The following is a 144,179-nucleotide window of genomic DNA, read 5'->3' on the forward strand; positions in this document are numbered from 1 at the left end:
ATCACACAATTTTTATCTTCAAATAACACTTTATAGCCTTTTCCTAATAATTGAGAAACACTCAACAAATTTTGGTTAATATCAGGAACGTATAAAACATCAGATATTAATTTAAAACCTGAATGACTCTTAATAGCAAGTGTTCCTTTGCCTTTTACTACAAGGTGTGCTCCATTCCCCATTTAAACTTTAGAGATATCAGTTTTGTTGAGTTCTTTGAAGAGTTCTCGATCATAGGTCATATGATTAGTACAACCAACCACTATCAATAATCCAACCTTTTGAGGGTTTTTTGGTCATAAAGCATGACATTGAAAGTAATTCTTCTTCTTCCTCTTTTTGTTGATCTTCAACAATGTTGGCTTCTTCTTGTTGCTCATGAGATTTGCATACATGTTTTAGGTGTCCTAATTTTTCACAATTGTCACATTTTACATCAGGTCTCCACCAACATCTTTGTTGTGGATGATTAGTCTTTTTGCAATAAGGACATGGTGGAAAAATTTGAGTGTTATTATATTGACTGTTCTCTTGAAACAATTCTTTCTTCTTGTTTTTTCCACTATTTTTGTTCTTCCATTTGGCTAAATATACACCCTCCATAGATCCTTCTTCTCTTATAAGCTTCCTTTGTTCTATCTGCCAAAGTAATTTTATTCAGATCCTTTGTGTTCTCCAAGGCTGCTATTGAAGCTTCATATCTTTCATGTATAGTTACTAGAATTTTTTCAACAATTCTAGAATCAAGAAATTGCGTTCCTAGTAATCGTACCTTATTAGCAATGCCAAGCAGTTTGTCAGAGTATTGTTTGATTGTCTCTGTCTCCTTCATTCTTTGTATTTCAAATTCTCTCATTAAATTTAATACTTGCATGCTTCGAATCCTTTCATCTCCAGCATATTCTTCCTTTAGATAATACCAAATTGCTTTTGCCGATTTGAGAGTCATGATCCTAGTGAAAACATTTTGTGAAACACAGGCAAAGAGACAACTTTTTGCCTTTGCCTTCTTGATTTTCTTTTCCTTGTGAATTTTCATTTGGGCTACGGTAGGATTGTATGGCAAAGCGGAAACATCATAATCTTCTTCTACGGCTTCCTAGAGATTTAAAGCTTCTAGGTGTGCCTCCATTCTCACTGCCCAAAGATCATAACTTTCTCCATCAAAAATAGGTGGGGAAATTTGTGAAAAGTTTGTTTCTGCTTCCATCTCCAAGATCGTAACCTTAGCTCTAGATACCAATGATGGGGTTATTTTATGATATTTGTTTGAGAGGATATTTTATAAGACTTATTTTTTTTTTATCAGATGAGCATAATATAATTTTATTCATGGGTCTCTATTTATAGAGAAAATTTGTTATACAAAATCAAATATTGATATTATCCTATTCTAAAATAAGGAAATAAATCTTAAAATAATCAGAACAGATTAAATCTAAATATTTGAAATATAAATAAAATATTCTTATAAAAAACTAACTTAATCTCCTAAAGATATTTAGGCATATTCCCAACAATATTTTATTTTAATATTTAATTTAAACCATGAATATCTTTTTGTCCCTACAAAAATAAACCCTTTGATGTGAAACAGTACACAAACTTAACGATATTGTTCGGTTCAATCGTATCTCTGCAAATTTCAGTATTGCATGATTTCACGACAAGATGAAAAATGACATTCTAAAATGCAATTTAGACATATAAATCACTGAAAAAGGATTAGTAAAACCGGAGATATGAAAACAAGAAAGTTTGGAAAAATTCTAGAAATTAGCAATGCGAAAAAATAGCAAGGGAACAAAAAATGATGAGGAAAAAGATGATATAATTGACATTTGATAACCCTTTAAGATCGCTACAAGAATTTTAGTGAATTCTTGATAAGATCAAATGGTTCAAAACCAGCCATAAGCACTTTATTATAACTATTATTATTTTTTAAATGTCTAAGTCAACTATTAACATTCAATGATTAGTACATTTTGAATTATTTTGGCCTCTAAGTCCTTTTCCTTAGGTGTAGCTTCAAAGATTGTTGTCACCACTTGTTGTAGGGACTCCTCTACTTTCTTAGTCCTAGCTCTAGTCATAGGCCTTCCAAGTAATTGTGTTGACCCTTGATTAGCTTCAATGTCCCCAACACCCTTTAATTTGAGTCCTTATAAATTATTTTTAATTTGTTTCCAATATTTGTAATTTATTGTTGACATGACATCCTTGCAGCCATGACATGATGTCATGATGTTAACAAGTGATGGCATGACATTATGACATCATCAAGTCTCTTAGTCAAAGCATTTTTTTTGTAACTCTAACTAGAGACAAAGAAAAAAAAATGTACTTCTTGAAATATGTAGAGACTAAAGGCAACTTTTTTTTTTTGCAAGGAGTACAAGAAAAAAAAGTTAAGTTATATAGATGAAAAAAATATAAGCTTATCAAATTTTATATGATTTGGATATTCATTTACAAGTTATATAATAATGAAAATTTACTTGTATTTTAAATTTTATATTGTCCATTAAAATGAAGTATCAAATAAATATTGTTGTGAATGAATTTTCAAAATTTTAATCTACTTTATAAAAGCTTTTGAATTCAATGTTGAATTTATTAATGTCATAATATATAGAAAAATGCTATTAAGAAATTTAAGAGCAAAAGTTTGACTCTTGGTGTCAATTATTTATGTCTCATATGTATCAATTATATATGTGTATATGTATGCCTTAAATATATTTTTAATCCTTATTAAATTAGTAAGTTTTGATTTTGGTGTTTGTGACATCCTTTTACCCCCAAATCATTTATTATATAAATTATTAGTTAGAAAATACATTTCTTTAGAAAAGATTCAATAAAACAAGTTTTCTTATTTGTGTTGTAAAAAGGTTCACATTTATTTAATAAAAACTTTATAGGAGAATCAGAAAAACAAAATATAAGTTATAAACAAAAGCACAAAACGACATTTTACAAAACATCAAAATAAAAGGACATCATAAATAATTCTGAGTTTAAGCCATATATAAAGAAAATGCTACAATGTCCTTTAACCCCAATATCACACTATCAAAGTAAGGCTAACAAATCAAATCGAAGCATCAAGCTTCTTCTCCTTCTCATGATCACCCTTTTATACCTTATCAACTCTTGCATGACATTCATCCCGAACAAAAAGTGAAAATAAAAAAAGAAACACAAGAAAAGTGATAATATATCTCACCAATGCACAACACATATAAAGTATATAGGCAACATACTAACACATTATATAACCACAATTTATATCAATACAAGTCATCTAGTCCTCAAGATTCATCATATTTCATTCAATGCATTAAACTCAAAATCATACACATCGTTATTTAATGACTCACGAAACTTATACTCCTAACTCTATATGCATGTAGTACTAATCTTGAACGTCACCAAAAGGCGCTCCAATGCAAGGCAACCTAGAAGCACATGGTCTAAATCACCAAACTCTGAGTGACCATTTTAATCCACTTTCAACTAGGAGAAATCTATCAGGATCTAGTCAAAGCATTATAGTTGGTCATGGTCAATTTCCATACTTGTTATAGGCTCCCTACCATAATGCCCCCAAGCTTAATGTTCTTATTAAATTATTTTAGAAAATTCAGTTTTATTTCTTTGTAATTTTACCGGCAGGTTATTTGGATTAAGTTTATGAATGTGAACTCTTTACCCTTACGTGGCTGGAAATTTTATTTTTAATGATGAAATTTTTTTATATTTTTTTATAATTACTGTATATGTATGTTGGGGTAGAGGGTGTCACACTTAAGGTAGAAAATCATAGAGATTCCATTGTATAGATTCACACCACCTCCCGAAGAAATTATGAATGAATGCATGGACTCCCATACAACATTTCATCATATCATCATCATCACCTTTTATACTCTTACTATCTCTTTCATCATTCTTACATTTCATTGTTACCTCTCATATTTTTACTCAGTTATGCTTATCCTCTATGTCTTTTCACCTTTCTCAAAATATGATTATCATGTTCCTTTCTTCTTTTTGATCGTCATGACACTCTTCTACTCTGAAACGTAATCAGTAAATATTTTTATAATAATAAAAATTTGTTAAATTAAAAACCTCTTAAAAATTATCTCTTTTAGTAAAAGGGTTCACAAAACATTGAATAAAACTCTTAGATAGAAGGATAGACAAAATGAAACATAAGTTCAAATCAAGGCACAAATTGTTGGCCTTAGATTCTACCTTTAGAGCTTTTCCTTTTCTTTTTTCTTACTGGTTTCACCACTCGTTAAAGCAATAGTTTCATTTATTTTAGGGTGATCTCTATTGTTCAAGTGAACCTCAAGAACTTGTAGAGCTCCAAGAAGTTCATCAAGAGTGAGAACTTTAAGATCACGCGCTTCTGAGATAGATTTTGTTTTGGGCTCCCAGATCTTAGGTAGGTTATCCAATATCTTCAAATTATTTTAAGCTTTTGAAAACTCAGTTTCCAAGGATTTTAAACCATTGAGAATTATTTGGAAACGTCCAAACATCTTGTCTATGGTCTCATTCGCCTTCATGGAGAACAACTCGTAGTGTCTCTGAAGAGTAGTTGCTCTCCTGAACCTCACACCTTTAGTACCTTCATGAATTATCCTAATGACATCCCACATTTCCTTGGCGATGAAGTAACTATAGAACTTTCCATACTCAATTCGAGACAACAAGCATGCAATGAGGTAGCGTGCCTTCATGTTGTTTTGTAGAATGTTATAGTCTTCTTGAGTGTATTGTATCTTAGGCTTTGTAACAACAATGTCACCTTGTGTTATTACCTTACATAGGGGTTACTAAGTGGACTTTATGAACATTTTCATTCACAGGTAGTCTTCTCCATTAAAGGTTGGAGACCTCGTAAGAGAAGCTCCTTTTGGTAGATATTGGCCTTCACTACTTCCTATTTGGATTTTTTTTCCTTTAGCATGGTTGGACGCTTAATTCCGTCAAAGGTCGAGCTCTGATACCAAAATATGGAGAAAAGATAGTCATTAGAAGGGGAGTTGAATAGTAAATATCAAAAACTCACACTTTTTTCAAAAGAACAGATGGAACACTGAGTATTTTTATACTGGTTCGTCTAAAATACAGAGACTATGTCTAGTTCTCAATCCAACCAGATTGAGTTCCACTAACTTTGTCAAAGTTACAAGTATTCTTTCCCCAACCACTTCTGGCTCTACAACAAGTGTTCTTTGACTGGCCTCCTCAAGCTGCTACCCAAGTATTCTTTTACAATTAAGTCTCTCCAAGCTTTACAACAAGTGTTCTTTAACTAGCCTCTTTAATCCACTACCCAAGTATTCTTCTACAATCAAACTCTCTAAGATATACCCGATAATAATAGTTATCAAGGTATTACAAGGTTGTTACTGTTGGTCCCAGATTACTAGAATCTAGAAGGGGGGGTTAAATAGATTCTATCCTAAGATGACTGAACTTTCGACAATTCTTGATAAAAGCCTATCAAGATATCTAAAACTCAACCTTTACTCAATCTAATTTAACAAATAACAATAGATTACAAGGTTTATTACCAGAGTATCAAAATATGAAATTTAATGCAGCAAAACAATTACTTGTAATCAAGGTTGATTTTATATTACCTTCTTCTTAATCAATTTCAATCACAAGAATAATGATTAGAGTTTTTACAATAATTGAAATTTCGTATTTCATAAATATTTGAAATCTTTAACCAGGATATTAACAAGATTCTTAAAGATAAGGGTAAGAAGATAAAGAACATAGAAATTTATACTAGTTCAGCCATCCACTTGGCCTACATCTAGTTTTCCCTGATTTAGCACCCCACTAAATCAAAGATCATTCACTATAATATTGTTTACAAACACCTTGCACACACAATATTACCAGAATTTAAACAAACATCAATCTTGATACCAAAAGATTGAAAACACACAAAATTTATGTACCCCACATAAATTACTTGAGAAACTCTACTCAAGATTTCAAAATCTCTTGTTGAGACACCCTATCTTAAGAGATACACAATCCAAAACGAAAATACAAGTTTAAAGATTAGAAAGATATCACCTAATTTCGTGTAGATATTGATCTTTCACAATTGAATATAATTATTGAATTTCTTCCTTCAAGAACTCATGTTCAATCTTAGCACTTCTTGATATTTCAGAAAAATTCTTTGACCATCCTTGATTCTTGTTTATGAAAGTAATCTTTTTCTCAAATGTTTTTTCTTTCAAAAGATTTTCAAAAAGTTCTCAAATTTTTTTAATTTCAAAATTATATTTACTTAAAGTTCAAGACGTGATTTAGTTATAAAGAATAATAACAGAGGTAATCTATTATCTAATATGGTAATTTGTTACCAACTCTTTAAAAATGAACCAAAAACACAAAATCACCAAGGTAATCGATTACAGGATATGATAATCGATTATCCCGAGCTTTCTTAAGATCCAGGATTGCCTTTCATTCTGTGGTAATCGACTATCTCATATGGTAATCGATTAACATGATGAAAACTTTGATTCTTCAGCCTTGTTTCAAGCAAAAGAGTTTGTTTGAATCTATTACCAACTTTGGTAATCTATTACCTCAGTAAACACTTTGAAAATTATTTTTCAATAACAGGCGTGGTAATCTATTAATCTAGAGGACATTTGAATATCTTTTTCTTGTAACAGAGTTGGTAATCTATTACCCTGAATGGTAATTGATTAACAAAGTTACCTTGAAAACTCTTGTTTGAATTAAGTCATATTTCTATGTAAAACACTTGGTAGTAAATTACCTTTTTCAAGATAATCTATAACTTTATGGTTACTCATGGAAATACTAAAAAATAAAATTCTTGGTTTCTTAAAAAAACTTGATTAGTTCTTGAATTAAGCATTCATCATCATCATCAATCATAAACAAACGCACAGACGAGCCTATATCTATTACAATCAATACAATATCTTTTTGCATAGCTTTAAGCAATATCTATATAATGCATCATCAAAACTAAAACACTTTTGAGGAGTCTTCAAGATGTTCCATCATCTTCATCATCTTAACAATCTCCATCATCTCAACAATTACAATCATCTCTCTAAGACGTGAATACAACAATGTTTTGATATATAAAAAAAATTCTACAACATAAAAGATATATAGAAGAAATATGTCTATGAATGTTCTTGTATTTCAATCAAAAGCTTCTCTTTGTCTTGATCTTTAGAATTTCTTATGAAGTAGCTTTGGAGAAGATGACCATTGCAACACTTTAAGTCCAGCTCATAAGGTTGTTTCGTCTTTCTTTATTGTTTTCCTTGTGGTGGCAAGTAATCGTTAAGCACATTTAATACGAGCATTAAATGCATTTCACCAAATAATACCTCTTATCTGATTAAGGAGACTATTTATCAATTTTCCATATCAAACAGAGCTTGTAGAAATAATGTCAGTGCAGAAAAACTATTGTAGTGACTTTATCTACTTTTTTCTATGATTTCAGGGATTCGATTCTAATTGAAAGCATGGGTTTTCTTTTTAACAGATTTGCGAGTTTTCATATAGTCTTTTGATTTGATCTATTAAAGAATGCAACATTCAAAACAAACTTTATCACTAGTCTTAATAAATGATAAATATTTAATGTATATGAGATAGACTAGATATTTCATCTAATTAATAATCATCTTATAGACGATTTGCATCTTACAAATGATTTACGTCTTACACCTCGTCTAATAAACTTTTCAAAAATACGTTTCAAAGATATTTTTGCAGACATTTCTTTTATATAAAAATATTTTATTTGTTAGTATTAAAATTCTAAATATAAATGATCATCTTTTAATTTAACAATCTTCATAGTAGGTCGTTGGCCACCAAAACATCACCATCTCCACCCTACTTTACCGCCTACATTTGACCACCAAAATGTGAAGCAAAATGGTACCATCGAGCGACTCTTCATCCTCGAATCCATGTAGGAGGATTTTAAGCGCCACAGAAATCTTGCTGCCATCTCCATCGTCCTACCGGAGGGAGCTCCAAAGGTCCACTCGTTGGGACTGTCCATTGTGGCTTGAAGAGAGTGTAACCAAAGGAGCACGTATGAAAATTTTTTTTATTTTTTTAATCCTACCTATTACTTATAATTGATGTTACAATCTTTTATTAACAAAAGTGAGACAGGTGATTTCAATATATGCAAAAGAGACACCACGTGTTGTTTTGTTTAAAAAATAGTGAGCAATTAAGAATGAGAGAATCTGAGCAATTGACTGCGTTGAAAGTGTACAATTACGGAATGAGCAAATGAAATATAAATTCGTCAGAGAAAATTACATGTAATTTACACAATGTACAGCTACCATAATAAACCAAAGTTAAAAAAATAATTGTGTACGTGAGATGATGTTTTCTTTATTAGTGTAGTAATTCACTTATAATCCAAGTGGCCTTTTATGACTTCACATTTTAGGACATTGCTTATAATTCTCATCAGTTGAGTAATTTTAATCAAGAACATGATGCACAGCGAAAGGTGTGCTATCAACTTTTCCCGGATATCCTAACACCATCTCAACCATCATTTCAGCCGTACCCAAAGCCTGGAAAATACTCCATTATTAGAAGAATATCTAAAAGTTTATGAATTCAGAGTGGATGCTAACTATCTTTTAGTGTTAATAGGCAATGTCAAAATGCTATATTTTTATAATAAAAAAATTAAGTGCATTTGAGAACTCACCATTGAAAGCCCATTCCCTTCATGTCCAGATGCAAGGTACACATTTGACAAGTCAGGCACAGGGCCAATCACTGGCTTCCCATCAGGAACTAACAGTAAAAATTATACATGCAAGTCAAATAAAATATGTTGAGTAAAACGATTTTGAAAATGTAAATAAAAGATAATGTTTGGGTGAACTTTTTCAGAAATATTTATAGAATAAGAAGAAAAAAATGAAATATTTTTTTTCTTCATAAAATTAGTTTATTATAAATTAATTTGTAGAAACTTTCTTGTATTAATTTCTTCAAAATCTTATTTATAATTCATGTATAAGCTAATTTTAATTTATGAAAAAAAATTTAATTTTTTTTCTTCTTATTTTTTTCATTTAGAAATACTCAGAAGAAGCTCATCTAAACATCCATAAAGTATAAATAGTTCAACAGCATTAGATATTTAAGAGAAATGGTGACTCACTGTAAGGTCGTAGTCCTATTCTGACTTTTCTACTTGCACTTAAATCTGACAAGGAAAGTGTTTTCAATTTGGGAAAGAAATCTCCAGCTCGCTTCCATATGTAACTAACAACAGACTCGTCCAAATCGGTGTTGAAACCAACAAATTCACGGCTACTACCTACATAGTGGATAAGATTTTCGCTTTTTACCACAAGCAAAAGAATGTTAAAGATATAAATTATAGAAGCATTTGCATCAACCACAAAATATTGATCTATTTCCCAATAAGTATACTCTATATGGTTCTTATTGTAAGACACTCTTAATTGAATCATATCTACAAATATAAGTAGTTATATTAGTTAATTTTATTGAATATATAAACAAAATTTATGATGTACCAATTTCATCTTTTTTACTTATCATTAAATTTTCATAAGAGATTTGAAAAATGAAATTGTAAAATTTAAGAAGTGAAAGCATTTATTTCTTAAATTCTCTTTTTATATTATTTAACAACAAAAAATACATATTTTTACAATCTTTAATTGAAGTATAAGATGAAAAATAAATATTAATATTTTATAGAAATTATAAAGTACCTTATAGAAAATATCATTATTTCTCTTTAATTGAAGCATAAGATGAAAAATAAATACTAATATTTTATAGAAATTGTAAAGTAGCTTATAGAAAGTATCATTATTTCTTTTTACATCGTGTATTATAATAAAGATCGAGGGTCTACAAACTTATTTATGAAGGAAATGAAACAAATAAGACTTCAGTCAAGATGCACATGTGAATAATTTAATAACACCAATACACTATTCCCGAAAAGAAAACAAAAAAAAATGCAAAAATAACAATAAGTATCATGTTATATATGCAAATGAAACCATGAGCATATTATCATTGAATAATTGCCGCCACACACACTTGTTTGAATGGAAATCTTTTCAAAGACAAAAGATTGGTCGATATAAATAATAGTCAAAAAGGTTAAATATATTTTTATTTCTTTAAATGTGAGATAACTTTTATTTTGGTCTTTAAAATTTAAAACTAATATTTTTAGTTCCTTTAATTTAAAAAAAAAGTTTATTCTAATCCAACCATCTAAATGTAATTTGTGAATCTCTCACATAAAATTCAATTATTATTGTGGAAATCTGTCACATAAAATCTATTTTCTTAAGTCTTTACTGATGAAAACATTATATTAAACATAATTAATTAAACATAATTAGTGTTACATAATTGACTTAATATGCCATTTCAGTATTGTTGTATGTGATCCAGAAAAATTACAAGTTTTTTTCCAAAAAAAAAAAAGATAATTACAAAGACTAAAATCATTAATTTAAAATTTTGAGGGCTAAAACAAACATTAGTCCCAAATTTAAGAGAGTAAAAACATATTTAAATCTAGTTCAAACTTAGAATCAAAATATGCAATCATCTGACATATAAATTAGTTATGCAAGCTTCCTCGTTGCAGATATTATTTACATGGGCCATGGAAACGAAGCTTACCAAGAAGAAGATTCCCTGCTACGTCTATATTTGCTACCATTGAAACAGATAAGTGCTTTTCATGATCAGATGATTCTAAACCAGAAATTGTTGGATGGTTGAGATAATTTGCCTCCATCAAGCCATGATTCAATTGAAGAAAATTGAAATTCTCGAGCACAAGTAGGTGACCCTTCACACCAAATAGAAGAACACACAAAGGAACATAGCAATCAATCAATCAACTAAATAATCTGATCGACTTAAATCATTCTATGTATGCATTTTAAAGGAAATTGCTCGAGATGTGACTTTGTCACGTTTGCATGAGCATGTTGTCAATGGTTTTTTTTTTGTCAGCATGTCGTCAATAGTAATATATGAACCAACTTTGTGGTTTAAACATGATGATCCCATAACAATATGCCAAGCAAGGAAAGAAAACTCACCACACATACACACAAAAATAAGACTCATTCCAAACATGACCAGTTCATAATATAATCATACAAAATTGTTAGAATTACGAGATTTTATCTTACTTGAAATTTAAACAAGTTTTTAATAAGTTTTGTCATTTTTGCATGTTTTAGGTTTTTCTAATTTGTTAATGTAATCTCAAATGAATATGCTTAAAAAAAAGTGAGATTTTATAGAAATTTCAAATTGATTGTAAGTCTAAAAATATCTATTCTCTTTTATGAATTATAATGGAAATTTTCCTTTTCCAATTTAACTCCCCCAATTTCTGTCCCAAGTCCATTATTTCATTGTTTTACAAAATATTTTTAATAGTGATATCAAGAGTTTGCTTCCTATCGGTCGTGAAGCAAAATTTTTATTGAGTGATTGAATGGTAAACATAGTGAGACTAAATGCAAACACTAAACTAAACGGTTTATTCTTCAAGCAACTGTAGTACAATTATATCTTCTGACAATTTCTCATCCATAATTCCAATGTCTGAAGGTGAAAACTATGACATTAATTCCAACAAGACAAAGTACAACAATAGCTAATTACTATAACACATTATTACCCAAAGATGCCAAAGGATGGTCAATGTTTTCATGGCCTACAAGGAAAAACCAACCTAAAGGTATTAACTACGTTATGTTTATTGTGGTAGAATACAAGTATTATAGACAAGTTATATGTTAGGAACCCAGATTAGAAAATAAAGAAAGATGGTGTTTCTTGATTGGTAAACTCTAAAAGATAAGAGAGATAACTCTCCTCCAAGGGAATAAATGTCTCGATTTCGATTTCTCTTTTCACAAATAGCAAAGCTCAATTATCAAATGATACAGGATAGAATGAATCATTCCCCTTGGATCCAACCTATTTATTGAACTCATTCACCCCCTAACTAACTAAGTAATATCCTAACTACCTTAACGAATTTCTAAGTCCGAACAATACTACAATGTTGCAAAGCACAAACCCAAGTGATTTCAAAATATCTCATTTCTTGTTACATTAGAACTTATTTTAAGAGATTATTAGAGCAAGACTCAAATTTTCCTATCTTATCCCCCTTCAAAATAACCACCCACAAACTAAAGAGTATAATATAGCTAAGCAAATTCCACAAACTGTCATAACTTAAATTCACTTTACAAAGTAAAATGTACCTGAGTGCATGGTAAATGACAATATTTGGACAAACACTGAATGAATATGAATTCCTTGATATACAAGATTCGGTCAGTTCAAGCTGTATATAAACACACCTTTCTTGGTTTTACTGGAACATGCAATTCCATTCCCCAATTTCTGAACAAGTCCTGTATCAAACCACCAGTCCAACAACCAGCTGCAACTATAACCGCTTTTTTGCTGTATATTGTGTTCTTGGAAGTCTGAACAGCTTTGACCTCCCCATTGCTATAAGACCTGATAAAAAATTAAACAAACCATTTAGTCAACAAAATTTGTTTCCCTAATTGCTTTCATTGCCACAGTGCAACAAAAAGGGGGAAAAAGTATTAAACCTGATGAAGGATTTCACTGGCTCATTGTAAAATTCTGTATATCTTCCTTTTGATGCAAAATTCCTGTTAGTCTACACAACAATAAACTTGCTGACTGTAAGTTTGAAGCGACAAGTATAGGACATATTTGGATTATTGGATATACTTCTCCAAGTACTTTCAGAAGGAAAATTAAAGTAAGTTTTTCCGTAAGTTAAAAAAATCCTATGCATAAGTGAGAAAAGAGTTTTTAGAAAAGCTAACATGAGAGAGTTTTTACAAATTAACTTCTACATAAGTTAAGTTTAGCTTAGGAAGAAACTTGTTTCATTTTTCCTTCCGATTTTTATCTTTTAAAAGTATTTTTGGAAAACAAATTATCCAAACAGGTCCATAGCAGCACCGTAGCAAGTCTATGATTGAGAGAAAAATGTAAACATTTACAAGATGCAAGTATAATATATGCAAAGAAAAATGAACCAATACAGAACCTTTTCAATATATGCAACAGTACGACGAGCATCCAATTGGCAATCATCTGGTAGAAATGCAGCTGCAGTGTCTTTCTCCACCAACAGATCAGGTTCCTCTTTAATCAAATCACTGCTACACAGGTACTCCGCTTTCAATCCAGCTTCACAAAGTTGTTTCACCATCTCTTTTAGCATGTCTGACTCTTCTTGAGTTCTACCGATTAATAGGCTCCCTGTTGATCAAAAGAAATGTCACTTCATAGTTATGATTACTGGGAAAAAAGGCCTAAAACTTTCATTACTGTGAATATCAATGCCTCCTGCATATTGTTGTACATGACACTAATTGTAGACTGAAAATTTCACGCAATAACTTCTTCAGAATAATCCATAACAACCAATTAGCATCTCAAATTCACAATGATATGATAGCATATATGATAATTTCAATCTGCTACTAGTTATATTAGCAATAGTATGAATTCTATTTCATTTTTACCACACGAAAATACACAGGAGGATCTACATTTCAAATTTAGAAATCAGCATGATCTACATAAACTTATTTCTCTTTTTAGGCTAAATTACTCTTATGATCTCTCTTGTAATTTAATTAGTTCAATTAGGTCACTTATTATTAAAAGGATCAATTTAGTCCCTTAATTTTTAAAAACTATGCAAAGTTGCTCTTTCCATCCAATTTCGACTATCAGTATAACTTCTTGTACATATGGCACAATTAAAAAGTGACATTGTCACTACATGTATAAGAAAACAATGTTGCTCTAAATTAGACGAAAAGGATAACATTGCATCACTTTTAAAGATTAAATGATGAAACTGAACATTTTAATAATAAAGGGATACAATATACAAATACATCAATTAAATAAAAAAAGAGAGGAAAAGAAAAGTAGTTTAGCTCTCTTTTTACAAACATATTAGTGCTTGCTTCTCTTTCTATCTGTTGTTCTCTGATGTCAAAAAGTGCTTTCAGAAAAAAATGTTAAGATTTGTTGCCTCATGGCATCAATAGATTGAAGCAAAAGATGAAGCTAGGTGCAAGTCCTCCCTAGTCCCTATGACCAGATGATCTGCTGGACTGAAAAGAGAATGGCCTTGGACAATGTTCCAAGCATACATTTCACAGATGCATGCATGCTATCAAACTAAAGGAAGATATCCAAAACACTTCCTACATAACTAAATATAGTTTTGTGATTAAGAAATTGCATATAAAATAATAAAAAAAATCATAATTAAAACTCAACCAGACACTTCTTTTTTGCTTCCCCACTCCTATAATGCAGCATCTGCAGTCTGCACACTACACTGATGGCTCACTAAGAGACGCAAATTTTATATGCAGCTTGAAATTCAGTGAGACACATTGGCGTGACTCCCTTCCAAATTGCAGTGGAAACAAAGAGAAATTTGCAGAAAAATTACAGGTATTGCAGTAGGAACATAGATAAATCATACCACACACTTTCCAACCCAACTCCACCATAGGATCCAAGCCTTGCTCTTCTAGGCTCTGTGCCAGCATCTTCCAAAGTTGATGGCTCCTCCTCGTAAGATCCCATGTAGCACTTCCAGGGGTTTTGTGTATCATCCATAGATTTCCTTGTCCTACAACCAGCTTAGACAATTGGAAATGCTGTCTTTTTTGCTGAGTATACAATTGGAAAAGCTCATAACCGCTGATCACTAGTTTTTTTTTTTTTTTTTTTTTTTAAGAATACATAAATAAAAATGGAAATAATATCGATTTCATCCGTTTCTTCACATCATTTTGAAGAGAGCAATTTCATGTGAAAAACTAATTTATCTTTTTCTCTTATAAAGATTTATCTAAATAAAACTTATACATGTTTATTTCATATTTTTTTTAGACTTAAATTAAATACTTCACAAATACATATATAGGTGAGGTATAAAAAAAATGGATATTAGCTACTTACGGATTTAGATTAAATATCGATGCTACATTATTATGGCAAGGATGTATATTTTTTGTTAATTAAATATATTTTTAGTCTTTTAAATTTAAAATAAATTTATTTTTTTATCTCTCAAATTTAAAATGATTTTTTTTTAAATTTCTATAATTTTTAAAAAAAATTATTTTAATTCTTCATATCACTCACTAATAAAATATTTAAAAATGATAAATTGAGATAATTATGCATTTATGTTTAATGTGATGTATTTCACATATTTTCTTACAAAATTTTATAAGAATTAAAATAAACATTTTTGAAGTTTGGTAATTAAAAAGATCAATTTTAAATAAAAGTTTAAAAATGAATGTCATTAAATTTAAATAACTAAAAATATATTTAAATCTTTTAATTCTTTTTATGTCGATACCTATTTAAGATAGTAAATGCACACATGAACATACCGGCATTTTAGCAACGCTTCCATAATTATGTGTTTTCCCCAAAATGGTTCAGTTTTATTTTATTATTATTATTAAGCTCTAAAAAACCATTGTATCTAATTCTATAATTTATTAATATTTTAGTGACTGAATTTCACAGACTAAATATTCATTATATATAACTAAAGTTATATTAAATTATATATACGAATAAACACTAAATATAGAAATTATATTTATAATTTATATAAATAAATATTTTAAAAATATAAATTATATTTTAGATTTAATATAAATAAATTATATTGTAAAAAAATATTTTTCATTATCGATAATTTAATTCAAAAATATTAAATTTAATTTATTAATAAATATGATAAATTAAAAAATAAATAAGATAAAAAATTAAAAAAAACCCCGATAAACAATTTATAAAAAAAAGATAGCTCCTAAAATAATAACTTGGTTCGTAACCAAAAAAAAAAAAAAAAAAACTAGTGCCTTTGCAATTTCAAGGAAGACGTAAATTCAAATAATCCTTCTGTTGCAGCTAAAAACATTGTGTATAAAGAGCTAAACAACATGACGATCGTTACTTTAAGCTATAGGGATGCACGAGTTAGAGTTATCACTATTTCCATAACAAAGGGGAACGAGACCTAATCAAAATTCAGCATACAACTACAGTCTCTGATTCTGCAATATTCCAAAACTCATTCCCGAAACTAAAACAGTCCACTTATCATTTGAAAATTACAAATTTCAATTTTGACTAAAAGATAGAGTTAAATACCGTGTGAAATAATACTGATTTTGATGTCGTTGGAAATCCCTTATCTCATTATTCAAGATGGTTTTAGAGTTTAGTCAACCATATCCAATTTCGTAAGTCTTACATCTACTCTTCATTTATATATACAAATTTAATTATATAATCAGTCGATATGGAACCTCAATGTATGAAAAGAAATGGATATATACGTTATAATACACTTATACCTGCACCAGTGGAACCAGAACAAGGTACATCCTTATCGACTATGGCGACGGAGAGGTCAGAAAACAAGAGGAAATGGCGAGCAATGGTTAACCCAATGATGCCAGCACCCACTATCACAATGTCATACGTAGGATCATCAACGTGGTTAAGGTTCGAGTGTGGAGCCATCGCGGTTAGTGTGGTTGCGTTGCGAATGGAACTCTTGTTTTTGGTTCAGCTAGCTGCTACCTGCTTCCGCCTGTTTTTTTTTTATTAACTCCACAAACAACAACTTGGATGCAATCAATGCTCTTTTTGGTTTTCGCGCCATTTCTCGACTATAGCTTTCGCTTATTTTTCATGAGTAAGTAGGGATGGCAAATATATCCGTACTCACGAGTAATACCCGAACTCGTCCCGATTTTGACGGGAAATACTCGGTTTGACCGAGTATGGGTAAAACTCGATATATTAAATCGGGTACGGATACGGGTATGGGTATGGATATGTACTTACCCGTCCCGTACCCGTCCCCGTTCTCATTTTTAATTTAATACCTACTTTCAATTTAATTTTATTAAAGAATTTTAATATTTTTTTATGTGTGATTATTTATTATAATATGAGATAAAGAAATAACCTAATTATAATTATAATATAATTAAAAAAATAATTTAAAAATATTATATTTTTTAAAAAAATTAAAAAATAAAAAATTTGATTGGTACGGGTACGGGTACGGGTATACCCGATACCCGACGGGGACGGGGATGGGGATGAAAATCACATACCCGACAGGTACGGGTACGAGGACGGGGATGAGTTTGGCTCGCGGGGACGGGGACGGGTATCATGAAACCCGTACCCGCCCCGCCCCGTTGCCATCCCTATGAGTAAGTGTTAAGGTTTAGGGTTTAGGATTTTTTATATTTGTATATTGTTAGTATAAAGTTTTTTTACATTGACAATCAATTATATCTTTTAATAGTATCATGTCAATTGTTTATTTAATTAAATAAAAATAAAATAAAATAATTTAAAAGATTTGATTGGTTGTTTATGTAAAAAAATTTACAGATGATTAATTCTTTTTTTATTCCAGAAATATGGCTCAGCATGCCATGGCACATGTATGGCATCAGGTTCTGGGTTGCATCGGATTTTCCCGTTTGTTTTTGGAGCCTGCTTTGGTTAATTTAATAATTAATAGATAAGCGTGAGAGATTCGTGTTTGATGGTGTGGATCTCTCCGCCACAAAATGGATTTTCTAACTTTTTGTCATTTGTATTGTATGCACTTTGTCTCTCTTTTTAACACTTGTAACAAACACTTCCTAAAAAATATTTACGTATACATATACTTGATCTTTCGATTCTAGCATGGAGCAATATTATACATCAGAAGAAATTGCATAGCGCTAGTAGTGCGGTTCAATTTTTGAAACAACAAAGATAATAAATTTGTAGAAGAAACTTGTGAAAGAAAATTTCTAGTGGGGACGTGCACCACAGAATCTTGCTCAATTGCTCATTGCCGGCATTTTTTTTTTATTATTATTAACATGATCACATGATGTCTAAAAGTCCACAAAGATTAATTATACTAATAGAATAAGAGGGTGCAAAAAATCTAAAGCAATCCGATTTATATTAAAAAAAAATATAATCTATTTTGAGAAAAAATTTAACCAATCCAATTTACAAAATCAGTTCAATTATTGATTTATTTTTATAAAGTGAATTAATTTTATTTTTATTATAAAATAATTCATATATAAGTACAGTGAATACCTGCATCACATCAAACCAATCTAGTTTTAAGAAATCAAATTCATATTTTAGAAAGATCAATCTATTAACCAATCTACTTTTATAAAATAAATTAGTTTGATTTAGTTTGAATTTTTCATAAATCTGTTTTATGAACACATCTATCACGAAGTGTAATTTTCCTCATTAAACATTATTTTAACACATCATCAGCATTTTCTAATTAGTTCATTAAGTGGACTTTTCTTTTCTATCACTAGCTTCCATCCCTTCCACATTATTTTATAGGATAGGTGTTACAATTCAGGATACTATGTTAATCTAATTAAAAGCATCTTCAATAAAAAGAGTTTATGATATATCTTACTAATAAACAATTGTGCTTATCAATTAAAAAAATCATATTTTTTTTTAATTTTAATTCTCTCAACTAAGAAGAGTACACAAATCACTTCTACAAAAAAAAAAAAAAAAAAAAAAAAAAAAAAAAAAAACCAAACAGTTATGCATTATCAACCCTTCATCACCAACAAATCAAAACCTAATCACCCATTATCATTATATATTTATCATGATTATGTAATTTTTTTATTTTTAATATTTAATATTTTATATACACATTATATTAATTGTATAAATTTTATTATTAATTTTTATATGGTAAAATATTATTTATTGTGCTTAATTAAATTAATATTTATGATTACATTAATTTTATATACCTAGTTTAGGCGAGGGTTGGAGGCAACTAGCAAGTTAATTCCTCCAAACGATAACTATGAGGATATACACACGCAATTTTTAGTACCGAAATGGTAATATAAAAAAAAAGTGTTATATTTTTTATATTTTGATTAATTCAATGTGGATATATCTTTTAGATAATAAAAACAATGATTTCATTATTATTTATTCTTTATAAAGCTAAGAAAAAAAAATTGTTCTTTAATATATATTTTACTTCTTTTTTCTCTCATAAAGATATTGAATAGAATGAACTTTTTTTTTTCAATTGAAATTTAGAAATGAACATTTAAATATCCTTAAAAACTAGTAAATAAATCCAAAACATCTAAAATGTAATTAATCCTGTTGTGGAACAAGCTATTATTGCAAAAATTGGTGAATATGACCAACTATCATTAAGTATCTCATCTTTAGACCAAAAAAAAGAAAAGCAAAAGGTGGAATACCATAGAGAAAGTATACACATTAAAAAAAAAGTTTTTGTAATTGGTAGATGTTTTGTTAAATTGACCATAGAAACTTATTTTGACTTTTATCTGGAGAATAGCCAACAAAAGCTTCCATTGAATGAATAATGGATCTAGATCCTCAGAACAATGCTTTTGAATAAGAATGAGTAATCAAATGAAATAAAATGGCTCGATAAGATCCCATACCTAGAGCTAACATCATATAACCCAATTTAGACACTGTGGAATTGACCAAGTTTTTCTTAATATCTTTTTGTGCAATAGCTAAAGTCACTCCCAATACTACTATCATACCGATAAAAGTTATTTCATTCATTATTATGGGTAGAACTATGAAAAGAGGAATAAGCCAAGAAACAAGAAATATTCACACCACTACCATAGTAGCAATGTGTATAAGGGAAGAAATAGGAGTAGGCCCTTCCAATAGCATCTCGTAGCCATACATGAAGAGGAAATTGAATGGATTTAGCGACTGAGCCACAAAATAGCAAGAGGGCAAACAAAGTAAGAGAAAAAATATTAAATTTATTTTTATAAATCAAGTTATTTATTATTTGAAATAAATCCCAAAATTCCAAACTACCCATTATTCAATAAAACCTAAAATTCCCAATAATAACCCAAAATCCCCTACATGATTAGTTACAAGTGCTTTTTGATAAGCATTTGCCGCAATAGGACATGTGAACCAAAAAGCCTATTAATAAATAAGAACACCTTCTGTTGTGGGTTATAAACCCACTCTTAGTACTGAAATAAGTTCTTTACAAGAAAGAATTACTTTTATCAAAGAAAGGGTCCATAACTTCTATTCAAGTAGTTTATGTACCCACAAAAGATTTAACTAATTATGCCCTTGCTACAACATTTTCATATTTAGATGTTACTAATGTACTATCAAGAAGATTAGCGGCCAAAGGTATCTATCCATCAATAGATCCTTTAGATTCAACGACAACTATGCTCCAACCTCAGATTGTTGTGAAGAACATTGTGAGACTACACAAAGAGTTAGTTAAACAAACTTTACAACATTACAAAGAACTTCAGGACGTTATCATTATTCTTGGCTTGGAGAAATTATCTGAAAAAGATCGCTTAATTGTAGCAAGAGCATGAAAAATTGAGCATTTCTTATCACAACCTTTTTTCATAGTAGAAGTTTTTATAGGTTTATCAGGAAAATATGTTGGTCTAGCATAAACAAATAGAGGGTTTAAATTGATTCTTTCTAGAGAATTAGACGGTCTTCCTGAACAAGCCTTTTATTTAGTAGGTAATATCGATGAAGCTACTACAAAGGCTAAGAACTTAGAAATGGAGAGCAAATTGAAGAAATCAAATGGTTTTTTTCGTAGCAAACCAAGGGGTTGGTTTACTTTTGGACATGTGTCATTTGCTCTACTATTCTTTTTTGGGCATATTTCGCATGGTGCTAGAACTTCTTTCAAAGATGTTTTTCCTAGTATCAACCCAAATTTAGACGCTCAAGTAGAATTTAGAGCATTCCAAAAACTTGAATATCCAACTACAAGCAGGTAGGCAGTCTAATAGAACTATTTTTGTTCCTTTTCTACTTTTTTTGTTATAATTTTGAGTTTCACATCTATATAACTAGAAAAATCTTGATTTAAATCATTGTATTTGTTCTTTTTTTTTAGGGGGGAGGGGGAATGAGCCCCAACAAATAGGTAGAAAGTTATAATTGAAAATCACAATCAAATATATGGAAGCATTGATCTATACATTCTTCTTAGTCTCAACTTTAGGAATTATATTTTTCACTAACCTTTTTAGAGATCCCCTTAAAGTTCCAATGAAAAACGAAATAATTCTTTATTATCCTAATTGAAGTAATGAGCCCTTTATATATAGAGGGATCATTTCTTCAACTAGTCCCAATGTTCTTCGAATGGATCTCTTAATTGTTGAGAGGGTTGCCCAAAAGCAGTAAGGCTTACCTAGTAAAACTTACAAGTAAAGTAGATAGAGATGGCAATTAGGGTTGTTGTTTCCATTATTATAGTTCTAAAGTTTCAAGATCACAATAGATCATTATCTTTACAGCGAAATAATATACAAAGTCAACAGATCTCAATGAATAATAAATAGTATTTATGTCTACTCAAATCGTTGAGGATAATTCTAGATCTGGTCCAAGACAAACTATTGTAAGGGATTTATTGAAACCATTAAATTCAAAGTGTGGTAAAGTAGCTCTAGGGTGGGGAACTACTCCTTTGATGGGTGTTGTAATGGCTATATTTGCAATATTTCTATCTATTATTTTGGGGATTTATAATTCATCCATTTTAGTGGAAAAAATTTCTATGAATTAGATTCACAAGAATCAAGTAATTTGTTTTTCAATAGAAAGGAAAGTCAAACATTTAAGTTTCTTATTGTTTGTTAGCTTATTCCATTTTTATTTGGTAGTTTGATCGTCAAATTTATTTGTTTATGTATTTCTGGAATGAGTGTGTGACTTGTTTTAATTGATCTTATTGATAATACAGAACAGAAAAAGGATTTGTCATCTTGATAAAAATGGTTTAATCCCCTCAAATATTTTTTCTAGTCTTTAGAGCACGATCTTTAGAAAATAGATTATAAAAATATTAGAACTATGATTCATACTAGGGATGAGAATAGGTCAGGCTAGCCTAGACTTTGAATATATAGGTTTGGTCTATTCTGCAAAATTAAAGCCTAAACTTGATATGCTGTCTATCATAAGCTTTTTTATAAGTTTGGCCTGACCTTTTTAATTTTTGGTCTGGCCTGGCCTTTTTAATGTCTAGTCTGGCCTAGCCTTTTTAAAGTTAGGTTTAACCTATTAGCCTATTTAAAAACTATTTAAATTATTAATGTTAATTAGGTCAATAAACTTAATTTTTAAAAGTAAACAAACTTACTTTTAAAATATAATTTATTCAATATTATTAAAATTTAAATTTTAAAAGAAATATAGGAGAAAAATTGAATTATCTTTTGTTCAAGGGACAATTCATGCATTGCCATGTATATTGATGTACATTCATACATAAGTCGTAAACTTATAAACTTATAATAAAAAAATGTATAAAAACTTTAAATATCGATAATTTATTTTTATTTTATAAATTTATTTGTTTATTTATATTTTAATAATATATATTAATTGTTTTATATTATATAAATAAATATGTTGACCTATCAAGCCTAACAAACTTTTTTATAAGCCTAAGTCTGACTTGTTTAATAAAAAAGTTTAAGTTTAAACTTGACCTTTTTATTAAATAGGTCAAGCTAGGCCAAGCTTTAAAAAGGTTAGACCATAGGCCTCTATGTAAGGTATGATATATTTTCATCCCTATACTAAATATTTAAACCTCGCAACCGGACTTAAAAAACATTTCAAAGAGTTTCAAAAATAAATGGAATAAATTTTCATCCTTCCAAGTTTTTGGAGCTTTAACTTTATTTTTTTTAATCAAAGAACAAATGTTTGTTTGAATTTTTTTTTTAATATATTTATTCATTGAATAAGTGATGATCCAGTTAGGGATGGCAAAGTGGGCCATGGCCCGCGGGCCGGCCCGTTGGCCCGCCAAAAATTGGCGGCCGGGCCAACTATTTCAACCCGCCAACCCGTCAAGCCCGCCCCGCCAAGCCCGCCAACCTGCCAGGCCAAATAACGGGCCGGCCCGCCACAACCTGTCGGCCAGCATATAATTTTTTTTTTAATTTAATTATTTTTATGTTTATTTTATTTTGATGTAGAAGATGGGGATGAAGATGATTAAGAAAAAAGTAGAGACAACTTCTTTCAAGAGAGCTTCTAATATTCTTAAAATAAAAATTTAAAGTTAATTAATTGTATTTAAACTTGTTTTGTGGACTATCAAAAAATTTAGTTTATAAATAATTTGTAAGTTTATAATTTGGTTTTGATTTTGGTGTAAATGGACTAATTTCTATTTGATTTTGTTTTAAGTTTGTAATTTGTTTTTGTTGAACATATATTATGTACAATATGTATGCATTTTTAATTTCATATGGTTATATTTATTTATTTGTAGCAATTTTTTTTTATTTGACCATAAAATATTTTTTTTCCATTTTTTTCCATTTTTATTTTTTGTAAGCGGGCCAGCCCGCTAGCCCGCTAGCCCGCCAGCCCGATCTTAGGCGGGGCGGGCCAGCATCTCCAGCCCGTTTTACATTGGCGGGCCGGCCCGGCCCGTCCCGTTTTTGGCGGGCCAATGGCGGGCTGGGCCAAAACGGGCCGGGCTGGACCGTTTTGCCATCCCTAGATCTAGTGGTTCTTACTCAGGGAATTTTTGGACTTCGATTTCAAGTTTCTTTTTTTTGAATCATTGTGGTTATAGTATGAATATGATGTTTTTTAAATTGATTCATATGGTTCTAACAAGAGAATTCCTATCAATAATCAAAATTCAATAATATAATAATAAAGAACACAATAGAAAAATCACATTACACAAAAATAAAAAATAAAATATATAGAATATTCAAGAGGCCTGAAAAGATCGAGATAAAGATGAGTGAGCTAACTTGAGATTTTGGCATTATAACCCAAAGAGTAGCTTTTGTATTTCTATTTTTTTCTTATCATAAAAAAAAATTAAATTATAATCATAGTATTAGACTAAATACAGAAGTTTCAAACTTTCTATTATACATATTTGTTTTCATTACAACCAATATTGGGGTATTTTTGTTTGAGCCGCACAAGATGAAATTCTCATATATGGTTCTTTGGGGAGGGGGGTTCCATTGGTTTACCTATATCAATAAAGTTTATGATTGATTTGAATAACATCTTGAAATTTAAGCGATTGTTGATGATATAACTAGTAAATACATACCTCCTCATGTGAATATATTTTATTGTTTAGGAGGAATTACACTTATTTTTTAGTCCAAGTAGCAATGAGATTTGCTATGACCTTTTATTGTCGTTTGACCGTTACTAAAGCTTTTGTTTCTGTTTAATATATAATGACCGAGGCTAACTTTGGTTGGTTAATAAGATTAGTTCATTGGTGGTCGACAAACATAATGGGCTTAACGATGATCCTACACATATTTCATGTGTATCTCACAGGTGGTTTTAAAAAACCTCGCAAATTAATTTGGGTTATGAGTGTAATTTTGGTTATATTAACCACATCTTTTAGTGTAACTGGTTATCTATTACCTTAGGGCCAAATTGGTTATTGGGCAGTAAAAATTGTAATAGGCATTCCCGAAGCCACTCCTGCGTCTTTGGTAGAGTTATTACACGAAAGTTCTAGTGTGAGATAGTCTACCTTAACTCATTTTTACAATTTTCATATTTTTGTATTACCTCTTCCTACTGTTGTATTTATGTTAATACACTTTTCAATGATACATAAGTAAGGCATTTTAGGTCCTTTAAGATGAAGATGGATCATAGATATTTGTAATCAAAATCATTTTTGATTTTAGGGAGGAATAAATTTCATTGCTATAAATAGGGATTATTTAAAGGAATAAGACATGTATTTGGATATTTCCATTCAACTTAACAAAATTGAATTTTTTTTTTTTTTTACATATACGAATAATTGAAGGAAACTCTTTGAAGAAAAATGAATTATGAGAGTGTTTGACTTAAACTATTGATTCGACCACGCACATATATGACTTTAACTCATCTGCCACATTTAAATTTACAATTAAATGTGTCTTTTTTCTAACCACCAACAAAGGTTTCAATAGAGGAGAGGGTAGGCTGGTTTTATTTGAAGAGAATCTTTTCTATAATCAAACTTGATTTTTATTTTGGATGAGTAGGCTCCATAAGATCTAGTAAAATAAGTGATGTGGTATAATTTGAATTATATCTTATGTATTTCACTAAACCTACATGTATGAAATTGCATTCATTTCTTATGCATTTATTTGATTTTTTTATATATTATGTTAGTAAAATAAAAAGTGTTTTTTTTATTGTTTTGTCATTCCCACATAAATTATTTTTTTATTTGATTGATGGGGACAACAAACAATAAATGATAATAAATTAAAATATATCTATATCTACATATAGATAAATATAGATATATTATTTAAGAAAATAAAAAGAGAAGAAGAAAAAAATAAATAGTGTTTTTATTCAAAATGCCCCGTGATTTTCAACCAATTATGTGCTTCAATATAATTACCAACGGTAAGGGCTATAACTTGTTTCCAATATTCAGCGGCTTGATTAAGCCAAGATTCTGCAACTTCTAAGTCTCCTTGTTGAATGGCCTATTCTCCTCGGTCAGAATAGGTGAGTCAATTCTTTTCCTTAGAACCGTACTTGAGAATTTCCTGACTCATACAACTCGGTAGTCAATTCTTTTTTTTTTTTAAATTTAACTAAAAGAAAAAAAATAGTTATTAACATGAGTTTCAAACTTGAATTTTGACTAATAAAGAATTTCAAAGAATCTCATATTTTTTTAGTTTTATCTTTTCTTCTACCTTCAGGCAAAAGGAAGAAAACATTTGAATTAACACCCTCATTATAATTTACTGAAAAGTAACTATCTGGATTATATAGAACCTTGAAAAAAGTATTTTCTTTCTCATAAAAAAAAGGCTTTCTATCCTTGGGATTTGATACTACACCTCTATTAAAAAATCAAAGGATCCATTTTGTTACATAAGTGACTTCCTTACTTTTCTATCAAGAGATAAGTAAGAAATTTTTATTGTATCGACTCAAAACTATGTTAATTGATCTTTTTCAATGCATCATTTATCAATTATATCTTTTATCCATAGAAAAAGTAGGTATCTAGGCATTTATTTCTTCATATTTTGTTTGACTTCTATGAAGTTTCTTTCTTTGTTACAACCAATAAAAATCGTTGTTTTTGGTGACATATGTATATGTAGAAGGCCTTTTTTCTAGTATTTATTATATATATATATATATATATATATATATATATATAGTATTTGTGTATTTTTGCTTGTTCATTTGTTTTTCTTTCTACATCGGAGAAAGTCGCACATAATGACAGATCATGGCCATATTATTAAAAGCTTAGGGTAAGAATGGGTATTGTTCGAGCGCCCAAAAATAATATTCCAAAGCTTTTGTATGTTCTCCTTTACTTGTGTGAATAAGGCCTATGTTATAAAGTATATAACTTTGATCATAGGGATCAATTTCCAATCGCATACCCTCATAATAATTCTATAAAACTTCCACATAATTTCCTTTAGATTGAGCTAACATTCATTACGATCGTCATTCTCTTCAAAGAATCTCTACTCCAAAATTGCATGTGAAATTTTCATCTCATATGGCTCCTCCCTTATATATGTAATGATAAAAATACATAGAATCCAAAAATATTTTAGTATTCTCATTATCAACTTAAGACTAGTATTTTTATAACAAATCTCTAGCCAACCTTCCTATAAAAAATTCTTCCTTAACATTAGGTATCTTGGTACCGGACAAAAAGATAGTAACTTCAACAATTCTTTGTCCTCAACATTGCTTAGTTTCTTGAAATTATTCACTTCAAAAATCTTTGATGGTTATACAAGTATCCAAAATACGAACGAGATGGATGCTTATTGTCCCAACCAATTCTTGTTTGTCTCAATACCAATAAGACATGGAAGGATATATATACAAAACAAAGTTTTCGTGTTGTCAATTCCCAAGCATAGAACTTCTTTCCCCATGCTCCCTATTAATACTAGTAGGTTAGGGTTATCCCAACCCCATAAGTATAACCTTTTGCTTTATACTAGAAACCTAAAATTCAAGCATATGAGGTTGCATTAATAGAGGATACACAGCAGAAGGAATTAATTATGTTTTTTTTTTACAAATTTCAGCTTCAACATGCATGTTTCTTTTTTTTTTTTCTTTTTTTTTACCGATTTCAGTTATATATATATATATATATATATATATATATATATATATATATATATATATATGAGGAGGGTTATAATAACATCAGTGTAACTTTTACTAAGTATTACACCGCTCAATAACTTTATACTAAATGTGAATTTTGTAAATCCAACCATTAGATTGAAAGTTCATATCACTTTATATGTATATATCAAATTTTGTTAAAATTGAATAAGAACTTGAAGATAATCAAAATGTTCATATTTTAGTATATTTTGAAATATATATATTACGTCAATTTTGTTTTATAAGAATGAAGTATCAAATCATTTTGGATTAATATAAAATTTTGTATATATGATCTAAGAGTAAAGAACTTTTAATTTAATGGTTAGATTTACAAAATTCACATTTAATATAAGGTTATTAAGCGGTGTAATACTTAGTAAGAATTACACCGGTATTATTATAACCATCCTCTCTCTCTATATATATATATATATATATACACACACACACACAAATCACACCTCCATCTCTGTAATAAGTGAATGCCTTTATTTCTCCCGAATTTGTCGGAATTATTCATAATAAAATATTGGCTATAATTGAAAAGGTATTGTCAATAAAATTTTCATTTATCCAAGATCTAGGCATAGGTAGACATTCATTCTATAATTTAATTATCTATCGTAAAAGAAATAAATCAATTCCACAAATACACAATCTCTATTTGATAGGACCTTCCTATACCTATGAATTTCATTGGACCAAAAAAAATGATACATTAGAAGAATCATATAAGTTTTCAATATCAATAGGTTGATTGTTCTGCTCCTGTATCTTCCAAAAAGGAAAAAAGATCTCTGAGACCTCTTTCCTAGATCCGAAAGAGATTACTTGGATTTTCCCAATAACTACAAAGTATATCATGCATGAATCTAACAAGGGTTTGCAATAGTGGAGGGACTGGATAGCGAAAAAGAGGGATTATAATTATAATATATAAAATGAAACTATCGTTGGAATTAAGATCTCATTCAAAGAGAGAGAGATCAAATATCTCGAGTTCCTTTTGTTAAGTCAGACGAAGAAACTCCCAACAAAGTTTTCAGTGAGACAAATATAATACATGTGGTTATCTCTAACAAGTGTGTTAGCATTTCAGAAAAACATAAGAACAGGTAAAATGAAGAACAAGCATATGCATCAGACGATACAAGACGAACAAACGAAAGGCTAACTCAAGTATCCAACAAGTCAAATCAAGAACAAGACAAAAGCGCGTCAAGCACAACCTAAAGCGAAACATAAAGACTCAGACGAAGATTGGTCAAAGATAATTTGAAAGTCTGACCATATACAAGTTGACCAAATGAAAGGAAAAGTCAATGCGTTAATAACAAATGCTCAGACAAAGGTCAAGATTTGAGCTACATATAAACTACTAGACGCAAACGAAAATTGTCATGCAATCACCTAAGGAATCAACTTTCAAAGGAAAATTTGAATATCATTCACACTCACAAGAGAACACACGAAGTCATTGAAATTGTGAGAAGAAAAGAAGAAAGGAGAAAATCAAGCGCAGAACTAAAAGCATGCATGTGTCAGAAAAAGTACATTACTTTTTCAGACAAGAAAAAAAATTCCACAGCTATAAGACCAAAAAAGGACAAAAAGGTTCCTAGGTCTCTGCTAAACTTAGACACTGCTGCTATCAAGACAAAGAGTACTTCACGCAAGGTCTATCACAAGAAGCAACATTTAATGCAAGAATCTAAACATTAAATGAGAAGATCAAACTAGTCGTGAATGAATATATCTGCTTCAACGGACACTTGCAATGGGCAGATTTCACAAGACTGTATATAGGTCTCAACATCAAACCTTAAAAGGTTGGTTGTTTGACCCAAAATGGTTCAAGTGAGAAAAAGAGTGATATCCAGCCCATGATGCAACGAAGCCAAAGACAGAGCATATAGAGTCAAATGTACCTTAGTATATTTCTCTCTGGAGACTAAGGAGTTCCAAACATGTGTATAATAGGAACAAAACCTTAGTGAGTGTGCCAACTTATGTATCCTCTCCATGAGAGTAAACTAAACACTCAGTCATTGTAAAGACTAAGATAGTGAAACCTTAGAGAGTGTAGATCATCTATGTATCCTCTCTGTGAGAGCAACCCAAACACTCAAACTTGATTATATGTCTATCAAATGTAAAGCTTGAAAAGGCTAGGAAAAGAATACTTGTAGAAGCCCGGGAGGGCTTGTCAAAGAATACTCACTACGAGCCTGAAGAGGCTAATTAAAGAATACTAGCGTTGGTGAGTGAAGCTGGCGAGCCAGGAGTGGTCGAGAATACTTGGACTAGGAGTGGTTCTGACCTGGACGGTCCATAATACTCACTACTAGCTAGAAGTGGCTGATAAGAATATACTAGCGCTGGTGAGTGAAGTTGGCGGGTCAGGAGTGGTCGAGAATACTTGGGGAACTAGAAGTGGTTTGAGAATACTAGAGGTGGTGAGTGAAGCTAACCAACCAGGAGTGGTTGAGAATACTCGTGACCAGGAGTGGCCGTGACCGGGATGGTTTAGAATACTCAAGGCCTGGAAAGGTCGAGAATACTTGGACCAGGAGTGGTTCTGACCTGGGTGGTCCATAATACTCAATGCTAGCCTAAAGAGGCTGGTAAGAAGATACTAGCATCGATGAGTGAAGTCAACAGGCCAGAAGTGGTCGACAATACTTTTGTACTTAATTGCATATTTAGTGGAACCTTTCAGTTGAAGGATAATGGACGCAGCTCAATCTAAGTGAACCAGTATAAAAATGATGGCATTGTTTTATTTATATTTTAGATGCAAACTTTTCTTAATTGACAAATCATATTAAAAACTTCGTCTACTGTCTATTCTTCATTAAAACCATTTTTCAGACGAAGACGCAATTTTTGTTTAACAAATATATTATACTGGAAAGTTTTATCTACTGCTTATCCTTAAATGAAACTATCTTAAAAAGGAAAATGCAAGAACTTTAATTATTATTGTTATAAACCATTTTCCTCAGCAGACGATAAATCCTTCAGACGCAATGACCTTCTGTTAAGCGAATTCTGCATAATCGTCTAGTATTTAAAAGTGCATTGGACGAAGAACATTACTCCTGCCAAAAAGATTTTTAAAATTTCTTCGTACTCACACACAAATATTCAAACTCCCCTTCTATGTGTATTTCATGCCTAACTTCACCTTTTTGTATATTATATAGATATAGGTTATTTTATTTGTAAGAACTATGATTTTTTTCTTTGATAAGAATGTATAACTATTTTTTTTCCAGGTTGTCCCTATAAAGATAAAGAAATACATTCAGCAGTGACTTTATATCCAAATTAAGATCAAACCTTTATTATTGGTTAAAAAACATAGGTATCAAATCATTTGAACTAGTAACTTTTGATATAAATGTTATGTAATCAACTTTTTCTATTATTATAAAATAACTTTTTTTAAAATATAAATAAAATACACTTTAATACATAAAACTAATAAAAATAATTTTTTATTTTATATACATATATATATATATATATATATATATATAACATTTTAAATTAATAATTTGTGCATTGTATGAGGAACGATACTAGTTACATAAACAATGGTGGTAGTAGTCTAAGTGTCTTCCCCTCCCAATCCCCTCCCCATGTTTTAGTGTAAAAGCAGTAGTATTGAATTACGATAGAGTCGACCTAATAGCATTCTTACTAGAGAAAAAAATGAATTAGGTTAGAGAAAGAAAAATCATCTCTAATAGTCTTGTATCGATAGAGTCGACCTAATAGCATTCTTACTAGAGAAAAAAAATGAATTAACGAGAAAAATTAGAGAGGGAAAAATCATCTCTAATAGTTTTGTATCGATAGAGTCGACCTAATAGCATTCTTACTAGAGAGAAAAAAAAAATTGAATTGACGAGGAAAATTAGAGGGGAAAAAAACATCTCTAATAACGTAGAGACAGATTTAACACTTTTCCATCTCTAAATTAATTTTCTTTTGTATGTAATATGCCATATGGGATGAAAAATAGTCCATGGACCCTTTTTGAAAAGTAGATTATATGTATATATATTAGACCTTTTCTTTTTTATTACAACAAGAGCTTATAAGCTAAACATTTAAGCATGAATTTGAATACCTTGTTCACATAAAATTTGAGCTAATCACTTACAATTCTCAAGAGTTGTGCATATTTTAATCAAGAACTTGATGCACAGCAAAAGGCGCAGTGTTAACTTTTCCGGGATATCCCAACACCATCTCAACGACCATTTCAGCAGTCCCCAAAGCCTGGAAATTTCTCCAAAATTAGAAGAATTCTCAATATTAGATGTGGAATTTGAATGGAATAATTCATTTATTTGAAGAATTTTAAATTCTTGGAGGTGAAATACCTTGTTTGAATGGAGAATTTATAAGGAATTTGAAATTCAATTACTTGTGAAATTCTTTGAAATAGTAGAATTTCAAATTCTCCAAAAAAAAAAAGTAAGAATTTGAAATTCCTTTTTTTTTTTCTTCTTATTTCATTTATATATTTTAATCTTATCTCTTATCTCTTTATGTTTTTAATTATTGAATATTCAAAAATATTTTTAAAATTATTAAATATTATCTAATATTAATTTTTAAAATTATTAAATATTTAAAAATTAGCTAATATTTATTTTTATAAAATTTAAATTAAAAATCTCAACATATAAATATATTTTTAAAATCAATTTTACCATGGTGGAATCAAATTATCATATCCAAACCAACAATTTAAAATTTGAGAAATTTGAGTTGACTTATCCAAACAAAATATTTTAAGAATGATAAAAAATGAAATTAAAATAATTCAAATACCAAGAATTTAAAATTCCTTAAATTTGTAAAATTCCTCGCCCAAACACACCATAAATGTTTATTCAGATTTCAGAGTGCATGCTAACTACCATCCAAGTATAGGCAGTGTTATAAAGTTATTTTCTTTATAATGAAAAAATAGAAGTATCTGAGAAGTGAGAACTCACCATTGAAAGCCCACTCCCTTCATGTCCAGCTGCAAGGTACACATTTGACAAGCCAGGCACAGGCCCAATCACTGGCTTCCCATCAGGCACTGAGTAAACATTATGCAAGTCAAATATTATATGCTGTGTACAAAGGTTTTGAAAATATAAATAGTTCAGCTGCATAAGATAGCACAGAGATATAGTGACTCACTGTAAGGTCGTAATCCTATTCTGACTTTTCTACTTGCACTTATATCTGAAAGGGAAAGCATTTTCAATTTGGGAAAGAATTCTCCAACTCTCTTCCATATGTAACTGACAACAGACTCGTCCAAATTGGTGTTGAAACCAACAAATTCACGGCTACTCCCTTGTAGTGGATAAGATTATGGGTTTTCACCACAAAGAGCAAAATAATGTTAAAATTCTAAAATAACATAGATACATTTGTATCAATAGCATAATTTGATCTATTTCATGAAAACTAAAGATCTATTTATTAAGGATATGAAAATAGAGTTGTGTTCAGCCAAAAGATACGAATACTAATACATTGTCCCCCCCGCCCCCCCTTAAAATAAGCAAATATAACAACAAATATCATCTTGCATATGGAAATGAAACCTTGAGCTGTTAGATTAATTATTGTGGACTAGCATTAATCAATTACTAGGAATTACTCTTTAATTAGCAATATATTAATTATGGTCAATAGTTATTAACTTATAATTATGGTATTGAACTAATTGACGCACAAAGTATTGGGTTTTGTTTTTAGTTACTCGTGATGGTTGGGTTGGGTAATTCTGTTTTAGTAGTCTATTGAGAGGTCTCTATCCTCATTTGTTGTTAATAAATTGCATTTCTATTAAATAATTTATACTTGCGTTGTCAAAATCAAACCAAACCAGTCGGCGAACCGAAAACTGATATGGAAGAATCACAAAATTGGTGTAAACTAACCAATAAAAAACTAGATGAATTGTCTCAAAACCAATCAAGAACCAATCCAGAAAACTAGGTTGAACCAGTCTTTTTTTTTATAAATATTTTTTATTTTAAAATTTTTTAAAATATTTTTATGATGAATTAATAAATATATTTAATAAAAATTATAAATTAGAATAAATTATGTTATTTCTTATGTTTAATAATTTTCTTATAAAGATATAAATTAGTCATTTATATTAATTTATAATTTTTATATCATGATATTTTATATTTTATATTATATTAATCTAAGATTTTCTACTCTAAGTATTAAATTGTTAATATATATTGTTATATTTTATGAAAACTTAAACTTAAATATTCTATTTAGACTTTTACATGCACCTTAAAAATAAAATATATAAAATGATGTCTTATTTTAATTTTAGTTTTATAAAATTATGGTATTATGTTTATGTAATATTATCTTATGTGTTATTTAAATATTATTATTATTATTTTATTAATACCAGTTCAACCACAATTAAACCATTGAACCTTGAACCAGTGACTTAACCGATTTGATAATCGATCCGGATTTAACTAAACAATGATGGATCTTAGAATGAAACCAGATACACGATCTTGATTCATCTCTGTTATGTGATGATGATTTATATGCTGTAATTCATATCTATTTATGAAATGGACATTCTACACTTGCTTTAAATCCATCACGAGCATCCAATAAACACGAAAACAAGTCATTCACTAACTGGCACCACATACACTTGTATGATAGGAAATCCTTTCAAAGATAAAAGAATAATCAATATAAATAATATTCACTAGTCAGAACTTAAAAGAAACATAAGCACTCATCCAACATATAGATTAGCAATATGAGCTTTCCCAATGCAGATATTATTACATGGGTTATGGAAAAGAAGCTTACCAAGAAGAAGATTCCCTGCCGCATCTATACTTGCTACCATTGAAACAGACAAGTTCTTTTCAAGATCGGATGCTTCTAAACCAGAAACTGTTGGATGATTGAGATAATCTGCCTCCATCAAGCCATGATTCAATAGAAGGAAATTGAAATTTTCAAGCACAAGTAGATGACCCTTCACACCAAACAGAAGAAGATATAAAAGGAACACAGGAATTAATCAAATAACAAAATAACCTGATCAGCTTAAATCTTTTGATGCATTTTAAAGGAATTTACTCGAGATGACTTTGTCATGTTTGCACGAGTGTGGGTCAACAATAAATAACTACTTTGTTATTCCTCCCTAAAAGGATGATCCCATATCAAGAAGCCAAGCAAGGAAGGAAATTTCATCGCATGCAAAAGAAGAGTCAATAGAAACATATTGCAACCGAACATGACCAATTCATACTAAACAAACTCAGCTAAAAAGAATACACTACTCGTACACAAATCATGCCCAACAGCATCTCAGTCCAATACCAAGCAAATTATCCAATGGTAGAAGAGATATAAGACAAGTCAAACAGAGTTGTCCCAAGAAGAAAGATGCAACAATTCATTTCAAAGAATGTTGGACCATCCCTTGGTCTGAACACAACAGATAAAATACATACTGAGCTACTATGCATCCATGAAAAATAAATTGTCCTCGCATATGTATGCAGAGCACTTAATGTTCCTATGGAAAATTTTAACTGTTCTGTCATCATCATCATGTCATGTGCAACAGTGTGGTTTGTCAACATTGTTGCACCATGATGCCAAAGGATGTTGATGATTTGATGGCCCACGTGGAAAAGTAGAAAATCAACTTTAAGGTATTAATTAGAGTTATGTTTATTGTGTCAGCATGCAAATATTACATAGAAGTTATATCAATTTTATATCCTAAGTTTGGCTGGTTTGATATCCATATTAGAAAGAGTATCGCACTTGCTTTTACACTTGTGCATAAAGTATCAAAAAAGATGGTAATTTTTGCACAAGAAGCACCGATGTGAACATGGGCCTCGCCTTTATGAAGCAACACATCAATTTAGAGTGACCAACTTCATCTTCATTCTCTAATATATTCATGCGTTATGCAAATCACCTTGGTCATACAGTTAATTGTCCAGACATGCACATATTAAGGACCTTCAAACAACATTTTTCAAATGGCTCTCCCTTTCTCCTTCTCACCTTCTCCCACTAGACTAGATCCGCCAACTCATTTCTTGCCCAGATATAGCGTTGCACATCTAAAGGATCCCAGAAATAGGAAGCCATAAAAAATGGTATTGTAATCAACAAAACATGCTCAAATATACATGCTGTTGCTAACTGATTGCAAATGTCAAACTTAAGGGACTAAACCAAATTTATTTTAAAACTTGAAAAGACAAAAATTGAGAAAAAAAAAAACTGGGACTAAATTGAAAGCTGAAGTAAAGATTAGGTCCTAGGCTTGAAAGGAAAGGAAAGGAAATATTAGAAAATAATGAAAAAAAACAATGTCATATTCCTTTACAGTTTCAAGCAAGAAACAGAATGGATTGTTATTTAATAGAGGAAATTGAGTCCTATGTGCAAAATATAAATACTCGAGTGTCGCAAAGCACACACCTAGTGATTTCTAAAAATCTTCAATATTCTTAGAACTTCTTTTAAGAGACAAATCAGACTATGTGGCAGATAAAGAAAGTTTTTCTTAGTGCCCTCCACTGTGACCACCCACAAACCAAAGAGTATATAGCTTAAAAAAATTAATAAACTGTCACAACTTCATTTCCATTTCTGTAGTAAAATGTACCAAAGTGCATGGTAAATGACTTTATTAGGAAATAAAGTGAAAGAACTCCTAGATATGCAAGATTATATCAGTTCAAGGCTTCAAGATGTATATAAACACACCTTTCTGGGCCTTACTGGAACATGTAACTCCATTCCCCAATTTCTAAACAAGTCCTGTATCAAAGAACCAGTCCAGCAACCAGCTGCAACTATAACTGCTTTCTTGCTGTATAATATGTTCTTGGAAGTCTGAACAGCTTTGACCACCCCATTGCTATCTGACCTGAGCACAAAATGAAATGAAGCATTTAGTCAACAAATTAGTTTCCCTACCAAGACTTTTCGGTGCCACAGTTCATGCAACAGAAACGAAAGAAAGAAAAACAAACCTGATGAAACATTTCACTGGGTCATCATAAAATTCTTTGTATCTTCCTTTTGATGCAAAATTCCTGTTAGTCTGCACAACAACAATAATTTAGCAATATAAGTCATAAATTCCATCATTGTGGCAAGCCTTTACTTGAAAGAAAAATGTAAACATTGATAATATTCACAAGTAGCAAGTAAAAGATATGCAAAGAAAAACGAAGCAAGAATACAGAACCTTCTCAATATATGCAACAGTACGATAAGCATCCAATTGGCAGTCATCTGGTAGATAAGCAGCTGCAGTGTCTTTGTCCACCAACAGATCAGGTTCCTCTTTAAACAAATCACTGCTACACAGGTACTCTGGTTTCAACCCAGCCTCACAAAGTTGTTTCACCCTCCCTTTTAGCATGTCTGACTCAGCATCAGTTCTACCAATTAATAGGCTTCCTGTAGATCAAAAGATATCCCACATGACTCACGTCAAAGTTCTGATCAGTGGGGAAAAGAGGCCTAGACCTTTAATGAATATAAATATCAACGCCTCCTGCATATTACTGCACACAACACTTTCAGAAGACTGAAAAGTTCAGTTGTACCTTAACTGCTACAGGATAATCCATAGCAACCAAATAGCATCTCAAAGTCACAATGATATGATATCAATCATAGAATATAAGTTGAAAGAAAGGATGCTAATGATTTGTTTCTCACTAATTATATTTTTCTCTTACTCTATTATAGAGATACATTTGTCCCTAAAACATGTAATTGTGAAAATAAACAAAAAATAAAGGAAACAAGGTAAAATTATAAAATAATATCAAATCTCCGAAGATACCCCTATTTACAACACTTCCCCTCAAGTTGGTAAATGAAAAATATCAATCATTCCCAACTTTCCTATTAGCTCTTGAAATCTACAAGTAGGAAATCCATTAGTAAGTACATCTGCCACTCGAAATCCTGTAAGGACGTGAGCTGTAATAATAAGACCACTGTCTAACTTCTCTTTGATGAAGTGTCTGTCTATCTCAATATGCTTGGTCTTGTCATGTTGGACTAGATTGTGAGCAATGTTGATGGCTAATTTATTATCACAAAACAACTTCCTAGGTAGCTTTATTTTAATTCTTAGGTCATCAAGAATAATCTTCATCCATAGCACTCCCATATGTCATGTGTCAAGGCTCTGAATTCAGCTTCTACACTAGATCGAGCAACTACATTCTGTTTCTTATCCTCCAAGTCACCAAATTGCCCCCCAAACACATGCAGTATCCAGAAGTAGATCTTCTATGTGTGACTGATCCTGCATAATCTGCATCAGTATAAATCTCCAAAGACATGGTGTCTCTTTTTCTGAATAGTAATCCCTTCCTTGGACTTGACTTCAAGTACTGAAGGATCCTATCAACTCCCTACATAGGCCTGTCCTGGGGGTCATGCATAAACTGACTAATTACACTCACAACATAAGCAATATCTGGTCTAGTGTGTTATAGGTAAATTAGCTTTCCTACCAATTTCTCATATTGAGACTTTTCCAGTGGAGGACTTTCTTCACTTCCAATTTTGTGATTCTGTTCAATTGGAACTTCTAAGGTTCTACATCCCAACTTTCTTGTTTCATAAAAAAGATCAAGGACATATTTTATTTGAGAGATAAATATGCCCTTCTTGAAATAAGCAACTTCAATTCCCAAGAAATACTTCAACTGCCTCAAGTCTTTCATCTCAAATTGTGATGCCAACTTCTTCTTCAGGGTCAAATTTTCTTCTTCATCATCACCTGCAATGATCATGTCGTCTACATAGACTAAAAGTATTGTGCGATTTCCATTAGGGGAGTGTTTTATGAACATAGTATGATCACATTGACTCTATTAGTATCCCAAGGAAATCATTGTCTAGGTAAATCTCCCAAGCCATGCTCGTGTTGACTGCTTGAGTCCATACAAGAACTTTTTTAAATCTACGTACTTTGTTTTCTTCATCTCAAGCTCCAAATCTTAGGGGAATACCATGTAAACCTCTTCTAAATCTCCATGCAGGAAGGTGTTTTTTACATCAAACTGTTATAAGTCCCGACCAAAATGAGCTACCAGGAAAAGTATAACATGTATTGTATTCATCTTTGCCACCAATGCAAACGTCTCCCCATAGTCTATCCCATAAGTTTGGGTGTACCTCTTTGCTACCAATCTTGCTTTATATCTATCTATTGTCCCATCAGCTTTGTGATTCATTGGAAATATCCATCCACACCCTACAACTTTCTTGTCTTTGGCTCTATCTATAATTCCCCCATGTTGAGTTCTTTTCCAATGCCTTCATTTCTTCTTTCATGACTAGAATCCAGTGCTATTCTCTCATAGCTTCCTAGATTGGATTGAAGTTGGGATATCTATTGAATCAATAGCAACAATAAAACTTTGATGCTGAGCAAACAAATGGTCAATACAAATATATTGTGAAATAGGATATGTTAGAATAGCTTGTTTAGAAAGCTTCTTCTTCTTTAAATATTTATTGTATTTTTCTGATTGGACTTTTCTCCTGATGTGATTACTTAGGCTTCTAGACTCTGTAGCCTTTTCTTCTTGTAACCGTAATCACTCTTTATATAAGGAAATATACAGATCAATATGACTAATCCTTTTTGGCCAATCTATTTCAATATTCAAGTTGGTATCAGGGCGGGGTCGATCCCACTCTGCTGTCTGCCGCCGTTCGCCGGTGACTTTTACTCCGGCGAACCTAGGGTTTGGTGTGCCTCATCCAACACGACCTAACCCTGTCAACTCTAGCGTCATCGGAGGGCTCACGCGCTCGCACGCGCTGCTTCTCTCTCCAGTTCTATCAAGCGCGTATTGTTCACGCGCCGCCGTCTGCTCGTCGGAACTTCCTCATTCAACCACCGCCTTGTTCGTCGGAGCCTTCTGAGCCCATTTCTAGACTCATTTTTCTGATTTGACCATTAGTTAAGGCGTGGATCTGCGTTTCTATTCTGCTGGTTTTCTCTCTCTAATCCCAGTTGCACTGTCCTTCTTCTTATGGCATCTCCAGGTCCTATTTTACCCATTTCTGGCACTGCGACCATAACCACGGAGAAGCTCAATGGAAAAAATTATTTATCATGGGCTGCCTCTGTGGAACTATGGTTCCTTGGTCAAGGGTACCACGATCACTTAGAAATGGAAGATACTGAGGGTTCAGATGAAAGTCGAGCTAAATGGAAGAAGCTTGATTTTCAACTATGTGCTATGTTGTGGCAGTCGGTTGAGCCCAATATTTTGGGGACACTTAGAGCCTTCAAAACTTGTTGTTCTTTCTGGAAAAAGGCTCAAAATATTTATGCAAACAATATTCAGCGGTTATATGATGCTACTCAGAAAATAGAATCCTTGAAACAAATTAATCATGAAATGACGTCTCACATTGCTGAAGCCCAAGCTGCTCTAGAAGAAATAAAAATGTTCCTGACAAATGATTGATTAGAGGGAATAAATAAAAAACTTGATAGGCTATATATGGTGTTGATCCTGAGAACATTGCACCCAGACTTCAATCATGTTAGTGACCAGATTCTGATCGGCCACGAGATTCCTTCAATGGACAGCCTAATAGCTAGACTTCTTCGTGTCCCTACAGAAGTGAAGAATGAAAATTCTGGTGGAATTGTTGAAGCTTCTGCAATGGTTTCTAGTCAGGGTAGAGGTGGTCGTGGAAATCGAGGAGGTAGAAATGGTTGTCCTCAAAGCTCATATTGCAAGAGGATGGGTCATATCCAAGAGAATTGTTATTATCTTCATGGTTTTCCAGAGAAGATAGCAAATCTGTCCAAGTCTGAGAAATTAGGAAAATCTGATATGAAGGTTCCTGAAGATGACTAAGGAATATCTTAAATGGAAATCAATGAATCAAGCTCAATCTTCCTCTACCACTACTGTTTCTACAGCTTGTATTTCTCATTCAATTGCAAATCAAAGTCCATGGATCATTAATTCAGGAGCCTCTAATCACATAACTGGTAATAATTCTATGTTTTCTTCCATGTCCCGACTTAAATCGCCCTCACCTTATTACCTTAGCAGATGGATCCAGAATTGCTCCCAAAGGAATCGGTCAAGTCTCTCTGTCTCCCTCATTAAATTTAAACTCTATTTTGTTTATCCCTAATTGTCCTTTCAACTTAATCTCTTTAAGCTAGTTGACCAAATCCTTAAATTGTTCAGTAACCTTTAATGTTGAATCTTTTGTTATTCAGGAACGTGGTACGGGTCGGAAGATTGGCGCAGGACATGAATCTGGAGGTCTCTACTATTTTGAAATGCAACCACCTGTGTCTTGTGTTGCTGTTTTGTCACCCAAGCTTTTGCATGATCGTTTGGGTCACCCAAGTCTATCCAAGTTGAAACTTTTGGTCCCTAGTCTTCAAAAATTAGAAGAGTTAGGTTGTGAATCATGTCAATTAGGAAAACATGTTAGGTCGTCATTTCCCAAGCAAACTGATAAAAGATGTAACTCGATTTTCACCACCATTCATTCTGATATTTGGGGTCCAAGTCATGTAACATCTTTTGGTTTCAGATATTTTGTAATCTTTATTGATGAATTTTCCCGATGTACTTGGGAATATTTAATGAAAGATCGTTCTGAACTTTTGTCTATTTTTATGTCCTTCAATGAGATCAAAAACCAATTAAAAATTTTTGAAGTGACAATGCAAAAGAGTATTTCTCTTCTGAATTATCCTCTTTCCTATCCTCACAAGGTGTCTTGCATCAGTCTACATGTCCACATACACTCCAACAAAATGGAATAGCAGAAAGGAAAAATAGACACCTTGTAGAGACTGCATGCACCCTAATGCTCAATGCAAATGTTCCTGTACATCATTGGGGTGATGCAATTCTCACTTCTTGTTTTTTAATAAACATGATGCCCTCTTCTTCTCTTGAAAATAAAATCCCTTACTCCATTATTTATACAAAGGAACCCTTGTTTTATGTCTCACCTCGAGTCTTTGGGTGTACATGTTTTGTCCATAATGTCTCTCCTGGCTTGGATAAATTATCTGCTCGAGCAATCAAATGTGTTTTCTTAGGCTATTCTCGTCTTCAGAAAGGGTACAAATGTTATTCCCCAGAGACCAGAAAATTATACATGTCTGCAGATGTCACCTTCTTTGAACAAACTCCTTTTTTCTCATGCACCACTCATGATTCTCTTTCAATACAACAAGTGCTACCAGATTGTTCTCATGATTCCTTTCCACCTCAACTTTCAATTCAAAACCAAGAGGTTCCTCAGTTTGTTATTCCCACCACTACTCCTATTCCAGCTACCCCCCATCCTCTTGTTACATATCACCGTTGACCACGACAAATTGGTCCGACATTACTTGAAGGGTCACCAGATTCTTGTCCTTCACCATCAGATGCCCCTACTACGGATCCTAGTGAGGATAGCTCTGAATGGTCCATTGCTCTTCGAAAAGGTATTCAGTCTACTCGAAATCCTCATCCTATTTTTAATTTTCTAAGTTAGCATCGATTATCTCCCTTGTATTTCTCCTTTGTCTCTTCTATATCTCCTCTTACTATTCCTAAAAATGTTCATAAGGCTCTTGGTCATCCTGGATGGAGACAAGCCATGATTGCTGAAATGCAAGCCTGGAGCATAATGGTACATGGGAGCTAGTTCCCCTCCCTCCTAGGAAAAGACCAGTTGGATGCAGATGGGTCTATGCTATTAAAGTTGGCCCTGATGGTACAGTTGATTGGCTTAAGGCCAGATTGGTGGCCAAGGGGTATACTCAAATTTATGGCCTCGACTATAGTGACACCTTCTCTCCTGTGACCAAGCTTCCTATTGTTCGTCTCTTTCTTGCTATGGCAGCCATTCGTCATTGGCCTCTCCACCAATTAGACATTAAAAATTCCTTCTTCATGGTGAGTTGGAGGAGGAGATTTACATGGAGCAACCTCCTGGATTTATTGCTCAGGGGGAGTCTGGTTTAGTTTGTAAATTACGAAGATATCTTTATGGCCTCAAACAATCTCCTCGAACTTGGTTTGGAAAATTTAATCATGTTGTACAAGACTTTGGGCTTAAAAGAAGCGAAGCAGACCACTCAGTTTTCTATTGTCATACTTCTCCCGGGAGGTGTTTATTTGATTGTTTATGTGGATGACATAGTGATTACAGGAAACGATGTGCCTACAATTTCTCAATTGAAGAAACATTTGTTTAGCTATTTTCAGACCAAAGATCTAGGACATCTAAAATATTTTCTTGGTATTGAAGTTGCCCAATCAAAGGAAGGCACTGTGATCTCTCAAAGGAAGTATGCTTTGGACATTTTGGAGGAAACAGGCATGACTGATTGCAGACCCATTGATAGTCCTATGGATCCTAACCAAAAGTTAATGACTAGTCAAGGTGAACCTTTCACAGATCCAGAAAGGTATAGGAGATTGGTTGGGAAACTCATTTATCTTACAATCACAAGACCTGATCTCTCTTTTGCAGTAGGGATTGTTAGTCAGTTCATGCAGGCTCCTCATATTAATCATTGGAATGTTGTTCTGCGTATTCTTAGATATATCAAAAAGGCTCCAAGACAAGGATTACTATATGAGGACAAAGGAGATAATCGAATTTCTGGATACTATGATGCTAATTGGGAAGGATGTCCTATAGATAGGCGTTCTACTACTAGATATTGTGTATTCCTTGGTGGAAATCTCATTTCTTGGAAAAGTAAGAAACAAAATGTTGTTGCTCGATCTAGTGCTAAAGCTGAATATCGAGCTATGGCCTTGATTACTTGTGAATTTATATGGATTAAGCAACTCATTCAAGAGTTAAGATTTTGTAAGGATCATCCAATGAAATTGTATTGTGATAATCAAGCCGCTCTTCACATTGCTTTCAATCCAGTATTTCACGAGAGAACCAAGCACATAGAGGTTGATTGTCATTTTGTGAGAGAGAAGTTGTTGACCAAGGAAATCATTACTGAATTTGTCAATTCCAGTGAACAACTTGCAGATGTTATGACTAAGTCATTAAGGGGGCCTCGAATTCAATTTTTATGTTCCAAGCTCAGTGTATAATTTGTATGTACCAGCTTGAAGGGGAGTGTTAGAATAGCTTGTTTAGAAAGCTTCTTCTTTAAATATTTATTGTATTTTTCTGATTGGACTTTTCTCCTGAAGTGATTACTTAGGCTTCTAGACTCTTAGGCTTCTAGACTCTGTAGCCTTTTCTTCTTGTAACCCTAATCACTCGTTATATAAGGAAATATACAAATCAGTATGACTGTTCCTTTTTGGTCAATCTTTCAATATTCAAGTGGATATTTAACACAACATCTTTTTCCTTTCCTCAAAGCAATAGGAATATCTGTTGTAATTAGAGAAAAATCTCCCTAATTAGAGGAAAATATTTGTAGAATCTTTTATTTATTTTCAGCATATTTTTTCCTTTATTTCCTTAATTTTAGAAGATTAAATTGTTACAAATAGGTGTAATGAGAATTCAATATGTACGAATGATAATAATAAAAATCATTCTCCTTTACAAGTTGGTATCAAAGCTCCGTTTCCGCTGCAACAATAGCCACCGCCGCCACTGTCCGGCCACCGCGATTGCCACCGTAGTCGTTGGGGTTGTTGATAGGGAAAAAAGGTGCGCCCAACTCCGGCGAACACAACGCCGGAAATCGATTTGACAAAGACGCCTCCACACGCCGCCACGTGCCACCACTGTCGCCGTCGCATGTAGCCCACGCGCCTAGCTCCGGCGAGACCCACTCGTCGCTGCCATCACAGAACGAGTCGTCGGAGCCTCTTGAGTCCGTTCCATGGGTCGGTGATGTCCCATTTGGCTCAGATTTGAGTAGATATGAGTTTTTGAGTTTTTTGCTCCTTTACCGGTGTAGCCCACTTATCGTTGTTGCCAGAGTCGTCGAATCAATCCATTACTTCACCACCATCAGATCTTGATATGAAAGCTTTTAAGGAGGAACTAGATCGTTTGAAAGCCATGATTGAATCAATAAGTAAGCCCTTTAAACCATGTACTCTGTCCATGGAAGGTAAGAGTTCTCTCCATACTGTTGGTCCTATGACTCAAGGTATTTGGATTCTTGATTCAGGAGCAACTGATCATATGACACCTTTTGGTATGATCTTCAAATCATATATTAAAAGGAATAAAGAAAAACTTATTGCAGTTGCGAATGGTCAAAGTGTATCCATATGCGGCTCTGAAAATATAGTTTTGGAATCATCTATTGTATTAAAGGACGTTTTACATGTTCCACAACTAGCCAATAATCTTATCTCTGTGCAAAAGCTCACAAAAGATTTAAATTGTTCAGTAACATTTTTCTCAACTCATTGTGTTTTTCAGGACCTTACTACGGGGAAGACGATTTTAACTGCTAAGGAGCAGAGTGGGTTGTATCTGTTGGAGTCTGATGACCAAAACAAAACAAAGATTATAAGTCAACAAGCTACATCTAAGACATGGGCAAATTCCCAAATATGGTTACATCATAAAAGACTAGGGCATCCTTCATTCAATCTTATCAAATCCTTGTTTCCTCATTTTTTTACTAGGGAGTCTGTTGAGTCTTTTAATTGTGATATTTGTCAATTATCAAAACATCATCGTGCTTCTTATCCTATTAGTAATAGAAAGAGTATTTCTCCATTTAATTTAATTCACTCTGATGTTTGGAGACCTGTCGTAGAATCTATTTCTGGAGCCAAATGGTTCGTTACCTTTATTGACAATTGTACCCGTGTCACATGGACATACCTTATAAAAAATAAGTCAAACGTTTTTCAAATTTTTGTTAATTTTTTTTGTCTGGTCCAAAATCAATTTGGAAAAAATATCAAAAGAATCAGGTCTGATAATGGTACTGAATATGTGAATCATGAATTTCTTAATTTTTTGTCTTATAATGGTATTGTTCATGAACTAACATGTGTAAAAACCCCTCAACAAAACGGGGTTGCAGAAAGAAAGAATTGTCATCTTCTTGAAGTAACCAGAGCTCTTCTGTTTCAAATGTTTGTTCCAAAAAAATATTGGGGAGAAGTTGTGTTAACTGCCACGTATCTTAAATGGCATTAGTCCTATAGAATCTCTATTTTCTTTTGTTCCCTCTTCTCCCCTAGTATCGAGTCTACCTAGTCGAGTCTTTGGATGTACTATTTTTGTTCACTCTCATCATCCTAATCGTAGTAAATTAGATCCCAAAGCTCTTAAATGTGTCTTTATTGGGTATCCTTCTAATAAAAAAGGGTACAAATGTTATCATCCTCAGAGTTGTTGTGTCTTTATCACCATGGATGTCACCTTTCATGAAACACAATCCTTTTATACCAGTCCACCACTTCAGGGGGAGAAAGCACTTGAAGTGGAGGACTTACCCATTGCATTAAGAAAGGAAAGAAGGTCATGTGCTAAATATCATATTTCTCGATATGTTTGTACTAACAATCTCTCTGATAAGCACCGAAGCTTTATTGTTGCCATTGATGCCACAAAAATTCCTAACTCAATCCAGGAGGCCATGAAAATTAAACATTGGACTCAAGCTATGAAAGAAGAGATGAATACATTAGAAAGAAATTCAACCTGGGAGATTGTTGATAAGCCAAGAGACAAGAAGGCAGTAGGGTGTAGATGGATATTCACAATGAAACATAAGGCAGATGGAACAATATAAAGATATAAAGCTAGATTGGTGGAAAAGGGCTACACCCAAACTTATGGAATTGACTACGAGGAGACATTTGCCCCAGTGGCAAAGATGAATACAGTTTGAGTTATTCTTGCTTTGGCTGCTCACTTTGGTTAGGACTTACACCAATTGGATGTGAAGAATCTCTTTCTTCATGGAGATCTGGAAGAGGAAGTGTACATGGAGATTCCCCCAGGTTTTGAAGTGCGAAATGAAAGAAACAAGGTATGCCTCCTAAAGAAAGCATTGTATGGTTTGAAGCAATCCCCTAGAGCATGCTTTGGAAGATTTACAAAAGCAATGGTTTCCTTAGGATACAAACAAAGCCAAGGAGATCATACTTTATTCATAAAGCACTCTACTACAGGTAAAATCACTCTACTGCTTGTCTATGTGGATGATATGATTATTGCAAGAGATGATTAAACAGAAAAATTGGCATTAAAAGAAAAATTGGCAGCCCAATTTGAAATGAAAGACCTAGTAAGACTTAAGTACTTTCTTGGAATAGAAGTTGCTTACTCCAAGAACGGAATTTTCATCTCCCAAAGAAAATATGTACTTGATCTCCTCAAAGAAACAGGAAAGTTGGGATGTAGAACCTCAACAGTTCCTATAGAACAGAATCATAGAATTGGAAGTGAAGAAAGTACTCCTGTAGAGAAGGCCCAATATCAGAGATTGGTAGGAGGAAAATTGATTTATCTATCACATACAAGACCAGACATACCTTATGCAGTTAGTGTAGTGAGTCAATTTATGCATGACCTAAGAGAGACACATGCAAGCAGTTGACAAAATTCTCCAATACTTGAAGTCAAGTCCAGGAAAGGGGCTATTGTTCAAAAAGGAAGACACGTTGACTACGAAAATATATACTGATGCTGACTATGCAGGTCCTATCACTGACAGAAAATCTACTTCCAGGTATTGTACGTTTCTTGGAGATAATCTGGTAACGTGGAGGAGCAAAAAGCAAGATAGAGTATCTCGTTCTAGTGCAGAAGCTGAATTTCGAGCCCTTGCTCAAGGAATGTGTGAAGGACTCTGGATGAAAATCATTTTGGATGACCTTAAAGTCAAGGTGGACATCCCTGTGCAACTGTACTATGACAATAAGTCTACCATGAGCATTGCCCATAATCCAGTACAACATGATAGGACCAAACACATTGAGATTGACAGACACTTCATCAAAGATAATCTAGACAGAGGCTTTGTGATCACGACTCATGTTCTTACAGAACTTCAGATAGCAGATATTTTTACAAAAGGGCTCCCTTAGGGTAGATTTCAAGATCTTGTAGGCAAGTTGGGAATGATTGATATCCATTTACCAACTTGAGGGGGAGTGTTGTAATTGGAGAAAAATCTTCCTAATTAGAGGAAAATATTTGTAGAATCTTCTATTTATTTTCAGCATATTTTTTCCTTTATTAGTCAAGGACAAACAAAAAGACTCATTTTCATTTTAAGTTACATCCATGCAAACAATGAATTTATGACTCTGGGGATCATAACATTTGCACTCGTTTTTATTTGACGGGTAACCAAAAAAGACACATTTGATTGCCCTTGGATCTAATTTACCTCAATGAGAAAAATGTGAGTGGATAAAAGCAACACAACCAAAAACATGACAAGATAAACTTGACATCAAAGGGGACGAAAGAACCAATGAATGTAACAATTCAATAGGGCTTACACCATTAAAGACTCGAGTGGGTAATTTGTTTATAAGGTAGGTGGAAGTTAAGAAAATTTCTCCATACAAAGTGTTGGGAACAGATAGTTGGAAGAGCAAAGCTCTAGCAACTTCTAGGAGATGACAATTTTTTCTTTCTATAATTTCATTTGGTTGGAAGAATTAATACAGGTAAGTTCATGTGCAATACAATTATCAATGATAAATATAAACAAATGACGATTCACATATTCAGTACCATTATTAGATCTTATTCTTCTTATGGACTTACCAAACTGATTTTTAACAAGATGGAAGAAATTGACAAATATTTGACCCATAGTAGTCAATCCCGGATAGCGGCGCGGAGCGGCCGACCCCAAAACTGGGATAGCGGGATGACGCGGAGCGGGATAACCGCTATTTAAATATTAATTTATATATATTAAATAATTAATAATATATATATAAAAGCTAAAAAAAACAAAAAAATAACTCTAAATTCATGCATTAAACATTTTTAATAATTAAAAGTTCATAGTACTCAAACAATACATAATATAAAATGTCTCCAAAACAAAGTGTTAAAGCTCTAAGTAAGTAAAAAATTAAACATTATAGTTTAATCTTCTTCCTCATCAAGATTAAAGTCTTCCTCTCCCTCAAATTCATCACTCCCACTAGCATTAGAATTATATTCTTCTTCTTCCTCTACATCATCATCCTCGTCTTCTAGTACTTCCATCACTATTTTTCCTTTATCTTTCTTGGATGTAGATGCAATTGTTGATGTCTTGTTCACTTGTGTTTGTCTCCTAGTGTATTTCAAAGGTTCACCGGCACCACTTGCTTGGGCAACATCTCTCCAAGTCAAAACATCATCATCAAACACCAAGTCATCTTCAAATTCATCCTCATCATTTTCTTCTCCCAACATCCATTCATTGTTATCATCAACTTCATTCAAAGCAATTGGATCAATTGGATCTTGACACTCAAAGCGTTCTTGAAGAGCTTGATTATATTTAATAAAAACCAAGTCTTGAAGCTTTTGGTGCTCAAGCTTACTTCTCTTCTTTGAGTGAATCTATAATAATTTAACAACATGATGTTAGTTAATTTTCCATTTTCAATAGTAAACTCAAATTTAAATCCACTAATTCATTAACTTACATGCTCAAAGGTACTCCAATTACGCTCACAACCAGATGAGCTACACGTCAAGCTTAGTACCTTAATGGCAACAATTTGCAAATGTGGTGTATGTCCTCCATACATCTTCCACCACTCAGCTATAAATGCAAATATTATTATATAAATAAATTATCAAATAACTATAAAATTTGTAAGTGAAGTTGAAGCTTAAGAAAAGTCTCACTTACCAGGAGCCATTTTAACCCTTGCTCTAACTGCTGCAGGAATGCCAAATCTTCCTCCTGCCCTTTTATATATTGCCAATTGATTGTGAACATTGTCTACAATGTCATTATTTTCACAAAGCCTATCAATACATTTGAAAAGGCCATCCACCACTTCATCATCAGCATCCATTCTTGTTGAATTTTTGTAATAAAACTCAGGATTTAGATAATATCCTGCTGCATGCAACGGATGATGGAGTTGACAATCCCATCTTCTATCAACAATTGCAAATATATCCTTATATTTTTCTTCATTATGATTAAAAGAATTTTGAATTGCCTCCTTAGCCCTCTCCATTGCTTCATAAATGTAACCCATTGCCGGTTTTTTTTCATTATCTACCAACCTCAACACACGTACAATAGGCCCCATAGCCTTTAAAGCATAAACAACATCACTCCAAAATGTAGGCATAAGAACAATCTCCGTTGCTTTCTTCCCCTTAGGTTCTTTGGCTCCTTTTGATTGCAACCATTCGTCGGAAGTAAACATCCTTCTAAGATTTGCCTTTAACTTATGCAATCGTTGCAAAGTAAGGAAGGTGGTAGCAAATCTTGTAACTCCATGCCTCACCAATTCAACCTTATTTGTATACTTCCTCATGGTGTTTAGGGTCAAGGTATGATTATAAATGTAACCCACGAGCTTGATGCCTCTTTGTATTACCCTTTTGACTTTAGGGATCTTTCCAATATCTTCTAGCATCAAATCAAGACAATGAGCAGCACATGGAGTCCAAAATAAATGTGGTCTCACAGTTTGTAAAATTTTGCCTAAAAACACAATAACAAAATAATTAAAATTAGAATTTATATCTTATAATCGTATGAGTATAAAATTAGAATATAATTGATTCTTACCCGCCATAACATAATTGCTTCCATTATCTGTTACTACTTGAACAACATTTTTCTCTCCAATTTCCTCAACAAAACTATTTAAAAGTTCAAACACCTTCTCACCGGTCTTGGTATATTCAGAAGCATCCACACTCTTCACAAACATTGTTCCCATTGAACTATTAACCAAAAAGTTAATCAAAGTTCTACTTTTCCTATCTGTCCAACCATCAGACATAATTGAGCACCCATATTTTACTCTCTCTTCTTCATGGCCCTTCAATAAGCCCTTGGTGTATTCCAACTCTTTTTTAAGGAGTGGCACTCTTAATTCATGGTAGCTTGGTGGCTTTAAATGGGGACCATAGGTGCCAATAGCTTCAACCATCAATTTGAAGCTCTTTGATCTAGCAACATTAAATGCAATTCCATTCCGATAAAAAAAGCGAGCAATGTATTGAATTACCCTTGCTCTTGCTTCCTTGTTACAAGCATCATTTAAACTTGTTTGCCACAACCCCTTATTCAATTTGATACTTTCTTCTGCCTTTCTAGTAAAGTGCAAATCAAGGGGACCTTTGACATTTATACCCCTCTTCTTGGAAACAGAAGTGGCTTCACTTGATGTAGATGAAGGTCTCTTAATTCTAGCAATGGCTTGGATGTCATCCTCCTCTTCATTTTCATCTACGCACTCCATATATACTTCTGAGGCAATTTTTTTACTCTCATAGGCAGCCTTCATTTCCAATTTTAGATCCTCAGGAATTTTTCTACAAGCACCTACATCGCCTTTTATTCCAAGTTGATGTCTTTTTGCTCTAGTAATTCCACCAGTAGATGTTTTCAGACAAAAATCACACGTGACACTCTTCCTATTATTTTTGTCTTTTAAGCTGTTCCACTTCCAAAAGACATCAATATTGTCACCAATGGGCTTAAACATTTCTGTTCTAGGAGTGGGACCAGAATTGGGATTAGTTTCAGTTCCAGCAGAGATTGGTTGGCTCATGATTAAACCGATTATCAAAGACAAAGACAGCCTAATAAAAATATAATAGAATCAGAAATTAAAAAAAATATGCTGCTGAAATAGAAATAGAATTTTCTGAAATTAAAAATAAAATTTTCTGAATTAAATTTAATCAGAAATTAAAAATAAAATTTGCTGAATTAAATTTAATCAGAAATTAAAAATAAAATTTGTTGAATTAAATTTAATCAGAAATCATAAATAAATTTTTCTGAATTAAATTTAATTAGAAATCAAAAATTAAATTTACTGAATTAAATTTAATCAGAATTTAAAAATAAAATTTGTTGAATTAAATTTAATCAGAATTTAAAAATACGATTTGTTTAATTAAATTTAACCAGAAATAAAAAAATAATCAATTGAAATAATTTAATAAATAATTAAAAAAAATATGTTGTATGCATAAAAGACAGAATCAGGGAGAATAGGAGAATATGAGAATAGAAGACAAAAGCAGGTCGGAGGAACGAGAATAGAAGACAAACGCGCGTCGGAGCTTGCGGCCACGTCGGACCTGCGTCGGACCTGGAGGCGCGTCGGAGTCGGAGGTGCGTCGGAGCTGGAGGCGCGTCGGCGATGGAGGTGCTTCGGAGCCGGAGTTCGTCGGAGCTGCACGCGTTCGCCAGAGAAGAAGAAACAATGAGAGGGAGAGACGAGAGGAGGGGTAAGTCTGAAATCGCGAGAGAGAAAGGGATGATTAGGGCAAAACAAGCCCATTGAAAAGACGGACTTACCCTTAATGAAGGGTAAGTCTGAAATCGCGCCGCGATTCCGCGTTTAGGGCCGCTCCGCTCCGCCTCCGACGCGGCCGCTCCAGCCGCTACAGAAAACCGCCACGCGACAGCAGCCACATTGCGGGGTGAGGCCGCTCCGCTACGGAGCGCCGCAATAGCGGCCGCTCCGGCCGCTATTGACTACTATGATTTGACCAACCTCATACTTATTTGTCATAAGATATGTCCATGTTATCCGTGTACAGTCATCAATAAACGTCACAAACCATTTAGCATCAAAGATAGATTCCGCAACAGGTCCCCACATATCAGAGTGTATTAAATCAAAAGGGAAAGAACTCCTATTACCACTAATTGGAAAAGAAGAACCATGGTGTTTAGACAACTGAAAAACATCATAATTAAACGAATCAACAGAAACTTTTGTAAACGAATACGAAAACAAAGATTAAATAAGACCAAATGGAGGATGTCCAAGTCTTTTTTGTTGAAGCCATATTTGAGAGGTGGCCCAAGTATCAATCTTCACATGGTAGCTTGAGGTTGACTCCATGTTTGTCACCATTCTTTTTTTGCTCTAGGAAATACAACTCACTCTACTCTTTAGCAAATAAAATCATTTTTCCCATGGCCAAGTCCTAAAAGGAATCGTGAGAATGAAAAAATGGTTGACTCCATGTTTGTCACCATTCTTTTTTTGCTCTAGGAAATACAACTCACTCTACTCTTTAGCAAATAAAATCATTTTTCCCATGGCCAAGTCCTAAAAGGAATCGTGAGAATGAAAAAATGTTATTGAACAATTCAAGTCTATAGTGAGCTTTTATATAGAAATAAGACTATTAGTCAATTCCGAGACATGTAAAACATTATGTAAGAAAATAGAGGGCTCAAGTCGAATGTTGCCACAACCAATAATGGGCACATTTTCGCCATTAGCAACCATAATGAGTTCTTTGGCATTTGTTTCGGAATATGATGCAAAGCGTGAAGGAAAAGGGGTCATGTGATTTGTTGCTCCTGAATCAAGAATCTAAACTCCCTAAGAAACAAAACCAGAAGTATAGAAAGTACTCTCAACCTCCATGGACAGTGTACATGAGTCAAAGGCCTTACTCATAGATTCAATATTATTCTTAGATGATCAATCTCTTCCTTACATGTTGTAATATCCCATTCCAATTGAAAGGAAGGAGAATTTTCATCACGCATGGATGAACATAAAAAGAAATAAACAACAAGAAATAGACAAAGAACACAAATCTATGTTAAACAGAAAAGATCTAGACGACACCACCCCTTGGAATGGGTTGGGGTTTCACTGGTGAACCTGTCTGGGTGGTCGTTGGCGAGTGGATCTCGTTGGAGATGGGCTCATGTCCTACACACATCAAAAAACGAGGTGAACTATGGCAGGATGTGGCAACACATGAGGAGGTTTCTGATTATGAGACTTGGTGTTGTGATCGCCGGCGGCAATGGATGCTCCTTTTTGGCTCATTGTTGACTCCAACAGCGATGGAGAGGATGGCCACAACTCTGATTTTTCTAATTTTTGGGCAGCGGAAACAAAGCTCCCACAACACTTCCGACAAAACTATATATATTTTTGTGGTTTTTGTTTGTAGGGTGGGTTCTATATAATGTAGCTAAGAAATTGAATATAGAATGTAGAGGAGTGTTAGCATCGCACTCCTTCTGATGAACTTTTATTATTGACCAAAATTTATTGAAAACTATAAAATCATGAGATCCATTAAATAAGAAATGGGACTCTTGAATTTGTGATTTCCAATGAAATTTGGATCAATAATAGTATATTATTAAATAAGAAATGGAACTCCTGAATTTTTGTGATTTCCGAAATTTGGATCAATGATAGTTTATTAGAAAAGTGTGTTCCTAGCATTTTTCTAATGGAAATTCATAATTACAACTTAACCATAAACTTCATTTTGCTCACCCAACTCCTATAATGCAACATCTGCACCAATGCTTCACAATTAAAAGATTGAAATTTTGCATACAGCTTCAAATTCATTGAGCCACATCGGCATGACTCCCTTCCAAATTTCAGCACAAACAGATATTTGTAGAAAGATACAGGTATTATACCAGATTGTTTCCAACCCAACTCCACTTCAGGATCCAAGCCATGCTCTTCTAGGCTCTGCGCCAGCGTCTTCCAAAGTTGATGGCTCCTCCACGCAAGATCCCATGTAGCACTGCCAGGGGTTTTGTTTATCATCCACAGATGTCCCTGCCCTATAAACAACCAGCTCAAATTCAAAACAAAGGGGAAGAAGTTCAATCAATCAAAACTCAGCACCAAAAAAAGAAAATAAAAAACAATGAGACGAATAGCTATGCATGTTTGGATTCACGTTGAACTATCTAGAATCACATCAAAATACCAGCCAACCTGATTTTTGATAAATATTCACATGTTTTATCCCATGTTAGAAATTGATTCTCAGTCTAAAATTGATCCTAGTTAAAGCAATTTAAGTAGATTTTGCGTTAGATAAACTTTTTATACTAAACTTCGCTACATAGCCTTATTTAGAATAAAAATATCCGAACATAAATCCATTCAAAATCAATTTTGCTAGCATTCACCAAACACAAACATGGTGCAGAAGTTAGTAAACCCGTCATATTTGATCAAACAATCTGCGTACCCATGGTGGATGCAAGCGCCTATTGTAAGAACACCAATCAAAGAAAGAAACAACATTATGGTCATTGTTTTCTCCAAAGGAAACATTCACAGAGTAGCGTGGTACATTGGAGAATCTAAGGGAAGAGTGAAGAGAAATAGATGGTAAAATGAGGTCAGTTATTACCTGCGCCAGTGGCACCAGAACAAGGGACAGCCTTATCGACGATGGCGACAGAGAGGTCGGAAGAAAGGAGGAAGTGGCGAGCGATGGTTAAGCCAATGACGCCTGCTCCCACTATGACGATGTCGTACGATTCAGACGAAGAACAAGAAACAGAGAACCGACCCTTGTGTTTCCTGGAATAAGCACGTGGGTTAATGGAACAGAGAGTGGTGTTGGGCATGTGCAGAAGGCTTGGGTTTGTTTTGGGGAGGAATATAGAGTGTGAAGCCATCATGGTGTTAGTGAGTTGCTATCTGCTGCTGCTGCTACTGCTGCTCTCTTCAATGGAACTCGCTGATTTTGTTGCAATCGACACTCTTTTGGCTTTAGGCATGCTCGAATACAAATTTTCCGTTATTTTTTTTATTGAAAAAACATGGCTCAGTTTGCCGTGGCATCTGGCTCTGGGTTCAACCAGATATTTTGTTTTTACTATTCTTCAGCGAAAAGAAAAAGATTTTCAACTTAAACTCATTGTTTTTTCTTTTAAAAGTATACTTTTAACTCATTGTAAATAATTAAAATAATATTGAAAATTATATTGATTTGGATCATGTGCTAGAATAAACAAAAAATTACAGATGAACAAAAATAAAATAAAACTTTTTTTTATGTGAATAGTAAATGTAAATAGTAAAATTTTTGAAATAAATAGTAAACTTGGACAGAAAAGTGCGAATAAACCGAACAATAGAGTGCAAATGAATTGAATATTGAACATCAATTTATACATACAACACCAACATCTCTCCAACGTCTCTCAATGGTAACATCAACGTCTCTTTTTTTTTCGTTCAACTCTCACTTTTCTCACGTCTCTTTCTCTTTCTCTAGTCTCTCACATCTCTCGCATCTCTTTCTCCTTCTCTTCACTCTCTCTTTCTCTCAAAGTTTCACCATGAGTCTCGTCGGACGAGACCTGCGTGCGCCATGGGGGTCTGGTCGAAGGAGTCGCACGCGTCGGGGACGTCTGGTCGTGCAAAGCCCTGCGCGTCGGGGGGTTTGGTCAAACGGATCCGCACGCAAGTCGAGGGGGACTGGTCAGGCAAAGCCGCACGCGTGCCAGGGGGTTCTGGTCATACAAATCTGTGCGCGAGCCGGGGGCGTCTGGTTGTGCGAAGCCACGTGCTGGGGGTCTGGTCGAACAAATCCGCGCGTGCGCTGCAAGGTCTAGTAGGGCAGAGCTGCGCGCAGGCCGGGGTGCTCTGTTCGAGCAGAACTGCGCCGGGGGGTCTGGTTGGACAGATCCACGCCAGGGGGACTGGTCGTGCGGAGCCACGCACGGGCCAGGGGGGTCTGGTCAGGCAGATTCGTGCTAGAGGTGATGGAAACTTGCTTGGAAACCCGGATTGATGTGAGTTCCCTTCAAGCTCCTCCCTAGACCTTGAACTCCTTGATTCTTCCTATGCTTGGTTAAGGCTTCCTATGGAGGAGGAAGCCTTAAGGCCACCACGGTTGGTGGAGGAACACTCCCAAGAGGCGCCACTCCTTGGAGAAGAGATAAGCCCCTTCAATTCTCACCACACTCTTCTATGAAGGGATAAGAGAATTGGATGCACTTAAAGAGGTTTAGGGACTTTTGGAAGAGAGAAATCTGAACTCTATTCAGAAAATACAATCTCAATTATCTCAAAAGTGTCTTACAAGGTTAGGTTTACAAGTATATAGGAGTAGGAAACTTAGAGAGCAAGCTAGTCTTGACCATGGTTCACTAGGAACCATGGTTGAGTCTAGCTACAACCGTCCAAGTTAAGAGGCTTGGAGTGCAAGCTTCTCACTTGGCTTGCTTGGTAAGCTAACCAAGGAGAAGCTTGTGCTTCAAGCTTCCAAGCTTGAGAGCCTCCAAGAATTTCGGCCAAGTGAAGTGTGAACACCAAGTGTGAACACACTTCCAAGGTGGGCGGCCTATTAGGTTGATTTTACTCCATCCGTTTAGAAAATGGGCAATTTGGTTTAGTTAGGTTCATCCAATGTAAATGGAACCTAGCTAAATCAAATTTATGAAAAATTAGGAGTAAAATGAGCCCAATATGAAAATTTTAGCATAGGACCACCTTTGGCTAAATTGCTAGGAGCACACTGATGTGGTGGAAAACCGCAAGTGTACGGTTGTCGTCAAGTAATAAATATCGAATCACAGGGACTACGTGTTTGACCTAGAATTACTAGTATTTTAATTTGAATTTTAAAACAGATTGAATTTTTGTTTTGAGATGATAAGATCAGATTTGATGGTAAAAGAGATAGTAATGCAATTAATGAATAAGATAAAACTTTAAGATAAGATAAGGAGATTTCCGGGAATCTAGGGTTCGCACAAAGAGTTCCAACAATATTGAATTATTATTTTTATTAATTAATTCTATTCCATCTTGAAGGTAGTCTTAACCTAATTTAATCCTTGCACCTTCTCAGGCTACGAGGACGTGTTTAATTAAAATTAATCTCTACTCTCGTGGTAATTACGTTCAATTAAACCCATTAAGATCTTTGTTAATCTATTGCTCCTCGAAAGCTTAAATCAACTCTCGTGATTTAACACTCAAGTCTGTTCCTTTAGGTTCCGATAATTAGGTTCTCCTCTCAGTTCATCCCTAATTATCTATGATTATGAAAATTAAGATTAATTGTTTATCATAATTATAATCAAGTTCTCCTCTCAGTTCATCCTTAATTAATGTTATTATGAAAACAATAATATTAAAGTTCATATATAAAATATAAAAGAACAGATCAAGAATTGGAATAAAATTAAGAAACTGAATAATGCATTAATAAAGAGGTTCTCAGAGGCTAAGCCCTGATCCCAGAAAAAGGGAAACTACTCACAGGAGTTCATAGTAGTTCTCCAAGAAAAGAAAGAATAAAAGAAAAGCAAACCTTAGAGTCGATGGCACAGGCACCCAACCTTCTCCAAGTGTCAAAAACTAAAAAACTGTCTCCGAAACCCCCAAAAATCCCGTTCTAGGCTAACCTCATCTAATTTATAACCTAAAAGGGTAAAAAGGTAAAACTACCAAGATAAAAATTACAAAGATAAAATAAAAATAAAACATAAAACTTAAAAAGCTGGGACGCGAAGTGAATCACGGCCGTGACTGAGAATCACGACCGTGATCTTCTCTGGAGCACATCTATGAAGGGTCAGTGGCGTTCACGGGTGTGATTGGGAGTCACGGCCGTGATTTTCTCTGGTGAATCACGGGCGTGATTTAGAATCACGGCCGTGATTTTCCCTGTAGCTCAGCATTTCCTCTTTAATTCTTAAATCTTGATCCTGCTCAGAGAAAACACAACACATACCAAGAAAAGCATAAAATAGGAAAATGATATAAAAATTTATTAAAAACATGAAAGATATGCATGATTATGCTATGAATTCTTGTGAATTAAAGTGCTAAAATACGAGTAAAATACACAACATCAAATAACCCCAAACTTGAACTTTTGTTTGTCCTCAAACAATAATTAGCACTTTGAAAAAAAAAATCATCAAGAATTAACTGAGCATTTAAAATCTTCACTCTTAGTCTCACAAGGTCCAATTAGAATCTTAATCTTTCATTACTAGCGCCAACTCTTAGTTTCTAAGAGTTTCATGATGTCAAATCTTGTAAAGCTCATTAGTCAAACGAAGATAATTTAACAGAAATAATTTTTCAATGCTTGTGACACAAATAGGGGTAATATTTTTTTTTTTGTTTTTGTCTCACCTAAAACATTTCCCCAGTAGCCAATCAGTGTAGAGAGGATGATAATTTCAAGAACACGTAGCCTCAAAGGGGGTCTAGCTATTTTACTAAACAATTCCCCAGTAGCTAATTAGTTCCCTTAGTTTTCTAAGGTTAAGAATATTCTCCCTCTAACCTATGACCTCAAAGGGGTGCTAGGTGATTTTTTTTTTTTTTTTATTACCCCCCAAAAGCTTTTAAGCACGAATTAAAAAGAATTTATCTCCAAGAGACTATTTTTATAATTCTCGATCATTTCAAGCCTCAATACTAAGAACCAAGTGCTAGCCACAAAACCAGCTAATTTTTCAACCTTTTGTTCTGAGACTTCAAGATTCAATTCATCACATTCAGTGTTTTCAAAGACGAACAATTTCATTAAAAATATTTACTTTTCAAACACAAATTCAAGCTGGGATTAACTGAATATGTATATATGCATGATTTTTTTTTTATTTTTTTATTTTTTTACTTTGCATGAATGAATGAAATGCGTACATCCTCCTAACCCCAAACTTAAAGATTTGCTTGTCCCGAAGCAAAGAGCTAATGAATGCATGATAGATTATTTTGACAAAATTATAAAATGCATGAATATGCAACCAACCCACAACAGAAAGGAATGCTTGTCCCTAAGCATCAGAGTAAAATAAGGAATAAGAAAGATCTCACTGTGGTGGAAAATCATCTGGATACCGTTGAATGTGCCATTGATACATTTGATCAACCATGTAATTATAATGCTGCTGGCGTTCATCCATTTGTTTCAGCCGGTTATCCATTGATTGAATAGCTGCCAGGATAGCAGCATTGTCCACCTCAGGTCCAGGATGTAGAGGGGGTTGTTCAGGAGCTGCTTCCTCATCTGCAGGAGCCGCTTCCTCAGCTGCTGGAGGTAGGTCCTCTAATGGCTCCAGTGGAAACTGCCGTGTAGCCCGGTTCTTCACGGTGTATGTTGGATTTGGTAATTGGTGGTGCACTCCCGACTGGGTTACTACAAAGTAGTATTTATCATCTTCATCTTTCGCAATGCAGTTCATAGAAGAGCAGGTAGCAAAATTAATAGTACGGCTTCCAGGGAGTGGTTCTAACTGGTCCAGCCAAGCGTGATAGCCAAGGTGTTTGGCTATAGTGGTAATGAGGCCGCCATTCACAATCGCACCGTGGCTGGTATTGGAAATACTCTGGAACTGTCGTGCCAAATGACTGCCAGAATCAATAGGCTCCTCTCTGTTTTCCATCATAGCCCATAAAAGTAAAAGGTCGCTCAAACGAACCTTTCCTTCAGAATCACCTCGGGCCAAAACAGTAGAGGCAATAAAGCGGTGCATAATACGGATGGCGGGATGGCGGAAAGCAGAGGAATTACATTTTCCAACGACCCAATTACTTGTACCTGTCAAACTATACCAAAAAGAACTAGGGTTGAAAGAACTTGCGGTTCTCGTGCTCCCTCCAGTGGGAAATCCAAAAATATTATTGAACTGAGCCAGGGTTAATTCGTGTTCTTGGTTAAACATACGGAAAGAAATCAAACCTTCAGAACAATTTGGCCCAGATAATATTTCCGTGTGGAGAGAGCTCAAGAACTCAAGAACTAGTCGAGGATAAACAACATCATTATGCATGGTAGCAAAGGTTGTCCACCCAATGTTAGTTAACATGAAATTGATATCAGCACGTAAACCCAACTTACGAATAAATGGGAAGTCGAGATACCTGGTAGGATGGATAGTGCGGAAGCGTAATACCTCGTTCCGCTCACGCTGTTCATCGTTCCGATAGAACCTCGGAGGAAGGTGCGGAATTTCACTTGCTTCTTCCTCGTAACTGTGGGTATCGGAAGCGGTGGAGGACGAACCAACGATACGGGTGCGCTTGGGAGCCATGGATGAACGGAAGTAGTGAATGTGGGAGGAAGAGGGAAGAAGAGGAAGAAGAAGTGAGAAGCTAGGGTTTGGGAGAGAAGAAAAGAGAGAATGGGCAGAGTTCGTAAGTTTGAGAGAAGTGAGAATGTAAAAGGAGGGGGAAAAATATATAAGGGAAAGTGGAATTTCAAAAATCACGGGTTGTATCTGTTGAGCGTCAGCAGGGAATCACGGGCGTGATTGGAAATCACGGCCGTGATTCTCTTTGTGAGTTTTCAAAAATTCAAACAGAGGAGATCACGCCCGTGATTTATAATCACGGTCGTGATTCTCTCTGGGGTTTTCCAAAAATTTTCCAGAGAAGATCACGCCCGTGATTTAGAATCACGGTCGTGATTCTCTCTGGAACTCTGAAATTTTATTTTATTATTTTATTTTTTTTTTTTTTTTTTTTTTTTTTTTCATGATGCTTGAGTAGGTTCCTGAAGAACCATAGAGTATAATTTTTCTAAGTGTTCCCCATGGAAATATAACTTCAATCTCTGTGCATTGACCTTGAATATGTCGCCTTTATCGTTTCTGATTTCTACAGCTCCATAGGGATATACTTTTTGAACTGTAAAAGGCCCTGACCATCTTGACTTCAATTTTCCAAGAAACAATCTGAGTCTGGAATTAAATAATAGCACCGAGTCCCCTTGCTTGAATTCTCTTCTATGTATATGCTTGTCATGCCACCTCTTTGTTCTTTCTTTGTAAATCTTAGCATTTTCATATGAGTCTAATCTGATTTCATCAAGCTCATTGAGTTCCAATTTCCTTTTTTCTCCAGCATCCTTTAGGTCATAGTTGAAGTATTTTATTGCCCACAAAGCCTTGTGTTCTAGCTCTACAGGAAGATGGCAAGATTTGCCATAAATCAGCCTAAATGGAGACATGCCAATAGGTGTTTTGTAAGCAGTCCTGTAGGCCCAAAGAGCTTCATCTAATCTTAAAGACCAGTCCTTTCTTGTTGTAGATACAGTCTTCTCAAGAATCTTTTTGATTTCTCTGTTGGATATTTCTACCTGTCCACTTGTTTGAGGGTGATAAGGTGTACCAACCTTGTGAGTGACTCCATACTTTTTTAAGAGAGATTCAAACTTTCTTTCAATAAAATGTGAGCCTCCATCACTGATCACAGCTCTTGGGACCCCAAATCTTGGAAATATAATTCTTTTGAAGAGTTTAATGACAGTATTTGAATCACTCGTTTGAGCGGGAATCGCTTCTACCCACTTGGACACATAATCAACTGCAACTAATATGAACTTGTAACCTTTAGAACTTGGGAATGGTCCCATGTAATCTACTCCCCATACATCAAAAATTTCTACTTCTAAAATCCCATTTAATGGCATTTCATGTTTCCTGGATATATTCCCTGATCTTTGGCATTGGTCACAAGAATTTACCATCTTCCAAGTATCCTTAAATAAGTTTGGCCAGTAAAAACCAGATTGTAGAATTTTAGCTGCAGTTTTTGACGTACTAGCATGCCCTCCATATGCGGAAGAATGACATGAGTGAATGATGTGAGGAGCTGCTTCTTCTGAGATACACCTTCTGTAGATACCATCTCTACACCTCTTATATAGGTAAGGTTCATCCCAAATAAAGCTGTTAAGGTCACTAAAGAATTTCTTCTTTTGTTGATAATTAAAGTCTTCAGGAAGGACTCCACATGCTAAGTAATTCACATAATCTGCATACCAGGGACTGTTTTTCACAACAACTGCTAAAAGCTTTTCGTCTGGGAAGCTGTCATTAATAGGGAGTTCCTCCTTTGTTGCTTGGTCTTGTGGAAGTCGAGAGAGATGATCAGCTACTACATTTTCTACTCCCTTTCTGTCCACAATCTCTAAATCAAATTCTTGTAAAAGGAGAATCCATCTGAGGAGCCTAGGTTTAGCATCCTTTTTATTAAAAAGATACTTTAGGGCAGAGTGATCTGTGTAAACAATAACCTTAGACCCCACAAGATAAGATCTGAACTTTTCAAAAGCATAGACGACTGCTAACAATTCTTTTTCTGTTGTTGCATAATTGGCTTGGGCTTCATCAAGAGTCTTGCTGGCATAGTATATAGCATGAACCTTCTTGTCCTTTCTTTGTCCCAATACAGCTCCTATAGCATAGTCACTTGCATCACACATGATTTCAAAAGGAAGGCTCCAGTCAGGAGTTTGCAGAATAGGAGCTGTAGTGAGAGCTTCTTTCAACCTGTAGAATACATTCTTACAAGAAACATCAAAGTTAAAAGGTACCTCTTTCACAAGTAGATTAGATAATGGTTTAGAGATTTTTGAAAAATCTTTAATAAACCTTCGGTAGAAACCGGCATGCCCTAAGAAACTTCTAACACCTTTAACATCAATTGGAAGAGGCAATTTATCAATTACTTCTATTTTTGCTCTATCTACCTCAATTCCTCTCCCAGATATTAGGTGTCCTAAGACAATTCCTTCTTGTACCATAAAATGACATTTTTCCCAATTTAAGACTAAATTCACTTCAGAGCAACGCTGCAATACTTTAGTTAGATTTAATAGACAGTCATCAAAGGAAATACCATAAACTGAAAAGTCATCCATGAAAACTTCCATCTCTTTTTCTAATAAATCACTAAAGATTGCAGTCATACATCTTTGAAAGGTAGCAGGTGCATTACATAGGCCAAAAGGCATTCTCCTATAAGCAAAGGTACCATAGGGACATGTAAAAGTAGTTTTCTCTTGGTCTAATGGATGAATAGGGATTTGATGAAAACCGGAGTATCCGTCCAAATAACAAAAGTATGAATGCATTGCTAACCTTTCAAGCATTTGATCAATAAAAGGTAAGGGAAAGTGATCCTTTCTAGTGGCATTATTTAATTTTCTATAATCAACACACATACGCCACCCAGTCACAGTTCTTGTGGGAATTAATTCATTATTATCATTTTTAACTACTGTCATCCCACCTTTCTTAGGAACCACATGAACTGGACTTACCCAAGGACTATCAGATATAGCATAAATTACCTTAGCATCCAATAATTTCAAAATTTCTTTCTTTACCTCTTCTTTCATCTTGGGATTTAGTCTTCTTTGAGCTTCAACAGAAGGTTTGGATCCTTCCTCCAAGAAGATGCGATGCATACAAAATGAAGAACTAATTCCCTTTATATCAGCCATAGTATATCCAATAACTTTTCTAAATTTTCTCAACTCATTGAGAAGTTTTTCAGTTTCTTTTTCATTTAAAGCTGAATTTACTATGACTGGATAAGTGGAATTAGCCCCCAAAAACTCATACCTTAAAGATGAAGGAAGTGGTTTAAGTTCTAACTTTGGAGAGTTTTCTTCTTGCCAATCTGTTGAAGACTCAAGAAGACTTTCTACTAGAGGATCTTTTTCTTTACACGGGGGACTTGAATCGATCAAGCAAGCATAATTAGGTTGAATCCCCTCAAGATCTATGTGCTTTCCTCCAACTAGAAAATTCTCCAAGGGATCCCTCAAAATAGATCTCATGACTTCTTCCTCCATGTCTTTAGGCAATATATCAACCCTGCAGCAAATATTTTCAAGAGAAGGTTGTCTAACAGATTTAGCAATATTAAATTCCATTGTTTCATCATTAATGGATAAGGACAATTTTCCATGTTTGACATCTACTATCACGCCTGCTGTAGCCAAAAATGGTCTACCTAGTATGATTGGTATTTGTTTGTCCTCTTCCATTTCTAAAACAACAAAATCTCCCGGAATTAAAAATTTACCTATCTTAACTGGAACATCTTCTAAAATTCCTATGGGATATTTTATAGATCTATCTGCTAACTGGATTGACATTGCTGTAGGCTTTAATTCTCCCATATCTAATTTCTTGCAAATTGATAAAAGCATTAAACTGATACTTGCCCCAAGGTCACATAAGGCTTTTTCAAACCTTAGATTTCCAATGAGACAAGGTATAGAGAAACTACCAGGATCCTTAAGTTTTTTCGGCAATATATGATGGATCAATGTAACAGTCTCTCTATCATCCAATTTCCTTCGGTTAGCTAAAAGATCCTTAAGAAATTTAGCATATGTAGGCATCTGTTGTAGAGCTTCTACAAATGGAATGTTTACATACACTTGTTTGATCATATTTAAAAAATTTTCAAATTGTCTATCAAGTTTAGTCCTTGCTAACCTTTGAGGAAAAGGAATTGGAGGGTGATAAACAGTTTGAGGCTTTGATGAAGATACTTTTTCTTTTTCTAATCTCTTTTTTTCAGGTTTTTCAACCATAGGAGAAGCGTCTTCATCAATCTCAATATTATCATTTTGATTAGACACAGGTCTGTCTAATTTCTTCCCACTCCTTAAAGTAACAGCATTAACATTTTCAGCTGGGTTTGCAACTGTTTTACCTGGGAACTTACCTGGAGAATTGTTTGAACTAGGCATCAACTGTGCAATTTGATTTTCCAGCATCTTGTTGTGGAGAGTAATATTCTCAACCTTGACAGCAAGGTTTTGAATAGAATTTGCCATTGAATCATTGGTCTGTTTTTGATTAGTGACAAAATTCTCCATAAGGTTTTCTAATCTTGAAACACTTTGTTGAATTGAGGGTGTCTGTACTGGATTTCCTTCCCCATTAATGAAGTGATTGGACGGACGGAAATTAGGTTGCTGATTGCTAGTTCCTTGAACTGGGTTATTCTTCCAAGAAAAGTTAGGATGATTCTTCCAACCAGGGTTGTATGTGTTGGAATATGGATTACTCTTCTCTCTTCGAGGAGTGTCATAGAAATTATGAGAAGCTGCCACTTGTTCAGTAGTATCTTCTTTTTCTCCAGTAAAAATTGAGGTACAATCTACTGCAGTGTGCCCTTGTTCCCTACAAAGGTCACATACTTGATTTGTAGCCACTGAATTAACCTTAGCTTTTTCCATCTTGTCTAATCTTTGATTAAGAGTATCAAATTTTGCTAAGAGTAACTCAATATTGTTCACTTCATATCGCCCCGGAGTTCCTTTCCTTGCTGTGACTTCTCTTTCACTGTATTGACTGTGATTTGAGGCTACATTTTCCAAAATAATCATGCAGTCATTAATAGGTTTCCCCATGAAAGATCCTCCAGCTGCTGAGTCTAATATCATGGTGCTTTGTTGGTCCAATCCTTCAAAGAAAAATTGGATGGTAAGCCAACGGTTGAAGCCATGTTGTGGGCATGCTTGAAGATATCCTTTGAACCGCTCCCATGCTTCATAAATAGTCTCTCCAGTGCCTTGTCGGAAATTAGTGATTTTCTTCCTCAATTCTTTAGTTTTAGAAGGAGGAAAGAATTTCTCTAGAAAAGCTCTTTCACATAATTCCCAAGTTGCTATCTTTTCTCTAGGCACTGTTCTTAGCCACACCTTTGCCTTATCTCTCAAGGTGAGTGAGAATAAACGGAGTCGCATTCCATCAGAAACTTCATCATCAAATTGCTGGGTCTCACAGATTTCCAAGAACCCCTCTAAGTGGTCATTAGGATCTTCTGATGGTAGTCCTCCAAAGGTGTTCTGTTTGAGCATATTCACCAGAGAAGCTGGTACAGTAGCTCCAGTTTGCATCTCCCCTCCAGGTATCCCACGAGCTACGGGTGCAGAGTAATCCCGAAGCGGTAAATTATCTCGTTGTGCAGCCATGTCAAATTCTCTAGAAAGGTTTCTTTTCCTTCTCAGGAGAGTTCTTTCAATCTCAGGATCAAGTGGTGTTGGTTTCCCAAGACGTAGAGATCTCTTTTGCATTAACCCTAAGGCACTGCAAAAAAAAAAAAAGAAAGTGACCCGTGAAATCTGAATTGGAGAAGTAAACACTAAAAAAAAAAAAATTATTTATTTATTTAATTTTTTTTTTTTTTTAAAAAAATTCGAATTAAAATAATTGTAATTTAAATCAAGAGACGTAGTCCCCGGCAACGGCGCCAAAAACTTGATGTGGTGGAAAATCGCAAGTGTACGGTTGTCGTCAAGTAATAAATATCGAATCACAGGGACTACGTGTTTGACCTAGAATTACTAGTATTTTAATTTGAATTTTAAAACAGATTGAATTTTTGTTTTGAGATGATAAGATCAGATTTGATGGTAAAAGAGATAGTAATGCAATTAATGAATAAGATAAAACTTTAAGATAAGATAAGGAGATTTCCGGGAATCTAGGGTTCGCACAAAGAGTTCCAACAATATTGAATTATTATTTTTATTAATTAATTCTATTCCATCTTGAAGGTAGTCTTAACCTAATTTAATCCTTGCACCTTCTCAGGCTACGAGGACGTGTTTAATTAAAATTAATCTTTACTCTCGTGGTAATTACGTTCAATTAAACCCATTAAGATCTTTGTTAATCTATTGCTCCTCGAAAGCTTAAATCAACTCTCGTGATTTAACACTCAAGTCTGTTCCTTTAGGTTCCGATAATTAGGTTCTCCTCTCAGTTCATCCCTAATTATCTATGATTATGAAAATTAAGATTAATTGTTTATCATAATTATAATCAAGTTCTCCTCTCAGTTCATCCTTAATTAATGTTATTATGAAAACAATAATATTAAAGTTCATATATAAAATATAAAAGAACAGATCAAGAATTGGAATAAAATTTAGAAACTGAATAATGCATTAATAAAGAGGTTCTCAGAGGCTAAGCCCTGATCCCAGAAAAAGGGAAACTACTCACAGGAGTTCATAGTAGTTCTCCAAGAAAAGAAAGAATAAAAGAAAAGCAAACCTTAGAGTCGATGGCACAGGCACCCAACCTTCTCCAAGTGTCAAAAACTAAAAAACTGTCTCCGAAACCCCCAAAAATCCCGTTCTAGGCTAACCTCATCTAATTTATAACCTAAAAGGGTAAAAAGGTAAAACTACCAAGATAAAAATTACAAAGATAAAATAAAAATAAAACATAAAACTTAAAAAGCTGGGACGCGAAGTGAATCACGGCCGTGACTGAGAATCACGACCGTGATCTTCTCTGGAGCACATCTATGAAGGGTCAGTGGCGTTCACGGGTGTGATTGGGAGTCACGGCCGTGATTTTCTCTGGTGAATCACGGGCGTGATTTAGAATCACGGCCGTGATTTTCCCTGTAGCTCAGCATTTCCTCTTTAATTCTTAAATCTTGATCCTGCTCAGAGAAAACACAACACATACCAAGAAAAGCATAAAATAGGAAAATGATATAAAAATTTATTAAAAACATGAAAGATATGCATGATTATGCTATGAATTCTTGTGAATTAAAGTGCTAAAATACGAGTAAAATACACAACATCACACACTCTAGCTTACTAAGGACACTCTCTATTTTGCTATTGCCACTCCTACTAGAAAAACTAAAAAGGAATGTATTTCTAGGTTAGGTTAAATGGAGTCAAAGTGTCCAAGTAACCTACCCTAGAAACCATATACAAAAGCTACTAGAAAGGAAAATAAAGTGCCTTACAAATACAAAGGCAAAAATGCACCTATACAAGTATCTACTATATACAAAGTACAAAAAGACAACTATACAAGTATATACAATGGAAACTTAAGGGACTAATAAGAGGAACCATAATCAATGCTCATGATGAGCAAAGGTCTAAGAAGCACCTCCTTTTTAGAAGCCTCCTCTAGCTTCCTAACCATGGACCTAGTCAAAGGTCCAATGGCCTTCAAGTGTACATCCTCCTTGGATGGTCCTCCATCATACCCTCCTTCTTGAGAAGGATCTGTCCTCAGATCTACTATCTCATCATCAGTGTCAGCATCACCTGAAAAAGGCATAAGATCACAAACATTAAATGTATTACTAACACCATAATCAGAAGGTAAATCTATCTTATAAGCATTATCATTTATCTTTTGGAGGACTTTGAATGGACCATCTCCTGTTGGACTTAGTTTGGACTTCCTTTGAGTGGGAAATCTTTCTTTTTGCAAATGAAGCCAAACTAAGTCTCCTTCTTCAAAAATAAGTTTCTTTCTCCCTTTGTTGTTGTATTCAATATACTTTTGAGTTTGTTTTTCAATTTGGTCTTTAACCTTCTCATGAAGTTTTCTAATAAAATCGGCCTTAGACACTCCTTCTTTATGTAAATAAGAAGAAGTACTAGGCAATGGAAGTATATCCAAAGGAGTGAAAGGGTTAAAGCCATAAACAACCTCAAAAGGAGAAAGATTGGTAGTCTTGTGAACTACCCTATTATATGCAAACTCAATGTGAGGAAGATGTTCATCCCAAGACTTTTTGTTGTTCTTTAAGATAACCCTTAATAGTGTAGATAGGGATCTATTTACTACTTCAGTTTTCCCATCAGTTTGTGGGTGATAAGTAGTAGAAAATAGAAGTTGAGTTCCTAGTCTTTCCCAAAGTGTTTTCCAAAAGTGACTAAGGAACTTAACATCCCTATCTGAAACTATCGTTTTAGGGATTCCATGTAATCTGACAACTTCTTTAAAGACAAGTCTTGAGATATGGCTAGCATCATCTACTTTGTGGCATGGAATAAAGTGAGCCATTTTTGAAAATCAGTCCACTACCACAAAAATAGAATCATGACCCCTTTGGGTTCTTGGAAGACCAAGTATAAAATCCATGCTAAGGTCAACCCAAGGAGTGCTAGCTATAGGTAGAGGTGTGTAGAGTCCATGAGGCATAACTTTGGATTTAGCTTGCAAACAAGCTATGCATTTTGAACAATACCTTTGGACATCTACTCTCATGTGTGGCCAATAAAACTTTTCTTTTATAAAACTTAGAGTTTTATCAACTCCAAAATGGCCCATGAGACCTCCTTCATGACTTTCTTTAATTAAGAGCTTTCGAATGGATCCCTTGGGTATGCATACTTTTCCCATTTTAAACAAATACCCATCATTGATGTAGAATCCATCAAAGGCCCTTTTTAGACATTGTTCATAAGTGGATCGAAAATCTAGATTATTTTCATACAATTCCCTAATGTTATCAAATCCAAGAATTTGGGAACTCAAAGTAGTAAGTAATGTGTATCTCCTAGAAAGTGCATCGGCCACCACATTACTTTTTCCCTTCTTGTATTTAATTACATATGGAAATTGCTCTAAATATTCTACCCACTTAGCATGTCTTTTATTTAACTTACCTTGCCCTCTCAAATACTTTAGTGACTCATGATCGGTATGAATGATAAAGTCCTTAGTCACTAAGTAATGTTCCCAAGTTTTGAGGGCTCTAATGAGAGCATAAAGCTCTTTATCATAGGTGGGATAATTCAAGGTGGGACCACTAAGTTTTTCACTAAAATAAGCAATGGGGTGGCCACCTTGAAGTAAAACCGCACCTATACCTATTCCACTTGCATCACATTCTAGCTCAAAAGTTTGGAAAAAATTTGGAAGAGCTAAAATGGGTGCATGTGTGAGTTGGTCCTTTAAGTTATTAAAAGCCTTCTCTTGTTTCTCCCCCCATATAAAAGGCACATCCTTCTTGACCAACTCATTAAGAGGAGATGCTATGGTGGAGAAATCTTTAACAAACCCCCTATAGAAGCTTGCTAACCCATGGAAACTCCTAATGTCTCCCACACTCTTAGGGGTAGGCCACTCTTGGATGGCCTTAACCTTTTCGGGGTCAACCTTAACCCCCTCTTTGCCAACTACAAAACCTAAGAAATTCACATTCTCTTGGAAAAATGTGCATTTTTCTAAGTTAGCATAGAGATGGTTGTCCCTAAGAATGAGTAAGACATTTCTAAGGTGTCTTAAATGTTCTTTAAGGCTTTTACTATAGATAAGGATGTCATCAAAATAAACAACTACAAACCTACCTATACAATCCCTTAAGACATGGTTCATTAACCTCATAAATGTGCTAGGAGCGTTGGTCAAACCAAAGGGCATGACTAACCATTCATATAATCCAAACTTGGTTTTAAAAGCGGTTTTCCATTCATCTCCTTCCTTAATCCTTATTTGGTGATAACCACTTTTAAGATCAATTTTAGGAAATATGAGTGCTCCATGCAACTCATCTAGCATATCATCTAGTCTAGGGATTGGATGCCTATACTTAATAGTTATATTATTTATGGCTCTACAATCTGTGCACATTCTCCAAGATCCATCCTTCTTTGGAACTAGAAGAACAGGCACAGGACAAGGGCTTAGGCTCTTTTGAACCCATCCCTTCTTCATCAAACTTTCAACTTGGGTCTCTATTTCCTTTGTTTCTTGGGGATTGGTCCTATAGGCAAGCCTATTGGGTAGGCTTGCCCCGGGCACCAAATCAATTTGATGTTCTATTCCCCTTAAAGGAGGAAGTCCACTTGGAACTTCTTTGGGAAATAGGTCATCAAATTCTCTTAAAAGATTTTGGATCCCCTTTGGTAGAGACTCAAGTTCAAAATTTGTGGCAGCAAGTGTCTCTTTAACATAGAGAAGGAAAAGAGGTTGTTCAACTAGAAGACATTGTTTTATTGAATGGTTTATTGAAAATTGGCTTCTAGGAACAACTTCCTTGGAAGGGACACTTCCTTCCAACTCTATAACCTTCTCTCCCTCCCTTTCAAGACTTAGGAGGTTTTTTTTTCTTTTTTTTTCTTCCTCAATTTTTTTTTTCATGGCCACTTGATCCTCTAACACTTGGGAAGGTGTAAGAGGAATCAAAGTGTGTTTCTTGCCTAGATGGACTAGGCGGATTTTATTGCTAACACCATCATGAATGGCTTGTCTATCATGTTGCCATGGCCTCCCAAGTAGAATGTGGCTTGCGTCCATTGGAATGATATCACATAAAACTTCATCCTTGTATTTTCCAATGGAGAAAGGCACATTTACTTGATCCTTAACTTCTATAGGTCCATCCTCATTAAGCCATTGAAGTTTGTAAGATTTAGGATAGGCTATAGTAGTTAAGTGGAGTTTATCAACCAACCTTTGACTTACAAAATTGTTACAAGATCCACTATCAACAATGAGAGAACATGTATTCTTGAAAATTTTACATCTAGAATGAAAAAGATTCTCTCTTTGTGATTGATCATGTTCTTTTAGTTGGTTGGTTAATAATCGTTGGGCAACTAATAGATCACCCTCACATGGTGCTTCCTCACTAGAACTATGAATTTCGTCTTCTTCACTTGAGGAGGATGAAGAAGATGAAGTGCTCTCTTCACTTAGGATTTCATTGCCCCTAATGATCATGGTCTTTTTTGTAGGGCATTGGGAAGCTATGTGTCCCCTTCCTAAGCCCTTAAAACACTTAATGGAACTAGTCCTAGTATCATGGGAAGGTTTTTCTTTTGATTTTTCTTTTTGTGGCCTTTCTTTTGAATAGGAGGGAGTACCCTCCTTCTAGAAGTCCTTCTTAGGGTAGGGGGTAGTTTCTTTCCTAAAACTAGGCTTTCTTCTAAGTTGTTGCTCTACCCTCACACAAAGTTGAACTAGTTCATTTAAGTCTCTATAGGGTAATAGTTCAACCTTATCCCTAATCTCTAGGTTTAGGCCACTTTGAAACCTAGCTATGGTGGTTCTTTCTTCCTCTCTTATGCCAGCCCTCATCATAAGCAACTCCATTTGTTGCCTATATTCCTCAACACTAAGGGTTCTTTGTTGGAGTCTTTGGAGTTTGTCCATCAACTCCCTCTCAAAATATGGAGGAATGTGCCTTCTCCTCAAGGCACTTCTAAGCTCATTCCAATATTGAATTGGAGGCTCATGATGAGTTCTTCTTTCCCTTTCAAAGGAAGTCCACCAATACATGGCATACCCTTGAAAGCTTAGGGTAGCCATGGGAACCTTTCTCTCTTCACTCACATTGTGGCAAGTGAAGAGTTGTTCAACCTTCATCTCCCAATCTAAGTAATCATCAACATTATCTTTTCCATGGAAGGGAGGAAGGTCAAACCTAGGTTCTCTAAGAGTAGTTGCATCATGCCTAGGCCTATGATGCCTAAGGGGTCTTTGATAGTAGTCATCATCATGGTGACTACTATGAAACCCTTCACTTGTAGATGAGTGAGTGTGTGTTTGATGGCTTTTGGGTCGAGATGACCCTTCATCATGTGAGTTTCTATGAGACCTAGAAGGCCCCTCATCATTATGTCTTTTGGGCCTAGAAGGTCCATGACCCTCATTGCCATGGGGTTTGCTAGTCTCACCCACCACAAGCTTGTTTCACAACTCTCTTATGGTTTCATTGTTTTTTTCATTTTCTATCTCTTTTTTCCTAATATAATCCCTAAGTTCTCTAAGCTCATCTTTAGTGCTCTTATGACTTCTAGGAGAATGATGACCATGCACACTACTCTCATGAGAATGATCACTCATTTTGCAAGAGAAAGGTTTTCAAAAATCTTTAAAAATTTTGCAAAGGAGTGATAAAGATTTTCACAAAAGATTTTTTTTTTTTGTGCAATACTAAGTACTTGGAGGTCTAAGTATACAAGTTGCACTATCAAGGGAGGTGAGCTACAAGGAGCCACTTAATAACCAAGTCTTTTCAAGTGGAAATTACTAAACCCCCTTATACCTTTCTTACAAAACAAATTTTCACACAAGTAAGCAAAGTAGTTGTGTGTGTGTGCACGAAACCCCTAGTAGGCAATGGAAGCCTTCTAAACGAACTTAGAAGCTAAACAAATAAAAGGAAAGCAAGTAAAGCATATACTAGTCGTAAGGTCCTAATGTGGAAGTCCAAGTGGCACTTGAAGCTTTTTGGGACACTTCCACAAGCTATAAACGAAGTATGAAAGCTAGTAAATCTAGACATGTCCTAATGGAAGCCCAAATGGCACTTAAAGCCTTTGGGGACCCTTCCACATGTACTAACCGAGTCTAATAGTCTTTATTTAGAACTATTTAGGAAGTGGTGGAACTTAAACAATGTCCCAAACAACCACTCCTAAATGTAGGTTTGTATACACAAGTAAATTTTAAACAAAGCTAACCCAAGTAGGGTTAAAGAGTTACAAGACAAAGGAAACAATCTAAGACAATTCTTCTTGAAGAATTTTCCACCAAAGGTAGTGAGGACAGGTCCGGAACAGCCTTGAAGTCAAGATGAATTGCTCTAAGTTGGTCTCCACCAAGTATTCACCAAGTTTTCCAAATCCGTCACTAATGGCCTCAAATCCGTCACTAGTTTGTTTCTAAATCCGTCTCTAATTTGTAACCTAAAAATCAAACAATTCTTGGCTGCAAAAATAACAAACAAATTAGCCTATCCAAAGGTGTTTCACTCAGGTTGGGTGTACCTCAATATCCTTCAAGTATAGACTCCTTTGAGATTATCCAATATGTCTCAATTAAGCCTTCCTTCCAAGTGTGATGGCTCGAAAAAGGATTATGTCTCACCAAGGCTTAACAACCATACAAGAAAGAGTAGAGGCCGATGAATGAAAACTGAAAAGCACAATTTAGAAAGGCTACACTCTAATAGGAATTTGATATGACAAAACAAAAGAGAGCCAAGAAGACACAAAGCAACAATTAAGGCAAATTTTAAAAAGCTAGCACACAAAAGATTATACCTAGGAATGGTACTAGAATGGATTACAAAAACCAAAATAAAATTTGTGCTAATGTTTTGAAGGTTTTGAAGTCTTTTTCCAACCATTGGACAGCAAGCAAACCTCACACAAATTCACACAAAAATTCAAGGCCAAGTGCTACAAAATTTGTTTTGTTTTCACTTTGATTTTTCTAGGTTTTCTCTTTTGTTTTCTTTTCTTTTTCTTTTCTTTTTGTCTCTTTTCTTTCTTTCTTTTCTTTCAATACAGAGTGTAAGCACTTCAAACAGAGGCCAAACAATTAATAAAGAGGTTTTCCAAGTGGTGGAGAAAATAAGAACAAGAAGAGTAGAAGTGTAAGTGTACTAGTCAAAAATTTCAACACAAATTGTTACTAGTTTTAGTACTAGTTTGTTCACTTCTTTTGTACACTTTAATTTTCGTTTTCAATACACTTCTACCTCTGTTTTCTTTTGTCAAAACAAGCACAAGACACACAAGGAATTGCTGGTCACAAATTGCTAAGAAACTAATAGCAATTGAAGTTCACAAAAAATTGACTCTAGAACATGTTAGGTCTAATAACATGCATTGGAATCTTTATGAGCACACTAAGATTTATTTAATGTTCAACCAGAAATGACATCATACAAGAACAGAGGTTAACACATTAAGATTCAAAAAGAAAAAGGTACAACAAGGATTTAATGACAAGTAAAAGAACTACACATGACTCTAAGACAAAACTAGTAGATTAAGAAATGTAAAAAGCTTGTATTCTTGTTTCTTTTTGGAGTTTCTTTTTTAGTCCAAATTTATAAGAGTCCAAAGGAAGATAAAAGCAATCCTAAAACAATTAAAAAGACATACAAAGAATACCTAAAGGCACATACAAAGATTGATCACAAGAAATTATAAAATGAATCAAGAAAAGCAAGACAAAGTGAGTGTGTTCTATATATTTATGGTTGTGACACAAGAACCACTCAAGACACACAAACTCAAGACACAAAAAGGAAATACATGGAGGAACAGTATAGACACATATTAAGATGATTTGAACCAAACAAAACAAGACAAAGAAGCATAGGAACGAATTTACCAAGGAGACCTAGCTCTTGATACCAAATGATGGAAACTTGCTTGGAAACCCAGATTGATGTGAGTTCCCTTCAAGTTCCTCCCTAGACCTTGAACTCCTTGATTCTTCCTATGCTTGGTTAAGGCTTCCTATGGAGGAGGAAGCCTTAAGGCCACCACGGTTGGTGGAGGAACACTCCCAATAGGCGCCACTCCTTAAAGAAGAGATAAGCCCCTTCAATTCTCACCACACTCTTCTATGAAGGGATAAGAGAATTAGATGCACTCAAAGAGGTTTAGGGACTTTTGGAAGAGAGAAATCTGAACTCTATTCAGAAAATACAATCTCAATTATCTCAAAAGTGTCTTACAAGGTTAGGTTTACAAGTATATAGGAGTAGGAAGCTTAGAGAGCAAGCTAGTCTTGACCATGGTTCACTAGGAACCATGGTTGAGTCTAGCTACAACCGTCCAAGTTAAGAGGCTTGGAGTGCAAGCTTCTCACTTGGCTTGCTTGGTAAGCTAACCAAGGAGAAGCTTGTGCTTCAAGCTTCCAAGCTTGAGAGCCTCCAAGAATTTCGGCCAAGTGAAGTGTGAACACCAAGTGTGAACACACTTCCAAGGTGGGCGGCCTATTAGGTTGATTTTACTCCATCCGTTTAGAAAATGGGCAATTTGGTTTAGTTAGGTTCATCCAATGTAAATGGAACCTAGCTAAATCAAATCTATGAAAAATTAGGAGTAAAATGAGCCCAATATGAAAATTTTAGCGTAGGACCACCTTTGGCTAAATTGCTAGGAGCACACTCTAGCTTACTAAGGACACTCTCTATTTTGCTATTGCCACTCCTACTAGAAAAACTAAAAAGGAATGTATTTCTAGGTTAGGTTAAATGGAGTCAAAGTGTCCAAGTAACCTACCCTAGAAACCATATACAAAAGCTACTAGAAAGGAAAATAAAGTGCCTTACAAATACAAAGGCAAAAATGCACCTATACAAGTATCTACTATATACAAAGTACAAAAAGACAACTATACAAGTATATACAATGGAAACTTAAGGGACTAATAAGAGGAACCATAATCAATGCTCATGATGAGCAAAGGTCTAAGAAGCACCTCCTCTTTAGAAGCCTCCTCTAGCTTCCTAACCATGGACCTAGTCAAAGGTCCAATGGCCTTCAAGTGTACATCCTCCTTGGATGGTCCTCCATCAAGAGGGTTCTGGTCATGCGGAGCCGCACGCGCGCCGGGGAGTCTGGTCATGAATAGTCGCGCGAGATGGGGGGATTTGGTTGTGCAGAGCCGCGCGAGCGCTTGGAGGTCTGCTCGTGTAGAGTCGCGCACGTGTCAGGGGAGTCTGGTTGGACAGATCCACGTGCGGGCCACGAGGGTCATGTCGTGTGGAGCCGCGCTCGCGTCGGGGTGGTCTGGTCGGACGGATCTGTGCGCGAGCTAGGGGGTCTGGTCGTGCAGAGTTGCATACGCGCTAGGGGGTTTGGTCGGACGGATTCGCGCACACTACAAGGTCAGGTCAGGCGGAGCCGCGCGCGGGCCAGGGTGGTCTGGTCAGGAAAATTTGTGTCAGGGGTGTCTGGTTGGATGAATCTGCATCGGGGGGACTGGTCTCGCAAAGCCACGCATGGGCTGGGGGGTTTGGTCGGACGGAGTCGCGCGGGCTGAAGTTTGGTTGGACGGATTCGCGCCGGGGGGTTCTGATTGTGCGAAGTCGCGCGTGCGTCAGGGGGTCTTGTCGTGCGGAGTCGCGTGCAGGACGAGGGGGTCTGGTCGGACGGAGTTGCGTGCACGTTAGCGGTGGTCTTGATGGCAGAGTCGTGCGCGACTTAATGGGTCTGCTTAAAGGTGCGCACGACTAAGTGGCGAAGCGCGACTGGTGATGCACAATTGACGTCGACAACCCTCCGCCCAAACGTCCGACGACGACTACAAGCATGCCCAACAGAGGGAGAACCAGGTGAAGGAAGTTTTATCTATTTTTTTATTTCCAAAACCTTTGTCCATGTTCCACCTAGGATCAACATCGACCAATCAAACCTCTCTTTTCCAAATTTCTCAATGCTAAGCATTGTTCCTTTTACAAGCAACAGAGCAAAAAATTTAAGAAACTGTCTTGCCACATAGGATCACTCCAATGAGAGGTTTTTGTAAGCACTGTTGCTTATTCTTAAGCAACACAATAAGCACCTCCCATTGGAGGTACTAAGAGCATCTCCAGCAGGGTTGCTTAAGCAACCCCCCTTGCCACATCAGCCCATTTTCTCCTTTTTTCTTAAGCACCAGAGCTTGTACAAGAAATTTTGATAAAATTTAAGCAACTCAAATGGGCTGATGCCTGATGTGGCAAGGGAATTGCTTATAAACAATCCCATTAGAGATGCACTAAGTGGACTTTTTTTTTTACATAGCATCCACGTGACTGCTATGTGTTAAGTATTTTTTTGTTAAAGTTTTTTCTAAAATCTGATTTTAATCCTTATAAAATTTAAAGCTTGATTTTAATCTCTATAAAATTAATAGTTTTATATTGGTTCCTAATTCATAGTTTTTTTCTCGTTTTTCATCAATATGTATGTCCCTGTCATACACTTTCAGGAATTCAATCGATGGTTTAGCCCTTTTTTATATTCCCTTTTGGACATAATATTCTTCTCTACCTTCTCTCCTCGTGACGCCACATTACACATATGTTACATAATGCACCGATCACATTTTATATCACGTGAGATTGTAATTGAAAGGTTGATACGTGATGGAGCATCTTACTGTGTGACAAGTTCAGCATCACATAAACAAATCCTGTTACTTGCAATAAATGAATGATAGAACTAAAAATTTCAATAATAGGTTCATGACAACGTTAAAGATCATCCAAGTTAATCACATTGTCATTATACCAATGAATCTCAGAAGATTTTTTCTCACAATTATTCTCACAGCTAGAACTTTCCAAGGCTCTTTCTAATGACACTGCAAGATCCATCTCCCACAAACCTAGCCTGCATATCGTGTTGTAGGTATCATAACCAGTTACCCGCAGGCCATCTGACACCAACTCCTTTAAGTCCCCCCTTATTTCTTCACTATTCATCACGTCCATAAATTCTTTTGATACCCCAGATTGCCAGAAAACAACAATGGCACAACTTTTATCCACCAATTTAACATCAAACTCTCCTGAAAAGATATCATGGGATGAACGAAGTACACTCTTCAGCATGCCAGCTGTCATACCAAATTTGAATCCCCATAAGAAAACCAATTGTTCACAACCGACTCTTTTTGTATTATTGGTCCACACGCCAACATCCCCATTAGATGAATCTTGAATAGGGGCTGAGCATGGATGGAATACATTGGTGAAGTCTTCAAGCTCGGGGGCCAAATGCTTATTACCAGATTCAGTAACATTTGGGGAAATTTTCAATATAGAGCAGAGTTTCATAAATAAATAGCAAAGCCTTAATGCATTAAGTCCATGAATCTTGCCTTCTTTTACTGTAGCTGTATAAACCAACAAATAAAAAATAAATAAATAAGCCTAGCAAACAGTCATGAAAATAAGCCTTTTTTTGTGTGTAAAGTAATTCTTAGAGGAACAAAAACAACTCAGCATGCCTCTAAATATTGACAAACTAAGCATACAAGTTTTAAAGAACTGGTCATGAGGCTTGTACAAAATTAACACGGAACCATCTAATAAGCATGATTTTGAATTTTGCATAAAAATAAAATGTTGTGGTGACACCAAGTAGTGACTGACCTTGGTCAGGAATTTCCAAATCAACAGGTGCAAAGAAATGATTATTCAAGTAGGACATAGCACTCGGAATGTTGGTCACTTTTCTCATGGTTCCATGTTTCTTCATCAAATAATTTATGTCAAGTACCTTGGGGAAAACTGAGCGCAAGGAGCTCACAAATTCATCTACCTCAGGCGGAAGTGGTGCAATAAATTTTGAATGAATTAGTGTACAATCTGCACAAACCAGAAAAAAGTTAATAAAACAAAGAAAGTAGATCAGATCAGTACTAGAACTAAGTTGAGAAATTTCCATTTAAGAGATACACCATTAAGGCAATTGTGGGAGATAACAGGTTTCTGTGAAGCAGAAATCAAATCGATCACCTCTCGAAATCCACGAATTTTCTTGCTCTCCTCCTCTTCAAAATTTTGAAGCTCTCTCTGCAGTGTAAAACCATATTTATTTTCAAATAAAAAGTTATGAGGAACAAGCAAAAAACAGTAGAAGTTTCTCATTACCTCCAACAAATCCTTGTCTTCTTTTGAATTTGCCAAAACAATTCGTACTGCATTAGTGGTTCCACTCTTTGTAGGGATTGGCAAAGGAAGAAGATCATCTGAGTAATCTACCAACATCTACAAATAGACAATCAAAAACAAAAGGAAAATGATTCATTTAATTCATATACAATCATGAGGTGATCAAGGTTATAGAACAATTAAAATTTCATTAGTTCATTATACCTCCAAAATAAGCTGCACTTGACGTTCACTGCAAACATCTATAGTCATGCAAGGTCTTGATCTAAACAGTTCACTTCCCAGGACAATATTCTTAAGGGAATTGATAAGTTCTTCTGCACAAAATGAGAGTTACAGAACAGAAAGATCCCAAAAAAACCAAACTGAACAGAATCTGTTAGAGATTTTCTTACCATGTTTGCTTGTGTTTGTGTCTGAGCTTTTACATGAGTTTCTCCAATGTTTAATGCGTGTTCTAATCCTCTCAACAAAAACTGTATCGGCAACAGTAGAGGGTGTAGAAGATTTCATTACAGGATGAGAAGGGAGAGCAGTTCCAAGACGAATTCTAGCTACCGACTCTTGTGCTCTAGATAGATATGATATGCCTGTCATACAAATCAAAATCAATCATAGGTCATTAAAAGAATTGCAACCTCGAGCACAGGGCACCACTAATGCCAAAGAAGGTCCAGGGAGGGTAAATGTACTCAATCTTAGGCCATAGCCCCACAAAATGATTTGGGGCAACAACATCTAAGCTAAAAGGTAGCAATTTTATTGTTGCTGCCAAGGCTCACCCTCAGTCATATGTCATTAGAATATCACAGTAAGGGATCTGAATTTCCTGCAATGAGGGATTTGATTCAACACATTCACGCAGTCAGGCAATTGAAATTGTTGGATGAAGATCAAATGATTCATATTTTATCTTGGTAAATCAAACTTTAATTACACATCTCAGATTTGAACCATTTGATCTTCATCCAACAATGTTGATTTATGACTACGTGAAAATATGTGAATGCATGGAATCCAGATCCCAAAATAAGTAACAGAACCATAGATCCGCAATTTACATGTCATACCATAAGCTTTCTTTCTGCCTGTATTTACAAATTAACAGATTTCCTAAACTTATTAGACACTCTGGTATGCAGTTGAAGGGACCATCTCTTTAAGTGACTCAATCACCAAAACTTAGGCCAAAAAAATAAAAATCTTTTTTATCCCATTTCAAGAGTATTTCCAACTTCCAAGTATTACTCATTCGAATGTAGTTTCAGTTGCCTCACATAAGCAACTTAAGAAGCATATAGGCACAGAAACAGTCCCCATACAAACACAACAGCAGATTCAAATTCCCAGCGATAATAATCACTTTAAAACCATTCATGCAAACGCAATTAGATGCAATTCCAAGTGCTTTTGACGTTGTTCTCCCATCAAAATCCATATTTCACCTAGATAATTCGCGTAACAATAGTTTGCACAATAGTTCAATATAAAAAATAAAAAATAAAAAAATAAAAAAAATCAAAGAAAAGCTTCAATTCTAATCCTAGACCAACATAAAAAAACCTATCTAACTGCACTTAAATATTGCCCTTGAATTTACTCTGAACGAAAGAATAAAGTCTCACCATCATAGACGCAAGCATTGAAATCAAACCCCTGGCGCGCCATGGAGGCGAGAAGCGAAGTCTGGCACGAAAAGCTGTAAGCAGGCATCCCCATCTTCAACTCATCTCTCGGAAACAACACGAAATTATAACTGCACAGTGCACACCAACATATCATTTTTTTAATATATTATTCAAAAAGAGTAACCTACCATATTCCAAAAAAAAAAAAAAAAAAAAAAAAAAAAAGCACTGACGGGTGAGCGATGAGGTGGTTGGAATGGGTGACGGAGAAGGGGCAGACGGCGAAGTGGAGGAGCTGGAAGCGGTGGGCGGAGCGGCGGGCCTTGGAGTAGGCGGTTTGGGCGGTGTCGAAGGGGAGAGGGCGGAGCCACGACGGCGCCGAGGGAGAGCCCGTTTTTCCCAATGATATGGCGACGAAGTCGGAGGCGGAGATGTGCGTCTTTATCTCTTCCAGGGATTCGTGGAAGTTGGAGGTTGTCACCTGCTTAACCCTCCATTTGGAGGACGAGGTGGTGCAGAGGGAACGACGACTCCGTAACTGCAACACTGAGGCCATTACGACGCCGTTTCTGCTTTGGGTTTTTCGTTTAAGCCGCTACGCATAATGACTGCGGGAGCCTTGAGGTACTAGGCGGGTCGAATCTTAAGTGGATTTTTTTTTTCAAATCTTAAATGCATTTTTTTTTCCTCAATAATAGTTATGCGGTATTTTAGTTATTTAAATTTTAATAGAATAGCTTTAATCTTCAAATATTGTAATTATTTAATTTTTGACCTTTAAATTTTAATTGAATAAATTTAGTTATTAAAAATTATAATTTTCATTCATATTTTAAATAATATATATTTATTATTATTAAATAAATAAAATTTATATATATAATTAGTATTATAATATTATTATTATATTTATATATTAAGTTCATAAATATAAATTAGTAAATATTAATATATTTTAATAACATGATACTCATTAACACCACATCAACAACAAATTATTATATTTTTAATATAAGAAACTAAAATTATACAATTATGATATTTATTATATTAAAATTATTTAATTAAAAATTGAGTATCAAAATTGTACTCTTATAATACTTGAGGGATTAAAATTATTCGATTAAAACTGTAGAATCCAAAATCATATAATTATAATATTTAATCGATAAAATATGTAATTAATTTTTTTAATATTAAACAAGTTGATTATTCGTATATTCATGGGTTGCATTAGTCATATATTCTAAAATTAATTTTGTATATAATTAAATGCAACTAAATTATGATCTTTTATTTTATCTAATTAATTTAATTTGATATTTCTATTATCAAAATATTATATTTGATCCCTTAAATGATGTAATATGATTATTTTTTTATAATTCAGAGTAGCAATATTAATTTGTTTTACACGTGATACAATATAAAAAAAATTATGTGTATTGTCATGCGTACAAAGATTTAGCATCAATATTTTAGCATGTAATGCATAGATTAACTAAAGTTTAAAATAAATTTGTACATAAATATTATATTTGAATATAAAAATTATATTTAAATTTTGAATAAGTCGATATTTTTAAATATATAAATTATATTTGAGATTTATAATAAATAATTTATATTGTGACCAAAGATTACTTTATATTTATTGATAGTTTAAAAAAATATTAAATTTTAATTTATTAATTATTATAATAAATAAAAATTAAATTAGATATGACATTAAAAAATTCTTAAAAGACTCATGTCAAAAAAAATTTAGGTTAAAAACCTATTTTGCTCCCTTATAATAATTGTTTGTTTCAATTTAGTCTCACTTTTATTTTTGATCTCAATTTGGTCCCTAATAAATTAATTGGTTGCAATGTCGGACTTCTGTCCAAATTATTTAAACGGAGTTAATTGTTGGGCATGTAGATGCCACGTAGATGCATAGGTAGATGCCACGTGGATGCCAAATTTCTTGAATAGAACTAGAACGGCCCGTTCTGAAACGAGAACGGGCCGTTCTGGGTGCACTCTTGGTGTGTTAATTTTGCATCTGAAACGGGTCATTCCAGATGCAAAATTAACACACCAAGAGTGCATCCAGAACAGCCCATTCCAGAACGCCAACTTCATGCCTGCGCTGACCAAAATGCTGCAATGTGATTCAAAAATTGAAAATAAAAATTCATAACATATCATAAATTCAAAAATAGAAATATGATTTAGAGACTTAAAACAAAAATTCAAAACACAACATATACTAAAAAAGTTCAAGGAAATTACTGAGAAGGAAAATTATCTAGATAACGCTGAAGGTGCCAATAATACATCTTATCAATCATATAACACTGAATGGCAATAAGATATCAACATTATCTACCTATACATGAAAAGCTTTTTAATTTAACAATTAAATTTTTAAAAAATTGATATAAAACATTAATTATTAAGTAGAATAAATCTATCATGACTTACTCTTGAAGTAAGTAAATTTTTTCTTCATTAAAAATGAAGATAATTTTACCACAAAATAAAAAATAATTAAACAATAAAATAAAATATAAATAAAATATATTAATGTATTTATTATATTAGATATAAAAAGATAATTAAAATATAATTAATAATATATATTTTATAAAATTATTAATATTTTATATATAAAAAAAATGAAAAAAAATTTAGTGGGAGCAAGTGTCCCCACTATAATTAACTTAGATTCGTCCCTGCATGTGGTTGTATGGTGAAATGTTAGTCTTGTGTATCCTCTTCCTTTACTTCAGGTTGTACCTCCTCAAGAACAGGTTGTTGTTGTTGGGGTACATCGTTAATGACTTCAAGGAAAAATATCATGTCATTTCATCTTTTACTGTATAGTGTGAATTTGGTAGTAAGTGGTTCACTCTAATTTGACTAACAATGAAATAAAATCTGCTACCATTGTCCTTAGTGATACATTGCATTGTCCTTAATGATATACTGTATAGCCCAACTGTTTAGCAATTGAAGTTATCAATTTCCATTGACAATATTACCAAATCCAGTGTTTGAAATACTTTGTACCTTGGATCTTTTTCCTTCCACGATTCACAATCTGAACTATAATCATTGATCGTTTGTGTTTGGCATTCTGGAACCAGAACGACCCGTTCTGGTTTCACTCTTAGTGTGTTAATTTTGCACCTGGAACGGGTCGTTCCGGATGCAAAATTAACACACCAAGAGTGCACCCAGAATGGCCCGTTCTGGTTTCAGAATGGGCCGTTCTGGTTTCAGAATGGGTCGTTCTGGTTTTAGAACGGGCCGTTCTGGTTCCAGGTGTATTCCAGAAATTTGGCATCCACGTGGCATTCACCTATGCATCTACGTGGCATCCACGTGGCTAACAGTTAACTCCGTTTAAATAATTTGGAAGGAAGTCTGACATTGCAACCAATTAATTTATTAGGGACCAAATTGAAACTAGAAATTTGGCATCCACGTGGCATTCACCTATGCATCTACGTGGCATCCACGTGGCTAACAGTTAACTCCGTTTAAATAATTTGGAAGGAAGTCTGACATTGCAACCAATTAATTTATTAGGGACCAAATTGAAACCAAAAATAAAAGTGGCACTAAATTGAAACAAACAATTATTATAAGGGACTAAAATAGGTTTTTAGCCAAAAATTTAAAAAGACTTTGTCAAGATAGTCATGCATATTTTATATATAGGGATTGATTAGTTTTGATTAAACAAAAACAACCATATTTATCATTTTTAAAAATTATAGAACTAAATTAAATCTTCAGTCAAAAAAAAATAAATTAAATCTTTTAATAATAAAGATACTAAATTAAAATAATTGAATAAAATGTGAAAGAAGAAAAAAGTAATTTAATCATTATTTACTTAAAAATAGGCGATACAACATATGAGACAAAACAAACATTTTGACCAAAACTAAACAATAAGATAAATTTAATCTTATTTAAAAAAAAAACATAATAATAAATGAAATTAAATTTCAAAAAGAAACTTATATATTTTATTAATTTTTTTAATCTTACGATTTTATAAATTTATTGCAAAAATAGAATGCAATGTGATGTAACTAATTTTTTTATAATTATTTTATTAATATAAAGTATCCACTAGTTTGCAATTTTGATATAAACCCCTTATGGATCACAAATTTAGAATCTAAAACATGAATTTCTTTACACAATTTGTAAGAAAATATAAAAATTAAAAAGAAAAATTAGATTATGTGAGAAATGGTGAAAAAAATGCCACAATCTTTAAAGACTGATAAATCAAGAAAGATTTGTCACTTTAAATCAGAAAATTCAAATATAAGAATCAAGGTAGTCCTTAAAATCCTGAAGGTTTTTTTTTTTTTTTTTTTTGCAAAGTATCAAACTTCATTCCAAAATGAGTGAAAAATGATTATAAAGTCAGCATTTAGCCTAAAAAAATGTTAATAAATGGACCTAAAATCCGCTACGACCCACTTTAAAAAGTCCCACTAAATACGCTAAAATAAATCTCCTTCAAACAAGCCCAATAAAAGGCTCCACCAAATATACTAATTAAAAAGTATTAAGTCCAATACAAATGACAAGACTAACCAAAGTCAAAATACAAAATATGTCTAATCTATTAATTCTCTTCAAGCTCATTCAAGTGTAACCTTTGGTAGGTCTCCATCATTCCCTCCTTGCAAGAAATTCACCATTAAAGTTGATACTTTATTATCTACATAAAAAGAAAACGCAAGTATTAGTTTCAAGTAAACAAAATCCTACTTTTAAAGAGACTTGAATTCCTTAAAAATGGAAAGTCTCTTATTATTTATGTACTCATATATCCATCCTCCTAGATTGATGGGATCATGCACAAGGATCAAATACAAAAAGAACCAAAAAGAGTGCGCTAGATAGGGATGGTAATAGGTAGGGTATGGGTAGGGTCTTATAGTACCCTTCCTCATAGCCCTGTTTAAAAACAATACTTGTATCCAACCTCATACCTACGCAAATAGCAATTTTAATCATCATCCATGTATTTGATGGTTACCTATGTACCAATATCCACACCTGGGACTCGCATTTTACTTATTTATAAAGTAAATAAATAATAAAAAAATAATATTTCACACAAGTAAATATAATATTAATTTGTCAGGTCTTTAACATTGCAAGAATTTAACATAACAATTCTTATAAATAAGGATTACAAAATATTCAATTCTTATATATAAGCTTTATAAGAAATTCAATATAATAAAAGTTGTAATTAACTTTGAACATCATGATAATGTATTTACAATATTCTCCAAGACCTATGAAAAAAATTATACAAAAATTAGTTAAATTAAAGTTATAGATTAAATTATATATTATTAATTTCAAAATAAACAAATATGTAGATCATAGACATTTGATCTTATCAACGAAATCAACTTCTCCACATTTTTACAAATATTTGTCTTCTAAGTCTATATAATGTTTTGGTCCAATAATAGCAAAAGAAACTACATGATAAGAAAATAAATGATTAGACAATTTAAATTAATAATTAAAGTAAACAATAAAAATAAAATAAATTTTATTAAATAAACAAAGTATACCAGATAAGGGTATGAGTACCCGGTCAAATATAAGAAAAGGACTGAGGAGTCCTCAATATGACTATACCGAGGAGTCCTCAACTCATTACAATAACCTACTTAACCTGCTTATTACAGATAAGCATTAATGGATTCTCTTATGGGCCTACATATGGGTCTAAGCCCATTAAGGTTAGTATAAATAAGTGTGATTAGTGACAAACAAAGGTACGTTTTCATAATTACCAGTTGATTAGCATTGATATCTCTGAGACTGAAGACTGACTTAAGTATTGGAGTTCCTTTTGCAGGTACCCCTCTCTTTCCATAAGATACATCATGGAAGACGAAGACCCAGCAGGAGTAACAAAATTACCGGAGTACCCTCGTGCAGGTACATTTTGGCGCCCACCATGGGGCCCGTTTTGAAGGCTCGCATTGTTTATTTCTTTCGCAGGAAGAAGATTTTGTAGAAGATGGTCATTATCAGGAACAACAACCACTCAGTTCAACCCAAACAAGACTCGGGGTTGGTTGCTGTGGAAGATCAAACTGATCTCTCAGATGCTATGAATATGCTTCGTGAAGAAATAACAGTTGTCAAGAAAGCCCGAGAAAGAGACGCTCAAGAGCTTGAAGCACTCAGGAGAGAAAATGCCAAGTTGAGAAGCTTGAACAGAACTTGGAAACCTACTGAGCAACCCAACAATGAGGCCTCCTGATATCATGTACCGACAACTCCAAAAACACACGTTTCTCCCATGCAGTTATCAACCATTCCTGGGCAACCTCCCTCTTGGATAGTGGCAACACCCGGCTCATACAAGCACCCTTTCACTCAAAACATTATAGAGACAACCATATCTAATAACTGGAGAAATCTTCCTCTAGAGAAGTACGATGGATCCTCAGATCCCGATGACCACTTGAATGCATATCTCACACAGGTTACCTTGCTAACAACAGAAGATGTTGCTTTGTGTTGCCTCTTCCTCACTTCAATAAAAGGACGAGCATTAAGTTGGTTCATTAAGCTTTCCCCCAGCTCCATAAATTCATTTGAAGAACTAACATCTTTATTTACAGTACAATTTGCTACAAGAAGACCTTACCAATTGACATCATTGGTGTTGGCCAACATCAGACAGGAATCCTTAAAGTCATTTATGGATCGTTTTAACAAAATCGCAATGGAGATAAAAAAACCTGAACCCAGCTGTCGCAATGGATAGGTTGAACACAACGTTGAAACCCGGACCTTTCGTAAATAGTTTATGCAAAACACCTCCGTTGGATATGAATAACTTAAGGAGAAGGGCTGAAAAAACATGCAAATAGAGGAATTAACAGAATCAAGAAATCAAGCTAGAGCCGAGGCTATGCCAATTGGGAAGCAAGGAAGAATCTAAGGGAAGGAAAGCTCTCGTCCAATTGAGATGGACCATACAGAATTAATCAAAACATGCGAAATGGAACATACAAGTTAGAAGAATTAAATGGAAAGTCAATGCCAAGAACATGGAATACAACACATTTGAAAATGTTTAACGAGCTGATGGAAATCTAATCCCCAAGGATCCCTTTGGAAGAGGTAAGACCAAGAAGGGTGAAGGTTGAGCTAAGGAGTCTCCATTGTACATACTTGTATAGTTGTTTTCTTGTACCTTGTATATAGTACATACTTGTATAGGTGTATTTTTGCCTTTGTATTTGTAAGGCACTTTATTTCCTTTTTAGTAACTTTTGTATATTGTTTCTAGGGTAGGTTACTTGGACACTTTGACTCCATTTAACCTAACCTAGAAATACATTCCTTTTTAGTTTTTCTAGTAGGAGTGGCATTAGCAAAATAGAGAGTGTCCTTAGTAAGCTAGAGTGTGCTCCTAGCAATTTAGCCAAAGGTAGTCCTAGGCTAAAATTTTAATATTGGGCTCATTTTACTCCTAATTTTTCATAGATTTGATTTAGCTAGGTTCCATTCACATTGGATGAACCTAACTAAACCAAATTAACCATTTTAAGAATGGATGGAGTGAAATAAACCCAATGGGCCGCCCACCTTGGAAGTGTGTTCACACTTTGTGATTCACACTTCATTTGGCCGAATTTCTTGGAGGCTCTCAAGCTTGGAAACTTGAAGAAAAAGCTTCTCCTTGGTTAGCTTCCCAAGCAAGCCAAGTGAGAAGCTTGCCCTCCAAGCCTCTTAACTTGGACGGTTGTAGCTAGACTCAACCATGGTTCCTAGTGAACCATGGTTAAGACTAACTTGCTCTCTAAACTTCCTACTCCTATATACTTGTAAACCTTACCTTGTAAGACACTTTTGAGATAATTGAGATTGTATTTTCTGAATAGAGTTCAGATTTCTCTCTTCCAAAAGTCCCTAAACCTCTTTGAGTGCATCCAATTCTCTTATCCCTTCATAGAAGAGTGTGGTGAGAATTGAAGGGGCTTATCTCTTCTCCAAGGAGTGGCGCCTCTTGGGAGTGTTCCTCCACCAACCGTGGTGGCCTTAAGGCTTCCTCCTCCATAGGAAGCCTTAACCAATCATAGGAAGAATCAAGGAGTTCAAGGTTTAGGGAGGAGCTTGAAGGGAACTCACATCAATCCGGGTTTCTCCAACAAGTTTTTCCATCACGAGCGCCTAGACTCAAGACCTCGGCCGAGGACACACTCAGTCGAGTGTGAAAAACAACTCAAGACCTCGACCGAGGACACACTCGGTCGAGCGTGAAAAAGTAACTCAAGACCTCGGCCGAGGACACACTCGGTCAAGCGTGAAAAAGTAACTCAAGACCTCGGTTGAGGACGCACTCGGTCGAGTGTGAAAAACAACTCAAGACCTCGACCGAGGACACACTCGGTCGAGCGCGAAAAATGAATCAAGACCTCGACCAAGGACACACTCGGTCGAGCTTGAAAAATGAATCAAGACATTGGCCGAGGACACACTCGGTCGAGCGTGAAAAACAACTCAAGACCTCGGTTGAGGACACACTTGTTCGAGCGTGAAAAAGTAACTCAAGACCTCGACCGAGGACACACTCGGTCGAGCGTGAAAAACAACTCAAGACCTCGGCCGAGGACACACTCGGTCGAGCACGAAAAATGAATCAAGACCTCGGCCGAGGACACACTCGGTCGATCTTGAAACATAAATCAAGACCTCGGCCGAGGAAACACTCGGTCGAGCGTGAAAAACAACTAAAGACCTCAGCTGAGGACACACTCGGTCGAGCATGAAAAATGAATCAAGACCTCGGCCGAGGACACACTGGTCGAGCTTGAAAAATGAATCAAGACCTCGATTGAGGACACACTCGGTCGAGCGTGAAAAACAACTCAAGACCTCGGCCGAGGACACACTCGATCGAGCGCGAAAAATAAATCAAGACCTTGGTCGAGGACACACTCGGTCGAGCTTGAAAAATGAATCAAGACCTCGGCCGAGGACACACTCGATCGAGCGTGAAAAATAACTCAAGACCTCGGTTGAGGACACACTCGGTCGAGCTTGAAAAATGAATCAAGACCTCGGCGGAGGACACACTCGATCGAGCGTGAAAAACAACTCAAGACCTCGGCTGAGGACACGCTCGATCGAGCACAAAAAATGAATCAAGACCTCAGCTGAAGACACACTCGGTCAAACTTGAAAAATCAATCAGGACCTCGACCGAGGACACCCTCGGTCGAGCGTGAAAAGACAACTCAAGACCTCGGCTGAGGACACACTCGGTCAAGCGTGAAAAATGAATCAAGACCTCGGCTGAGAACCTACTCGATCAAGCAGGAAAAACAACTCAACACCTCAGCCGAGAACCTACTCCGACAAGCTTGAAGAAAAACCCAAGACCTCGGCTGAGGACACACTCGGTTGAAAGCATAAAAACCTCGGCCGAGGACACAAGTGCTTGTTTGTGTTAAAGATTTTAAAGTTATGGTTGAAATTGGGATTACCAAAACATTCTTAGCAATTTTTTTTTAAAAGTAGATACTTGTTGCCATTTGTTTTCCACCATCCAATAATGTCAAAAGTAGTACTTCTAGACAAAAAATTTTCTTCCAAGTAAAGCTCTATTTCAAACTTTGTTTTGTGTCTCAATTGTATTATTCACAAATGAGTCATAATTGCTAAGAAAATGTTAATATTTAGATTATCCAAGTTTGACTCATTAACATTTGCTCATAAATTTGAACTTTCCACTATTTCTTTAGCTTTAGTTTGATACTCTTCAAACAATGAGTAGCACAATTTCTTGATATTATTAATTTTAATTAAAGTTGAGCTATTATAAAGCTTAAGAAAAAAGGACTCCAACAACTTCAACTTGTATTTTGGATCTAAAATAATAACTATTATTATATTAATTAATATATATTTTTATATATAAATATATAAATAAATTATTATTAAGTAATTATATTATTATATTAATATTAACATATATGTGTATATATATATATAACAACGGGGCAAGACAGGTTGGATACCATAGTACACGTACCCGCACCCACACCCACACCTACAAAATTTTGCAGGTCTATACCTATCTCGTACCTATCCCTATATAAACGAGTATTTACCCGTCCCATGAGGGTATTTTTGTGAGTGCCCATAGAGTCTAGGTCCATTTTGCCATCCCTAGAGCTAAACATAAAGGAGGAAGGTCCAAACTCATATTGAACTTCGGTTTACATAATAATAGTTCATGTCTTCTTCTTTATAAATATTTCTTTTATTTTTACCTTGTATTTGGGTAAATTAGACTAAGAATCTATTTTCTTGTAATTTTATTTTAGAGAATAGCTAGTATTATTGGAAGGTGCAACTAGTAATTGAAAAATGTATTGATTGGACTTGTTTGGGCCAAAGGAGGGAGGAGACTCTTTTTCATGAAATGGGATGTCCACTTTGAGCTTCCCACACCCTTCCATTGGCTTTACACGATCCCACCTAGTCATATGTTTCATACCTAGTCACAACTTCTACATGTTTGCCCTTACACCCCATTTATTACTTACACACCCCCTATCACAGCTTCCACACCATGTCACTTGTATAACTCTAATTAGTTGGTGTAGATCTTATCATTTAGGTGCCCTTTTTGAGTTTCAAACATTTGAAATTCAAATTTGGACAATCATGGTTAAGCTTGAGTACATATTAACTAACTAAGCTTATATATAGGTGTTTTCCTCATTGTTTTCGTCACTTTAATTTGTTGATATATGAATGGGAATTGAGTTTTTCTCTCAACTTTAAGAGTCAAGAGTTCCTTTTCTTAGAATGTAACTCCATAAGCAACATTTATTTAGGAACCTTTCCTTGTAATTTGTCAGCTTTTAGGCTTATCTCTTTCTTTGGGAGGGACACCCAACCATTCCATGTCTCAATTATCATATTCTTCTTCAACCTAGCACCTCATGGATGAAGAATATTGGGAGAGGAAAAGTTTTGAATAGAAGATATTCACTTTTTGAAACTTGTTCCATCACAGATAAAATACAAGCAAAAGGAAACCACCAAACAAAACTAAAAGGAAATGTTTTCCTCTTGTGAATCTTTGACACTTTAGCACAAATTACATTGCCTAGTCAATCCAAAGAGAATTATAACCAAGTAAAGAAATTATAAAACCTTTTTTCCACGTGACACTAAAAGACAAAAATACTCTTGTTGTACCTTTGTGAGGATACATAAAAAGAGGTTGTACAAGTTGCTTTGTCCCCTAATGTTGCCCCCTCAATGTCTTTTTTGGAAGTCTTTATAAAGAGATCTTTTCATGGATTGCAAGATAAAGAATTGACAACATGATTTTACTACGAGAATCAAAGCAAGCAAATTCTCTAAGATTTTAAGCCTTCATAATCTTTAACTCAAGTTTTTGAGTAGACATTCTTTGGTAGCTAATCTCTTTACTCCCTATAACTTTAGTGTTAAGAGAGTGTTTGAAACTTTCATATCCTAATTTTAGTGAGTTAAGCACTTGTAAAACCTTTAACCTTGCAAGTTATCACACCTGATGAGGCTTGAATAGAAAGAGTACTTGTGAAGTTCAGAACATGGTGCAATTGGCAGTTTGTAAGCATGGAAAGAAGATAATATTTAGTTGCACTCTTTATTGGGTAATGAATTTCTTTTAGTGTGAGAAAGGACTAGACACAATTCTTAAGGTGTAACAGTGAACCAATATAATTTTATGGCGTGCTTCTTTCTTTCCCTGCTTTTTATTTATCCACAAGTGTTTTTTTTTTCTTTGTCACCTAACGGGTTTAACTAACATGGTTGAAAAATATTTTAAAGGATAAATTTTTTTAAACACATAATTCAATCTTATTTTGTTACTTCGTTTATTTCACTCTTGTTACCATGTAGAAAAATAGACAATGAAATTTTTATTCAACTTTTTTTTTTCTGAATAAAAAAATAATGGTTAATATATGGAGGAAGATGTAGTTGAATTCTCTAAAATAAAAAGGAAAGAAAATATCTACCTACCAAATCAAGCTAACACATGGAAATCATTATCATGGAGATTTAATAACATAACTCCCAAAATCTACTAGAATCATTAGGATTTGAGAGTTATGTTTCTGATAATTCTGGTAGATTTTTACAATTCATGATAGTGAAAGAAAAAAAACATGAAGACAATGAATAATCATGAGATAAATGTAGTGTAATATAGGATAACAAGAGGTGTAACATGGGCCGATGAATGCAAATGAACTACGATAAGGGTGTGCATAGGAAAAGGAAAAAAAAACAAGAAGAAAAATGAGAGTGTGTAGAATGAGGGACTAAAGGAGGAGTGAAGAGAAAGGAACAGAAAAAAAAAAGTGTAGGGAATGAAGAGGTATCATAGGAAATTCTCATAAAAAATTAAAAGTAGACGTGAACTTAACATTTAAGGGAGTTATAATATCACTTCCCTATTTTAGATTATGAGCCTACGAATAATGAATAATGTAATAAGTATAAAATGTGTTCATTTTTTTCTAAACTTTTAGTATGATGTTCTTATGGTGAATATTGAATTTTGTTATGTTGATTTTCACTTTTGTGATGTTTTTATTTTTATTTTTTTACTTTACTAATTTCTATTGATGTTGGGAAGACTCTCAAGTGCCTTTATTATTTTTAATTTTTATTGTTCATAGACATAATTCACATGGTATCTCAAAGTTGACTACCAACAATTAATCTGCTCTCACGAGATAGGAATTGATCTTAAGAGGAAATGAATTTTTGGAATACTAAGTTGGCCCCTAGTATCCCAAAACATGTCATACAATCACTAGGAGAAAATGGGTCTCAGGAGGAAATCGTCTATAGACATGACCTACACGGTGTCTCAAGTTGACAACCAATAATTAATCCGTACTTGTGGGATAAAAATCAATTTTCGATAGGGAATGAATCTTGGGAGTACAAGTCAACCCCTAGTGCCCTAAGATAGGCCTTACAATCACTAGGTCAGGAGGCTTGCTTAGTTACTTATTATTTAATGTAGTGTAGATTTTCTACAACATGTCTTATATATTTTATTCTCTCACATTAGGGGAATATTTCCACATTAAAATTATGAATTTTTTACATATATAATATTTTTTTAAAAAATTACCAAAATAAAATCCCTCTCACTTTATTTACACAACTAAACCTCTTCATTGTTTAAGCTCGTAATTCGGTCACCGGGGAGCCGAATTCTGAGCTTCGTCATGGACCATCATAGGTAAAAACCTTGCTGAAATTTGGTCCCCTAGGAGCTAAATTTCGAGCAGGAGCTTTTTATTTTTATTTTGATTTAAAAAATTGAATTTATTTATTTTAAATACTAATTTAATTAAAATAATAATAAAATTAAAAATAATATTATAACAATGAAAATAAATTTGAATATAATATAATAAATATTATTATTACAATGAAATTAAATTTAGATATAAAATAATAATTAATATTATGTTTATATAATTATTTAAATTTGTGTTAATAATTTTTAATATTAATATGATAATTATTATTTAAATAAAATAAGTTAATTATTATTTAAATAAAATATTTTAATTATTATTTAAATAAAATAACTTAAATATTACATTGATGAAGACAAAATGCATTAAAAATGAAAATTCATAACAATATTACATTAAGACAAAGTGAATTACATAAGATTTAATCTCCATAATGGTGCCCAGTTCCACGACGAGGCGACGTTTGTTATGTCCTAGGTTTTGTCGTGGTGGCTATTGCTTTGGAGAATTTGGATCATCATCAAAGACTGGATGTTGGAATGCAGTTGAGGAACTACCAGGTTTATTAGCAAAATTTGATTGATAAAGAGATTGCATGTATGATTGTGTTGAAGATGGAGTTGTAAAATCTACTCCAAATAAGTTTGTAAAGAAATCCTCTAAAGTTATTGCAAATGAATGTCTTTAGTCAATTATGTTTGCTTGTGGTGTCATGTTATATGGAGGATTTGAAACATGTTGGTGAGTCTCTTCATACGACGACATAGAAGTCGCACCGATTTCAAATGTGGTGGTAGTCTTTCATTGTTCATGGATCCTTGGATCATGTAGTAGTCGTGGCACAAATAGGAAATAGATGGAATTGGCCAAGTACCATTCCATGTATTCTCGTGTGTAAAATAATGGGTCTTACATTGGATGACCCATTATTGCGTGCTCACATCTATTGTTCCATATGTCGATCCATTGACCATGTTTTGTAACCCAATTTTTATCCTGTTTTCCCCTCATGTCAAGTTTGTGTAGGTCATTCAAATTATTAGGTGGAGAAGAGACATCTTAGGAGAGACCAAACTGTAATTTCACTCTATCTTATTAGTGTCATTCAACAATTGCAAAACAAATGGTGGGGTTACATGAAGTTCACAATTGGGCATCTCTATATGCTTGCATGGGTATTGATGTTTACAAGCCTTGATATGGAACCCATAAAAACTACAAATAAATTAAACTTTATTACTTAAGATAATATGTAAAACAAAAGAAAATAATAAACAATTAAAACATTGTTATGAAGATTTACCTTATCAGCCTAAATATGATCAAACATTGATTTGTACCCTATAACATCATTGTGAGGTACATTTTGAAAGTTGAGTACTCTACCCTCGCTCCATTTGTACACCAAAGGGTATGTTGGTGGTACTCTGGAAATTGGTGCAATATATGACATGCCATGCCATGCCCAAGACTCTAACAGTGATGCATAACCACCCATTATTTTTCTTGTAACATTTGTGACTCTACACATTTCCCTGTATAACATAGCTAAATAAGTAGACCCTCAACTATATTGCCTTGTTCTTCTAAGATTAGTTAATAAAAATAAATACATAAGATGCACCATGTTGCCTGTTTTGTCAGGCATCAAAACACCTTAAATTAAACCTAATATATATGCCTACAATGGGCGTGAAGTTCTTCTTTAGATGGTTCATTTGGTAATTCCAACATATTGTCTCTTAGCCACTTTAGCTTGATTATATTAGTGACTCTCTTTTGACTAGAACGATGCTAAGATATGTTGAACAAATTTCTTCCTAGTCAAACATTGTTGGGCCAATAACTAGTAATCCATCAATTCTTAGCCCGAGTTGAAGTGCAACATCCTCTAGGGTTATGGTGCACTCCCTTGTTGAAAAATGAAATATGTGAGTCTCAGGTCTCCACCTTTCGACCAAAGTTGTTACCAATGCGTGATCCACCTTAAGATGCCTTAGGTTTGCAACCCCATAAAAATTAACTTCCTCTAGTATAGGAACAATTAGAGGGTGGGGTTCTGACATTAAATGACAGTAAGAGGAAATAATATTTTCAGTCTCCTACAATGATTAACAAATTAGGTACATTATATGTAGATATTGATTAAAATTTTAAGTAAATAACGATATTGTGTAAAAGCTATAGTTCCACCAATGAAGGCAAACCTGTGTTCATTTTACTTCTACAACAACATTTTTAGTTGGTGATAAGTGAGAAACAAAACAAAAAAGGATGCAACTGAGAATGCAAGTTTGAAACAAAGCAAAAAAGGATGCAAGTGAGAATGCAAGTTTGAAAGATAGTGAGCATGGTTATTTATAGTAGGTGAAGGTGTGAATGAAAAGAGATGACTGATCCCACACTTGGAGAAACACTTGCACGTGAGAAGGAATCCAATGCTTGCTTGGGAGAAGAGAAGGCATGACTGAGAGGTCACATTCAGACACAGAGCATGGGCCCCACATAGAATGAATGCCTACTTACATAATGTATATGTCAAAAGGCATGACTAAGAGGTCACACTCACTCCCAAAGCATTGGCCTACATATAATCAATGCTTGCTCGCATAACGTGCACGTCAGAAGGCATGACTAAGAGGTCACATTCACTCATAGAGCATAGGCCCCACATAGAATCAATGCTTGCTCGCATAACGTGCATGTCAGAAGGTGTGACTAAGAGGTCACCTTCACTCTTAGAATATGGGCCCCATAATTACAGAGAAAGGAATCCAAGACTCAGATTTCAAATTTGGTTTAATTTTAAAAAAAACTTAAACCATTATAAATAGACATAACATTTTCCTTTTCTTCACTCAAAAACACTTGCAATCTCACTCTATACTTGTTCCTTTTCTTTACTCTCAAAATCTCTTTTGACCTTTCTTATTTTCAAAACATGTCTTCAATATATGTCATTATTCACCCTGATAGTGTCATTAAAAATTGTCCTAATGAAGGTGCCACCTTCACCTCACCATCAACCAAATTGGTTGAGTTAAGGAGAGGAGTAACTTTACAAAGGATGAAAAAATAATCCATACAAAACTTCAGCGACACGAAAATGAAAGGGTGACAACCATACATTTTCGTTGCCCAATTAGACTTGGGGCGGGGGTGAGCAATTACATATGTGTTGAGTTGAACGATGATGAATATGTTGAGGCAATCTTCACCATTCACGATACAAATGAACTTCAATCAGGTATATAACTATATGTTACCTTCGATACTTGTAGATTATCATCTAACAAAGCGTAGCCACGATAACTTTCACCTTCACCTTCACCTTACCTTACCCACAAAACCATAAACCCACATAATCCAACACATGATATGAATTTTGATTATGACATGTTGTCCTACACCCAACTTTTAACTGGTCCATTCATGAACCTTACTCAACTAGAATTCTAGCCAATCCAAGAACCCCACATTGAAGAACATGCAGTTGTAGGTCTCCCAACTGAAGTTTTTGATCCTTTTAGTAAGGATGAAGACGAAATCCTTGCATAAGAGTAGGATGATGAATAAGACGCCGAGCCACTTGCAAACATTCCACCATCCGAACCATACTTAGCATACAACCCACCTCAACATTTTCTAGACTTCCCAACTCACATAAATGAACATGCTTTGGAGTTTAGTCATGTTCTAGATCGGGAAATGACAGTCTATCCGCTTGGAACAATATTTGTTGGCCAATGCTTCCTCACAAAAGAACAAGTGCAAGATGCCATCAACAAATATCATATTGGCAATCACTACACGTACAAGATGAAGTTGTCAAGCCAAGTTAGGCTTATCGTTGAATGTGTTCATGCCCAGTGTGACTGGAATTGTTGAGCAATATTGCGTACCAAAGAGAAATATTGGGAAATAATGAAGCTAGAAGAGCCCCACACATGTGTTTCGTCACTAATTTTATCGGATTATAATAAGTTGGAATCACGAATGATTTCCCAAACCATTCATGAAATTATTGAGGATGATCCTTCCACACCTATCTCAATTATCATAGCCCACATAAAGTCAACAATGGGTTATACTATTAGCTATAGAAAGGGATGGCTGGCGAAACAACTGGCGATTGAAAACATTTTTGGAAATTGGGAGGAGTCGTACCACAAGTTACCTAGTCTATTGCAAGCAACGTAATTGTATGTTCCCGACTTCATTTGAATGTTGAGTAAACAACTGGCATACCAAGGTGATGTGTTGGACGAGGGCAATGTTTTCTTCAAGAGGTTATTTTGGTCGTTCAAGTCATGCATTGATGGTTTTGATCACTACAAGCCAATTGTTCAAGTGGATGGAATATTTTTGTATGAAAAGTACAAAGGGATGTTATTGGTGATAGTTGCACAAGACGACCAAAACAACATAATTCTCATTGCCTTTACTCTAATTGAAGGTGAAACCACCGATGCATGGTTCTTTTTTTTTAAGATTGAGGTACGTAACACCACAAGAGGGGTTGTGCCTCATGTGACACCCTCTACCCCATACATAAATATGCCATAAATGATTAAACAATCTTTGAGTGAATAAAAACTTTCATGGTTAAACAATGTCTTAAATAACATAGGGGTAAAAGATTCACATTCATAAGCATAATTTGTATTTCAAATGCAAAATTTACAAAGGAAATAAAACTAAGATTTTCTAAAACGAGATAATAAAATGAAGTCCTAAACTAGTTCTATTTATGCCCTAATGTCACATATCCTATCAGAGCACGCCCAACACTGAAACCTAAGCTTCATCACCAACATCCTCTTGTTGATAATCACCTACAACACGATTGCAAACATACACAGGAGAGTGAGAAACATCTCACTCAGGTTCAAGTGCAAAAATAATTGTTAGATAACACACACAAAGCAATCACAATCAAGGCTCACACATAGACCATATATCAAGGCACACACAATCACTTATCATGTAATGATGCCATGGACTCGACTCATAAATACATGCATGTAGCGCTAGTCACATATCTCATCACATATCACGTGGTATGCTACCGAAGCAACACACATGTAGTAGTCTAGGAGTACATGCAGGCTCAACTGTGCACTCTTAACTAGAAGGATGTACTGTTAGGGACTCATCGGGATAGCGAAGCCGCGCAAGATACGTCCCATGCACACAAACAGACAAAGTTGGGCCTTCCAAACTGCGTTATCCCCTAGGACTCCTCCAAGATGTTTCACACTTGGAGGGTCTTCCCTAATGGTGTACTTCATATCGTATCTCGTCACATAAATGCATATGATGCATGTCAAACATTCACAATGTCAAGGACTCTTCACTTTACTTGTCATGAAATTTCATGTCTTATCTCATATCTCTCATAGTCATAGTCATATGGTCACACACATTAGTTTTCACATTCATAGTATTTACAATAGCATATAATTCACATCAGGTCAGTAGTTGTACATCAAATAGTCAATTAACAATTTATAAGCATATAAAACATGTAAAACATGAATCGGGGTCGCGCTTGGCACATACCAACTCGCTCCTAGTGAATTAAATGTTGCACATACCAGACTAATCCTTAATTAATAGTTTTGAAAATAGGTTCATGGAGTCGCCACCAATGTTTTACTCAAAACATTGGAAAAAAGAAAAGGTTTTTAAAGGTCCAATAATGGCCTTGATAACCAAAATTGGGTTCGGGGGTCGGTTACGTGTAGAGAAGGTATTAAGCACCCCTACAAAGCCCTAAATCGGTACCCTATGATGAAGATAACATAATAAGAATTAATATTTTAAATATTTAATCCCCTTTATTAATGATTATTTACATGAAAATTAAATTACACGATGAACCCTAAGATATCTACATGATTGCGTTTATTATAGCAATATGTGAAATAAAAGAAGAGAAAGATAGAACAAGAGATTGATGAGTAATACCTCGTAGCATGCTTTATTATATCTTCAACTATGGAGATTTTAGGTATTTTGCGACAACCTTTCACACTATAATATGCCTCACAAAACTCAAGAAATACAATATGAGAGAGAGAGAGAAATTTTGAGCTTTAAGGAGTCTTGGACAAAATTTTTGAGGCCCCGAGAACTGTACCCAAGCTGTCTATTTATAGGCATCAAAATAGAGGCCAGAACGGCCCATTCCGAATTTGGAACGGCCCATTCTAAATCTGAACGTTGTGTGTTAATCACGCACCTGGGAACAACCCATTCTGGAACCCGGAATGACCCGTTCTGAAGTTGAGATTAACACTATATTCCCTTGCTTAGAACGGCCCGTTCCAAACTAGGTTTTTAGGCCTTTTCTAACAGTTTGGAACGGCCTGTTCTGGCTTGGGAACGACCCGTTCTAGCCAAGTTTTTTTAGGCCTTTTGATTGGTTTGGAACGGGCCGTTCTGGTCTGGAACGACCCGTTCCAACCAAGGGTCTTTAAGCCTTTTGGGTGGCTCGGAACGACCCGTTCCAATTTAGGAATGACCGTTCCAAATTTGGGAACGGCCCGTTCTAGTTTTGGAACAGCCCGTTCTAGGCCACTAAAACTAGTTGTTTTGGGCTTTCGACCCTCTGATGTCCTGTCTTGTTATTCTCCTGCTTTGGGAGTTCCTTTCCTTGATAATAGACGTCCATTTCTTTGTTTATATGCCTCCCGAATAAAATTGGGTGTGTACAGTGAGTATTGTAATGCCTCTCCAGGTGCTGATCTTGTGGTAGAAATATGTTTCTAAACTTTATTTTTTTAGCTTTGGCTTTTTCATGATTGAAGCTTGCATTTTTTTGTTATTTTTTTTAAATGCTTCGGCTTTTTCAACATTTACGAAGCTTGCCTTTTTCTCGTGTTTTTTGCTCTTTATTGTCATCATTGGTGGAAAGATCTATTCCCATGATGTTATTCACTGAATCCTTATTGATAAGTATTATTTTGGAAGCCACTCTTGGCTTTGGTATGGAAACCATTCCTAATCTTGGCATTCCCTTGAATCATCCTTCATTTGGTTAAGAAGTGAGGCGTGATGGCCTCTTTCTGCTTACAGACTTGTTTATTTGGTTGATTCCATTCTATTCCATTGTTGATATGTCTTTGCTTAGTGGGCACATAGAATCACTTAGGGTTGCCATTGGACACCATTCGGCTCATGCTTGGCAATTTAGCTTTTACGAGTGCCTTATGCTGATGACTCCTTTAACCCAGTAGAATGCATGGATGTATGAATGCAATGAAAATGCAAGACAAGAATGATTTTATTATTTATTCCCTTTATTTTTTTAGTAATGCCCTTTCATATGCTCGTACCTCATATGCATGCGATGCAATTTATGCTCATGTGTTTGTTCCTAAAAATACAATTCTTTTTTTTTTTTGTTTTTTTATGTCAGGAAATTAACATGTACGCATTAAGGTTAATGATGACGATTCCTTTTTATCCATGCCATTTTTGATTATTGTCGGGATGTGTTCTTTTGAACCCAAGCTTTTAGTGGCTCATTGATTATCTAGTTGATGTGTAGTCAAGCGTCTGCCAACTCTGTTCGGGGACATCTCGATCTTTCCTCTATGAGTATTCACTATGCATTCTCCGTGTATATTTTCGGTACCATTTTAATGCCATAAGGGTCAAGAGAAAAGAAAGAAGGGATGTTTGTATTTTTCCAGAAGGGTTGTTAGAATGGATGTTTTTCCAAAAGGGTTTTTTAGAAGAATTGTTGGCCAAGGTGGGCTTTGGTGTTTAGGGTTATTAAACAAAACGTATTTACTACAAGGAAGTTATCGTTGTGTTTTAATCTTTTTTGGAAAGTGGAGTGACGACTTGGGCTTGTGCTTTGATTGAATGATCCCTCCTGAGCCGCCTATCGATTTTCAACTCAGGTCGCTGCTTTAATATCCTAACTTTTTCCTAGGTCACTTTGGATGCGTTTCCTAGCAGACATTTTTCTTTTGATCCTTACTTGCTGGAATGTGGGTGTTTCGACTTCGGAGTGAAACCTTTATGAATTCTTACTTTCTAAAGGGAATACTCAAGTCGCCTTTCGATTTTCAACTTGAGCATGCATTGCTTTTTTACATATATATGTATATCCCTAACTTTTGCATAGGATGTATCTTATCGGGATTTTGATTCCTTTACCCTAATTTTTGCCTAAGACGCCCTTTACGGGTTTTCGTCTTAGCAGGTTTTTGTCATGCAATGCCCTTATTCTTCAATTGAGTTTTGTCTTGTAATTCCCTAGAAGCAAGGATTCATCCATTCTTGATCATTCCTCTTATCCCAACAGTTGTCATTTTCGCATGGGGAACTCTCAGTGTTTGAATCATCAATTTGGGGGTGTTATGCCCCCCAGTCTTCTTGCATAATTACTGGTTTCTTAAGTGCTTCCAATTTGATGCACAGGTTAGGTTTCCCTTTTTGTTCTTATTTATTATTTACCAGGAAGACATGTTATCTATATGAGGTGCGAAATAGGATGTAAAGATGATTGGGAAATTCAACAAATATCATTCTCATTGATTTGTTTGTTTAGAGAACATTATTTGTACAAGATCTTTCGGTGCACTTTGATGATGTTGTTGCAGGCTACAGAAGCTCATGCTTGAATGATGTCCTTATAGACATGCTTGCTCGTTCGTTGATTTGCAATTAGTCTTTGTTTCTTCTGAGATTCTCTTCTTGCTATTCCCATCAGAAGTAACCGTCAATAAGATCTTCGAGTTCCCCACTATTTTGGTGATTGCCAAAATTTTCATCTTTATTGACGAGGTTGATGAGTCAGAGAAGAAAGATGCGGTTTGGAGTGATTTGATAATGAATTGGAGGTGTAAGGGTGCTTATTATCAATTTTTTCAAACTCTCTAAGTTCATGATTTTTCGTTCATCAGCGGAGTTTTCTTTAGCTTCCCAAACTATGTTCCTTTGAAGCAAATTCTTTTTCTCTTTTTTTTTGTTTTTTTTTTTGCTTCAATTTCCTTTTTTACTTGCCTCCTTTTCGAAATTTCAAATAATCTCCTATTTGAGTTGAGGAATGACATCTTTCTAGATTGGAAGAAGTCTGAGAAAATGTAGACTTTTCCTTCTGTTGAAAGGATGACAAGAGTCCAAAGTCTAGTAGGCCTCCTTAGTATAAGGGTACACGATTCTTGTACTTTAGAATGTTCTCCTTTCTCAAAAATCTTTGCATACTATGTGCCTTCCATTTTCTAATGAATGTATATGCTAAACTAAAAGATGCATGATATTTGTTTTTTGCCTAAATTTTATCATTTTTTTTACTAAGGTTATGATCCATGATTTTTGCTATATATTTATTTGTTTTTGTTGTTTTGTTTTTTAAATAAACTATCCTATATGATGCTTTGAGGTTTGGGTATATAGAAGGGAGTTAAATTTTTTTATCATATTTTTTTTATTAATATCTATTTCTTTGTAATTCTTATCCATTTGAAATAAATAAACACAAACAAATGCAACAAACATATGCTTAAATAAATGTACACCCACGAACAGTCACGTTTAAATCCTTGGTCTGTGGTCCCTGCAAGAAAAGTGCATTGTATAGGATAGTTCTAATCTCACTAGTCTTAAGGCCCCCAAGGTGCCCCCATTATAGGGACCCAGTATCTCTGTCACCGTCACCTGGCAAACTCTAAGGTCTGTCGCAGTATTTTGGGCTAGAGTAACCGATTACACCTCGAGTGTGATTTTCGATAAGGCTCGCAGGCTCCAAGGCCAAACTTGGGCTGGTTGTACGTCAATCACTCCTTATGTTTAATACCCTCATGCCCTCAGGTGTAGGGGAACTGTTGTGTGCAAAGGCTTGTGTACAATTTTTATTCAAATAGATGTAGAATTAAAACAAGCGAACATATATTAAAGCCAAACAAATAAAGCAAACAAACTAAAAGGGAAAAATATTTAAATTATTATTTTTATTTTATTAACTTCATCAATTAAATGAGCCTGACCCTCTTTAAACTTTCCCAGTGTAGTCGCCATTTGTCGCAACCCAAAAATTTCCGATCTTGCGACCTATGGTTTAAATATCCTTTTGAAAGTCTCATTAATTAAGAAATGCCCGGACACCAGACTAATCCTTAATTAATGGTTTTGAAAATAGGTTCATGGAGTCGCCACCAATGTTTTACTCAAAACATTGGAAAAAAAGAAAAGGTTTTTAAAAGTCCAATAATGGCCTTGATAACCAGAATTGGGTTCGGGGGTTGGTTACGTGTAGGGAAGGTATTAAGTACCCCTACAACGCCCTAAATCGGTACCCTATGATGAAGATAACGTAATAAGAATTAATATTTTAAATATTTAATCCTCTTTATTAATGATTATTTACATGAAAATTAAATTACACGATGAACCCTAAGATATCTACATGATTGCGTTTATTATAGCAATATGTGAAATAAAAGAAGAGAAAGATAGAACAAGAGATTGATGAGTAATACCTCATAGCAAGCTTTATTAGATCTTTAACTATGGAGATTTTAGGTGCTTTACGACAACCTTTCATACTACAATATGTCTCACAAAACTCAAGAAATACAATAGGAGAGAGAGAGAGAAATTTCGAGCTCTAAGGAGTCTTGGACAAAATTTTTTAGGCTTCGAGAACTGTACCCAAGCTGTCTATTTATAGGCATTAGAATGGAGGCCAGAACGGCCCGTTCCGGATTCAGAACGGCCCGTTCTGGATCCGAACGTTGTGTGTTAATCACGCACCTGGGAACGACCCATTCTGGAGTTGAGATTAACACTATATTCCCTTGCTTAGAACAGCCCGTTCCAAACTAGGTTTTTAGGCCTTTTTTAACAATTTGGAACGGCCTGTTCCAGACCAAGTTTTTTTAGGCCTTTTGATTGGTTTGGAACGGCCCGTTCTGGTCTGGAACGGCCTGTTCCAACCAAGAGTCTTTAAGCCTTTTGGGTGACTCGAAACAGCCCGTTCCAATTTAGGAATGACCGTTCCAGATTTGGAAACGGGCCGTTCTAGTTTTGCAACATCCCGTTCTGGGCCACTAAAACTAGTTGTTTTGGGCTTTCGACCCTCTGATGTCCTCTCTTGTTGTTTTCCTGCTTTGGGAGTTCCTTTCCTTGATAATAGACGTCCATTTCTTTGTTTGTATGCCTCCCGGATGAAATTGGGTGTCTACAACGCCTAAAGTAGAGAAACTCACCTGACGCAACTTTTTTGCACCCGGCTCAATTTTCCCAAGCCCGACTCAACTTTCTTGTGTTGGCGCAAAGAATTGCGCTCAACGCCCTAACAAGAACCTGCAAACCCAAACTTCACAATCACGTGACTTTTCACATATAAACACACATTCATAATTTATTTGGTACAAATACTTCGATTTACACCTAGAACACAAATCCATACTCAATTTCGCATAAAATACCTCAATACTTGTCGTAAGACCACATTCCTAATTGTTTCTCATAAGGTTTTCCATAAGAACCCACAAAGCACCCATTACAAGAAAAATGCAAATTTTCAACGGATATAATCCGTTAGTAAAAAGGAATATCTATAAAAAATTCTTTATTTTCGAAGGATGCAAATCTGCCAGAAAAAAGGGTGTCCAAAAAAAAATCTATCAAAAATTTCTGACGGATATATCCGTCAGTAATTTCCGATTGATACATCCGTAAAAAATTACCGACGGATACATCCGTCGAAAATGATCGACGGATATATCTATCGGAAAATGTTTGAAAATCTTTATATGATTCTTACGGATAAATCTGTTGGAAAATTTGTGCTTAATTTTAATAAATTTATTAATATAACAATCCTCATATTTGACCTCGCAAGGATTCTATTTCACGATACTCACTTTTTTCAGCATGTTTATTCCTTACTTGTACAATTTCTAGGAAACATCCCAGAAGGTCACTCATCCCTATATTACTCCAAGTTTAACACGCTTAACTATGGAATTCTGATGAGATAAACTACCGGAAAACATATGCATGTTGTCACTATAGGTAGTACAAATTAATTAATTTAAGTCATTCTCAAATATACAATCTCATACTTATGAACCGTTATAAAAATATAATAATATATATAATAATTATATTACCAATAATAATAATTATATTATATTTGATTAATCTTTATTTATATATACACTTCCTTTTATAATTAACAATCTACTTATTTTTATTTAAAGTTAATATTATGATACAATTTAAATTATTCATTATAAATTTAAAATTTTAAATAATAATTTATATTTTTTAAAATGAGAAGGGTTATAATAACACCGGTGTAACTTTTACTAAATATTACATCGCTTAATAACTTTATATTAAATGTGAATTTTGTAAATCCAACCGTTAGATTGAAAGTTCACATCACTTTATATGTTTATATCAAATTTTGTTAAAATTGAACAATAACTTGAAGGTAATCAAAATGTTTATATTTTAGTATATTTTGAAATGTATATATTACGCCAATTTTGTTTTACAAGAATGAAGTATCAAATCATCTTGAATTAATATAAAATTTTGTATATATGATTTAAGAGTAAAAAACTTTCAATCTAATGGTTGAATTTATAAAATTAACATTTAATATAAAGTTACTGAGCGGTTTAGTAAAAGTTACATTGGTGTTATTATAACCCTTCTCTTTTAAAATATTATTTTATAAATTAAAATTTAACATTTTAAATAAATTATTAATTAACTTAATATATTTATTCATCTTAAATCTAAGATATAAAATTCAAAAAATGTATTTATCCTTGTTTTATTTTATAATTATCAACCATTAATAAAATACTAATTTGAAATCTTATCTAATTATATCATATAATATTTTCATATCAAATTTAAAATAAGATATTAGTTATACAAAAATACCAAAATTATATAGTAAATTGTCAATAAGATTCTAGTTAAATAATTTAAAATAATTAATTTTTCAACTTATTGTTTGTAAATAATTTATTCCAAAGCTAATCAATTTTTTTATATTGATTATTAGTAAAATTTAATAATTGGATCGACGTAATTCAACATATACCATGAATTATTGAGTGAAGTAACTTTACTAAGAGTTACTTTGTGAGTTATTTGATTCATCCTCCTCCTCCTCCTCCTCCTCTCTCTCTCCCTCTCTTTCTCTCTCTATATATATATATACATATTAGAATATATATTCAAAATTTTATTGATGATCTTTTTTAATATATAATTGTCAATTTTCGTCAAAAATTCTTACATTTTTGACAAATATAAATTTTTCGGAAATATACCATCAGTAATATAACTTTTCTTACGAATTTTTTCCATCGAAAAATAATTTTTTTGATAGATTTATATCTATTGAAAATTACCGACGATAAATCTGTCGAAAATTACTGACGGATATATTTTTCGGAAATATAAATTTTTTGACAGATTTGTATCTGTTGGAAATTATCCATCGAAAATATAAATTTTTCGACAGATTTGTATCCATCGAAAATATAAATTTTCTGACAGATTTGTATCCATCGGAAATTATCCGTCAGTAATATATACATATTTTATTTTATTTTTAAAGTAAAAATATATATTATAATTTTATAAAAATTAACATTTAAAAAAATCCCTGCTCGAAATTCAGCTCCTCGGAGATCAAATTTTGACAGGTTTTCTTACCAAGGATAGGGACTTAGAAGCTCAGAATTTTTCGAGGACCGAATTCTAGCTTCTATGGTAAACGATTCTATTTGGATAAATAAAGGTTGGGGATCCAATTGGGTAATTTTTTTTTAAAAAAAAATATTTTATGTAAAAAATTATTAAAATTACAGGTATTTTATTTTATTTTTTTCTTCCTTTTATCACTACTAGTATAAAAAAACGCTCTAAGTTTTTGTATGTTTTTTTTAAAAATAAAAATAAGATAAAATATTTTAAATGGAGTAATAGTTGACAATTATTAATTGGAGAGTATAAGAGATTTTTGGATAGTTGTATGGGTAGAATGAGATGAAAAAAAAAAGTATACACCAAAATTACCCCATATGAAAATTAAAAGTAAAAATATTACAAAATATATATAAAGGTAATGCCCATATAAAAGTAAGTATACACCAAGATTAAAAGCAAAAATATTACAAAATATATATAATGCCCATATAAAAGTGAACATGAAAAATAGTTAACAAAAAGAGTTATCACCTTTAATAATAATATGGATATAGATTAGAATTGAAATTGACTTCACTTATTAGTTGTTTTATTTATTTATTTATTTCTAGTTAAGTTCTCTCAAGAACAAATTCTAATACCAAGATATTGATTTTAAAGGATAGTTCTAATTCAAATATATATTGAGCATGTATTAAATTAAAATTATGTGGTTGTATGTCATACTATCTTGATCTTGAAGAAAAAAGGCACATACATTTTAATTAGAGGAGTTATATACTATTTTCTTTACAGTTAAAAAGTAATAAAAATTATAAAATTATTATCGATCTTATAATAAATAAGAAGTGAAACCTAAAAAAAAATTGTGATTTTCGAAACATTTTAATCAATAATTGAGAATATTAAAAAAGTATATTGTTAGCATTTCTCTTATAACCATATGTCAATTCATTTAAAAAATTACGAACTAATTTAACTATTTGACCACTTATGGGAAAAAATGCAATCAACCATTTTTTTTTTCAACTAATTTATAACCACTTTCCCATACCAAATCGGTTGGGTAGGACATCCCTTGGGGTAGGTTAAATCCTCAAAAATTATGAATGTAGCATCGAGATGAAAAAGAAAAACTTCAATGTAGGATTCTAGTTTACAATTACAATTACATTTGTGCATCAAATTTGTCCAACATGTTGTACATACACAAAAATTCCTTTCCAATAAAAATGCCTATATAAATCTTTAAATGCCATATTTCAAACAAAATTACCTTCCATGTTTAAATTGACTTAAAGTTCAACACTCCAGATACCAAACAAACTTTCAAGTAATGCTAGAAATAGCATGAATAACATCATTCCAGAATTACTGCAAAAAGGTGATCCCACAGAGAACTGGAATTTGTGAGACTGATCCCTGCAAAAGAGAAACAAGCACTGGAGTTACTATTAATGCACTATAATATCAAATCCTTTTTTCATTTGAAGAAAAAATCTTGTGGAAAAATTGAGAATTTGATTTTTGTACTAGCTCAATTTTTTTGCTATTGCAACCTTGAGTATGCATCATGCTAATTGCTTGTAAATTGTGAAAACAACTCAAGACTGTTTTCAAGGAAGTCTTACTTTTGAAGGGAGGAAAGTAAGCCACAGTATATTGCATTGTCAGGCAAAGTATTCTCATTATTGTCTTTCTCTGGGTTTACAACTTGCACATAAACTTCTTGGCCTAGATACCAAGAGTTGAGGTTTTCTGCACGAAGGTTCCAAATACCGGCATTGTCAAGAGATACCAAAATGGCTGTCCAAGCTCCAGGGAAGACCTGCAGACAGGTTAAAAAAGTTATGAAGCAATTACACTACTATTTTGGCCACAAAAAGCTACTCTTGCAGAGGAAGTAAAATTAATGTTTCATTTTACTAGCAATTACATGTCTGTGTATGTAAGAACAACTAACAAGAAAAGTGTTTCGTAAATCATGTATAGAAAAATTGCCTAGTTGAATTGGCTGCAAAGCCTCTACCATGAAAAAGCCACCACAGTAAATTACTTTTAATTATAAAATTAAAGAAATTCAAGACAAATATTCAATGGGGTTTAAGGGGAATTCTTATTATGATTCCAAATTCATAGTAAACTGAAGGAAAACTATAAATTTCAGAGTAGCAAGCAGAAATGAAGTATATCTTATTTCTTTTTATATATTGTTGGCAGTTGAAATTTTTCTACCATCCTAATTAAATATTTTAAAGTTCCTGTAGTTTTCTGTTTTACTTGTAAATTTAGTTAAAAGTTGCTTATGTTCAGAAAAAGTAAGTTGCACAAATAAATGATGTTTGCTTGTTATCTTAGTCATATTTTACTCTTTGCTTTACCAAATCAAGGGTTAGTCAATTTTAATATTTAAGTATTTGCTGTAAATACTTTCAATGTTCATAACTCAAATATATCAAATAAGTTTTTGCTCCTTTTTGTGTAAGAAGTTGCAGATTTTCTAATCTGAACCTCTATATTTTGTTTAGTCATACACATCTATTTTTCATATTCTATTTTCAACATATATGAAAATGGTCCATTCCAACATAGCTGTCACATGATTTCCTAAGAAAATGTATAGTAAGATATTATTTTTTGGTCAAGGAAGTAAGACAGTAGTACCTGTGTAGTGCAGCGAGCCACACCATCCCATTTATTATAAGTACTTCTGCTATTTTCTGTCCATACTCCAAAATCCATGCTACAGTTCAAATGAGAAATTCACTCACTCTTATTCTTAAATTTAGTGTGACATATATAAAAACAAAATTGATAAATTGAAATTTAATATATAAAATCTCACCCAACAACAAAGAATGCATAGCCATCCAAATGGTAGGTCTGGACTGTGGTATCATTGTTTTGAAAGATTATTTCCATAAAACCTCTGTAAGTTCCATTAATCAGAGAAGTATCAACTTTTGGAGGTCTGTTCATCAATCTATTTGGAAAATCAAGTTTGTACACCCCTAGAATATTAAATTGTTGCGCAAGCTTCAAGGGTGTTGAAGGTGGTAAATATGATATACCATTAAGGGTAGTACGCCACTTTCCATTTATAAGCTCTGGTGGTCTATTAAGTATAACATATACATCTGTAACAGTAATATCACCATATTTGAAGGAACCCTGTGGGTTTGGACGTGCAGCACCAGCAGACACATTCCACCTATATGTACCATCACAGATTTTGAACACTCAGTATTTTATGATATCAAAATACTCTTATAACAATAAAATCAGAAGTGTGAATGTGATCAAAGGGCAACTAGTATATTAAATTAACAGCTTTCTTTTGTATTGTCCCCCTAAACCCCAATGCCATAAAACATATTGTAATTACCTAGGGACTTATATACTGTCCAAGACTAGAACCAAACATCTTTAATTATTCTTTTTCATATTAGTATTAACTATTAACCTTGCTCATTTATCATTATCAAAGCAAAGTTTCCAAAAGGAGACAAAGTACCAAATGATAACCTTATTGATCTTGCTTGATTTATTGAAAATGAAGGATCATCTTCACCCATAAGACTGGGAAGAGGACCTGAAGCAGGTCCCTGAGAATTGGAGTAGTGCAAAATGGAAACTCCAGTAGCTCTAGCCCATGATGAATTAACAAACCGGGGACTGGCAACAATATAGTAATCAGTGCTGGCATTTTGATCCATTGTAACCAAGAATGAATATGACTGACCCACATGAATATCCATGTTTGTGTAGTTTTGCTGAATTGTGTATGATCCTTCTGTCTCCACAAGAAGTAAGTTGTGATTTTGTATCCTGAAATTCAAGCTTGTTGAGATACCAACATTGTGAACCCGTAGGCGATATGTTTTCCCTGTTTCAGACAGAATGATTAACAGTTGGCAATAAATAAGTACAGCAAAAGTAAACAACTTAAAACTTTGGCCACATTACTTTTCTACAGCTTAAGATTTTGGTTATTTAAATTCTCTCCTATTTCCAAACTACTTGCAGAGATATGTCTAGGTTTAAAAGTGTGACAATGTTTTCTTTTTTTTTTTAGGGGGTCAAATGTTGATATTGGTAGCAGGACATACTTGTATAATAAAAACTTATAAAGAACAAAGTTAGTTTCAAAACTACTCGTATAAGCCCACATACTTCAGGTAAAAGGACGTTGTCTGTCAGACAACAATTTGCTCAAGTCAAGCAAACAAAGAATTTGGTCTGGGTATATCAGCACTAAAATAAAATGATAGACAATAAAACAAGTATTGCATATATTCTTACCCGGTTCCACATTTATTATTTGGTAAGAAATGCCATTTGGGACAAGATTGTCATCATAGCGATAAGGACCTAGTCCATTAATAAGCACACCATCAGGGACTCCAAGGTCAACCCCATTTTCAACATCTTTCCTGAGTTCCTGTTTCACCATATGAAATGGTCAAAACCCCATAAATAAAAAGATAAAAAAGTTACAAAAGTAAGTCACATAGGGCAAAAAGACCTTATGACTCCTGGTGTACCAGTCACTCAAAAATATGGTAATATCTCCATCTGGCAATCCAAAGGGAACAGGAATAACTGGTCGGTTGTTTACTATGATTCCTCCATATCCTCCTGCAGCTCTCTGGAAGTTTAGGGAAGGGAAGTAGAAAAAGCTCCCTATCTGATCTTTAACTTGAAACTCATATGTCCAATTCCAACCTGCTGGAATTGGACAATTTGTTCCTGAAACTCCATCCTGCCAAGAGTTTTTCCTATGCTGTATACCATTCCTGCATTTAACTACGCAACATAATCATTACCATCATTATTACTAGATACATCATCATTCTTGACAAAACACAATTGTGCTACCATGTCAGAAGTAATGGTTCATCAAGATTATTCTTCACATTGACAACTACGTTCCAGTTTGTTGTGACATTTAGAGTTGGTCCTGGAAATTGTCCATTGATTCCAATTACCTGAAATAGCAATTTGTTACAAATAGAGGGTGGGTGACATCCAGCATCTGAACTCATTCATGTGTGAGTATGAATCAAACATGTAAAAATCCAAAAGCTATAAAGTACATAAAAAAAATACAGAAAGAAACCACATTTTTCACATGCACAGGCCAGTGAACTAATCAAAGTGCACTTAATACAATACAGAAGATAACTCTAAACAAATTCAATGAGGGACAATCAGAATGTTAAACGTTCAAGCATATCTGAAAATAAACAGGTTTCTCCAGATACTGGAGAGTTATCCTTATTTTTCATTTGAGATTTGGTTGCAGAAAACAGTGTAAGGAACTACAGAACAGTCAAAATAGGCTTGGTTGCTAGTTTGTAGCATATCTAGAGCTTGAAAAGGCTCTTGGCCATCTCCTCACTCCTCAGTAGATTTTGGGGGTAATCAATAATGTTATCTTGGATAGCTCACATCACATCCGCATAAGTTCCTTTCCAATGATGCTGAAGTATTTATGTCCCTAGTCTATGATGCACCGATACGATACGCGTATAGAATACAACATGTATCCGATACGGTGATACGATTATTTTAAAATATATAGGATACGATACTTGTAAGATACGCGTCATCATATATATCAATGTTCATACAATATAATAATTGTGTACTTGTAATTTTGATCAAAATTCATAAATATTAAATATATAATTGTTATTTTGCAAATCCAAATTAAAAGCATACTTATTGTACATTATTAAAAATAAATAAATTATAAATCATTTCATCATAAATTACTTTTTATTATTTACAAATAAAAATAATATTACCTATTTCATTCCTTTCTTAAAATTATTTATATAGAAGACAATTTTCATTTACAGTTCATCAAGGACCAATATTTCTATGTTTCTATATTAAATATGTTTATATATCTTATTTAGCTGTAATGGATATTTCATAATTTTTCAAAAATTTGAATACTTTATCGATACGTATCACCAATAAGTATCGGTGAAGTATCCGAGAGTATCAGAATTGAATAAAATTTTCATAATACTTTTAAAGGCTAGGATACTTCATTGACACGTATCGGTGAAGTATCCAAGAGTATCGTGTCGGATACGTATCGGATACGGATACGTGAAGCAAATTGAAGTATCGGTGCTTCATAGTCCCTAGCTAAAATAGAGAAAGGAGACTCTTTCTTTTATACTTTACTCAAAATTGAGTTGAATGGTGGTATGGTTATAGGTTATAAGTTATAAGTTATAACTAGTGTATTCACATTATGAAGCCATTTGAAACCATGGTAACTCAGCAAGTACATAATAACAGTTGTAAGAAGATTAGTGAGAGAAAACATGTGTGAGAAATATATATATGTGTGTGTTTGTGTGTAAGAGAGAGAGAGAGATATACAATGTAAACAAGGTGAAGGTTTGCACACCTTTCAGTTTTTATGGATCATTTTGTCGTTAAAAACTTCAATTATAGACATCATGATATATGTGTTTAGAAGCTTAGAACCTTGATCGAAGCTGAATTAGGTCAGGGACAGACCAAAAAGCCAAAGAGATATACTTTCATAGGCTTAGCAAGGAACCATACTTATGGGCTGAAAACTCGAGGCATTAGGTCAAGTGTCATTCCATTTTACATGATCATCACATTCATTCTTTCCCAATTTGAAACCTCACTTGTCTTGCATTAGAATTCGCATTGGAAAGGACAGATTACATAAGTTGGACACTATACATGCATGGCAAAAGAACAAGAACTCAAAAGGTATGGCAAAGGAAGATGGAAGAATCTAAGAAAGAAATTTAGGAGGTGTTCCAAACTCGAACTGGATTTTAGCTATTCGATCCATTTGCTAATGACATTAAGATGGATGGATTCTAAGGCCTATTGGGTTCTCTTCCCAGAGTCCACTAGTGGCAGCTCACTTTCTAGAAGATAGTGGCATCATAACTGAGTAGTAGGAAATAAAACCCCTCTAGATTTAAGTGAAACCCCTAACTATAAATATAAAGGGTTTGAACTGTCAGGTATTGGTACACACATACCTACTAGTACAGAATCTTCACTTGAGCACCAGAGTCTTCTTGCTCTGCTGCAGCACTCGGAGCTACTAGTGTTGGACCTTAACTCTAGGACAGAGTCACAGTCTCACAGAATGAGAGTATCACAACATATGATAACTTTACTGCTCTGCCTGATGCTAGGATTCTAAGCAACATTAGGCATTGCTTCAGTTTTCAGCTCACCATTAAAATAGGAGACTATCCAAGATTGAAATGAAATATAAAGTAATTTGAGGCACAAGAAATTTAATGACTTTATTCGATTTTATTTATCATATAATTTGGTTTCTAACACTAGAACTAGAAAGATCATCATTCCCACCCTTCTCCGAAAATGCAATAAAGGGTGATTTACAATGAGGTACTGAATGAAAATCAACTCTGTCCTAAACCCTAAAATTACTAAAATTTGTTACAGTGATGAAGATTTGACATCTTAAAACGTGCAAAGATGCCACTTGACTAATTGTAGATGTTTAGTGAAGGGGAGCAAAAGGTTTAGTAAAAATCAGATGTCAAATAAATTATTCACCACAAATACCAACAAGACAACAAGCATGAAAGAAGGTTGACTTCATCTGTAGATAAATTACTCGATGCTAAAAATTTAGATACCAAAAATTATGTTAATAATGTGCTCCCCTCTTATCCGTTTGAGATTCAGAAACTGTTACTATAATGCAGAATTAAGTAGTAAATACTGACAGAAGGCATAATAATTGACATATTAAATTTCCCATTGTAACAAAATCTCAGGTTTAAGCAAATAGTACTTCTTGAGGAAAACAGCAGTACCACCACTGATTAGGAAACATTTGACCATTCCATTGTCAACCCAAATACAAACACAGAATATCAGATCACAACACAAAGCCATATCCAAACTCATAACTAAAAGCAAATTGAGTTTTGGAAACTTGTAATTCATGACACAGAATGTGTCAACAAATTAACTAAATCCAATGGCATCATAACTAAGAAAGAGAAAAACAAAGCCACACTGCACACCACAATTGCCAGAGAGAATGAAACAAACCTTCTGCTTGACTCCAAGTGGGGAGGCAGTGGTGTAGGATACGGTCCAATCAAAGAAAACAAAAGGGTCGCCTGCAAAAGTAACATCTAAGAAGCACAGAAGCGTTGTGAAGAACCAAGAAGATAATGATGGCATCGTGTTCCTCGCTGAATCTATCTACTTACTATCTCTTTCTGGTATCTCTTCTCAAGTTCTGTGCAAAGAGAGAGAGAGAGAGAGGCAAGTTCTGGAGTGATTGAAGTTGCGAATTCTGTGCATCACATGGGGGAGAGAGGACACTTTCTGACTCTTGTGTCCTGTTGTGGGTCCCTATGGTTTCCTTTACTAGACTTAACGGCTTCTTTTGCCACCTTTTGTCAATTTAGCATTTTATTAACTAAATAAATTATATTATATTGCTCACTTGTTAAACGTTTTTAAATATTCAAGTTTTTTTAATTAAATTTAAACTAATATTTTGTGTTTTTTTTTTAAATATAGGAAACATTATAAAGATGACCACAATGAGAATTATCCCTAGGTTCTCATGCTTCTAACTACCTGAATCCCTTTCTTCCTAACCACTAGGCTAACCCTAGTAGTTTAAACTAATATTTTGTGTATGATTGTGTTAAATTATATTTTTGATCTTTTATTTTATTTTATTTTAATTTATTTTAATATTTTATTTTTTAAAATATTTGTTTTGATTATTTATCTTTTATATTTAAATTAATTTAATTATTTTAAAATGATAATTATTTTTAATTTTGTGACATAATTTTGAATTCATTTTTTACTAATTCAAAACATAAAATTTATAATATTAAAATTAATTACATAAAAATTATGACATTTAATTGACATTCGAATTTTAAATTTTCATATACATGATGAAAGTTGTGTGAAAAATATGTCTTATAAATAATTAAAAAAAATGTATAAAATTAATTTATTTATTTTAATTGTCTTTTGGATTTATTTTTATTCAATTTTTCACCATCTTTGTAACACTTTTTTATTTGAATTTCAATTGCATTCAATATTTTTTTATATAAATAAATCTAATAAGACAAGTTTCAAGTTGTGAATAAGTCAAAAAATAATTCAAAATTATGTCTCAAAATTAAAAATAATTATTATTTCAAAAGGATCAAATTGGCTAGAAATTAATAAATGAAGGACTAAAGTGAATATTTTAAAAAATAAAAGACCAAAATGTATAAATTATATTCAAAATTTGTATAAATATTTTTTAAAAAAATATAAATTATATTTTAAATTTATAGTAAATAATTTACCTTATAGTATAAAACTATTTTTATTTATTAATAATTTATTTTAAAATATTAATATTAATTTATAAATAGTTATGATAAATAAAAGTGGAGTTAAATAAGAAGTTAAAAAAAATTCTACAAATTCTCTTGTTGAGCAAAAACTCTTAAAAATATTTTTTGTGTAAGATAATTGTTTGGGTGTAATATATAGGTTGATTATTTTCTACTTATTAGTTTATGTGCTTGTTTTTTCAATGCATATGAACAAAGGAAAAATGAAAATTTTAAATTTTAATATAAAAATATGGAAAATATTTTAAATAAAATATACATCATTTTTAAATAAAAAATTCTTATTGTTTCCAACTATAGTAAAATAACAATATTGTAAAGAAAAGACAAACACTAAAAGGTGTTAGAAAAGATGATCAAACTAGGAGTGGGTTTGAATTGGTTGATTAAAAATTTCTTGCGCAACTATCTTGGTTTCGAAAAACTTTTATAAATCTTTCCAAAGAAGTGCGTTGATTTATAGTTTGTACATAGAATACTTAGTTCAAATTTAATGCAAGTCTAAATTCACTCAATTCTTAATGCAATGTTCATGCTTCACAATACATAACAATAAGCATAGAAAAAAAATGTAAGAATGTAAAGTCAATTATAGGGAGAGAAAAATGCATAACTAATTTATACTGGTTTAGTCACATTAACTTGTGACCCACATTTAGTCCCCAATCAACCTAATTAAGATTTTTCACTAATCTTTAATATCAGAAGTTTTATAGTCACAATACCACATGCAATACACTTCTATAATATTAAAAAAACTACTTCATACACCTCAAGAAGCATCCACTTGTAGCAACCTACTACAAGATTCACCCTTCTTAAGAAACCTACTTAAGAAAACAACCAATACAAAAGTTTAAAGAACAAATTCACCTATTATATATAACATATTAGAGTAGGTGAATCAATCATGTAACTTAACCTTTTCACTCCATGAACATGATGATCAATTCAATTCTTGAAAACTTTTTTGAAGTTATCACAAAGGTTAAAATCCTCTTATTAAAAAGAAAAATTTGTCTCAGAGAGTATTTTTGAAAAAGATATCACAAAGAATTAAGTCTCTCTGTTCAAAGTGTGAAAAATTATATGTATAAGTTTTATGACTGAAAAATTGATTATTTACATAGATAATCAATTATTTTGTTCTTAGCAATTTTGGAAATCAATCAAAAATAGTTTTATTGATTATTTTGAGCAATAATCGATTATTCCAGAAACCAATTTCTAAAATAATCAATCATTTTGTTGAATAATCGACTATTATAACAACTACTCTTCAAGTATTGAAAAATAGAGTAAATAATTAATTATTACTTGAAATAATCAATTATTTTAAGTGAAAACTTAATATCTCAATTTTTTTAATATCATTTCTCTTTATAAATCAATTCTAAAACTTATTTGAATCATTAATCACCATCTAGATAGAGATAAAAGGCTAAGTTACTTGCCAAGCACAAATCACATAAGCAACAAAGCTTAAAACCACATAAAATAAGATACAACTTGTACTCTTATCTATCACAAGACTCAAAACACAAAATAAACTACAAGTTTCACTCTTATCTCTTAAGAGGCTTATTTGTAATCATCAAAACCAACTAGGATCATGTTTTCATGTTGAGCTTGATTAACAAACTTCCCCTTTTTGATGATGACAAATCTTTTTTTCACTTGTTTTGATTCATCTAATAGTACTCTTATATTTGTGTGCTATCTTGTTTTCTAAACCAAAGTGTATACTCTTTATACTCTTGTTGCTTCAATACTTTGTACACTCAACTTGCAAAATAATTATACCTTTCTCCCCCTTTGGACATCATCAAAAACAAATCCATAGCAGATTTAAAGTCCAAAAATTTAAGAGAAATATCAAATATTGCAGATTACACAACACTTGTATTATTCACCCAGTAAGAAGTCCATATAGAAATCATACAGGTAGTATAGACCATGAAATTTTTCAATACTAAAACATTCTAAATTATTACCAACTATAGCCATAGTAATTTAAAATCAACATGAAATTGTTTAAAAACATTCATTTATTTAAAACATATTAAACTATGCCAATAATTGTTCAGAATATTAAAACATTGCAATCAAATTGAACCAAACTTAGAATTATGCATAATATCAAAATATTAAAATCATTACAATCCAAATTGTTCAAAAATTAAAAAGATTACATACCATATATGTAAAAACTAACAAGAAAACTAGCCTAAGGATAAACCAACAAAGCAAAATAGAATATCTTAAGACTAAGGTCTTCAATTTGAGTCATCCTTTATGCCTTAGTGATGTTTGATCTTGTTAATCTCATCTTGAAGCTCATCAAATGTCAAACATCCCAGAGAATGTAGACTCATGCTTCCTGTTAGCCTCTATGATAGCATCCATCTTGTTAATCAAAATTTGCTCAACTGGAGAGAACAATTTGAGTTTTGATTTTACTTCTCTAGCATGCTTCATTTCTTGTTCTTCAGCAACAACATCATCACCTACAACTCCATCCTCATTAGCTAAAAGATCAGGAGTTTGAGGCACATCAACCATATGATCAGGAGTTTGATGCTATACTCATGGTGGGTTGGAATGCCCACCTAACCCACTTACAACTCCCATCAACCCAATCCATCAATGACCCACTTAACCATTTATTGTTATATATGTGTTATTTTAACAAGGTAGCATTTTTTTGTTGAGGAAGATAAAGTTCATATTAAACAACTTGAAATTGCTATAGATTTATTTACTTAAATCTCTAAAGAAGTGTAATATTGATGAACAACTACTCCAATGACAAGATTTTTTTTATTATTATTTAAGGTTGCACACTTTTTTAATTAATGTTGTATGCATGATACTTAGTTTGAATATTTTTATTTTAGATTATAAGTTGTTTTAGGTTGGAGTTTATTTTAAATTGAATTTTTTTTAAAAAAATATTAGGTAGGTTGGTGGAACGGTTCGTTTTGTCTACCAACCTGTGGTGGGTTAGGTCGGGTTAGGAAAATTTGAACATTAAAGTTAGTGGGTCGGATTGGACTAACCCAATTAAAAAGTGAGTTGAGGTGAATTAGGTAAAATCAGTTGGACCGACTCATTTTGACAGCTCTAAATGCAATGTTATCAATTGATAAATTTTATATGACAATATTTCACATATATTTTAATAAAATTTGAGTATAAAAAGAATTAAAATTTAGTGTTGTTATGGTTGATATTTTTATATATAAAACTTTTACTTTAGAAAAAGTTAATACATGTTTTCATGGTAAATTATTAAAATAAAATAAAAACATTTTTGTAACTGCAATTTAACTTTTAATTAAATTTTTTAAAAACTTAATGGATTTCCCCTCCCCCCTCCCCTTTCTGGCTGGGGTGGGGTCAGAATTTGTATATAGATCCATAAAGGAATCTACTTTGATGTATTGTTCAATAAAGATATAAAAGAATGGGAAACTAATAAAAGAAGGGAAAAAAAAAGGAATGAGACGGCGCTGCAACATGATACATCAACATGCATAATACAATCATGGAATTGTGCGAATCATTAATCCAGGGTACTTGCGTATTGAACGTATAATTTTTGTTTTCATGAGCGTAATTCATATCAAAGGACACATTTAACTTATTAGTGTAGTACAAATTATTTGATATATTTACTTTAATGTGTATAAATAAATATATTAAATTTAACTTCCTTTAGAAGAAATATTAAATTTAACTCATTAAGAATCTTGTTTCGAATAATAAAAAAAATATTGTTTGTATACTGGACGGCAGCCGACAAGGTCAAACACTTAACTCGCCCGACTCGATCGACCATACCGGACACGTCGACCCGTTCGACCTAGGTAAGAGTTGGTCGGTCTGATCGGCTAGGTTATGGAATTATGTTAGGTCAATTAAGGAGAGATTAATTTACCCAATACACTGATTTAACCCCCTAATTTTCCAGGGCCCATTCCCTAATCGCGGCCCAATAATAACCACTATAAATAGACCCCCAACGAGGTACGTAACTAACTTGAATTACCGCATTTATTACGCCGATCACTTACTTGAGCGTCAGAGTGTCTTTTGCAAGCACCTCCTCCTACTTGGATTACTTAGAGCCAAATGAAGAAACCGAAGACCAAAGACAAAGATAACTACAACTCAGATAAAAGTAAAGTGTGTATCGTAACACAAGAATATTTGGCGCCCACCGTGGGGCCGAGACTTTTTCAGCCCCTTTAAACTTTACCGACCGAGACGAAAACATGGTAGTTATGCGCAAAGGACCTTTGACATTGACCCAACTGCCCCCTAACCCTGAACACAATCCCGGAGCGACCAGACAAGAGCGCTATCCTTACGGAATGTCGCAAACGCAACTGGAACCTACAACGCAAGGCGGCCGACCAAATGCCGAAGCCCAACCTGACCTTCAAGACAACTTGTGCTTGTTGAGCGAGGAGATGGTTGCTATACACAGACAAAGAGAAGTCGACGCTAGGGAGTTGGCCGAGCTCCGAAGACAGAACGCCGAACTCCGGAGTTTGAACAAAACCTATGTATCGTCTATCCCCACGCTCTTGGAAGAATCAGCATACCATGCCCCGACCTAACAAGCCGCACGAACACCCGTTACCTCCTTGGTAAGCGGCAAGGCCGACTCCGCCACCAACTGACACTCGTTCTCCCGAAGAATAATGGAAGCCACCCTCTTGGACCACTGGAAGAGCCTGCCAATTGAGAAGTATGACGAGTCAACTGACCCCAAAGAGCACCTGAATGTTTTCCTGACGCAAGTCACCCTTTCAACTCAAGACGACGCGGCACTATGCCAAGTTTTCCCCACGTCATTGAAAGGAAGAGCTCTAAGCTTGTTCACACGATTACCGAGCTCATCCATCGACTCGTTTAGTGAACTGTCATCCCAATTCACGCTACAATTTGTGACGAGCAAGCCATACAAAACCACCTCCCTGGCACTGGCTAGAGTTCGGCAGGAGAAGAAGGAAAGCTTGATAAGCTTCATAGATCGGTTCAACAAAATTGCCATGGAGATCGGCGACCTCAACCCTGCGGTGGCCATGGACCGGTTGAGCATTGCCTTGAGGCCTGGGCCATTCATGAACAACTTGTGCAAGAAACCACCTGGAGATATGAATGATCTCTAACATCGAGCGAAAAAGTACATGCAAATGGAGGAGTTGGATGAGACTAGGAACCAGGCCAGGGCTGATGAAGGATACAACCAACGAGAGCTAGGTTGAGAACAGATGAAAAAGGGAAACATCGAGACATCGAACCCTCGACCCCCACGGGGTCCACGTTACATGATGTACACCCCGCTCAATGCGAGTCGGGCCAAGGTATTGGAACAGGCACTTGCGTCCGAGATCTTAACTATGCCAAAGCGAGCCAACACTCCTCCAAGAGAAGACAAGGCTAAAGCATGTAGATACCATCGAAATAGAGGACACTCAACAGAGGTGTGCTCGACACTTAAGGACAAGCTAGAGGACCTTGTTAAGCAAGGACACTTAAGGAATTTTGTGACTCCCGGAGATCGCACTCTGACAACCGACCACTATTGGACAGGAAAGGAGAGGTCCTATCACGATGAAGTGCGATCTGGGATGAGTCATCGACGCCGATCCCGGTTGACAGAGCGGAGAGATCGACCTAGGCATGTTCGGGAGGAAGACGAACAGCCGAGGAAGGTCATCAACACTATCGCAGGGGGATTTGCCGGAGGAGGCTCCACCTCCTCAGCAAGGAAAAGGCACCTTCGGGTAGTACGGTCTGTAAATGTTGTAGACTGCCCGAGGTCCCCTTGGATGCCTCCTATGACATTCTCTGATAGGGATTTTCGGGGAATTGACCTCGTCCAGGACGACCCGATGGTGATTTCGGTGGAGGTGTGTAACTGCATAGTAAAGAAGACCCTAGTCGACCAAGGGGGCTCCATGGACATTCTACATTGAATACCTTTGTACAAATGGGGATCCCAGAAGAAAGCCTCATGCCATATCATGAGCCACTAGTAGGATTCTCGAGCGAAAAGGTGATGACACGAGGATGCATCGACTTATACACTCGCTTCGGGTTTGACCATAAGACGTTTCGAGAGGTCAAGATTCGGTACGTTGTCGTACACGCCAGCACGTCTTACAACATCCTATTAGGCCGACCGTCCATTAATGCTCTCGGAGCCATCGTCTCCACGCCTCACTTGTGCATGAAGTTCCCGTCGAGAGACGGGAAGGTGATAACTGTCCACGCCGACCAAAAGACGGCGAGAGAATGCTACCTCTCTAGTTTGAAGATGAGCCCCTACCCAACGCCCCCGAAATGGGCGGAGTGAATGCAGTAAGGCAAGGAGTGACGGACAACATCGATCTTGATCCTCGGTTGGGCGAGGAGGAGGGAGTCAAACCGACAGAGGATATCAAGTCATTTCAACTCGACCGAGGGCCTGAGGAGATCAAGCACCTTGGTTCCCAGCTAAACGCGTTAGAAACCGACAAGTTAAAGCACATTATTCGCGACAACAAGGACTTATTCGCGTGGACGGTGGCTGATATGCCCGGGATAGACTCGAAGTTCATTTTCCATCGGCTCGCCATGTGCCCGGACGCCCGTCCAGTGGCTCAAAAGAAGAGGAAGATGGGAGAAGAGAAAAGAAAGGCCGCGAATGCCGAAGTGCAAAAACTGTTGAAGGCCAACTTCATAAGGGAAGTCACATACACCACATGGTTGGCTAACATAGTCCTGGTCAAAAAGGCGAGTGAGAAGTAGAGAATGTGTACCGACTACACTGATTTCAACAAAGCGTGTCCTAAAGACACTTATCCACTCCTTTGCATCGATTGACTTGTCGACGGCGCATCCGGCCACTCGATATTCAACTTCCTAGATGCCTATTCTGGTTATAATCAGATTAAAATGCACCCGTATGACGAAGAGAAAACGTCGTTCATCACCGAGGTCGCCAATTTCTGCTATAAAGTTATGTCGTTTGGGTTGAAGAACGCTGAGGTGACCTATCAGAGACTGATGGACAAAGTTTTCGAGAAGCAAATGGGGCGAAACATCGAAATATACGTAGACGACATGGTGGTCAAATCTAACTCTATGACTGAGCACATCACTGACTTGGGCGAGATCTTTGCCGAGTTGTGCAAGCACAATATGAGACTCAATCCCGAGAAGTGCACCTGATGAGTCAATATTTTCCCCTATTTTCTTACCTTTCTGTACTTATTTTAATCTCTGATTTGTGCTTAATTGTTTATATTCTGCACTTCTATTTGGGCTTTAATTGGACCGGTAATTCATATTTTAACTAATTTGAATTTTCTGAATCTAATTATTCCAAATTTTATTTTCAGGGCAGTTTAATAATTATTTGGGCTTGGAATTAATTTAGGACTTCAAGTGAAGCTGCCACGTCATCCTCCACGTCATCTGCCATGTCACTGCTGCACCATTTTCCACCTTAGCATTTATTTTCAGTCTTTACTCTATTTTATTGTAGCTTGGGTCAGACTTGATTTTTGGGGGCCCAATTTTGTTTTAGGTCATTTAGGTCTAGGGTAGGGTTGACTTGGCAGCCACTAGCATGAGAGTCTGATGTGACTACGTAGCTAGCTACCTCTCTTTGTTTTGTATTCACATTTTCTCTCTAGAGCTACAGTTCACGTTTTGGCTTCCCTCTTGTTCTTTTTACTTTACGTTTTGCTTCCTCTTTGTTTTGGCTGCTCTCCATTTTTTCTTCACGCTTTCTTTAGGTTTCTAGTTGTAATGTGAGACTCCATTTTCATCTGAATACAGATTGTTCATTTCATTTGTGTTTTCCTTCCTTGCAATTTCTTCTTCTCCTTCCTTGTATTTTCGTTTCTGTTTCCATTTTATTTTCTATTTGTATTTTCATTTCTGTTTCTGTTTTATTTTCTGTTTGTATTTTCGTTTCTGTTTCCATTTCTGTTCTATTTTAATGGAAGGCTAAAAACCCTGGGTTGGCTTCTTGTTATGGATTGTAATCTCTGTTTGAGGTTCGGTTATGGTTGTATATCTCTATTCTGCTTTGTCTTCTTCATTTAACCTCTGTATCAATGTGTCCATGCTTAATGGGCTGTGCTCAATGCCACAGTTGCTTAGTCTGTGAAGAGGTTGATGTTGTATACGTTTGCTTAATTCGTGTAGGGAAATCTTGAGTTAATCTTCGTTGAGTTGGTTAACTCGGATGGAACAAGGATTAAGTGGTTAATAGAGTAATCTTTTGAGAACCAGGGATAAAAGAGTTACAATCCGAACAAGGAGCCAATCTATTTTACTTGTTGTGTTATCTACGTTTTATTGTGTTATAACTGAAATCTGAACCAAACCCCCCTCTTCGTGTTTAAGCCTTTAATAGTAAAAGACGGTCCTTGGGAGACGACTTAGGAGTCACTTCCTAGTACTACTGTGACACCCTCTACCCCAACATACATATACAGTAATTATAAAAAAAAATAGAATTATTCATCAATAAAAATCAAATTTCCAACTACATAAGGGTAAAAAGTTCACATTCATAAACTTAATCCAAATAACATGCCGGTAAAATTACAAAGAAATAAAACTGAATTTTCCAAAATAATTTAATAAGAACATCTTAAACTAATCCTATCTATGTCCCGATGTCACGTCCTATCAGAGCAAAACCTAACATAGAAGCCTAAGCTTCATCACCAACATCCTCAGTCTCACACTGATGATCACCTGTATAATAGTCACAGCAAAACAACACGAGAAAAGGGAGTGAGAAACATCTCACTCTGGCTCACAGTGTAGAAATGTACGCCGAATAGCCAAACATAAACAAAACAGGTATAACATAGATAAATTAATAATAACATCACACTCATCCAAGACATAAACCATCACTTTATCACATAACATTAAAAATGCATAAGTATGGACACGGACTACATATTATCATGCATGTGGCGCCAGTAAAACATCACATGGCATATTGCCGCTAGCAATACATGAAGAGTAGTCTAGGAGTACATGCCGGGTCACACCCTCTGCGCACTCTCACTAGAAGGATATACTACAAGAGTCTCGTCGGGATAGCTAAGCCGCGCAAGATACATCCCATGCACACAATGGGCGAGACTGGGACTTCCAAACCGAGCTATCCCCAAGGACTAATCCCCAAAGCTTTTACACTAGGGGGCCTTCTCTGGCAGTGTATTCCATATCGTACCCTTAAAACACTTATGCAAATGATGCATGTCAATCAAGACTCTATGCATTCTCATATCACATTATCATGTCTCATTCTCATATCACATTATCATGTCTCAACACATCTCATCATCACATATCCTCATTACATTTCATCATCACATTGGCATTATTACATCATATTCACAATTTTCACTGAGCACTTTTATTCATATCAGAACTCATATATTTGCAAAGGTAAACATATATTCATACATCTCGTACAACAAAGAATACAACAGAACAATCAGAAGGTAAAATAGAAAATATTATAAATATGCCTATTTCTCATAGGATTCCCACAGGAACCCACAGAGCAAACTAATTCATATCAAAACTTATTTATTTTCAAAATTAGACACTTATTTACACTCTATAAACATTAAAGAATACAACAGAAAATTCAAAAGGTAAAACAAAATACATTTAAAATTTGTCTGTTTCTCATAAACCCACGGAGCACTCTAATTCATACAATAAACATTTAAAATAATATAATTTACTTATATAATTACTCTTTAAACAATCTCCTCTTACAATCACTAATTCATTCCCTTAGGGTTTCCCATAGGAACCCACAGAGATCTCAAATCATATATTTATTTACATATATAAAGAGCAAATAGAAGAAACAAATATAATTGGGAGAAACTCCTCATAAAGAAGCATACAACAAATACAGGATTGAGGGCCAATCCCACTACCCAACATACAATCCCACACCTAGAGCGAGGTTTCTCACTCCCCCTTTACCTCGATAAACAGGAGCCAAATCTTGTTGGTCGCCCCCTCTAGGTTGACCTTCGTCTTCAGAGAGGAAGGAGGAAAAAAAATTAGAAAATGAAGAAAATGAATTTTAAAGAGTGCAAAACGCTCTATTTATAGGCATAAGGCCGCGACCAGAACGGCCCGTTCCGAATCCGGAACGGCCCATTCTGGGCACACGGAATAGGTACAAAAGCCTCTCCCAGAACGTCCCGTTCCAAAACCAGAACGGCTCGTTCTGGGGTTTCCGGAACGGCCCGTTTCAATGTGGAACGGCCCGTTCTGAGTCAAACTTTGTTCTTTTAAAATCGCATCCGGAACGGCCCTTTCCCAAAGTGGAACGGCCCGTTCCAGAGCTACAAAAATCCAGGACTGTTAATTAATAAATAATTAATTAACATATATATATATATATCAAATTAAAATAAAATATCAAAACAATTTAAAACATGATTTTCTTCAAATAATAATTATAACAAAATATCATAATTAATAATATTATACAAAATAATTTTCATAAATGATTATTATTAATAACCTTTAAAACTTCAATCAAACCCATTTAATTAATCAAAATAATTATAAAAAAATAATCTTCATAAATACAAAAATAAATAATAATTATTCATTGTATTAGTAGAAAAATTCGAGGTGTTACAACTACATTTAATTGCATTTATTTGACCGGATACGACTTAGATAAGCACCTTTGGGGGTGAAAGGTGGCAAATTCCTCGAATTTGTGCTCGAGGCCAGGGGGATCGAGGCCAACCGAGACAAATGCCGAGCGGTGTTGGAAATGAGGAGTCCGAGCAACCTCAAGGAGTTACAACGCTTGTCAGGGAGGTTGGTAGCTCTGTCCTGATTCTTGCCCCATTTAGCCAATAAAATCAGCCCAATGACGAAGCTCCTGAAGAAGAGCTCGGTCTTCCTGTGGAATGAGACGTGCGAGACCGCATTCAAGGCGCTAAAGGCAACCTTAGCATCGCCGTCGACCCTCACTAGACCTGAACCCTCAAGCCTGCTCGACCTATACTTAGTAGTGTTGAAAGACGCGATCAGCTCAGTCTTAGTCCAGGAGAGAGAAGGCAATCAAGTGCTTGTATACTTTGTCAACTGGTTACTATAAGACCCTGAGACCTGATACTAGTTGATAGAGAAGGTTGCTCTCGGCCTTGTGCACACATCCCGGCGCCTACGCCATTACTTCTAGAGCCATCAGATCATTGTACATACTGACTGCCCAATCTCTAAAGTCTTAAAGAAGCCCAAATTAGCCGGAAGAATGATGGCTTGGTGAATCAAATTGTCTCAGTTCGAGATCTCTTTCAAGCCAAGGGGGTCGATCAAAGCCCAATGCATCGCTGACTTCGTAAACGAGCTCCATCCACACGTCAAGTTTGAAGAGCATTGTTAGACCCTCCACGTAGACGGCTCCTCGAATCGACAAGGGAGTGGGGCAGGCGTCATACTAGAAGGGCCGAAAGGGATAATCCTAGAGCAATCCTTGGGATTCTGATTCAGAGCTTTGAATAATCAAGCTGAGTATGAAGCTTTGCTGGCAGGATTGAGGTTGGCCGAGGATATGGGGGCCACCAAGGTTAAATGTTTAACCGACTCCAAAGTGGTGGGAGAACAGGTGGGTGGTACCTTCCAGGTCAAGGACCAAAACATGATCAAGTATTACCACGCCTATCAAAATTTGAAGGCAAGCTTCCAAGTGGTGTCAATCGAGCACATCCTGCGCGAGGATAACGCCTGAGCAGATCAATTGGCCAGGTTGGCCGCGAGCAAGAAACTGGGCCAACTACGAACCATCATTCAGCAAGATATCGACCACCCCAGCGTCAAGGCAGAGATAGCAAACATCGAAGATGACCCCTCCGACGCTACCGACCTCCCATACTAGCGAGATAAAGTCAAAAAGTTCATAGTCCAGGGGGTCACCCTAGACGATCTAGATGAGGTGAGACGCCTCAAAACTTAGGCTAGCAGGTTTGTCATCGTCGCTGATCAATTGCACAGACGAGGGTTTTCCACTCCACTCCTCAAATGCCTAGACCCCTCGGAGGCCGACTACGTGATGCGTGAGATGCACGAGGGTGTTTGTGGAATGCATTCTAGGACCTGAATGACTGTATCTCGACTTTTATGCGCTGGGTACTATTGGCCGACGATGAATACCGACTGCGTCACTTTCGTTAAGAAGTGCCACCCGTGCCAAAGGCATGGTAACTTGATCCATCGAGCTGCCGAGGAATTGCATTACATCCCTCCGGCGTGGCCCTTTACTACATGGGGGCGGACATACTCGGATCGTTCCTGGTCGCCAAGGGCCAGTGCAAGTTCCTCATCGTGGCTCTTGATCTGTTTACCAAGTGGATTGAGGCCGAGCCCTTGGCAAACATCTCCGTACACCAAGTCCAGAGGAAGAATATCATCACCCGATTTGGCATCCCGTCAAATTTGGTGACCGACAACGGTCTCCAATTCACTGATCAAAAATTGAACAAGTTTTTAACGGGACTAGGCATACAGCACAAAGTCACTTCAGTGGAGCACCCTCAGACCAATGGTCAAGCCGAGTCAGCCAACAAAGTCATTCTAACCGAGCTGAAGAAATGACTAGGAGAAGCAAAAGGGGTGTGGGCCGAGCAGCTATCCAAAGTCCTCTAGGCCTACAGGTGTACGCCCTAGTCAACCACGTAAGAAACCCATTTCTGCCTAGTGTATGGATCCGACACAATGCTTGCTGTTGAGATAGGGGAGCCTTCTTTCCGTTGGGCCCACTTTGTCGAGTCCAATAATGACGACAAGCTCTTGACAAACTTGGATTTGGTACAAGAGACATGGGACTGAGCCCTTGTGGTCGTCGAGGGCACCAAGCAACGTTACAAGAGGAGATTCGATAGCAAGGTGAAGTCGAGGGAATTTCGCGAAGGCGATCTCGTGTGGAGAGTCACAGGCGAAGCGAGAAAAAACCCGAGGCATGGGAAGCTCGCCCAAAATTGGGACGGACCCTTCCGCATACGACAAAGTCTACACAACCAGGTGTACAAGCTCGAGCACCTATCAGGAGAGCCTATTCCTAGAACTTGGAACTCTACACATTTGAACATGTATTACAACTGATGTATAATAGTGCACTCTTTTCCTTGACCGACTCCTTTTTCCCTAAGGAGGGTTTTGGGTCGGCAAGGTTTTTAACGAGGCACTCGATTAATGCAAAAAGACTTCAATTTTAATGTTTATGATACCATCACTATCTCCGTCGTACATATATAACATATATCGCGTTCATGCAGGTCCAATCTCGGACTAAGCATGCACTAACGCTGAGCATTATTCTCGGCCGAGCAATCCATCGTCGAGTACTTTCCACAATTAAAGATGCACCTGGGCCGAGCACTCCAACAGGTTTCCCTCCCGAGTACCCTCCTCGGCTAAGGATGTACCTGGATCAATCATTTCTCAGCCGAGCACTCCATCACCCAGGATGTATGCTGAACACTATTCTCGGTCGAGCAGTTCATCGCTGAGTACCCTCCTAAGTTAAAGATACACCTGGGCCGAGCACTCCAACAGTTTTCCCTGCCGAGTACCCTCCTCAGCTAAGGATGTACTTGGATCAATCACTTCTCGGCCGAGCACTCCATCGCCGAGGACGTATACCGAGCACTATTCTCGGTCGAGCAGTTCATCGTCGAGTACCCTCCTCGGTTAAAGATGCACCTGGCCAACCACTCCAACAGGTTTCCCTCCCGAGTACCCTCCTAGGCTAAGGATGTACCTGGATCAATCACTTCTCGGCTGAGCACTCCATCACCGAGGACGTTTGTCGATCACTCTCCTCGGTCGTGCACTCGAGCCCAACAGGTTCCCTCCCGAGCACCCTCCTCGGCTAAGGATTCACCTAGGCCGAGCACTCCAACAGGTTTCCCTCCCCTCCTCGACTAAGGATGTACCTAGGTCAATCACTTCTCGGCTGAGCACTCCGTCGCCGAGGACGTATGCCGAGCACTCCCCTTGATTGTGTACTCGAGCCCAACAGGTTCCCTCCCGAGCACCCTCCTCGGCTAAGGATTCACCTAGGCTGAGCACTCCAACAGGTTTCCCTCCCGAGTACCCTCCTTGGCTAAGGATGTACCTGGGTCAATCACTTTTCGGCCGAGCACTCTGTCGTCGAGGACGTATGCCGAGCACTCCCCTCGGTCGTGTACTCGGGCCTTAACAGGTTCCCTCACGAGTGCCCTCCTTGGCTAAGGATTCACCTAGGCCGAGCACTCTAATAGGTGTCTCTCCTGAGTACCTTTCTTGGCTAAGGATGTACCTGGATCAATCACTTCTAGGCCGAGCACTCCGTCGCCGAGGACGTATGCTAAGAACTATCCTCGGTCGGGCACTTGAGTCTAACAGGCCAAGCACTCTTTTTGAGCCTAACATTCGATGGCAGATTACACATGTCAAACACCTACACCGAGCCCTGTTCTTGACCGAACAACTGTGCTGAGCAATCTTCTCAAACTTAGTAGGTCTTCCCACCAAGTACCCTTTCCGTTTAACATACAGGGACCGACCATTTGTCACGGCCGACCACTACGCTGCCTAGGAGGTACGATGAGCATTCCCCTCGGCCATGAACTCAATAGCCTAATAGGGCTTTACCGAGAACCCTCCTTGGCTAAAAACGTACATGGACCAAAATCGAGTGACAACTAATTAAGAGTTTAAATATCATCGAATATTATCGAATCAGTTTATATTGACGCTTTCCGACCGAGAAAATAGGCCGACCATACAACTCGGCCACGCCATCACAGTTCGCACATTGTATAATATTGCAAGAAAAATTAAGATGAAACACAAATTTTATTCAAGTATGGTCGACTACATACGGCTAGGTACACAAAAAATTAGTTCTTACCAACGCCAAAAGCCGAGAAAAATTACAAAAGGCGCTGATGGCCCAGTTACAATTCCTAAAAATCCTGACCTACCCCTACCCCTTACACAGTGGCCGAGCCATCCGCATTCCTGTCGCCAGTCACGTCGACATCGGCTTCTTCTTCCATGGACGCGGGCTGCTCGGTGTGAGTTGATATCCCTCGAGGGGGAGCATCTTCTCAGGCTTGGCCCCATGGGGAAACTCTGCGTAACTTATAAATTTTCCCCATAGAAGTCCCGGCTGATATCGAACTCAAAGTCCATGAGAACCTCACAGAAATAAAACGCCTGTCGGATAGCGTGTTAAAAGCCGGCGTCATACTGAGCAAGAATCTTCTCGGTGGCATCGACCTTTAGCTTGGCAGCAGCCTCGTTCAACCAAGCAATCTCACCTGCCGCAGACGTGGCCTCGGCCTGAAGCTTCTGCACAGTTAGCTTTAAGTCATCGACTTCTCTCCCATGGTCATCGACAGCCTTTTTAAGCTCCTCAGTCGATGCAATGATCTTAACATTGGTAGCCAGCGCTTCTTGTAGATTGTTCTCGGCTTCCCTCAGTCGACCCTGAAGCTGACCCTCCCCAATCGTCGACCTCATCATGATGTGCTTCGCAACCAGCGAAGTTCGGGCATCGAGGTCACAGAAGATCTTCTACTCGGCCTCCGAGGACATTCCCTCCAAGTATTAAAGTTTGCCACTTGAAGTTAAGTCTAGGTCGACCAGGTTCTCAGTCTGGCTGGAGGGCACTAGAAAGTTAGACCACGCCACAACCGCCGGAACGACAAAGGCCCCACAGCCCGGATACTCCAGGGTCTGCTGCTTCAGGCACTTCGAACATGAACTGGGGCGGTCCGTCCCAACAGTCGATTCGGCCGACCTCACTCAAACCAAGCTTGGTTTCTTCTTCTTTGGGTCGGCCAATGGTATCAACACGTCGGCCGACCTCTCCCGTTGAATCTTCAAAGTAGACCGAGGAGGCGGAACCTTCCCACTCGCCTTCGCAGCTTTGGCTCGGTTAGCGAGCATCGCGGTCATATACATGTCAACGCCAGCACCCGCCATTAGTCCTGCAAAAAAACAAATTTTAACATCAATTTAAAACACTGCAATATAACCAGGGCAAGAAAGCATACCTAGCAGTGTTAACTCAAAATTGGGAGTTTCGAAAATGTCAAGGAGGCCTCGGATAGGCAATCCCTTCGGCAACTTGTCGAGGAGAGCCACAATTTCTTGATCCTCGGCGGGGAGCTTACTCGTAGACATCGCCTCGAAACGCGTCAGATTCTTCGTCCAATACAAAGGGAATAACTTAGACCCCTCTCGGTCGAAGAAGCAACTAGCCATATTTGAACCTTAGCGAATCTTGAAAAAGCCACTCTTAAAACCTTTATACGAGAACGTAAAAGCCCTTAGAAAGCCACGCTTAGGTACGCGAGCCAGGGAAACCCATTTGGTCAGCCTGCTCGGATGACAAATGTAGTATTGAAGAAAAGACAAGGGCCGGAGAGTGAGGCCTAGGCAGAGGTATAAGTTCCGGAAGGCCTGCATGAGGCCCAGGCATTCGGATGTAGTTGGGTCGGCGCAACGTTCAGGATTCGGAGCACCCCTATTTGAAAATCATCGAAGGGTAGCTTTATGCCTAGATCCTGAAACCAACACATGTAAACATAAAAGAAGTCGTCCTCCTCGGACCCATGGTCTAAGAAAACAAAGTCAGTGTCCGACCCATCATCGTTGCATGCCTCAACGATCAAGGGCAACTCTCCTTCCCCACTCCCAAAACATTTCTCCAGTGTCACGAACTTGTCTAGCAAACCCTGATTTGAGAAAGAGGAAAAATAGATACCGACTTCTTCGTCTACCCACTCGTATCCGGGCATCTCAACTGTCCCATAGTTGATCTTCACCCGAGTACCCACGCGACCCACGACCTCGTCCCTTGCCTCGACATCCCGGCCCGCATCCTCATCACTTTCCTTGGCTTGGTCGGTTGTTTCATCACCCCGTACCGAGGCTGCAGCAAGCCCCTCATCTCGGTGTATGGCAACGGTCACAGGCGGTGACACCTTCACTACCTCGTCCCTGCTATCCTCTTGGTCGGTAAATTCTGAGGGGAACACAACTTCACATTGCAAGGAAGGAAACCTTGACACCTTGCTCGAGTCTAACCCCCCTTTTCTCGGTGAAGACCCCGACGCCTCAGACGATGTCTAGCTCCTAGCCGAGGAGTATCCACTCTCCATCGAACACTATAACCTAAGAAATACAGATTCTCACCTTGCTTGGTTGTCTCAAACATTCTTGATAGTTGATGGTTCTCAGAAATTTTACAGCGCGTAATTTCCACACACCCCCTCTTATTTATAAGCAAGGTAAAAGGGAGGAGGTGAAAGGACGTCTCGAATCTCCAGTCATTGGATCACAACGGCTGGACAACCCAGATCTCATGATCATTGGACTCTCAATTATCGTTCGGGTCGCCGAGATGGTCCATGATCAACGTAGCACAATCAAGGTCATGCTCGGCTCGAGGGGTCGGCGAGGCTCTCCATGCCTTGCGTAACACTAAGCCCATGCCTGGCTCTAGGGGTCGGCAACGACTACTACCGTTTGGGTCACCGAGACGGTCCATAATCAACGTAGCACAATCAAGGTCATGCTCGGCTCGAGGGGTCGGTAAGGCTTGCCACGCCCTGCATATCACCAAGCTTGTGCCCGACTCTAGGGGTCGACAAGAACTACTACGCCATGGGACCGCCGTCATGCCCGACTCCTAGTGGTCGGCAGCACATCCCACGTCCAACGTGCCACCACCATTTCTGCTCTTTCATCCTACACCGAGAGCCAATTTTTATGATTAGTCCATATAGTGCCCGATTATAGAGCTTCATGACACAAGTACTTGTTACTGCCTTCATCCGGTCCTTGACGTTGCGGGGGTTGGTAGCCGACAAGGTCGAACACCCGACTCGACCGACTTGATCGACCATATCAGACATGCCAACCTGTTCAGCCAGGGTAAGAGTTGGTCGGTCTGATTGGCCAGGTTACGGAGTTATGCCAGGTCAATTAAGGAGAGATTAATTTACCTAATACACTGATTTAACCCCCTAATTTTTCAGGGCCCATTCCCTAATCGCGGCCCAATAATAACCACTATAAATAGACCCCCAACGAGGTACATAACTAACTTGAACTACCACATTTATTACGCCGATCACTTACTTGAGCGTCAGAGTGTCTTTTGCAGGCACCTCCCCCTACTCGGATTACTTAGAGCCAAACAAAGAGACCGAAGACCGAAGACAAAGATAACTACAACTCAGATAAAAGTAAAGTGTGTATCCTAACACAGGAATAGTTTGAAATATCCATTGGACTTCCATAAGTGAACCGTTCTCAGACCCTTTAAAATATAATTTAATAGATCAATTTACCTTCATCCGGTCCTCATTTTTGGGTAATTCTCCATGAATTTAGCAATTTATCATATGCACCCAACATTTTTTAAATGTCTAAAATATCCTTTGAATCTTTTCAGAATATCCATTTTGAATTTTTAATATTTTTCATTTTTATCATGTTTTTGTCTTAAATATTTAACTTAAAGTACTTTCATGCATTATATAAGATAGTTTATCATATAAATTGCTTTAAATTTTACCTTTTATTTTTTAGCTTGTTACATTTTTTTTGTTATTTGTATATATTTTAGGTAAAGATATGATTTTTCATAGAAGATCAATGGAGAAAGACAAGAAAATAGGAAAAAAAGACAAGTCAGAAAGGCTTATAGTCGTGACTTACTAGTCACACCCGTGGCTATCTCAAAACTTGTGAAGAATCAAGATAGCGAGTGTCACAATCATGACTCACTAGTCACGTTCATGACTAACCTGATGATCCAAAGAAGAAGCATCAAGAGTCAAACGAATCATAGGTGTGACTGGTAAGTTACAATTGTGGCACGATCCAATGTTATGAATTTAAAAATTTGAACATTTTGCTTTATCTTATCATTAGTATTTTGATTTTGGCCCATCTTTTATGTTTTTTTCTAGGTTATAAATTAGTTGATTGAACTTAGGAAAAAGCACTTTTGATTTTACACTTTCATAGATAGATTAAAGAGGAGGAATTCGTGTTTGGGTTTCTCCGATTCTTAGGTTTTTTTTAATGTTTTTTCTTTCTCTTCTTTTTGGAGAACAACTATGGAGAAAAGACACACACTAGAAGGGGGGTTGAATAGTGTGTATCAAAAACTCACACATTTGTGCAGTGAAAAGATAGTAACTTATCAAACGAAGCACTAAAGAAAAGTAAGATGAAACACTGAGATTTTTATATTGGTTTGTCTCAACCATTGAAACTACATCTAGTTCTCAATCTAACTGGATTGAGTTCCACTAAGTTTCAACAAAGTTACAAGTATTCTTTTACCAAGCCACTTTTGGCTCAATCTTAAGTAGTTTTTGACTTGTCTCTTCAAGCAACTACCCAAGTATTCTTTGAACAATAAGCCTCTCTAGGCTTAACACCAAGTATTCTTTCAAACAAGCCTCTCCAGCCACAATCACTGATTATTCTTTCAAACAAACCTCTCTAGGCTCAATCATTAAGTATTATTTCAAACAAGCCTCTACAGGCTTAACCTTTACAATAAAAGTAATAGATGATTACAAGGTTATTTCATCTTTTCTAGATGTGGTATAATCAACAATGAAAGCATAAGTAATCTCCAAATAAATATATACAAAATTTACAATAAGTGTTTCTTTGTAATTTTCTGCTTTGTGTATTTCAATATGCTTCTCTATACAATTTTCTTGATGTGTATCTCTTCTATTTGGTGTTGTTTGAAGGCTTGATCCTTTTATAGTAGCTCTAGAGAAGATGACCGTTGCGGCAATTTGAGTTGAACTCACAATATTGCTTCATAAGTTGTTTTGTATATCTTCTATACTGATCCTAAAGACTATCATTGTTGCATTTAATGTGAGCATTAAATACCTTTCAATAAGGTGTGTATCTCTTATATGATCTAGCAGAATACTTATCATAATTTCTTTCTAAAATGGGCATTACAGAAGTAATGTTAGTGTAGAGCAACTAATGTCAATGTAGAAGAGTTCTTTGCAAAGCCTTTTCCATGATATTTGAGATTTTACCTTTTGCTTTGGATGAATAATTTGACTTTTCCTTGTTTAACAGATTTTGGGAGTTCCAACATTTCTTTCTTGTTTGATGTGTTAAGGAATAAAACATTTAATGAAATTTGTTGTTAGTTTCATTTAAAAATATACGTTTAATGCATAATGAGACAAATTGTATGTTTCGTCTGATTTTCTTCATCTTATAAATGATATATATTTTTCACACTTCATTTGATATAAAATATCTTGTAGATAATTTATTTTGTTTAAAAGAAAATATTTTGTTTGTTATCAATAAAACTTGAGAGATCTCAGATCGTTTTTTGACTTAAAAATTACTATGACCATATGTGAGTAGTCTCTCTTTTTCTAGGATCGAGACTTAGCCCTTGAGAACCTTGATGTTTTTATGAATTATTCAATTTTTATTATTGTTCTCTTCTTGATAAACCATAAGAGTATGTTTAATCCTTTGAGAATCAACTAAATTAACATAGATCACTAAGGGTTTAATTGAACATAACTATCACAAGAGTATGAGCCAATTCAATTAAATATACATTCGTATCCTAAGAGAGAATGGAGGATATCTTAGGTTAATTTACCTTTAACGAGAATAAATAAATATTTGGGTAAAACATTTGAACATGTAGGAACTCATTGAGAAAACCATCAATCTTGGAAATTTCTTTTATACCTGAAGTCTATTATTACTATTTTTATTTTTAAATTTTACTTACAATTGATCTTAGAATTACTCTTAACCTAACCTTATTACTTGACGAAAATTGTACACTTGCAATTTTCTTACATGAATTTTTTCAGAATGGGTGTTTTAAAACCAAATAAATCATTTTGGAATTGGCTATTTTGAAGTACATACACCATTCTAAAATGGGTGTTATGGAAGATATACATCATTTCAGATAGGGTGTTTCAGAACATATACACCATTTTAAATTAGGTTTAGGGTTTAGGAGTTTTAATGTTAACAAATGAAACACTTTTATAAGAGAAAATATCTTCAAAAATGTTTATCAAACAAAGTGTAAGACCTATATCGTTTATAAGATGATGTAAATTAGACAAAGCATATAATTTGTCTAATATACATTAACTGTTCATTATTTGTTGAAACTAATAGCAAAATTTATTTGAATGTTTTATTCCTTCATAGATTGAACTAAAAAATTATCTTGGAACATACAAATATGCTAAAGAGAACAAGATCATGCTTTTCGTCAAAACCAAGGGCAAAGATCCTTGAAATCATGGAGAAAAAGTAGGAAAACACACTACTTGTTACAAAATGGCCAATCTAGAACAAACATTATTTTTCCAAATTTGCCAATCTGAAATGAACAAACAAATTAAAAAAAATAATAATAATAAAGCGATGAACATACCTAATTGTGAACTAGTAAGGAAAGTGCAAGGGTGGAGAAAAGGAAAGACGGAGGATACTCTAGAAAGGGAAAGCAAAAGGGGTCCAAAGAGGAAAGTGAAAGGGATTCAAAAAGGGCAAGCGTGAAGGATCTAAAGAGGAGGAGGTGAAGAAAGATAGAATGAGATCCAAAAGAAAAAAAGGTAAATGTGGGACAATGGTATTATTGGAAGTTTATGACTTGGATGTGTGTAAGGGAAATGTTGGCAATTCCCACACATTTTATATATTCTCATGAATATGAGCACTATTTTTTTTTCTCATTTGAACTTTACAAGCAGAAACCAAAAATCTATTGTCCAAGTTCTCCTTTTCCTTGATCATTCACTTACAATAGCTCCAAGTCCTATGCTAAAAAGGAAAAAAAAAACTAATTCCTAATTCAACACACTAGCACAAATTACTCACTCGTTCACACTTTGAATCTTATCATTCAGTTGCTTTTAATCTCAATGTCACAATCACATATTTTTTAAATTGTTATTTTTTTATTGATGTGATTACAATTTTTATTCTTAAATCCTACCTCAAATTAAACTTGAATTATGTGCGCTTTTTTCATTCTTTTTCCTAATCATCTCCCACTACCTCTAAAATATTGTTCTACCTGCAACTTTCCATTTCGATTAGTTAACAATTGAAGTAGAAAGTGAGGAAATAAAAATATTGTAAATAAATGCAAACTTGTTTACATTGGTTTAGTAATAATTGATGTAAAAAAATTGAATTAATTTATTTTCATAATTCCTGCATTTGAGAACTTCACAATCATGGGAAATTCCTCCAATTGAGGTAGATGGTGATATTATGGACCATGTCAACACTAAAAGGGAGTTATGTCAAGCCTTATAGTGCTACTATTACTAGTAATCCCTTAAGGGATAAGCCTCATACTGATATCTCTTATCGGTGTAAGCTATGCGCTGATGAAACTTACAATCATTCATTTTAAATTTTATAAGAAGTTCCTTTGAATGCTTTTGTTGATGAATGAAGATGCCTTTGTTTACTTGCTTGATTTGAAGTCCTAGAAAGAACTTCAATTTTCCCACCATGCTCATCTTAAACTCTTCCTGCATAAACTTAGAAAAATACTCACCCAAAGATTTCTAAAAAACATTGTATCAACTTTGTCTCTCATAAAGCCAACGTTTATAAGAAAGTTGCTTAGTCTTTCATACCACACTCTAAGAGTCTATTTAAAACCATATGGAGATATTTTAATTTAAAAATGTGATATGTGAATTGTGGGTTTTCGAAGCTAGGAGTTTATCTGACATACATTTCCTCTCCAATGACACCATTTGAAAAAATTATTTCACATCCATTTGAAAAAGCTTTACGTCTATATGAATTGTGAAGGCTAGCATGATTCTTATTGCTTCAAGTCTAGCTAATGGTGGAAGTGTTTCAGTAAAATTTATATCTTTTTACATATTTTAGCCTTGAGTTACAAAACTAGCTTTGTACCTTACCACTTTATTTTTTTTTTGTCTAGTATGTTTCTCAACACCCATTTGGTTTCTATTTGATGTTACAATTTTGGTACTAGGATTGTTTCTGTAACAGCCCGATTTTCACATATTGTTTAAGGGCCCAAAGGCCCAACAGGGGTGATTTAGTAGCCCAGAACGGGTCGTTCCCAAATTAGAACGGGTTGTTCCAAACTACTAAAACGAGAGTGATTTTGTAGCCCAGAAAGGTCCGTTCCAAAATATAAAAATTATCTACAAATTTTAGATGGGAATGGGGCGTCCCAAATCACCAAAAATGCCTATAACCCTAATTGAGAACGGGTCGTTCCAGATATGGCCGTTGTGGGTTAAGTGCAACCCTAGAACGGGCAGTTCTAGTTTGAGAACAGGCCATTCTAGATGTGAATTTTACACATGCCGTTAGAATCCATAACGGGCCATTCCAGATTTGAAACGGGTCATTTCGGAGACGCCTGATGCCTATAAATAGAGCGCTCTGACACTCCTAAAATCACACTTTTCAGTTCTAACTTCTTTCTTCTACAGTCTCTGAAGATCGAGCGACACTTAGAGGAGGAGACCAAGGAGATCTCTATTTTAGTTTCAACTACTTTTATCTAGGTACGAGCGAAAAGGGGATTATTTGTATATAGAGTTACATGAGGGAATTGGGTAGAGGAAGAGTCCCTTAAGATTATGAGTAATTTTATAATTATTTCTATTTGAGAAATTGTTGATCCCATTAGATTTTACATTTATTGAGGATTAGAAATATATATTTAATTTGTAAGAAAGATGATTTGGGAGAAAGAACGAAATTATAGAAAAGTGCCTGTAAGCTAGGTTTTGGAAAAATTGGATTACTTCTATTTGAGGAATTGATGATCCCATTAGATTCTGTATGTGTTGAGGATTAGAAATATATATTTAATTTATTAGAATGATGATCTGGGAGAGAGAACAAAATTGTAGAAAAGCGCCTGTGAGTTAGGTTTTGGAATAATTAAGGGTTTTACCATTTATGTTAATATTATATTAAATTGGGAATTCTATTGATTATTATATTAATTTATGAATGTTATTGTTATATTACTTGATAAGAATTGATGATCTAGATGTGAAATTGCTTGAGGGGTGTGTAAACCCTTATTTTGTTGGACTTATCTGTTGTGTATGTGATATGGAATTGTGTATGTAATATGGAATTGAGCTATGAGATGAGATGTTGTATGGATATGATTATGATTGTGATTGTGGTTCCTCACACATATGACCAGGGATGAGACGATCCCTGGATAAGTGATGCTACAGGGATAGCGTGCCCCTGGCATAGTGTGGGATGAGTGAGGCAATTAACACGTATCACTTATGTCAGATGTGGCAGCCTTGGCATAGGGTTAATTGTAAGAGATTGTGTGGATTGTAATGTGATTGTGGTTCCTCACACTAATGACCAGGGATGAGATGAACCTTGAGTAAGTGATGCTACAAGGACGAACATGCCCCTGACATGGTGTGGGATGAGTGAGGCAATTAACCCGTATCACTTGTGTTAAATGTGGCGTGGCCTTGACATAATGTTAATTGTAATATTTGTGTGGATTGTGATGGATTGATGTAATTGAGATGTGAAGATGGTGAATGATTGATAAATTATGATATATATAAATGCTTGTGAATATTTCATTAAGTAAGGAGTTATGATGAGATTATGCTGTGTTTTCCCTTGTGTGCTTTTTATATAGATGTTTTCTTTTCTCACCGTACAACTTGTGGATGTTTTAGGTGAGGAAGATTCGGCTATGAGTGGCATCTAGAATGTCAACAGTTGACTTATGTGTATGCCCTGATATTGTGACATCGAGGCAGAGGATTTCTAGGACATGAATTATATTTCTATATGGAGTTGAACCTATTATTTTGAAAACATTTTGTAACCACTTATGTTTTATTTTCCAAGTTTCATTTTCAGAATATTTTGGATATTGAACAATGTTTCTAAAGGTTTTTATGTGAAACCTTTTACCTATGTTCAAAATTTTATTTCCTTAGTTTATTTACATTATTGCAATATATGTGTTGGGGTACTAAGGGTGTCACATTTAGTGGTATCAAAGCATGTCGATCCAATCGGCCGTGAGTTATGAGTCTACTATGCTTGTTTGGTAGATGAATGATGGAATGAATTGATTGTGGAATTTATTGATATGATAGTATGATGATTGCTTATGTTTTTTGTTATTTAATTGTGTGTACTCTAACAATGTTTTGCTTTATTATGAGGATAATGATGATGATGATGATATTTCCCTTGTTTTTATTAGTGTTGTTCTTAGAACCTTGTGCTAACCAACTAGAACTATTAGAACCTTGGATATGGGTGAGACATTGATTTGTCGAGTGTATTAAGAGTTTACGATTTATGGAGTTTCTGAAATCTATAGTTGTAGCGATTGAATCCAAGGAGGTTGTATGTTGAGAATTGGAGTTTTGGTGTTCTTAAGGAGAGATTGAAGTGTTGATGATTTCTGGAGTTTGATGCTTTCATGTTGACTTTTTATGATTTAGGTTGCATGTGCATTTTATTTCAGTTTCTAAGTCTTTTGTGCTAAATATGTGAGTCATTTTGGTTTAGGATTGTAGTAGGAAGCTTGGATATGAGTTTGAAGAGTTGAGGTATTTTGTGGCCTTAGATGTTGATACACTATTGTTGTTTGGTGTAGGAGATATTTTTGCTGCAACTTTGTTGTGCCAGTATGAATACCGTAATTAGATTTAGTTTTCAGGAAATTTGAAGCCATGGATGTTATCTTTTCATTGGAACTGGAATCAGGTAAAATAGAGGTCTATAACTCCAGTTATAGTTGCTTTGGTGATCAGAGGTCTGGCTATAAGTGCTGAATATATTTGTTGTGGTTTTTGAATTTTTAGTTAAGAAGATGATCTTTTTTTAGTCTTATGACTTCATAAGAGTTATAGCTTATTCTCTTAGCTTTCTTTTGAGATAGGTTTGAGATCATTTGGATGAGTATAACTCTTTGTGTGTCATTTACTTTGACAATTGTTGAAGGGAGGTATATGTTGTCATGATGTTTTGAGTTGTTAGGCAATACAAGGATAAAATTGATTTGGTTATGATGTTCTGAGGCATTGTCGTATGGATTGAAAGGTTGTTTAAGGTTGTATGATGCTATGTGGTAGAGTTGATTAATGTACATACTATATGGAGTAAATGGTGATTGATTTAAATATACTTAGGAATGGTATATATGAATGTTTAAATAGGTATTCTAATATGATTTGATATGCATGTGTGTTGATATGAGGATAGATGACTTTATGGATCAATTAGTGAATGTTTCTGTGTTTAGTAAGATCGACCTTAGGGTGTGATATCATCATATTGGAATTAAGTGTGAGAATATATCCAAGGTAGCTTTATGCTAATTCATCTAAGTGTGATTTTTGATTGTATGAGGTGAGTTTTCTAGGCCTTATAATTTCTAGCAGAGGTATAACATAAATCTACTTA

The 144,179-nt window shown here is 34.9% G+C and overlaps 5 protein-coding genes and 1 non-coding gene across 7 annotated transcripts; 1 reads left to right on the forward strand and 5 right to left on the reverse strand.

Annotated features, from left to right (window-relative positions):
* Positions 1-8,329: 8,329 nt before the first annotated feature.
* LOC109792034 (uncharacterized) lies at positions 8,330-16,818 on the reverse strand. Its single transcript, XM_020351417.3, has 9 exons — positions 16,584-16,818; positions 14,681-14,830; positions 13,217-13,431; positions 12,747-12,817; positions 12,486-12,648; positions 10,774-10,945; positions 9,257-9,415; positions 8,795-8,883; positions 8,330-8,654 (listed from the first exon to the last, which is right to left on the reverse strand). Exons 1-9 carry the CDS (start codon positions 16,750-16,752, stop codon positions 8,559-8,561), a joined length of 1,284 nt encoding a protein of 427 aa, XP_020207006.1. The 5' UTR covers positions 16,753-16,818; the 3' UTR covers positions 8,330-8,558.
* Positions 16,819-31,560: 14,742 nt separating this feature from the next.
* On the reverse strand, positions 31,561-55,400 carry LOC109792033 (uncharacterized). Its single transcript, XM_020351415.3, has 9 exons — positions 54,919-55,400; positions 54,188-54,337; positions 36,824-37,038; positions 36,606-36,676; positions 36,337-36,499; positions 34,402-34,573; positions 32,728-32,886; positions 32,535-32,623; positions 31,561-31,809 (listed from the first exon to the last, which is right to left on the reverse strand). The coding sequence occupies exons 1-9, from the start codon at positions 55,190-55,192 to the stop codon at positions 31,714-31,716; spliced, it is 1,389 nt and encodes a 462-aa protein (XP_020207004.1). The 5' UTR covers positions 55,193-55,400; the 3' UTR covers positions 31,561-31,713.
* On the reverse strand, positions 48,548-51,561 carry LOC109792032 (uncharacterized). Its single transcript, XM_020351413.3, has 4 exons — positions 50,324-51,561; positions 49,424-50,236; positions 49,215-49,333; positions 48,548-49,128 (listed from the first exon to the last, which is right to left on the reverse strand). Exons 1-4 carry the CDS (start codon positions 51,312-51,314, stop codon positions 48,664-48,666), a joined length of 2,388 nt encoding a protein of 795 aa, XP_020207002.2. The 5' UTR covers positions 51,315-51,561; the 3' UTR covers positions 48,548-48,663.
* A 10,391-nt stretch (positions 55,401-65,791) lies between the features above and the next one.
* Positions 65,792-65,898, forward strand: LOC145957651 (small nucleolar RNA R71). The gene has a single exon (XR_014433694.1). It is a non-coding gene; the product is annotated as a small nucleolar RNA R71 (small nucleolar RNA).
* A 12,082-nt stretch (positions 65,899-77,980) lies between these two features.
* Positions 77,981-81,749, reverse strand: LOC109809507 (Polynucleotidyl transferase, ribonuclease H-like superfamily protein). 2 transcript variants are annotated; one of them, XM_020372841.3, is made up of 8 exons: positions 81,343-81,749; positions 81,107-81,237; positions 79,877-80,071; positions 79,686-79,795; positions 79,461-79,577; positions 79,268-79,382; positions 78,960-79,175; positions 77,981-78,700 (listed from the first exon to the last, which is right to left on the reverse strand). In XM_020372841.3, the coding sequence occupies exons 1-8, from the start codon at positions 81,663-81,665 to the stop codon at positions 78,057-78,059; spliced, it is 1,851 nt and encodes a 616-aa protein (XP_020228430.1). In that variant the 5' UTR covers positions 81,666-81,749; the 3' UTR covers positions 77,981-78,056. The 2 variants fall into 2 exon arrangements, with proteins under 2 accessions (XP_020228430.1, XP_020228429.1); XM_020372840.3 differs by having other exon boundaries at positions 79,686-79,798.
* Positions 81,750-109,279: 27,530 nt separating this feature from the next.
* On the reverse strand, positions 109,280-116,540 carry LOC109808394 (monocopper oxidase-like protein SKU5). Its single transcript, XM_020371389.3, has 9 exons — positions 116,260-116,540; positions 113,035-113,144; positions 112,682-112,952; positions 112,459-112,597; positions 111,682-112,042; positions 111,002-111,367; positions 110,821-110,899; positions 109,788-109,984; positions 109,280-109,578 (listed from the first exon to the last, which is right to left on the reverse strand). Exons 1-9 carry the CDS (start codon positions 116,392-116,394, stop codon positions 109,452-109,454), a joined length of 1,785 nt encoding a protein of 594 aa, XP_020226978.1. The 5' UTR covers positions 116,395-116,540; the 3' UTR covers positions 109,280-109,451.
* Positions 116,541-144,179: the final 27,639 nt, after the last annotated feature.

This window comes from Cajanus cajan, chromosome 4, assembly GCF_000230855.2.
Source record: "Cajanus cajan strain Asha chromosome 4, NIPB_CcT2T_4, whole genome shotgun sequence".
Classification (NCBI taxonomy): domain Eukaryota; kingdom Viridiplantae; phylum Streptophyta; class Magnoliopsida; order Fabales; family Fabaceae; genus Cajanus; species Cajanus cajan.

Coding starts and splice junctions, on each gene's coding strand:
- LOC109792033 (XM_020351415.3), bottom strand. CDS start 55,192: ATGATGGCTTCACACTCTATATTCCTCCCCAAAACAAACCCAAGCCTT. Junction 36,500..36,605: donor CCAGTGAAATGTTTCATCAG/GTTTGTTTTTCT, acceptor TTTTGTGCTCAG/GTCAGATAGCAATGGGGTGG. Junction 32,624..32,727: donor AATAGGATTACGACCTTACA/GTGAGTCACTAT, acceptor ATGTTTACTCAG/TGCCTGATGGGAAGCCAGTG.
- LOC109792034 (XM_020351417.3), bottom strand. CDS start 16,752: ATGGCTCCACACTCGAACCTTAACCACGTTGATGATCCTACGTATGAC. Junction 14,831..16,583: donor TTCTGGTTCCACTGGTGCAG/GTATAAGTGTAT, acceptor AGCTGGTTGTAG/GACAAGGAAATCTATGGATG. Junction 10,946..12,485: donor TTCCAGTAAAACCAAGAAAG/GTGTGTTTATAT, acceptor TTTGGTGTGAAG/GGTCACCTACTTGTGCTCGA.
- LOC109808394 (XM_020371389.3), bottom strand. CDS start 116,394: ATGCCATCATTATCTTCTTGGTTCTTCACAACGCTTCTGTGCTTCTTA. Junction 112,043..112,458: donor AATAATAAATGTGGAACCGG/GTAAGAATATAT, acceptor TGTCTGAAACAG/GGAAAACATATCGCCTACGG. Junction 109,579..109,787: donor TTACTTTCCTCCCTTCAAAA/GTAAGACTTCCT, acceptor TCTCTTTTGCAG/GGATCAGTCTCACAAATTCC.
- LOC109792032 (XM_020351413.3), bottom strand. CDS start 51,314: ATGAGCCAACCAATCTCTGCTGGAACTGAAACTAATCCCAATTCTGGT. Junction 50,237..50,323: donor AAGCAATTATGTTATGGCGG/GTAAGAATCAAT, acceptor TTGTGTTTTTAG/GCAAAATTTTACAAACTGTG. Junction 49,334..49,423: donor AAGGGTTAAAATGGCTCCTG/GTAAGTGAGACT, acceptor TTGCATTTATAG/CTGAGTGGTGGAAGATGTAT.
- LOC109809507 (XM_020372840.3), bottom strand. CDS start 81,665: ATGGCCTCAGTGTTGCAGTTACGGAGTCGTCGTTCCCTCTGCACCACC. Junction 81,238..81,342: donor AACCACCTCATCGCTCACCC/GTCAGTGCTTTT, acceptor TGCACTGTGCAG/TTATAATTTCGTGTTGTTTC. Junction 79,383..79,460: donor AAGACAAGGATTTGTTGGAG/GTAATGAGAAAC, acceptor TTTACACTGCAG/AGAGAGCTTCAAAATTTTGA.